Source organism: Triturus cristatus, chromosome 7, assembly GCF_964204655.1.
Source record: "Triturus cristatus chromosome 7, aTriCri1.1, whole genome shotgun sequence".
NCBI classification, from domain to species: Eukaryota; Metazoa; Chordata; class Amphibia; order Caudata; family Salamandridae; genus Triturus; species Triturus cristatus.
In genome coordinates this window covers 834,011,010-834,155,188 of record NC_140590.1, presented here as the reverse complement: position 1 = coordinate 834,155,188, position 144,179 = coordinate 834,011,010, and positions in this window count along the sequence as shown.

Genomic DNA, 144,179 nt, shown 5'->3' with positions numbered 1-144,179 from the left:
CCTCTGGCTGAGTGCCGTGTCATGGCGCTCAGATAAATCACAATGCTGCATTGCATCGCTTTGATTGGCTTAGGGGAGAGGGCCTGGCTGCCTGCTTCCTGTTCCTGAAATTGGAACAGGAGAGCAGGAGCGGAGGCGAAGGGCCCCGCGGCAGCAAGGTAAGTGACACTACCACTCCCACGCACCAATCGCCCCCACCCACAAGCATAGGTTAATTAACGTGTTATCTGACTCTATAGTGACCAAATACTTGTTCATGTTTTCTTTTATGATAGTCCCAAACATTGACCTTAGCTTGAATTTACCCTTTTGATAAATTAACATTGGAACAGTTAATTAAAGTATAAGTATTAATCTATACTGGATAATTAAACAACATTCTGCACACAATAAATATCTCAAAATAAGCGTACTTTAACATGTTTGCAAACTGTGAGATTCTAGGAAGATATTGAAGAATTTAATGAAGTGTCTGCAAAGTCCATTCATCTCAGGTTATTGCAAAGAGAATGTACTTGCAGTATTTCGTAGCGCAAAATGCATCCTCACCACCATTTTGGCCGCATGAGACCATTTTTACATTCAGAAATAGCGCTAAAATTCAGAGTTATTCTTCTCCCGTGGTTGCTGCATTTTAAAGAGTGTTTTCTTATATGATATTGCTGTTTAACTGGTGATGGGTAAGACCCAGGGCTCATGGGCGGGCCCAGACACATTTTTGTATATGTAATTGTAAAAACCATTCCCTTCTATTCCACATTATTTTTTTGAGGGAGGGAAGGTGCTCCAGGCAGGATAGGGCAATCATGGTCTTTGTTCTCCATGCCTCCTACGCTACTGGCCATGTAGCGACTACCATTTTTTGAACCAGTGAGTGACTGTGTGATAGATATTTTACCTTTGTTCTCCTTGCCTTCTTCTTTGCTGGCAATGTAGTAAACATCCCTTTTTAGGGCCAGTGAGAGTCTGCGTGCATACAGTGGCCCTTTTGACTTTCTTTTTCATGCCTTCTTCTTTGCTAGCCTTACAGCAATCACCATTTTGTAGAGCCAGTGAGTGTGTTTGTGTGGTGGCCATTTTACCTTTGTTCACCATGCCTCCTTCTTTGCTGGCCATGTAGTGGTGACCATTTTGTACAACCAGTGTGTGTTGCAGTCACATTTTTTCCGCCTTCATTTTATTGCCTGCAAGTGCACAAGGCATCACATACTGAGGCAGGACGAATTCTGAGAAGTAGATGACAGCAACACCAGAGTCCTCTGATAAGTGCTACTTGTGTTAAGTTATAACTCACACCAAACTTGGGAAGATAGTTCTAACGAAGGAGTCTGTGCCAAAAAAGTGACTAGCAAGGAGAAGAGGAAGTCTGTTGGCATTTCCACCACTGGCATCAGGCCCGACTAATTTTTCCAGAATTGCAAAGTACCTGTTGAACCCTTCTCTCGACAGGAAGAGGCTGTGAAGAAGATCACCTCTGGATCAACAGCATAGCAACCAAAATCGAAGCCCATGTCTCTCTGCCCTGAAGTGACCGGAGTCATAGAGAATAGTGAGTCTGAAATTGATTTGTCCCAGCAGTAAACCCAATCTTCACAGGAATGTCAAAAACAAGATCCAAAGACAGCAGCACCTGATGTGCTGGGACTAAGAGCAGAGCATGAAGGTGAGCTTGCTCTAGAGTAGGATGCAGTTGTGATTGCTTTTCCATTGGACACATCAGCTTCACAATCTTTGACAAGAAAAAGAAAGAGTGCTCCCCCACCTTCTCCAAACCCTCTTCCAATGATCATGACATGGAGTAAAACCCAACCGAGACTCATCATGACAGGGTTCCTGAAAGTCTTCAAAGTGATGGAGATGATGATAAGCCAGTGAATGTTAGAGTGGAAAGAGGCACAGAGCAAGTGCAGGTAACTTCTATTCAACTGTATCACAAAAGAAATTTCCTTTGTATTGAATAAGCAGGCAGTAAATAATATTAACTCTCTGCACTCACGTAGATCTAAATGGCACTCATTCAAGTTCACATCATATATCTGGGGAAAATATAATCATATACCCCAGTTTAACAATCTAGACAACGTTTTTATAAAAAAGTATAAATCTATTTATTGTTTAAAACAAATCATATGTTACACAGATCAGAAAGTGTATGGATAATCAATTGTATTGTTTTTTCTACTAACATCTGGAATTGATTCAAAGTAGTATATATGTTATGAACACATCTTAACACTTTCTAGACTAGCACATAAAAAATACATAACAAATTAAAAAGAGAGTACATGCAATAGAAAAACAAATATGTCATAAAATGGCACGCATCCGTGATTTCTTAATTTTATGGGCTGGAACCAGGTACTGTCATGTCGATAAGTACTTGGTAATCCCAGACTCTTCACGGATTGTGTTTTTCTTAAGGGGCATCGACGCATTTCGATGGGAGCCTTATAATACCATCTTTATCAAGACTTTTAATTGTAACTCTCATAGACAAACAAATTAAAACTGGAACCATTAAAAACCTCTTGCTGATTGTAGGAGGCCACACAGATATTCAGATATTTTCTACGTGCAGGATCGTCACATCGTCATTCAGGATTCCTGAATGACGACGTGACAATCCTGCACGTAGAAAAACCCTAATTATAAAAGGGACCCTCGAGGTTGTAACTTAAAACTAATAAATTTAATCTAACACGAAGGTCTATTCTTAGAAGAACCGCTGCATTTATTTTGGCCGGTGGGATATACGCCCTTGACAAAGGCAAGTGTCACGTTCATTACTGAGACCCACGTAGGTTGTCAAATAAGATATACCCTTCATTCTTTCTCTGGACACTAGTGAGGAGGGCGGAGGTATATGCCCCATATGCTCACTGCAGTTTCACACCCCTGAATATCTGTGTGGCCTCTTACAACCAGCAAGAGGTTTTTAATGGTTCCAGTTTAAATTTGTTTGTCTATGAGAGTTACAATTAAAAGTGTTGATAAAGATGGTATTATAAGGCTTCCATCGAAACGCGTCGACGCCCCTTAAGAGAAACACAATCCGTGAAGATTCTGGGATTACCAAGTACTTATCAACATGACAGTACCGGGTTCCAGCCCATAAAGTAAGAAATCACTGATGTGTGCCATTTTATGACATATTTGTTTGTCTATTGCATGTACTCTCTTTTTAATTTGTTATGTATTTTTTATGTGCTCCTCTAGAACGTGTTCAGATGTGTACATAACATATATACTACTCTGAATCAATTCCAGATGCTAGTAGAAAAACACTACAATTGATTATCCATACACTTTCTGATCTGTGTATCATATGATTTGTTTTAAACAATAAGTTGATTTATACTTTTTTATAAAAACGTTGTCTAGATTGTTAAACTTGGGTATATGGTTATATTTTGCCCAGCTATATGATGTGAACCTGAATGAGTGCGATTTAGATTTACGTGAGTGCATTGAGTTAATATTATTTAGTGTCTGCTTATTCAATCCAAAGGAAATTTATTTCGTGATACAATTGTATAGTACCCTATTCCTTTGGTGCACTTTCACTAACACCACCTGTTTCCATCTTTTTTTTTGAGACCTCAAAAACTTGAAGCAACCACCACGCCTACCGCAGTTACAGCCTGCCCTAGAAAAATGCAAACAAAACAGCCTAGCTCCACCTCAGCAAGTTCTTCAGGCTTTGGAACAATAAGAAAGCTATGCTACCCAGTTTGTCACTTCTTTACACTCTGGTTGCATGAAGAGCACATTGCTAAATGATAATTGTGTCACAAAGTAAGTTTGTTGTGGTAAGCCGGGTAGACATTCAGTACCAGGGGCCAGCTGGCCCATCTGAAAAATCAAAGCGCAATCTTGTAGGAAGAGCACTTGGGGTGTGCAAAGTTGACATAATTTGCTTTCCCTTAGTTATGTGCAATACAGCATAATTATATGCTATGAAATGCAAATCCATCATTTTGTGCTATATTTTAGTGCAAAATGTGGCCTTACCTCAATTTCTGATGCAAGGATGCATGTAAATAGAGTACTGGAAACAACAACCAATTGAGTTCTGTTGTTCATGTGCGAATGGCGCATTTCACCATACATTAACTTACATTTTTAACGTGAGTGGTGTGTCATTACGTGAAGTGGCCAGAGTGGGAGGTGGGGGTCAGTTGGGTTTGTTGAGAATATTTGCAGTCCTTTGGCTGCTTGAAGTTTACCTGTACTTTCTTTCCCCAATCAATCGAGGCTATGTGTTTTAATCCTCATCTGGATGTCTCCTACATGTGCGGCACGTGCACACGTTTCCACCTTTTGACTATGATGAATCAGACTAAACGTGTGACCTGTAATATCCACGATTTTAATGACAGGTGTAAGGCGCTTCACATGCTAGCTTATCTGCAACGATATCGGATAGATATTTGCATGCTGCTCTCACTGTGGGCACTAGGATGTGACTGTGAACGAGATGGATTGAAGAATGTCTTGTAGCGTATTACTCCAATGAAGCTCAGGAAGTAAATATTCTCATTTGCAAAGTACTACCTTGATGCACACGCCAAGTGTTCTGTGATAAACAGGGAAGATATGTCCTACTCCCAGGGGTACTGCATTGTCATCCGATCAGAGTAATTTCAGTGTATGGCCCAAAAATGACCCCTGCTACTTTGCAGAGATATGGCGACTGGCGAGCACGATGGGGCCAGGGGCAATATTATGGGGAGGAGATTACAATGTGGTCCTGGATCCCCGAGCGGCCCACTCTAGTGAATCTCAGCAACCTCACCCAAATGTGGCAGAGCCGCTGCACTTCCTAATGACAGACAATCACCTTGCTGGCCTGTGGAGGGCACAACACACAGACGGCACAGAAGGCACATGTATAGCCGCTTTGCATAACACATGATGGCACATAGATAACTGGCTGGTAACGCGTGACTTAGAAGCATGGACCTTAAATGTTGAGCACCTCCAGCGAACGCTGTCTGATCATGCTCCAGTGCTATCAGACTTGTGCTCACCGGATTGTGCTAGCTCACTTGCTTGGCGTCTTCCACCTGGTGCTCTGCGGGATCAGATGTTTCGAGAGGACATCCGATTGGCTATGGTGGATTACTTTAAGCGAATCAAAGGGTCTGTGTCCTCACAGTCCACTATACGGGATGCCTCCCAATCAGGCCAAATGGCACTATTCCACCCATGAAATAGTCTGAGGGCGAACATCAAATAAGAAAACAACCAGGGAATCATCCCACAGGTGTGGACAAGAGGCCCAACTGACTCCCAGCTTGCAACTGCCGGGTGGCCGGAGATGTGGTAGCTGAGCATCCAGGACCCTCCCAGATGGCCCTCCCTGACAGTCTTCATGAAAACCTCTGCCACTAGCATCTCAAAAGAATTACAGTAAACTTTATATGGAGCATGTAGTGACATCCCTACATGACATCTTTCAGCATTACCACAATGGTCCAGTGAGCATTTTTATGGACTCTTAGTCATTGTCACTGAGGTGTTCCATGTCCGTGTCTAAGGCTGCAGTTGATGGATGCCGTGACATCTTGGTCATGTGCTTGACAAACTTGGTGGCAGCCTTCGGTCTGTGAATTAATGAGTTTTGCCTTTTGCACTGAATTCGGGGTATATGAGTGAATATTTAGCTTCAGTTGTTTGCAGGGAGCATTTGACCAGCAAGTAGTCCTTCCCAGCGGCCTGTACTGAAATCCAGCACAATAAATATTTTGTTGCCCTGATAGTGAAGGGTCTTCTGATACCTTGCGAGGCACAAAGCCATGTCCCAATCCATGTAGTTTAACAGTCTAGCGATTATTGGTTGGGCCGGCGTGTAGGGGGGTCTCTGTCCAAAGGACCTGTGTGCTTGCTCTATAATGAACATTGCCAAAAGTACATTGCCAAACAATGTGCAAAGATCTCCTGGACATAGACCTCCTTTCAGCCCATCTCCATTGACTCCGGCAGGCCAATAATGCATAGAATATTTCTCCTCAAGCACGCCTCCATATCTTCATTCTAGCTACAGATTACCTACAAAACTATTACCATCTGAAGCAATTTCAAATGAATGGAGTCATTCATCATGATTATCAAACTCGTCTTTCAGATGATCGAATCTGTCAGCCAGCATATACATTTTGGTGTCAATTGCCATGAGGCTATATTTAAGCTCCATAAACATGGTGCGAATGTCTGGTTGCTGGAAGGAGCCAGGGCTATCACCCTTACTCGACTGGGGATCTTTAGGGATCAATTCTGCTGCTCTCTTCTGCTTGCAATGTTTAAATGAAAGTTTTCTTGCTTCCTGTTGGAAAGTGGATTATTAGTAGTGGTAAATATGCATCTACTACTGGTAATAAGGCAACTAATAGAGTCTAGGGCTCAGAATAGGTATCAGAAAATTATTCCCATGCTCAATCCTTGGTAGCTTGGCTGCGAAGAGGCAGGCCTAACTTCTAAGACAGGCATTTAAAGTATTTGAAAACACCAATTCAGTAAATAATTAAGACACAATACACAATAAAAATTCAACACTGATTTTTGCAAATAGGAAAATATTTTTATCTTTAAATTGACATCAAAACAAAAATAATCCAATGTAGGGAACCGGAGATATGAATTTTTAAATTTTTAGCATTATATAGCACATAGAAACCTACAGCGACTAGTAGGACATATGTTTGCGCTAGACCCGAACAAAGTCAAAGTTTCAGGATGACTGTAATGGAGCCCTGCATGGCTACCCCTCGTGGTAGACCTTGGTCAAGGTTTTCACCTTCAGGCTTACAAATGTTTCTGGAGCTTTTTCTCCCAGGGTCCCTCAAGGCTCTCCACCAGTCTGGATTCAGTGAGCGTTCGCATTTTGATGAGCTCCCAGTCAAAATTTTGGAAGTCAGATCTCCGAAGCTTTCCAACGGGACAAACTAAGGATCCAGACATGCTCGTGTTAGAAGGTGGGTGGCTTGACAATCATGGTTGGTCTTGATCACTTTTTTTACCTTCAGACTTAGAAACGTTTACGTAGCTTTTTCTCTCGGGGTCCCTCAATGCTCTTCACCAGGCCCGATTTAGTAAGGATTCACCGGCTTGGGTTTCGACCAGCTCCCGGTCAAACTCTGGAAGTTGGACCTCAGAAGCTTTTCAGCAGTACGAACCTGGAGGGCAGGCCGGCTCGCAGTTGAGGGTCACCGGCTTGGCTGGCTCAGTCGAGTTGGTCCACTTATGGAGCTTTTTTATCAAAGTTGCTCCAAAGTTCCCCAAACTTCTGGAACTTCGCCCTGAAGTTTCTCAGAGGGTCTTAAAGTGTCCAAAATTTACTCCAAGGGTCTGAAAGCTTCCTTGAAAATTTGGTAGTTCAGTTCCCACAATCCACTTGGACAAAACCCTTACAAATCCACTGGCAGCACTCTAGGTTGGGGATTCTTGGTGGTGATGGTCCATGTGAGCTCTGTTAACCTGTAGCTTGCAGCGAGTCCATTCGTTAGATTTTTTGTAGCAAGTTAGGTCCACAGGGCTGTAGTTCCAGATTGTGCAGCAGACACAGTCTTCCAGAGTGCAGGGCCTGGCTGGGGCAGAACAAACTTCCAGCATGGACCCTTCTTCTTTCATTTGTTTCAAGCAGCAGATCAAAGAGGCCCTTCCCCTCTCAAATACTTATTCAGTGTCTTCTGGGTCAAGCAGGGGGGCACTCCTATACAATGAGGTGTAGGGAAACACCCCAGGCATGACAGTTTCCCCCAGAGTGTGGCACTATGGTCTCCCACAAAGCACTATTCTTCAAAAATTCAATATGGCTGAAGTCTCAGCAGAAAGGCAAGAGCTAGTTAAACCAACCGCCAGGATGGCTCGTCTCAATAGTCTCCCTCCTCAGGCATCTGCACATTCCTTCCGTAAGCCTGCTATCTGACTGGGTTCAGAGGGGTAGGTGTAAATAAAACTGTCTTCTTCTGCCTGTCCCCTCCTTCCTTTGAAGATCATGGTTTATGTCCTCCCCCTTGGTCTGGCATACTTGTGCAGCAGATCCCTTTCCTCCCAGGATGGCTCTTCACCTCAGGTGCCACTTATCACTTCATCAAAGCAGCCTGGCTAGTCCACTCTGACCAATCAGGGCAGATCACAGGAAGGATGAATTGTGGCTAACAGAAAAGCCCATGTAACTTCTTGTCTATACATGTTTGGATAAATTCAACATTAGCATATTGTTGGATTTATCAATATCATTCTAATATGTCCTTGAATGATATTTTCTGCAGTTAAGCATTACTTATTAAATAATGTTAACCTATGTGGCTGGGGATCAACAATGAGGAAAATTAACTTGGCAATTTCTTCAACACCAGGGCTTATAAAACATATTTTATAAGGACCCTTCCTATATCTACAGGACCCCCAGCCACTCGACAACCAGGGGAGACTTTAGGGGTTCTGAATATGCAAACATTGTGTAGGTCCTCACTTCACTGTGCTCCTAGCGCAAAAGTCGGTTTTGGGAAGCACTTTACTACAATGAGGGAAGGAAAATGTGCAATTTCTCTATCCCCATGGCATATACAATCTACTTTATAAGGGTCCTCCTTATAAGTACCTGAAACCCTACCCCTAGGACACCCAGGGGAGACCCGGGAGTTACTTAATGTGCCAAGATATTGTAGTTTATTAATTTCTAAGTGTCCCATACACCAAAGTCAGGTTTTGGCAAGACTTCACACTTTAAAAGCAGTCCTGAAACACAGGGCTAATTTTAAAATGACCTCAGGCTCTCAGCAGTTCACACATGCAAGTGCAGAAAGGGCTGCTGGCCTCTAAACTGCCATGCCCTATTATATACTAGAGACTAAAATTGAGTTTTCATGCCCCTGCCCTATTATGTACTACTGGCCTGGCAGTTCGGTCTGGACTGTTCCCATGGGGAACAGGGTCAAGACTGATTTGCATATGGTTGGGTCCAAACTGGGGTGGCGTAGTGGGCAAAAGAACAATGGATTTAACCCAGATCTTTTGACTGGGGAAGAATGTTTGCATTGTCAGCATTCCGTCCATCATTTGTTTGCTGTAACACTTTTCACCCAAAGTGGGATGGGTATGCCCAGACGTGGGTCCCTTGCTCACTGTGCCACTGGATTCAAGCTAGCCTGGCTGAAGAAGGGTGCCATACCCTGAAACAGGTCCCAGGATGCTTGTTTCCGGTCCAGAGAGGACCTGGTCTGGCAATCCGGTCTGGACTATTCCCATGGGGCACAGGGTCAAGACTGATTTGCATATGGCTGGGTCCAAACTGGGGTGGCGTAGTGGGCAAAAGAATTATGGATTTAACCCAGATCTTTTGACATGGGGAGAATGTTTGCATTGTCAGCATTCCATCCATCATTTGTTTGTTGTAACACTTTTCACCCAAAGTGGGATGGGTATGCCCAGACGTGGGACCCTTGCTCACTGTGCCACTGGATTCAAGCTAGCCTGGCTGAAGAAGGGTGACATACCCTGAAACAGGTCCCAGGATGCTTGTTTCCGGTCCAGAGAGGACCTGGTCTGGCAATCCGGTCTGGACTATTCCCATGGGGCACAGGGTCAAGACTGATTTGCATATGGCTGGGTCCAAACTGGGGTGGCGTAGTGGGCAAAAGAACTATGGATGTAACCCAGATCTTTTGACTGGGGGAGAATGTTTGCGTTGTCAGCATTCCATCCATCATTTGTTTGCTGTAACACTTTTCACCCAAATTGGGATCCGTCCTTCATTTGTTTGCTGTAATTATGTACTGAGGCATCATTGCTGAGGTCATGCCAATCATAGGGGTAGCCTAACCTATAGTGTACCCTTCTGTATGTAGGTGTTTTCACTGCATTCTAATTATGTTTTCAGCATAGCACTGGTACGGGGCCTGGTTAGGCAGAGGACAGGGTCAGTCAGAGTCAGTTACCACCAGTACCAGTCAGCAAAAAAGAGGGGAGCTCAGGGCACAAGGATTACTTTGCAACACTTGGTGTCGACCTTCTCCATGGTCGTGCCAGAAGAGAGTGATGTGATGCAGGAGAGCACCAGGGAGTGCTCAATAGGCAGCTCAAAGGTTGCCAGTACATCCAGGACATCGTCACACCCCCGGCCCAAGACACAGCAAAGGCACAAACAGGCCTGCTACGTTGAGGCTCTCCACAGAAAGAGGATGGCAAGTAGATTGTCTGGCGGGACTACTGCACTCATAGGCAGGGGTAGGTAGGGAAGTTAGGGCTGTGGAGGAGCATCCCAGAGGTGATGAAAGTGGGTGGACAGCCGCAGGGGCCCCTTACAATGATGAGGTGCAACTATCAGGGCAATACCTCACCCATCCTGCAGAGCCTTTCTCTCACGACTGGCCATCCGACTGTTGGGCAGTTCTAGGTCTCTCAGCCATGGCTGGCACAAACAGCAGATGAGTTCCCGCCCTCGGGGGCTATGCCGCAGTGCTATTGTCACCCTAAAATTACTCGTGGGCGCTCGCCGACATCCACCTGCTCACAGCCACGGTTTGGATCTCAGACTCTTAGGTTTTGCAACTTGGGACAGCCTGGCCGGGGGCCCAGCCCCCTGTCTCTATCTTAAGCAGGGAGGAGAGTAGCACAGTAGCACCCCAGCCGTCAGCAAGCCCAGATAGGGACACTGCTGCGGATGCACTGCAAAACCGCTCTCCCCGGTGAGTCATCGCCTGCAGCCTCTACGCAGCTTGTTCATCTCCAAAGCACACGTAGGTGTGCTCACCCAAAAGGTGGACCCGGACGAGACCCCATGACTCTTTCTGCAACAATCGGCCACACCGCATCTGCCAGGCTCGATATTTTAGGGTGCCCTTGCATCTGCACTATTAGTAGCACTCAGGCACCCCAGAGCAGCCCCCGATACCTCAGCCATAGTTGGTTAATGATGAATTAAGGGATCCGACCGGCAGAAACCCACACAATGGTGGCCAGCTTGCAGTCGGGCTCTCTAGCACCACCCCAGGTGAGAGAAAGGTTACTTTCATAGTAACAAAAAGAGGGAGAAAGAAAGCTACAGACAGGAGGAAGTCAACTGTGGAAACAGAAGGAACATAACAGAAAACACAAAAAGGTATGCCAAGTTAATGGACACTAAAATAGATAAGGGGAAGTTGGAAAAAATGGAAAATACAGAAGCCTGCAATTCATACTAGATGAGATTGTTAAAAGTAAGAAATGGAAAACATGACTTTATGGCACCAGCAGGAATGACTTTTGTGGAAGCTGTGGCATCGCCTTGGTGCATGGTGGTGTTCTTGGCCATCTTGGTTCTCCTTGGTTGTATACAAAGGGGTTAAAATAAAGAGGACACTGATTAGTTCCAGTATTCACTACAAAAGGGCAATTTACAGACAAACACACCTACTGTCTGGGTAACGAAACCCTATTCCACTCTTCAACCTCCATCCGAAAATTGTTTCCTTTCCTCCACATTCTTTCCTCCAAATTATATATAGATCTTCCACTCGCTTCATACATTTTTGCTATTTTGTCACTTTGAAAGCTTTGGGCAAAGTCTGTCTTCCTTAATGTACTTGACCTCACGGAAATGGAGATTGCACTAGTGACAGAAAAGTGATAAAGGAACACTGTGGGAAATCTGCCTTTTCTGAATTGTCACCAGGTCTTTTTTGATGGTTTTAGAACTCTATACACTTTAACTGTGCTAACCATGGTTAAGTGTCAGTGGTCCCCCCATTAAACATGGCCAAACTGGCATATTCCTAAATGATATATATAATTTACATATAAGTACCTAGTATATGGTACAAGATGTACCCTGAGCCTGAAAGTTACATGCCACTAGAGGACTGAAACACCTTTTATGTCATCCTTTGTAGAAAACCAGACTACAAAATAAAATCCTAGCAGTGTATTTTAGGAATGAGAGTAGCTAGGAAAATAATTATACAACTATGTTGAATAGTTATTAAAAATCCAATTCAATGATGAAGTCAAATTGTTCATAAATATTAGGTACAAGTAAGTTGTAGAAAGTTACCTTTTTCCTGTCTGAAGTTCCTGGAGGCTAAATTTGCATTTATTCTCCCTCTTCTGCCAACCAGTAATTAACATTTGAATAGGTGTGAAATGCCTGAAAGGAAAAAACAATAGGATGACCAAATTTTTGCAGAGATGACTCCTCTGAACTGCCCAGAAAATGAAGGATTGGGCTTCTGAGCATCCTCTAATGTGGAAAAAGACTAGGATTATCATAGTATGCTCCCCACACTCATCTAGACCACCAAACCCAGGTTTAGGTTGGCTGAAGAATTAGGCCATCTTCGAAAATGCCTAACGCCGGTAGGACTGTGTACGGAATTGGGTTACTGTTTGAGGGGGGTGAAACCCTACTCAAGCAGCAACCACAATCTCCTTCTATATTCCTAAATTAGGCCCATGTAGCGAAGTCACTTATTTCTTACATTGTCCTCACACATAACATTTTCAGCTGTGACCTTTTGCACATATTTGCATGCACAACAGCGTTGGATTAATTTCCCAGAAATTAAACTTGTTTTCACATCTAGCTTCACACAACATTATCACAACACCCTAATTATCATGTACAAGGTCTCCTTTAACACTATGTACAAATGTCATCTCTATCTTCATCCACAGGGAGATAGGGCTATCTACATATCCATAACATCGCTAAATCTACACGCACATCACAAGGCTGCTTTCTATTATAAAGGATGAGCATCCCGATAGATTAGCAGAGGAGGCACTCCCGCTGACACCGAGTGCACGCTAGGAAATCACCACTCAGCAGTCTGACATCTCATGAGGGGTGTCCAGTTCATGACCAAGACGAGAACCTTCACTCTATGGAGGGTACGACGCCTCCCTCAGAGGCTGCTTCAGGAGCTGGATGGAATCACCTTTGCTCCATACACATGCTGCGAGGTGTGCCTCTGGGAACGTCTGCAGATGTGGGCAACAGAATGTTGCGTCTACCATTTAGAACACATTAATAATTGGCCCTGTCAGTTTTTTAAACAAAATGAACCAAAACAGCTTTTGCTTTTTTTTCTAGGCACCATGACTTTCTGAGTGCTTGGGATCACAAATTTTTTGATGCTCTTAAGAATAGCTTTTTACGTTTTTTAATTTGTCTGCTGGCTTTTTTAGATAGCTTTTTAGATATCAACCCTTAGTATGAGGAGTAGGTGCTATATTCCCAAGTTAAGCCCATTTAGCGAAGCAGCTGATTTCTTACATTGTCATCACAAATAACATTTTCAGCTGTGACCTTTTGCATATATTTGTGTGCACGACAATGTTGGATTCGTTTCCCATAAACTAAACTTGTTTTCACATCTTGCTTCGCACAACATTATCACAACTCCTTGAATATCATGTACAAGGTTTCATTTTACACTATGTACAAATGTCATCTCTATCTTAATCCACGGGGCAACAGGGCTATTTACATATCCATAACAACTCTAAATCTATACGCACCTCGCACGGCTGCTTTCTATTATAAAAGATGAGCATCTGATAGATTAGCAGAGGACGCACTTCCGCTGACAGCAAGGTCCAGCCATGCAGCGGTCTGACATCTTGTGAGGGGTGTCCATTTCATGACCAACATGGGGTCCTTCACTCTACACCATCAGGTAATGAGGTTGGGTTGTCCCTTGGGGAATTCTTGGCTTTACACCTACACACACTCTAGGTCCAATTAGAGTAGGGTTCGCATCATAGGCGTACGCTCAATTACTGACTTGTTTTATATGCCTGCATATATACATTTTTTTAGCGCCATGTTAGAAATCTACCTACTATTTATGCTTTTTTTGCTTGTAATCATGTTTAACTGCTTCTGTCTACTAATCATTGCAGCACACATATTTTATGCAAGAATAACATTGGTTCAATAAATATTATTGAAAACGTCCCACTGTGTATTCTCTTTATATTTCTCTGAGAATAAGTGAGCAAGAGTGACTGAGCGAAATGTTCTGTACTGTTTCCACGATCCCTGAGGGACCAGGGTTGTCATGTTCATTGGTTGACGGAAACCATTCACTCCATGATTCGTTAGGGGGCTTATGGGGGTACTGTGAGCAAGCTGGTCTATAGGCCAACACATCCTGTGGGGCTGTCCGGAATCATTCTTGACACCAAGCCCCTAGTTTATGTTGTCCAAACAATGCGCAGATCCTACGGATTAGTAGGAACTACACAACACTCCGTCAGGGTGAAACACAACTAAACCCAAAATTAACCTATGCTCAACCCTCTGGAAACGTGACACAAAAGCAGTCAGGCTTCACTTAGCAGCAATGTGTAAAGTATTTATGCAACACTTCAAACAGTAATAAAGTGAAAACAAAAAGCAAGAAAATTTTCACACCAATTTAAAAAAAAAGAGAAAAATGTAATAAATTATTTTAGACAAAAATGACAAAAGTCCAGTTGTTGCAACTGGAGATATGTAGAGTATTGTAGAAATGTTCTCTGTGAACAATGATGTGTTGTATTGGCAAGAGGTTCTCGTGCTAAGGGTAGAGATGAAAGCTGCATGCTTATTCAGCCCTTTGGATCTTAGCAGCATGGGGGTGATGATGTAGCTTGATATAAATGTGAGATATTAGTATGCAAGTATGAAGGATGCACAGTGTTATATCCTGAAGCTTACACCTGCTTTAGACCTTTTCACATTATATACTATTACTGTACCGAATACACATATTTCTACCTTCTTGTGTCTAGCCCTTGTTTCAGACTTTTTTTTTCATTTTCTTCTCTCTTTCGGCGACTAGTGCTTTCTGGTTTCTGACTCAGCTGAGTGGAATCTTTTTGTGCGAAGCCGCAGAGGCGCCTATGTTGCGAGGGCAGAGAGTACTTAGGGTCCACCCTCCTGAACATTTGTGCTTGGTTTCCTTTACAGTTCTTACCCCGGAAGGATTTCTCATTTCCAGCTCTTCTGCTATTTTCCTCGTTCCCGTGTCAGTACCACCTTGGATTCTGTGACTCTTTTGGCAACCTGAGTTATGTTTCCCTCGTGTTCTGTCGGACGCCACTTCCCTTGACCTGACGCCAAGGACACGTAAGCGAGTGTCAGACCACACCAGAAAATAAGTATTCTTTTTTTTTGTTTTTTTGTTTGTGTGTGTGTTGTGGAGTAGGTCAGTGCACTGTTTCCCTTTAGTTCTCAACACTTTGGGAAGGATTCCCTTTTCAATATTTGGTTTATTTCTTGTTTGTTTGCCCTGCTATTGTAGTTTTTCCCGTATTCTTTTTTTTTTTGCTCTGATCCCATGTTTTGGCCTATGGAAGGATTCCTCCCTCAGAACTACTTCAACTAGAATGGGATGTTGACTTGTCCCTAGGTTGTTGTGAATTACACTTTGGACCTCTGGTGAGACTCTTATCCAGTGATTCGAGGGTAAGCAGTGTTCATACTGATGTGGTATATAATACAGCACTCTACAGTTAATTTGTGGGTTATATTTTTCTGTGTTCTAACCTGTATCTTTTTCTTCTTTTCCTTCTTTTAAAGATATTTGTGGAGTCCCCTGTCTCCCAAGACACACCGGGACATTCTGTTTCCCTCGCACCAGAAGGAAGTAGTCTACTGAGATCTAGACATCTTTGTCTTGTTCCCTTGTTTACCTACCTTCCCCCTGTGTGTTTTCTACTCATGTCTGTTAATACATCAACACAGAGGGCAAAGGCACAGGGTGAGTGGTAGGACATTCTCTGTTCCTGCAGTAGCTGGTTTTCAGGTGAGTGGGGGTCGCTACACACAGGATAAGAGATTTGGTTAGATCCTGCCAGTCCTGTGTGAGGTTCAGAGAGTCTGTTGAATGCAATTTCATGGAGAAATGATTTCATGGAATACCATTACTGAGAAACCATTACATCTAAACTGTCTAATGGAAATTTTCAGAATGAATGACATTTACTTTATCATAGAACCCAATTCATAGAATGTCTTTTTGGTCGAAATTGGCTTTTGAATGCATCGCTTTTTAAGTGTAAATGCAATGGTTGCAGGTCTTTCAGAAACAGTTTTGTTGGAGATGTTTATTTCAGTGCTTTATTTCAGGGGACATTTCAATTACTTCGGATGCTTTTCATTTTCTGGCCCATCACCACCCATGAACTCCATCCATTGTTGATCCGTCACAACCCCTAAATACCATCAGTCCCTGTACCCTAAAATCCTTCACCAAAACTAAACAACAGTCATCCCTGCAGCCTAAAAGCCTACTCTAACCCAACAATTCACCATCCCTGAAACGTAAATGCACTTATTTCTCCTAACTCCACCCATTCCTGAACCCTAAAAAACCCTTTCTGATCCTAGACCCCATCCATCCCATGCCCCTTTAAACACCTCAGCAACCCAAAACACCACTCATCCCTAAAAAACCCTCATAGGCCTTTAAGAACTCCTCATCACCCTAAACTACTCATCCTTGAACCCTAAAAAACCCTTTCTACATCTAAACTCCACTCATCCCTGTATCCTTAAAACCTCTCACCACCCTAAAATCCACCCCATCCTGAACCCTAAAAACTCTTCATCACCCCAGTTGCTACCAATAATTGATCCTTAAAAATTCTCACCAGTCTATACTCTACCCAGCCACGAACCCTAAAACCTCTCAACACTCTTGTACACCACCCACCCATTCCTGAAACCTAAAAACACCTGACACACCTAAATACCATTCATTCATGAACCGTACAAAATTCTCACCATTCCTACACTCCACCCACCTCTAAACCCTAAAAACCCCTTTCTAGGCACAAACACCAATTATTCCTTTAATTTTGTAGACAGATGACACACAAATTATTATCTCTTTCTAAAACTACTTTACATAAGAAATATTCTTCTTTTGTATGGTGAAAGTAGCAGGCTAAATACCATACTAATGCCTCAAACCTAAGAGCAACAAGACTGAGGTATTGAACCTGTGTGGCCTACCTTCTCTTTGGTCACTCATGCGGTGGATCACACAGCATGGGTTCCCTCCTGCTTCCATCACATCCATTAAAAAGCGTGACTTTTATTTTGACTCTGCATTGTCCTTTTTTGACTAAGTAATTGGGTGACTTCCAGCTATTTCTTTTATTTTGGGATGCTACACAAGCTCATTCTGCACCTGCTCATTCACTCTAAAAAAATAGGAGTCCACTCAATCATTATTTCACGCTTGGATTACTGTAACTCTCTTTATCTAGAGTGGTCTTCTTATCTTCCTCCTTGTCTTCAAGTAGTCCAGAATGTGACTGAGTGCCTCATTTTGTGACTTCCTCCCACTCATTAGTAAACCCACTACTGGCTGCCAATGTCCAAGAGATCTATCATTAAGAGTTCATGTCTCTGCCACCCAGCTGGTAATTCTTTCGGGTGGCTATTCCTCAAACATTGGCTATACCCTATCTTCATCAAGATGGTTGGCAATGAGCTCAAGGAAATCCTGAACACCTCCATCAACTTTGCCCCCTTCCCTGAAGACTGGAAACACACTTAAGTGAGGAACCTCCTGAAGAAAACATTCACTGCCCCAGCAGAACTGAAGAACTACTGGCCCATCTCCCTGCACCCCTTTCCAGCAAAAGTTCTAAAGAAGGGAATCAACCAGCAACTCACCGAACAACTGGAACACAACAAACTCCTGGACCCCTCTCATTCTGGATTTCAAGCCAACCACAGCACCAGGACAGCCCTGATCGCAGCCACTGATGACATCATGGCTCTCCTGGACCGTGATGAAATGGCAGCCCTTATCCTCCTGGACCTGTCAGTCACATTTGACACCGTCTCCCACAACATCTTGACCAACAGACCCGACCACATTGGAATCCAGGGAAGCGCCCTCAAATGGATCACCTCATACCTCACTGGATGAACCCAGAGAATCCATCTCGCACTGTTGACCTCGAAACCCAAGAAGATCATCTACAGAGTCCCCCAAGGATCATTCCTCAGCCACACCATCTTCAACACCCCTGTGGCCAACACCATCAGATCACACATACTCAACATCATCTCCTATGCCGACGACACCCAGCTCATCTTCTCACTGTCAGAAGACCCTTCCATCACCAGAGCCAACTTCCACAGATGTATGATGGTCATCACCAACTGGATGAAGGACAACTGTCTCAAGCTCAAGATGGATCAACTGGAATTCCTCATCTTTGGGAACAACACCTTACCATGGAACGATGCATGGTGGCCTGCAGAACTTTACCCACGCCCTGCCCCGACAGTCCACGCCCGCAACCTCTGCATCATCTTGGACATCAAGCTATCTATCAAGAAAAAGGTAACCACAGTCCCATATGCCTGCTTCCACACCCTATGCTTTCATCTTCAGGTGGTTCCCAGTCAACACCAAAAGGACCATCATGCAAGCCCCCATCATCATCAGGCTGGGCTATGGGAACACACTCTACATTGAAATCATCACACGCTTCCTGAAGAGACTACAGATAATGCAAAACTCAGCGGCATAACTCATCCTTGACTTCCCCAGAAGGACCCACATCACACCCCACCTCAGGAAGCTACATTGGCTCCCGGTCCAGTTCAAGATGCTGACCTAGGCATGCAGGGCCATGCATGACAAAGGACCAGCATACCTCAACAAATGCATGACCTTCCACAAACCAACCAAACACCTATGATTCCCCTCCCTCTTCCTGGCAGGCACCGTCCGGTTCCACCGAGCCAACAGCGGAGGACGCTCTTTCTCACACCTGGTGGACAATACTTGGAGCAACCTTCCCCTGCACCTCTGGACCGCCTCAACGCTGGAGCAATTCAGGAAAGGACTCAAGATCTGGCTGTTCAAATGAACCGATCACCACACAGCGGGGAACAACCTTTACAACGCAACTTTTACAACGCACTACACTTACAACACATTTTTTACAACGCAATATCCACTACAACGCATTCCATTACATCGCATGACACTACAACGCATTTTTAAAAACTACCTTTACAAAGCATTCCATTACATCGCATACTACCTTTACAACGCATACCATTACAACGCATAATATTACATTAAAACCCCTACACTATCCAACACTTACCCTACTGTTGCACCCCCTGGAGTTAGAATAGTAATTTTTACCCCTATACTATCCAACACTTACCCTACTGTTGCACCCCCTGGAGTTAGAATAGTAATTTTTACCCCTATACTATCCAACACTTACCCTACTGTTGCACCCCCTGGAGTTAGAATAGTAATTTTTACTCCTATACTATCCAACACTTACCCTACTGTTGCACCCCCTGGAGTTAGAATAGTAATTTTTACCCCTATACTATCCAACACTTACCCTACTGTTGCACCCCCTGGAGTTAGAATAGTAATTTTTACCCCTATACTATCCAACACTTACCCTACTGTTGCACCCCCTGGAGTTAGAATAGTAATTTTTACCCCTATACTATCCAACACTTACCCTACTGTTGCACCCCCTGGAGTTAGAATAGTAATTTTTACCCCTATACTATCCAACACTTACCCTACTGTTGCACCCCCTGGAGTAAGAATAGTAATTTTTACCCCTATACGATCCAACACTTACCCTACTGTTGCACCCCCTGGAGTAAGAATAGTAATTTTTACCCCTATACTATCCAAGACTTACCCTACTGTTGCACCCCCTGGAGTTAGAATAGTAATTTTTACCCCTATACTATCCAACACTTACCCTACTGTTGCATCCCCTGGAGTAAGAATAGTAATTTTTACCCCTATACTATCCAACACTTACCCTACTGTTGCACCCCCTGGAGTAAGAATAGTAATTTTTACCCCTATACTATCCAATACTTACCTTAAATGTAATTTAATATTATGCGTTGTAATGGTATGCGTTGTAAAGGTAGTATGCGATGTAATGGAATGCGTTGTAAAGGTAGTTTTTAAAAATGTGTTGTAGTGTCATGCGATGTAATGGAATGCGTTGTAGTGGATGTTGCGTTGTAAAAAATGCGTTGTAAGTGCATGCGTTGTAAAAGTGTGCGTTGTAACGACATACATCCCCACACAGCAGCTAGCAACTCCAGTACCTTGAAACCCCCACGGGTGATTTGCTGCACATTATAAATGTTTGACTGATTGATTGATCATGAACAAATCCTGCGGTTCTCCATGCCCAAACTTCTCACTCTTACCAACTTCAAGACATCCTGCCTGGTGGGACGTTGAATCTGCTTCCTTGCTGCTAAGCACTGGAACTCCCTGCTGCTTAAGCTTCATGTTCTTACTAACTATCGGGTTTTCTGCAAGAGTCTTCAGAGGCCTTCCGGTACCATAATTTATCTGCCCCCCTTTAGACTTCTATTCTCTGCCAGGAACTCGGACATTCTGGAGAGGTATCAGTTTATGATAAGTAAATCTCATTAATTTATTAATTTGTGTTCTTTTTACAGAAATCTACTGTGTTTTTTCCTCCATCATGGGAGGCAACGTCACATTTGAGCTGTGGCAAAAGGCATAGGATGTCAAGCCTGGGGTTAGTTACTATAGGTTTGAACATCGACAGCAAATAGCTGTTCTTTATGCAACATATACGAAACAAAATGCTGATTTAAGCATTGATACTTATTTATAAATGACATGAAAGGCGCGACTCATTTAATGTAATCTACAGACCAATCTGATTTCAAATGCAGAATTGTACCACGACTAGCTCGCTCCTGGCTATATGCCTTTTCAAATAATGGCATGGTGTCACATGTAGTACAACATAACGGACCCTTTAAGCTGGGAACAAATACAAAGAATATGCAAGTAATTAGCAAGACCATCAGACTTAGGGCATCATTCAGAGGATTGCGTTAATAGGATATTTACCAGGAGTATTGGGGCTGCCTAGTCTTATTGGGGCATATTATCAAGGGGTGACGATAATATTATCGCCGCTTTAGAGCCCGTTTTCGGGCGCAAAGCGGCGATAATATTATCGCATTATCATCAAGGGCACGCTAGCGCGTGATTCCTTAATGTATCGCCCCTTTTTCACAGCCTCGCCTCGCATCGATAATGAGATGCAAAAGAGGCGTGGCTGTGAAAAGCAACATGGAATAATATCGCGAAGGAAGCTTCGTGATATTATCAAGGAGGGTTAGCGATAAATAAAATCGCGTTAAGTATGCCTTAACTCAGGAATTTAACGTCTGTTAAATTCCTGACAAAGGCATACCTAACATGGGGGGTGGATTGTGTGGCTAAGACCACAGGCCCTATTATCTAGGATATCGCTGTTTTCCATGATGGAAAACGGCGATATCCCACCTATCTCTGGAATTTTATCGCCTCGGCGATGCGCGTTGTTGATAATGCGCTAACCGGGCGATAAATTCCAGAGATAGCCGGCGATAAATATGCAAGCGCTAAGTGCGCTTTGCGATATTTATCGCCGGCCCTTGTTAATATGCCCCTATGTTTTATATTTCTACGCGCCATTTTACAGGGTGCCAGTCTGTGGTGTTTATGCCACTGGACCAACACGAGGAGCAGTCGTGGTGGGCATGATGTGTGGGTCTTGGCAATTTCATCATGCCGGCATAGCTGTGTGGAATTGCCCCACATACGTTTATCAAGCCAGCGCGGCTCCCGGCAATCCAGAGCTATTTTTGGGAAACATACCTTTCCATAACAATGGGCAGCTATAAATATGGCAGCCTCGCTGCTTCCGGTGTGGCTAAGGAAATGACTGGGTCACACTAACCTTGTGGGCGCCTGGCTGCAAAACGCTATAAAAGTGCAAAAGGAAGACACACATATGTTAATGTATATAACCGAAATATTAACGAACCATTAAGGTAGTTCAGTGAGACATCTCGTCTACATACGAAAACAAAAGCAAACCACACCACCCGATTACGCCGACCAGCAATGATGAAACTGGGAGGAGAGGAGACACGTAGCAAGGGCAGGTGGTACCCGGTGCGGAACATTTCTTGTCGCCCCCGGCTTGACAAAATGACAAAAATAAGTGTTTAAAACACATATTTTTGCCATTTTGTCACCCCCCTCAGTGATGACACCCGGGGCGGCCCGCACCCACTGTACCCCCCTTCCTACGCCACTGGAAGGAGTGGAGGAGCTTGGTAGCCCATCTGGCTACACTGTTAACAGTGATGTCTGTCTTTACACAAAAAGACCACTGAAGGCAGTTCAAACTGTAAGTAACACTTTTCAGATATCACTTCTAACTTTACCATCTCACAGACTTTATTACATTAGTGTGATTAGACACCCATACTTAAAAACATAATTTGAGTAAAACTAACCCAAAAAAAGATCTCTTTTCCACGACAGAAACAAAACCTCAATAATGAACAATAGGGCCGCAGGTTCTCTGTTTCCAAATAGTGGACTGAAAAATATTCTGCAAAGATGTGAGACACGTTTCATCCATATGATTATGATGCAAGTAAGAATAGGCCTGGTATAGAGATTGATAGACAGTATTGTAAAATCAGACACTTTTTGGCAGATGAGATAAATGCATTTAGGGCGGGACATCCGGCAGCAAAATGATCACCGGTTAGTATTAGAATTGGAAACCAAAGGGCAGCAACAGCAATTCTGCTGCAGTAGTTTGGCTGATGGTATATTTACTGCAGTCGCCAGGAAACAGTGAATGGTATATTACTCCCCACCTTCAAATCAATCCACATGTATTTGCAAAATAAAGCCGAAACAAACACAATCCCTCGAATCATGAAGAAAAGCAATCAATCTTACTTGAACAAATTCTTTCATTACGAACAAAAAAATGAGTTGTTTAGTATTGTGGTGAGAAAAAATGTATGTTACCCAAACAAATACATTTAATCCACTTTACGCGAAATGAATCAATGTGTTTTTTAAAACAACCTATAAATAAACACACGTAGGTGCTATTTATTTGACTAGAAATTATTTCTTGAAAACCAGCTATACATAAACTACATTTGTGGAAAGTTTAAGTAATGATTACCCCAGTGGCACCTCCACATTTTCCTGCCTTTGGCCATGAAATATTAAATCCCTGTGACACCACCGACGTCATTGTTAATGAAACTAGGGTTGGGCGTAGCATGCATAAGGGCATATCAACAACAACCGGCGATAATTATCGCTCAGCGCTATTAGCGTGAGGATAATTATCGCCGGCTAGCGTGAATTTTTATCGCTGAGATAGCGTGCTATTAGCAACGCTTATCTCAATAGCGATAAAAATCTACACGCTAACAGACTAACGTGAGATTATCCCTGGAAACCCAGCGATAATCACACGTTACCTTGTTGATAGGGACAGGCAAACTTAGCCATGATATCCTCCTTCCATAGGATATCATGGCTAAGTCTGAAAATTAGCAGACGTAAAAAAGCAGCGTTAACCGCGGTTAGCGCTGCTTTTTTTGTCTCTAACAGGGTTAGCGACATTCTTGATAATAGGAGAAATGTCGCTTAGCGACATTTCTCCTATTATTTTACTCTGGAACGCCCCCTTTGCATCTCATTAGAGATGCAAGGGGAAGCGTAGAGTAAATGGGTGCTAACATGCAAATTTGCGTGTTAGCACCCTGTTGTTGATAGGGTGCTAGTTTTATCTCTGCTTTTTTGGCTTTTAAAGCCAAAAAAGCAGAGATGAAGCCCTTGTTGATATGCCCCATAATTCCGTCTAGCATACTCACGCAGAATTACTCAAAAATGATGTGAGATTATGGAGAATTCATAAATAAGAGTATTTCTGCATTTAGGGCTATTTTCTTCATGCAAAAACGACCCTCGTGTACAAAATGGACACAAGGATGAGTTTTGCACTAAGTAATAGTAATAGTACTACATGTAAGAGAACATGAATAACGAGCATGAGCCGCCACTAGCGCTCGCAAAATCTGCCATTGGGTAGGTTTCCCGCAATTTACTCTCACTACTTATCGCAAAATGCACCCTAGTGCCCAAAATGGACCTGAGGATGCATTTTGCAAAAAGAAATAGAGCTACATTAAACAGAATACAAATAGCGGGCATGAGCACATGCTCGGCTCGCACACGCTAAATGTGCTCTTGTGGCAGAAACATTTCCCCCCAAAATACTTTTAATTATGCGAGCGTGCAAAATTTTGGTTATTTTCTTTAATTCTTTATCAAAGAGTAAAGCAGAACTATCAAAATTAATCCGATTTCTCTTGCGTTATTGAAATTCTGCTCAGGCCTAAATAAAACATTCAAAACTTTACTGGGCGGCTGAACTCTCCATGGTGCTGAAGTTTCTTATTCTAACACCGCCATTGTCTTCAGAGGGATGAGTGCCACAGGAATCACTCGAGAATAGGAAGCCAATCCAGCCCACGGTCTGCAGAGCACAACCCTAACTCTCAAGGTATATCTGTCAATATACCTTTAAAAGAGTTAAAGGCCTGAAGCTTTCATCCGTGATCTCCTGAACTATATTTCAAGGGCTGTGGAATTAGTCTCATCTTTCTAAGTAAGATTTAGTCAATGTTTATTTAATTTTATTTATGTAGTGCCTATGCCTAAGCGCTGAATAGAGGAAACAGTAAGCAAGCATTGAAACTGTGCATAATAATATAGACCATCATACAGTTTTCCAAAAGATTCAATGCAACTATGGCACCAAAGAGGAATCCAAAATGTCAGGGAGGGCATCCTTTACGAGATGGAATTGGGGAGAGGCCCGATAAAGGTGAAAAGAGGAAGAAGTAACATAAGTTGGTAAAATGTGCGAGTGTTTTGATGAAACCGCTCTATCCCAGCAGGATCAATTCAGCCGTTCAACATTTTGAGCTGATTGGAATGAGTGCCATTGAGTTGGTCACAATACGCATTTCTTATTCATTCCACTGCTAAAATCCGCTGGTAGAAAATATTGTTATTAACATACACATTTTTGCATTTCTAATGATTAAGACAAAATAGACTACAATGATACCGTAGGCAGCATTGTTTTAATTTGCTAAAATCATGTCAATGTTGGAATTAAAGTCAACCAATCAATCAATCAGGTCTTGAGATTAAGGGTGGGCGTAATTTGCGTAAGGGACCTATGCGGAAGAGGCACGGAGATGGAACCAATCTCCGCCCTCTCTGCATAGTTCCGTTACGTGCCTCCCGCCTGCCTCTCGCCCGCAGTATTAAATACATTTAAAAAGCACATTTAAAATAACCTTACCTTATTGGCGGCGTCCCCGGGTTTCCAGCCGTCTTAATTGCGTCTTCTGGGAACTGCGCATGCGCGGGAGCCCGCGCATGCGTATTCCTGCGCAGTTCCCAGAAGAAGACGCGATGGAGCCGGATGGAAGCCCGGGACGCCGCCGATAAGGTAAGGTTATTTGAAATGTGCTTTTTAAATGTATTTAATACTGCGGGCGGGTGGAAGGCGGCGGGCGGGAGGCCAACTTCCGTTACGCCCGAGTGTGCGAAGATTTGCCTTGTTTCTCCGCCTATATCGCGGAAGGCGGAAGGGCAAATCTCCGCGCATTCCATGGGCAGAACGGAGTTGTCCGCCCACCCCTACTTGAGATCCTTCCTGAACTTGGTCAATGAGGCAGATTGCCTGAGGTGGCAGGGCAGGGTGTTCCAGGTCTTGGCTGCGAGGTAGGAGAAGGCTTGTACCCTGGTTCTGGTCTTGTGGATCCGTGAGATGGAGGCCAGGGTGAGTTGGGCAGAGTGGAGTTATCTGGCAGGTGTGTGGAAAGTGAGGCGATGGTCAGATATTCTGGTTCTGCATCGTGGAGAGCCTTGTAGGCATGGGTGAGGAGCTGAAGGTGATTCTCTTGTTGTTGGGAGCCATTATGGTTGTTGGAGGTGTTGTGTCATGTAGCTGTGGCAGAGGATGTCAAGGACCAGTCTGTGCTGTGGCATTTTGGATGTTCTGTAGTTTCCTGAGCTGTTTCTGGGTGACGCTGGTGTAGCGTGCATTGCCGTAGTCAAATCTACTGGTGATGAGTGTGCAGGTGATTCTGGATTCTGCGGGGAGCCATTTGAATGTATTTCAAAGCAGCCGAAGCACGTGGAAACAGGATGAGTATACTGCATTGATTTGGCGATTCAATGATAGCGAGGAGTCTAGTATGATGCCAAGGTTGCATGAGTGGTCCGTAAGGGTGGGAGGGGTTCCTAGTGCAGTGCGTCATGAGGAGTCATCCCAGGCTCAGAGAGTGGGTCCCAGGACGAGTACTTCGTCTTGTCTGAGCTGAGCTTGAGGCAGCTGTCTTTCATCCAGGTAGCAATGGTCTTCAATCCGCTATGAAAGTTGGTTCTGGCAGCTGTGGGTTTGTTAGTGAGGAAGAGGATCAACTGGATGTCGTCAGCATAGGAGACGATGTTGAGTCTGTGGCTTCTGACGATGGTGGTGAGGGGGGCCATGTAGACATTAAAGAGGGTGGAGCTCATGGACGGGCCATGTGGCACTCCACATATAATCTCTGTAAGTTCGGAGAGGAAAGGGGGAAGTCTGACTTGCAGTGTTCAGCCAATAAGGAAGGATTGGATCCAGTCCAGTGCCTTGCTGCCGGTGCCGGGGAGTCTTGTGATTAGGGTGCAGTGGGAGATGGTGTTGAAGAGTGGCAGAGAGGTCTAGTAGGAGGAGGGCTGTGGTTTTGCCCCGGCCCAGGAGCCAGCAGATGTGGCGAGGAGTGCGATTTTGGTGCTGTGGCTGCTTCGAAAACCGGATTGAGAGTTTCCAGGACGTGGTTCATTTCGATGAACTCAGAGAGTTGGGCATTGGTGGCCTTCTCCATTACCTTGACTGGGAAGGGGAGGAGAGAGAATGGGTCTGAAGTTTCTGAGGTCTTTCTGGCCAGCGGCCGGTTTGTTCAGCAAGGGGTTGATCTAGGTGTGTTTTCAGTCATCGTGGAAGGTGGCTGTTTCAATGGAGCAGTTGATGGTGCAACAAAGCTGGGGGGCGATGAAGGTGGCTGCTCTGTGAAGGAGAAGCAAGGGTCCGATGGGACTCCTGAGTGGATGCTCTTAATGGTCTTGAGTGTGTCGTCTGTGGTGAGTGGAGTCCAGTTGAGCATGATCTGTTGGGGTGTGGTGTGGTTGCGTGCGGTGGTGGTGGGAATAGTGGAGGGGTCTTGGGTGTTGAAGCTGTCATAGATCTGCTTGATCTTGTGGTGGAAGAAGGTGCCAAATTTGTTGTAAAGGTCTGGGGTGGGGTAAATATCTGTGGTCTTGCTGTTGGGCCTGGCGAACTCCTTGATGATGGGGAAGAGTTCTTTGCTGTTGTGTTGGTTGCCATTTATTCTGTTTTGGAAGGCCGTTTTATTTGTGATTTTGAGGAGACGTAAGCGTAGACTGCGGTTTAGAAGGTTGTGGGGGTTTCTGGGATTTTGTTCTTCCTCCATCTCTCTTGAGTCGTCGGCAGGTGCATCAGCATTGCAATGGCAAGATGAACACAGTGATGGTCGGTCCAGAGGAGTTTGGTGGTGTGGCTGTAGGTGATGTTTCCGCTGGTGGAAAAAATGGGGTTGAGCTTGTGTCCCGCTGTGTGGGTCAGTGCAGTCAGTAGCTGCTTGAATCCAATGTTGCCGGGGTTCTCCAGTAGGGGTCAGTGTTCTGGCCGCTGAGGTTGCCAAAGTAAAAGTTTAGGTCTCTGAGTAGATGTACTCGGGTGGGGGTCGGAGGCCCTGTAGATGAGGGTGCTACGGAGGGATGTTTTGGGGTTGGTCCGGATCTGGAAGTGAAAGTGTTACATGGTTGTCATTGAGTCATTTGAGTGCGTGGTCAGTCTGAGGGTGTTCTTATGGACAAGGGTGATGCCGCCTCCTGGTTGGTCGGCGCGGTCCTTGCGGATATTTTGTAGCTGTCGGGGATGGTGGTGGCGATGTCCGGTCCAGAAATGCGGGTTGGTCCAGGTGAAGAAGGGGATGTTGGGAGAGGCGGCATCGAGGGGGTCCCAGATTTTTGTGTCCTGTTTGTGGAGGGATCACATGTTGAGGAGGATGCAGTTGAGCCAGTTGGGTGAGCTCTTGGTCGGCTGGGCGGCGAGAAGAGTTGGCATGTTGGTGTGGGTGTGGCTGCACCTCTGGCAGGCGAAGGGTCCATGGGTCTCCTTCAGTCAAGCAGCAGAGCAGTGACACTCTACCACTAGACCACCAGGGATGGGGTGCAGGCAGGAGCCTCCATGTGGAGAAGGGCCTTGTTCTCCTGACCAGGGGTCAGCAGCAGCAATGGGGACAGCAGCAGCTACCAGACGGAGCTGGCAATGAAAGGAACAAGTCCACCAAAAGATTAGTGGACTGCACCTTCATCACACAGTGGACGCCATTAAGTAGTGCTGCAGGGGGGCTGGATAGCTGGGAGGGGCGGGAAAATGTTGGTTCTGGAAGGGTCACTGGAGGGTGGCGGGTCACGGGGGATCACAGCGGCGACAAAGGAGCAAAAAACAGGATAAAAGCAAAAAGGCAGAAGCAGCAGAAAATTAAAGCGAAAGAGAAAAGCAAAAAGAGAGACAGAAGGGCAGTCAAGCAGCAGGGCAGTGATGCTCTACCACTAGACCACTGGGAGAAGGCACAGTCAGGAGCCTGTGGGTGGAGGAGGGCCTCGAACTCCTGACCAGGGGTCAGAAGCAGCAATGGGGACAGCAGCAGCTACCAGACAGAGCTGTGCCGTGAAAGGAGAAAGTCCACCAAAAGGTTAGCGGAATCTTACAAGTCCTGTTAGAAACTCATTCCCATTCCTTAATCTTAATAAACTGAGAAACATTAGCCAAAATCAAGTCATTTTTATTCCGTTTCCAGAACCTCAAACAATGTTAATTTACTTGGGCGAATTCTCCAAAGATAACCTACTGTGCAAGAAGCAGAGCCGAGTTCTGCAGCACAACATTTTGGATTCTTGCATTAACTGCAATGTAACGATATCAGGTTCTTGTTTACGTATCCTTAGGTATTTCCAGTATTTTCTTTTTGAAGGTGCGTGCGTAATAAAGCACGTCAACAACATATGAAAAGGTAAAAGGAACTTCTATGTCACCTTTTTGATGCATAAGAGGACCAGTGATCAGGGATTGTCTTCACCCTATACCAGGTAGGATCCCTATGCTGCTTTGTTCCAGGGCTCAAACCAGGTCACAGGGCCTCTTCCATCTGCACATGGGGTGGTGACCATGGTGCAGCCTGAAAAGTTAGGCTCTATCTTTCAGGGAAGAGGCCAGTGGCGTCTCCTCCACTAAGGCGGAAGAGCGTCCCTCACTGCTTTTAAACAGTGTCACTAAAGGAAAAATAAAACTTATTATCATTTTATTTTTTCCTTGTTGTGGCAGGTTTGCGGGCGGGGCGGGCGGGGCTGCTCTGCTGACAGATCAGGGGAGGAGTGGTTTGCACTCCCTAAAGTGTGCAGGAATGTGTGGCTGGCCCTCCGGGGCAGGTCAAACATTTATGCGCACTTTGCATGTTCTCCATGCAGGCTGCATTACAGCCTGCATGGAGGATATGCCCAGCCTCTCATTCTCTGGCTGAGCGCCGATCCACAGCGCTCAGGCCAATCACAATGCTGCATTGCAGTGTTGCGATTGGCTATTGGGAGGCTGAGAGCAGGGTGCATCCTGCTTCCTGCCCTGGAAGCGGGTAACAGGACCGAGAGGAGGCGGTAGCGACGGCAGGCGGCAGAGAGGTAAGTGTGTATTGTTTTTATTTATTTCATTCCCTCCTCCCCACTCCCCCGCAACCCCTCACCCCCACCACCTTCAAATACCAGCTGCCACTGGAAGAGGCATGGCAATGCTATTCAGTGTTTAATATTTTTTTTTTTAAACATAAGTGCCAGGGCCCTCATCAGGTGTAGGGGTGAGTGGAACTCGAGGAGTTTTACTCTGCGAAATTTCGCAAAGTTACATAAAAACTCTCCGAAAGTCTGCAGAGCTCTGCAAATGGTGGAATTGTTGCACGTTGTCCTGCTCAAGCTGATTTTTAGAGCCAGGTGCTTGTTCCATGCTGTAAAATCAGCACTGACTTCAACACGCACTGCACCAGAGGGCGCTGCTTCTTTCTGCCACTCAAGTACATTTTCGACTCAAGTGGCAGCTTTCTCTAAGCAAATGAGAGCAACCTGCCGCGATCACCAGTCTTGAGAAATCATGCTGGAACTCGTACTAGTGCTTAATGTTTCTTGCTAACGCTCTCCAACTTAACGCTGGCAAGCCTTGTGCGAGAAAAACTCTGCCACACACCGGTTCAGGGAGTTATTCTGGAACTCTGCACTGAGTAGGCATAACTCTGTGAAATCCGCTGGCAAAGCAGTGTTTACCGCCCACTCCTATTCAAGAGCCACTGTAGCTTGCACCACCCATTGCCCCTACTAGCGCTGCAAAAGACAGTCCCAACACAACTACTAACCATCCCACTCCTGCAGGTGTGACAATTCAGACTATTCCAGGCACCAAAGCTTTAAGAATGGCTTGGGTGGTCAGGAATTCGTCATTTTTTATGTAAATTGAATTACTAAAGAACTGTTGGTGTGTTCATCTGTAAATTAGACACACCACGTCTCCATGTGACAGACTGTCATACGTGCTGGTGTTGACAATTTAGTGCCGGTGCAGAGCACCTGAAACCACCCGCTCAAATTCACTGATGCGATGGCACCTTACAATGCCATCCTCATCTTCTTTTTATTTTTTTTGTGGAGCGGACTGTCCCTTACCCAGTCATAAGATTTGCAGGAGCAGTGGCTTTTGCCTAGTCTGTCTACCTGCCCTTTCCACATATCATTTATTGAAACATACCTACGGGCGTGTAATAGAATTTGGGGAATAGAGTAATGTCTGTCAGCACGACGGAGTAAATGACTATGTCATCCTAATGGACATCCCATCCTCAAATTTAGAGATGTCTGCGGGCCCCACAGACATCTCTTAACATTGGCTATGACAGCAGTTGCTATCGATGTTGTAAAAGCTTCATAGATGGCTCTGTCAAACATGATGGGTGGTAGTCAAACTTTTACAAAGTCTTACATTTTAGAAAAAACAAACTCCTCCAAGTGTTTTTGAAAAAAAGTAAAACTAATGTCCCCCGCAACTTGGGAGTTTTCTTCAATGGTGTTTGGGTCATTCTTTTATTTTTACTGTAACTCACCATCAGGATTTACCTGATGGTGGGGAACAGCAACAACAAAAAAGCCACACTGTGGGGCAGATTTACAAGCCACTTACAACATCTTTACAACACTGTTGCATCACTTCTGTGACACAGCGTCGTCGTAAACAATGCACCACTATGCAACATATTTACAACGTGGCGCATCTAGTGAGATGTGTCACGTTGTAAAGCCCTGCGCTATATTATACCTGCGCCAGGTATAATGTATGCAGGGTGGGCGTTCCGTCGCAAGGAAGCCTCCTAAAAGTCACTTTTACGATGCCACTAAATTAAAACCTTGCGCCTGCTTGAAGCAGGCGTAAGGAGTGACGCAGCACGTTAGGAATAGGCATTCCTAACCATTGCTGGGGGTTGTGTCTTACTTGCGACACGACTCCAGCAAGGCGCTACCCTTACGCTGACAAGATACATCACGCATCTCTCTATCCTTGCGCCATGGTGCACCGCATTGTAAATGCGGCGCATCCATGGTGGCGCAAGGCTACTTTTGCGTCACGCAAGTTAAATGGCGCATCCCTGCTAATATGCAGGGATGCGCCAGTTCTTGTAAATCTGACCCTAAATTGGGTGGATGGTCGGATGGCTAACCTCGGATGGCCCGTACTCCAGTGGGCTGTTAGAGGAGTAAGGTAGCGAGAGAGCTACGCGATCAACATACTGTCAGTTGGTCCACCTTGAAATGGGCAGGCCAGACCAGAGTGTGGTGGAGATGGTGCTCTGAGTACCCACACAGTCTCTGCCAGCCCCGAAGTCTTTTGTCCCTGTGTATGTGATTCGTCTCGGTATAAGTGAGTGAATGTGTCGAGGGAGATCAGGGTCACTGTGCTGAGCTTTAGCTCACATTCGCTCTTCCAAATGCTCTCAACAGTGACATCACTTCCTTGTCAGCGGACTTATTTTATCTTCCGTTTCCCAAATTCAAACGTACAGTGGTCGGCAGAAGACCCTTTCCAGTATCTGCGGCCTTTAAGGGAAAATTCTCTACTCCTTTACAATTGCACAGAATCAATCTTTTTAAATTCGCGCAAACCTTGAAAAAATAGCCCTTCTCTTTTTAGTCTGTCTAGGTCTCTCGTATTCAGCAATGTCTTGCGTCAGCGCCAAGATGCCTTCGAGTTCGAGCGGATGTTGCGCTCTAGCAAACTCTATAATTAAATACATTTTTCTAAAAAGTCTGTTCCTTATTGCTGAGCCTGGAAACTGCCATGTCTGGCTCAGATGTAAGGAAAATCGAGAGCAGAGCTGTCCGACTGGGGAACATGTCAATTACATGTCAGGTACGGCCTGGCATGCAAATAATTCCACACAAGCCATGCCGGCATTTGAGAGCCAATGGCCTTCAAGAATCATAACTATCCCAGTTTTCCCTCAATCAGATGACCTTCTGAATGAAGCCTATCACATTTGTCAATGTACACCTTTACTGCATTGCATAAGCACATTAACATATCAATGCATAGTCAGTGAGATGCCCACTGCCTGCCCCTCCAGAGAGCGATGCACTAATCCAGCTTCCTAGCGGATGCAATGACGCCTTCAGCACGTGTTTTTCATGCGTCTTCATCCTGGAAAACAACGCCAGTGAACTGCAAACAAGGGCCCGTGTAATCGGTGCAAACAACCACATTTCCCATGACCTCTCCCTGAATAGCATCAGGTTAGCCCATTAATGCCCTCCGCACCAGAACCCTTGACCGCGAATGCATTAAAAGGGAGAGCAGCCAATTACTGTCCCTGACAGAGCCGCCAGGGCCGTATTTATGCCTGTTTGTGCGTGCATTATCGAATCACCACCCTCGCGCCATCTCGTCTCTCAGTGACATGCAGTGAGGAGCAGTGCGGCGGTCTCTTGAGATGCACGACCCCGAAAAACGTGTTCACCCATTAGGATGTAACAGTCATTCAACTGCAAGGCTCAGCGTTTCTTGTAGCGGATATTTATTTAGAATGTATGCAGCCTAGATGCATCACGGGCGGTACCCAGTGTTAGGGTACCAGTGCGCTGTAAAACCATGTTCTGGGAATATAAGCTTACACCATTGGGTCCTAGCTGGATCAATACAAAGCCAACGTAATGTTCAGAACTGTAACATAACCCCCCACGAGGGCTCTCCACTGGCTTCGCCCCGTGGTGGGCATATTACGGAAGTTCTAGTGCATCATCTGCGAGGCCACCACCCAAGAGAAGCCGGGCTACCTGCCCAACACACTGAACACAGCTCTCTATGCGAGGCTGTTGAACAGCCAGCCGCAGCGCATCCTTGGCTCAGCCATAGGACCCCGAGAGGACACAAAGCCACGGAATCAGACCTTTCGGCTGTTGTATCCCTCTCCCTGTCTCCACTGATGCATGGTAAATGGAACGATGTCCATATGTGCTTCTGAAGTAGATTCTCTGGTCTCTATATGACTTCTCCATGCTATATATGTGTTATGACCTCTGTATCTCTTCCGCATTCTGTGCATTCATTTGCTTTATCTTGGTATACCATGCGTTGCATCTTCTCTGATTTCTGTGATCCTATGTATGAATGTTGCTTTCTATACCTTCCTCCCACGCTACCCAGACATTCTGCTCTCTGCCTCCCTCCCCATGCTATGCATTGGCTCTGATTTCTGTATCCCTCCTGTGCTATGGATGCCTTCTGGTCTCGCGACCGCCCCCATGCTTCGCATTCATTCTGATGGGCCTGGTTTCCCCCATGCTGTGTGTTTGCTGCGACCCCGCCCACCGCCTGCTCTCGAGATGTTCCCCCATGCGGAGAGTGTAAATGGTATTCACGATACTGTTGTGCCATCAATCTCAAACCGGAGAACTTGACAAAATAACACCTATGTTTACGTGCAACACGTTCTCATTTTGTGGCTGGAGCCCCACCCTCTGAAAGCTGATGCTAAATCCTAGTGTAAAATGCGAGAAAGAAGAACTGAAACTGATCTCCATTTCAACAGTAATGGAAAATTGATCATGGCCCGTTTTTTAACTACGATCATGGTCGGAATGCAGCCCTACCAGTTGCTGCTTTTTTAAGTGGTCAAAAGAGGCAAAGTCGACAGCAGCATAAAGCAGAAAAAGCAAATACACTGCATGATTGGATAAAAGACATCGGGCAAGGGTAGGTGAAGTTGGTGGGTTCCACATTTAGAAATTAGTTTTGAGTAAGAAACTCTAGGAGCTGCTTCTCTTTAATTCTTGACTCGAACAGGAAAGATACAAGAAAACAGGCTCGGCTGGTCTCACAGACCAGTGGATGGGCTGGGTTAATGGCCTGTCTTATGGTCTGGTGGGTCGGTTTTTACTGTTAATTTCTCTGACAATACCACCAAGCATTGCCTGCAGCAGAACAAATGCATCTAGTCTCCCATTCAGCCTGTCTTTAAAAGTTTGAAACTGCCGATTTCCAAATCGGGGGCACTTTTTAGCTATCTGATTTGTGAATGGCGGCCACTTTTACTTTGGTGCCTGAGCCTATTATCTGTCCCAGTCTGACCCTGTAAGAAACCCTACAGAAGAGATAAAGATGGGCAAAGTTGTTGTGCAACCTAATGTGCAGGTGAGATGAGGAAACTAGTGCTAGAAAGGATGCTGTCCATTACTGGTAGCCAGTGTAGAAATCTTGTGTCCAGGGTGATTTGCCCTCTTTTACCAAGACAAAGCACAACATTTTGCACCCTTTGTATCATCATTTCTGAAAAACTGGTAAATCGCTTACAAAATATTTTGGCAATCAATGTGATTATTGGCACCACTGTCCATTAATGAACCTCTATTTACAGTCAGAAGCACAGAAACGATGGTTTCATGTCAGAATGTGGAGCTCAAAATATTGTGCTGTAAAAATACCCTCACCAAAATATCAACTAACAAAATACCATGAAGGTCAGTGTATGCATATAAAAGCAAGTATAGATTTGTTTTTCTTAACTCCACATCTATCTACCTTTATATAGTCACACTGGGTAGTTATAGTTAGGTCAGCTTTTCCATGGACACATAGGGGCAGATCTATATTGGAGATGCGCCACTTTTACGCCGCCGTTGCGTCACTTTTGTGATGCAGCGGCGGCGTAAACCCTGCGCCACGTTGCGCCATATTTACATCGTGACGCATCTATGGAGATGCGTCACGATGTAAAGCCCTGCGCCACGTAAAACCTGCGTCAGGTTTCACGTGGGCGTGTCGACAGAGGGGGGGGGGGCGTTCCGTCGCAGGAACGCCCCTGAAAAGTGACTCAGTCAAATCTATAAGATTTGACTGAGTCACTTTCCCAACGCTGATGCGCCAAAACCCTGTGCCTGCTTGAAGCAGGCGTAAGGCTTGACGCACCATGTTAGGGATAGGGTAGGTTGGAACAGTGCTGGAGTTGCGTCGCGCTTGCGACGCAACTGAAGCACTGCGCCAACCTTACGCCATCGGATGCGTCACGCATCTGTTTATTCCTGCGCCATGATGCGCCGCATTATAAATGCAGCGCATCATGTGTGGCGCAAGGGTAAACTTGCGTGACGTATCATTCCTGGCGCATCCTTGCTGATTTGCAGGGATGCGCCAGGAAACATAAATCTGCCCCGTGGTTTGTTGATATGCTAATAACGTTAGCGCCATTTAACAAATCTCGAAACATTAAAAAAAAAACAGTTCCTTCCTGGAAAATCTCAGAGTGATGGGTCAAGCAGAGGTTAAAAAAGGGTGGGGGTCCCAAAACCAAATTTCTCTATGAATTTTCCATGGACTTTTTTGAGGCAGCGCTACTGCAAAAACTGTTGAACAGAATTAACTATTTGGCAGGAAGCTAGATCTTAGCCCAGAAAGTGTGCTTTTTGGGATATGGTGTACATCCTTTCTATAGTTTTGAAAAAATATGCGTCAAAAATATTTGTATATCTGGACGGTTGCATTCAAGGGATTCTTGCAAGAGTCCGTCAAATCTAATAAAAAAAATAGAGCCTTCTGTTTGGCCCAGGAGGCTTTTTTTATTTTACCCCTGGGTGATCTTGATCCCACGGAATCAACTCTCTGATTGTCTGCCTGGAACATGAGGAAAAAGGTTGCAGGCAGACATTACTGGACTCGAGGACTTAGTCCCTGTCCTGAAGTTTAGTTAAAAAAAAATGCTATAAGGGGGCAGGGTAGAGATGCCCCCCTAGGCCCTGTGGGGGGTCCCAGAGGGCCCACCGAAGGCCAATATATATAGGAATTGAGATTCATTTAAAAGATAAAAGAGACACCTGTCAACATTTACATTTGTATATCATTAAGGGGATGGGGGCATGCAGACACCCACTCCAAGCCAGAGATGGGCCCTGTAGACCCTATCCCCTGAGGTCAAATTAATCAAAAAGGGGAAAAGGCATATAGCCCCCCTGAGCTTAAAGTGGACAAGGCGGGACCCAACACCCAGGCTGAAATATATTAATAGGTGAGGGGGCATGCGGCCCCCCTCCCTTAGCCTGTAGCGCCCCGGGGACCCCAAACACATTAGTATTGGGGGAGGGGTACACAACCCCCCTTCCCGAATCCAAATTGGCCCTGAGGATCACATCCCCAAGGAGCAAACAAGAATGGCTCAAGGTGGGGGTCAACGGCCCCCCTCCCGACTATTACATGGCCCTGGCGACCCCGTCCAGGGATCTTGGTATGCACGGTATACAGTGGAAATATTTCCATTGCATATGATAATGACAAAAAGAAAAATAACAGATAAAGCCAACAATAAATAGAGCTCTTCACCTTTTCCCTAAAGTGCAATGCATGCATGTATTCAAAGTTATCTAAGACATTGCATATATTCTAGCTACATAAATAGTTTATCTACTCTTAAATCCAGATGCAGACAAGAAAAGTGCATATTCCTTTCTAAGCAGTTCTATCTAATCTAGCACTGTTTAATAGAAGTTCATCAGCAAAGGCAAATAAGGCACAATACATAGAATCCAACCCTTCCATCAAAGATCATTATATACTTGTAGCTAAGACTATCTAAAAGAAACAATATATTTTAGCCAGATAGCAAAACGTCATATTCTTTAAAATGCAAGTGCAATAGAAAGTGCATTCTATTCTAAGTAATGCCCTACAATCTTAAATAGATTTTTTAACTATAACCATTTATTCACCATGGTAGCTTATATATAGCAATAGTGCATATAAAATCATCAAAAAGGTAAGTTAAACATAATACTATAAAAGTGTTTATGCCTGCTTCAACTAAAAGTACAGAAATTAATCCTTCATGCCTATGTGGTTTCTGCTGTTGCAAATGTATGCCTTATTTGCCTATAGCGGTGTTTTGATTTACTCAGGTGAGGTACCAATATTCCCCCATACTAACCTTCTTCATTTTATTAAGCCATTCCCACAATGTAGGGTAAACAGAAGATTTCCAATGCTGTGTAATAATAATGCGAGCCATCATTGTAGAGATATAAATGAATTGTGCATTCCTTTTTCTAAATTGTGGCAGAATGGCCAGACCGAGCAGGGCCATGGACGGTGAGGGCTTAACCATGCATCCTACTCTTAGCGAGATATGCCCAAAAACCTGTGCTCAGTATCCCATAATTCCTGTACATTACCAGAATATATGCTCCCATTCCTAATCCATTACCCCAAGGACATCTTTTATTTGTGGTTCTAAATATTTTGTTTAACCTACCTGGAGTGTAATACAGGATCAAGCCATTAAAAATGCCCTTCTCTGAAAATTTCCACCTCTTAATAATTAATAACCATAATCAAAATTTCCAGACCATAAATCTCTGTTAAATTTGATCCCGTATGTCGCTGCAACTTTGTGCTCAGATCCACAATCATCTGAGGGCTATCTCTGTGTAGTTCTTTATACCAATATCTTAACATATCATTTAATATCCATCCCAAATAGCGTCTGAAGTAATTAAGTTAATTGATATAGAGTAGATTGACACAGACAATGAAAAACAGAGATTATTTATCTATAGGGGAAGCTAAAAGAGACATCATTCTGGTGATTTCTTGAGCTGATCTATACCTCAGGTTTAATTCTATTCTTATCCAAGGAGTCCAAAAAATTATAAATGTTAATATTTTTCCATCTCCTAAAAAGAGTAGAGGAAAAACGAGGAGATAGGTGCATGCATTTCAAAGGGTCGTAGCGCGGAGTTCCAAAGAACTCTACTTCACGTTGCGGTGCGGAGTTTTTTTCCACGCTCGCGTTCGTCACCGACAAGTTGGTGACCGCGAGCAAGTAAAATCCACCTCCCGGTGAGATTTTTCCCTCGTTCGCGATCGTCAACATCAAGTTGGAGAGCATAGAAAATCAAGCTCCCGGTGAGATTTCTCAACACGGGTGCTCAGATTTCTCATTGCAAGTGGTCGTGTATGCTCGCAACCGAACACGTTAAGAAACCGTCCGTTTGCGTTGAGAAAACTTTCTCTCAACTAAAAATCTACTTTCACGGCAGAATGGAAACAGCGCCCGCTTGTACGCACAGTGCTGTTCGCGAAGATTGCACAGTGCGGACAAGCACCTGGCACTGAAAATCACTGCGAACGGCATTTATTTAACGCACTCCGATGCTCGCGGAGCTCCGGTGAACAGCAAAGTGTTTTTTTTGCCCTCTTTGAACTACGCCCAGGCTTAGTCTCAGTATGGATGGCCAGTATTTCATATTAAAAAAAATGTTGTCTATCTGCCCAGATGGCCTGTAGTGTCTTGATTCTTACTTTTTGGGGGTATTTTAGGGTCCTTTATGGCCTTCACCAAGCTAGCTACCCTAGAATGACTAAGCATTTACAGGATAATGGAGTTATCAAATGGGGAATTTAGCATCGAAAATCTACAAATCTTCACTTCAACAGACTCTGAATTATAGGAACTTAAAAACGGAAATGCTAATCCTCCATCTGACTTTGGCAATTGTAAAATATTTAGAGGCGCTCAAGGGGATTTGTTTTTCCATATAAATGACATCTAACAGCTCTCCAACTTATTAAAAAGGAGGCCTCCAGGTTACAAGAGACATTCCAGAAAAGAAGTAATAAGGGGGCAAAATAGACATTTTAATTTGGGATACGCAGCCTATCACAGAGAGAGGAAACAGTGCCCAAACTGTCAGGATAGAGTGACTTTTCAATAGTATTGGGACATAATTCAGACTGTCAAGGAGTGAATCGGAGTGTAAGACTCCTAAATATCTTTGGACTGTTGATAATAATTGACCTTTATTTCGGGGGATAGGATGTTGAACGTGGTATTAAACAGAAGCAATTTGGTTTTAGTTTCAATGATTTTATATCCCCCAACTTAGTATATCTTCAAATTGCTTCTAGAGTAGTTTCGATAATCTCTCTATGAGGAAAAAAGTAAAGGGCAATATCATCTGCATACAGTTTTATCTTGGCATCTGCCAGGAGAGGGATTTATTTACCTGTGTCAGCAAATATATTGAGCCAAAGGGTGTATAGAGAGAGCAAACAGTGTGGCTGACAAGGGGCAGCCTTGACGGGTGCCTCTGCTTGGTAATACAGCACTCACACACTGAGGGCCTGATTCATGAAAGTAAAGTTAGACCAAAAGTCTAATTTAGACTAAAAGTCTAATCTTACTACTTTTTGGTATTCATAAAGGTTAGTTACTATTAGTAACTTTACTACTAGTAATTTTACTAGTAGAAAAAGTACTAGCAGTGTCTTACCTTTGTGAATATCAAAGGGTGATAAACTTAGACTTAAGTTGCATCCAGCTAAGTTGAAGGTTTTGTTGGAAGGGAGGTTTTATATTTTCACCAGTCCAACTATGTGGAGGGATTACTCTCTCAGATGAGGGGAAGATCTAATGGAGCAAAACCATAACTTAAGGCCGCCATCGGTAGAGGAAGAATGTACCATATGCACACAGAGTTTATTGCTCTAAATCTACAGGGGTTAGGAGCCAGGGTGTGGAGAGGGAGGGTGGATGTTGGTGGGTTTTTGTTGAGGGACGTTGATGAATGGGGATCTAGGGGTGGGGTCGGTCACTGTATAAAGGAAAAAAATGCTTGGGTACCACCCAGATACAGCAATTAAAATCAGAGCAAAGCAAAGATAAGATCTCCGTTTCTTACTCCAAAAGTGCTTTGGTTTGCTTTGCTTTGCTATGTCTCTCTTGGAGGAGGGAGGGACAGACAAAAGAGAGAAAATAGGGCAGAGTGACATGGAATTCGTAATTGTTAACCAAAATGTAAACTTCTTGAATAATAGACCCAAAAAGGATTCTGTCCTTCTGAGCTTGCAGTAGTATGATCCATCAGTTATTCTTCTGCACGAGACGAATTTCACCAGGAGCAAAGAGGGAAACAACCTGAACTACCTCTGGGCTAAACAATGTTTGTTTTCATCTGCAAGAGCATCACATGGGACATTGCTGAGTTATTTTCTAAAAAGGACTAGAAAGTTTCTTGCCACCAAGTTAAAAATGAGGGGGGTGTTGAGTTATATCCCCAGCGGTGGCTAACAACGTGAGATATGATAAGACCTCCTTTTATGGGTCCGTCCATGTTAATGTCCAACTGCTTCAATCATTGCAGTGAGACCTATGCAAGCTCCCAGGGATAGGTATCCTAGGAGGAGATTTTAATTTTCACCCATCCCCAAGAATGGATTCCTCTAATCCTTGCTGTGTGCAGCACAAGAAGTGCACTGAACAAATGTTTGACTATTTATGTGACAAGTTAGGGGTACTAGATATATGGCACAAATTAAATGAATCTACTAGAGAATATTCGTGTTATTAAAAGGAATATAGATCAGCCCCCTGTATAGATTTCGTTTTAGCTTCTCTAACAGTTACAACATTTTCCTCTAATTATTGTGCCAGGGCTTTTTCTGATAATTCTGTTGTTTTTTTACAGAGTTTTATATAGCGCAAACTTGACCCGAAGCTATCGGGTATCAGAGCGCTTTACACGAGCACCAGCTGCATTACATGAGGACATATTCATTTTTGTTAGGCACAGGGAGATTGAGTGATTTGCCCAGAATCACAGGATGTTGTGCGTCCATGCTGAGATTCTAACCCGGTTTACCAGATTTGAGGTCGACCGCCCTAGCGGTTAGGCCAACTCCTCTCTCCTATTAAAATTTCCCTTAGCTCCCACAAGATATCATGGATTAAACTGTGCTAGATCAAGATGAGGATTCCTGATTATTGTCAACAGGGATTGTACCCTTTTTTCATAACTAATGATAATACAGTGGATCAGACAATAGTATGGGAGGCTTTGAAAGCCACAATTGGGGGCTTTTTGATATCAATTCCTACTTTTAGGAAAAAAAGGTAAAGAAGAACAGGAAAAATTACAACAAGCTGCTGATGCAACTTATAATAAACCCCAGGCAGATTAATCTGGTCAGTCCCTGCATGAGTGGCAGGATAAGAAGTAGGCCCCTTCCGGCTCTTTAACTGAGTCCTGGGGAGCCTACTTCCAGGACATAATGGTTTTCCCTACCCACAGGAGTGCGAGCAGGGAAAGAAGTTTGCTCCCACCTGGTGGAGGCTTTGAAAATGCTCCTGTTGGGTGGGAGCATGCTTCTGTTCCCCTGCACATGCTCTAGCGGAAAGGGAAAGGCTGATTACTCCCATGCGAGGAAGCAAGCCTGAGGGGAGCAAGCACAAATAGCTGCTCCCACTGGGCAGGAGAAATTGGGACTTCCGTGCAGGAAATGGCTTAGGCCATGGGGGCTTGGGAATCACCCCGCACACCCCATTTTATGTTTTATAGGGTGCCCTGGGTGGGCACCATCTCAGAATAAAAAAGGCCCCAGGACCTCTTAAGGCTCAGGAAGGGGCGCCATGCACCCCCGTCCCTAATATTACATTTATGGGGGATAGGGCAGATTTTACAGAGTATGAGATAACAAAAACTGTATATTACTGCAGTATACTGAAATGTGTCAGTGTGCTAAGGTGTTGGAAGCAACTTTAAGCACCAAACAGATCTGCAATAAAGCAAGACCTCAAAGTCAAGAGAAAAAGTTGTTTTTAAATAAATTGTTCAAGGTACAAAAGGAATGCAAGTGCTAAAAATGATGATTTTGGTTATTTAGCAATTTGAAGCTGTAAATAGTTTTGTCATCCTGAGTGGGAAGGGTATACCCAGACATGGGTCCTGTGCTTGCCATGCTACAGGATTCATGCTATCCTGGCTGATGAGGGGTGAAACCCCAAAACCGGTCCTAGGATACTTGTCTCTGGTCCAGGAAGGACCTGGCCTGGCAGTTTGTGCTGGACTAATCCCAGGGGGAGCAGGGTCAGGACTGATTTAAATATATTTCTGGGTCCAATCTGGATGGTGTGGCAAGCAAAAAAAGGATGAATTTAGGCCTAGATTTCTGACTGGGGGGAGTGTTTGACATTGCCCAGCATTCTGTTAATCAATTGTTCTTTATTCATTTGCTGCCCCGAGTGGGATGGGTATGCCCAGAAGTGGGTCAGGTGCTCGCCATGCCACTGGATTCAAGCTATCCTGGCTGTTGAAGGGTGATACTGTAGTAAGGACTCCCTTAATACGTACATACATTGTTAAGTTAGCATAACCACGTCAGAAGTTAGAAAGCCAGCTTGCTGCTTTTGCACACGACACTGCGTTCACATGTTATTGCTTAAACGAACTGCTGACTCGAGTTTTGCCTCACACGAGAGCAATCTGTTGTTACCATCCCGAGCTCTGCGAAGCGACCTTGGTCTGCACACGATGTGACAAACAGTCTGAGTTGTTAGACAATGCATGTTTTCCACTCTAGGTTGATCGACCCACTATTTAGTCATAACACACGAGCAGCTGCACATACCTGAAAGTTGGTGCTTTTAATATCACGGACATCATGTTTATTATTCAGACCGAAGACGAGCCTTCCTGCGAGAAGACTCCTGATGCTCCTGTGATGTGATTTCACTAAGCTGATCTTTGAGGTATGGGGTCCCCTATTCAAGCCTAAGAGACCTTCTGTTAGACTAATAATAATATTAGCTTCTTAGTAAAGGGAAAGTGGTAGTATCCACTGTCATTATAACATGATCACCCCTTTTATATTCTATGGAATTGTAACTATGTTGATGGTTTTGATTTTAATCATTTGTCTGCTTGTATTAGCCAAAGTACTGCATATTAGGACACGTGGTCTATAAAAATAAACTCTTTTTATTTTCACCGTGTCTCTGTTGATTCTTGTTGTGGACTGATGTGAGAATAATATACGAACAGGTATTTCCGATTCCCACCATTCCTGAGTATGTACTGAGTCGCGTGTTCTGGGTTGTCTTTTCATTGGGACCTCCGAGCTAAATCTCGGATAACGAATGGGACACTTATGCTAGCCGGATACTGGGTTCTGGGTTCTGAGGTGAGTTTCTGGTACACCACAACTCACTGAGGTCCTGGGGTTCTACGCATAGTTCTGTGTATAAGCAGAATCCCTGCAACATGGCGCACCTAACGTTTGGTCTATGAGTTGAAACGCCTTAGTAGTGCTCGCGTTTGTCCACAACACCCTCATTCTTGTTTCCGGATAACAAGTCTGACGGATTTAAACCTACCTAGGTCTATTGATATAGGTTCTTTCAAGCTTGATAATTAAAAAGGTTATTGAACCCTTGTGCTACTGATAGTTTCAAGTGTGTGTTGTCCTAATGTCGGTGGATATTGCGGCGCATAGCCGTGCAGCTCTGAAACGTCATTTGACGCAGTATGGGGTACCGGACACTGGTATGAACGTCATCTTTGTAGTGGGAGCCGATGCGGCTCATCCCTATGAGTTGTTCTACTCTTGGGTGACGATTCCAGCGGTGGGGGATGATGACACCTTTCATTCTTACACTGCCGCTGCAGTGCCGGCGAACTATACGCCGTATAGGACACAGGAAATACCAATATCTGCTTGGCAGCACCATATTTGGTTTAATGGCGCCCTTCCCCATGTGGTTATACCGCCGAGAATGGGCCCTTTATCAATTGCAGGGGCCACTTGGCCGGTACTAGCCGGATTTACGCCTCATCCCCGTTACCTCACGGTGACGGTGGCTGAGTTGCGTGTACTACACACTGCCCTCATTACGGTATATAGGGCGTTAGTGCAGTATGTGTTGCGCAATATGCAGGCGGGGGCACCTGCTGTTGCGGGACAGCCTACTGATCATCACGCGGTGGTCATTAGTCCTGTTATGGTTAATTCTGTTATGGGCAAGCGCCCCCAAACTAGGGATGATTTCCCCTTTTGGCTTGCTGAAAAATTTGACCAAATAGAAGCGGTTTACCCGAATACTTCTCCTGTGGAGAAACACAGGATCCTCACCATTAGTTTGCCTAAGGACTTGGTCCCCCACATTGATGATTGTGTAAATTGGGGCAAGGTCTTTGCAGCGACGTACGCGCAGTGCTTTGGCACTCCGTCTATGTTGCAGCTGCCCTCCGTTATCAAAAGAGTTCAAGAGAACCATGGTGCGGAGTCTGCGATAGAGTTAGGGATGCGGCTCCTCGGGCAATTTGACCTGGTGGCTACCATGATAATTGGTAACCTGAAGGGTGATGCTTTGCATTTCCAGGTTCGTAATGAACTGAAACGAGTTCCTGAGGAGGACAAACCGCAGGAATTTGCGAAAATAATCGCAGAGGCATATCGGGATTTGGGTCGTAGCTCTTTAGGAGTTAAGCCTGTAATAAAGAATCCCGATCTAAAACAGCAGGGTAAGGCAGAAACGTCTGGTAAGGACGAACGGCCCTTTTTTCCTAAACAAAAATGGCAGGTTAAACAACAGGGAAAGCAGCAGCAACAGAAACAGGGCTCTCGGCCTGCCTCTCCCGTACAGTCAAGTAGTGAACGCACTTATGATCTGCGCGATCGTGCTGCTATAAAGTCTCCTGATAGATTTCAGGTTTCTGAACAGCGCTCTCCTCGTTCTTCACAGGAAACATCGGCTACACAGTCCGGTGGCGGAGGCGGTGGCAAAGGTCGGGGTGCTCCACAGCAGCGTGACCAGCCCCGACAGACTGAGGGTAAAGGCAAGCAGGACGAATTTGCAAGACAAAGACCCCCGTTTCAGAAGAAGAAAGTGGCGGCTCTGACGGCAAGGTATGCCTCAGATAGTGCGGACACAGCTTCGGAACCGGACATGGGCGCTGACGCTCCTGGACAGCGCAGCGGAAATTACCATAGTCCGTCAAGCTCTGCGTCCATTTCTGGCGGTGACAGCAACTGATATATCGGTTACTGTGGAAACAGCTGACACCAGAGTGGCTCCCCCTGACAGACTTTATGAAATAGTCTTATTAATAGAGGGTGACATACAACGTACAATAAAAGGGATTTTTTGGGATAATCTGACCACCACCTATGATATCCTCCTAGCGGAGGCAGATTGGCCCCCAGCCTTCATTTTGGAAGCTCCTAGAGGGGAGGAGGTAATCCTCCCGTCCTTTGCGCACACAGTGCCTAAGGACCAGGCTGAAGTGTATGCTGGGGAGTGGGTGCTGGCGCTTGCGCCAGCGGTGTATCGTACTCAGGTGGGATGGGACAGATTGTCCCCCTGCCATGAGATTCCATTGCGGTCTATGCCCCAGCCTCAACCTCAATATCCTATGCGTCGTGAAGCGAGACCCCACGTCGCGGCAATCCTTGAACAATTGGAATATCAGGGTGTGATTGAAACATGTGTGTCCCCTATGAATAACCCTTTATTCACTGTAACGAAGCCTGACGGCTCGTACCGTTTAGTTTTGGATTACCGGCACCTAAACTCCCATTGCCGGACCTGCGCGGTACAAAATACACATAGCTCGGCTTTGGTCGACAGTCTCGTGCGTAAGAGATTTAAAACGACACTTGACATTTCCAATGGCTTTTTTAGCCACAACCTGTCCACACTGAGTAGCCAGTGGACAGCGTTTACTTCAGGCGGAAAACAAATACAGTTTACAAGATTAGCCATGGGTTACAAAAATAGCCCTGGCGTCTTTTCTGCTCGCGTGGTTTCTCTTTTAGAAAGAATAGACCCCGAAGCATACTCCTATGTTGACGATATCTATCTTACGGATGATGAGCTGATGCCGCATCTGTCTCGGGTTGACAATATTATCGTGAGTTTTGCTGACTATGGCTACAAATTCAATTTTGCGAAGTCACACATCGCGGAATATACGGTGTTGTTTTTGGGCTACGAGCTCAACAATGAAGGTAAGGGGTTAGCCCCCCACTTTCTGGAAAAGTGTGCACGCTTAAGTGCTCCTACGACACTGAAGAAATTACAATCTCTGCTGGGTTTTCTGAATTTCGGCCGTACGTACATTCCTGATTATGCCCAGCGTATCAAGCCGCTTTACGCCTTGGTACAGCCTTCGTTTTCGAAATCTAGCTGGCAGCTAGAACACTCTGCAATTTTACAGTCTTTACAGGCTGACCTTCTTGCTTCACAATACTTGCTGACACGTGATAACCGCACTAACCTGGTAATAAGAATAGTACCAGGCGCCGTGGGGTTCACGTATTTGACGTTTAATGAGGGCGACACAGTCCCCATTGCGTACAAATCCCACTTGTACACCTCTGCTGAATTACGTTTTTCCACGGTCGAAAAAGTTCTGACTGCTGTGCAGATGGCGATCCTCAAGGAACGCGCACTGTCGCATGGGAAACAGATTCTGGTTGTAACTCCATATCCTGCTTTAGAGGCAGTGACTAAAGCAAGTGTACCCAATTCTAAAGCTTTGCATCCACGGTGGATACAATGGGCTACAACACTGACGTCGCCAGACGTCACTTACATCTTTGATGCCTCATTACAGACTCAAGAGTACTTGCAGTATGAATTCGTTCATCAGGCACCTCTGTCTTTGCGCCCGCTCGAAGAATACCATTGTGTCATATACACTGACGGGTCTGCGCAACCCGCAATTGGATCGAAGCACGCTTATTCTGCGGCTTGCGCAATTGTCGTAGGTACATTCGTAAATGGTGAATTCCAATCTGATGCAGTGCATACGCAGTCATTGGGTGATTGTACCGCGCAATTGGCGGAGCTCCGGGCTCTGGTGCTTGCACTGGAGTTTGCTGATCCCCGAGTCACTACTCTTATAGTGAGTGACTCCTTCTACTGTGTCCAGTCCTACAATGACAATTTACACTTCTGGTCTCAGAATGATTACCGCGACACTAAAGGTAGCACAATTAAGCATAAAACGCTTTGGGTTCGAGTGGCAGACTTTAAAGAACGTCTCCCTCTCGTTAGTGTTATTCACACTCTTGGTCACCAGCGGCTTGGTGTCCATGCTGTCGGCAACAGCTTAGCTGACGAGGCAGCGAAAACAGCAGTGGCTACATACTTAGTGGCAGCAGTTACAAGATCCAAAAGTAAGATTGATGATGACATCTTGGCAGCTATTGCTGCTACAGAGAAGGGAGGAGATTACCCAAAGGGTTTTCCCTCTCGGTATATTTATCATTTAAGTCCTGATAATGTCCCATTAGTGAGGATTAACGACGTTGGTGATAGAATAATTCCCAACGCGGACTGCAGACCAGCACTGATCTTGGCTGCGCACGAGGGGTTGGCGTCAGCCCACGCCGGTGTGTCAGCTACAATATCTCTGCTACAACAACGTTACTGGTGGTTTGGTTTATATAAACAAGCGCGCGCTTATGTTCTTGATTGTGACATTTGCCAACAGATTAAACCTTCTACTGTTGCGCGGCCACCACAGACACAGCTGTACATCTCTAATAAGCCATTTGGTTGTGTTTATTTAGATCACTGCGGTCCTTTTTCCTCTGATACTGCGTACAAGTACATCTTGGTTGCAGTGGATTCGTGCACACGTTTTCTATGGGTATGGCCACAAAGGAGTGCTGACTCGCGGACTGTCATCAGGGATTTGCGTGTCTTTGTGGGAACTTTTGCGTGTGGTACCTTCCATTCTGATCAGGGCCCTGCGTTCGCCTCTAAGGCTTACAAGGAGGCTATGAGAAATTTGGGGGTCCTAGTCAAATTTTCGTCCCCCTACCGACCTGAGGGTAATAGTGTGGTGGAGCGAATGAACCGTGACTTAAAGCAATCATTGACAGCACGTGTTTTAGGCACAGGCCGGAACTGGCTAGCCCATTTGTATAACGTCCAACGTGCACTTAATAATCTCCCTAGAAGGTCTCTGGGTGGGCGGACCCCGTACATGATGCTCTTCGGAATCAGAATGTTTGTTCCAGACCTTGATGGTCTAGACATTGCGGCGTCGACCGCACCCTTTGACGTAGATGATCACTGTGCTGTTTTGCAGACTCTACAAGAAGCCAGAGACTCTCTTTCGAAAGAACATTTGCCCTCCACGTCTGAAGCTGAGGTTCAGATTCCGGTAGTCGGCTGGCTACCCCGAGTTGGTGATCTGGTCCGTGAGAAGGTGGAGAACAAGAAGGAGTTCGGCCCCTCTTATCGTGCACCAGTTCCAGTGCTTGGAGTGCAGGGTACATTTTACCTCCACTTCCTGGTCGCAAAGAAAACAGGTACATCTCTATTGACAATGTCAAACTTCAGCGAGTGGCCGATACTTCTTAGTATGACTCCGGCAGTTTCATGCCAGACAATGCAAAGAAATTCAATGATGGTTCCTGCTTCTACCACCTTGTCTGATGTTTCAATCGAGATGCATTCAGTTACTGATCCCTTGCTGATACCACCGCCTGGTGGTTTGCCCGATGAGACTGAGTACGCTTATCCTACACGTGGACCTTCGCCTGTTTTACAATCTACAGCACTTGGCCAGTCCCGTTTTTCCTTTGACACTAACTCTTTGCCCTCAACTCCCCCATCAAACATTGCTGTTTTTGTGAGCTGGTTTAAGAAACATTTTTTGATAGCTCCTTGGACATACATCTGGTTGATGCTTTTTGGTATTTTTTTGTTTATGTCCATTGGATTTGTTGTAGTTTTCTTCCGTTTGGTGGATGGCCATTATCTCAAAGAGAGATCGACAATTAGACTTATCAATGGAACTTTGGCCCCCCACTCCTCATCCCACATCATGAAAAGGGACCAGACTTTTGTGAATATTACTGCCTGGCCCGTCATGGATGGAATCGCATGGGATGCAGTTAAATTTCAAATTCATGGGCCTACAGAGGTCATTAATGTGCCTAATGTATTTCGTGTTTCTATGGGTGATGTAGTTAAACAGAACATACGTTCTGATGATTGGGATGTACACGCCATTGAAGCACTGTTTTCAGATTTGAAATATTATGCCGCCTTTGATGCTGAGGATTTGTATGAAAATACGGCTAATTATGCAGAACAGTATTGTTTTCAACATTATGGCAATCACTTCCTGCATAAATCGAATTCGTTTAGAAATTTTGTAAATTTTACCCAGTGGGAACATTGTCCCACCCCCTCGTTTGGCAGTTCACATACATTAGTTGATAAGTTTACTTATTTTACTGATTTCAGTGTTTCGGCCCCGGCATCCTTTTATTTTAAAGTTAAGCCCGAGTCTGCCTCCAAGGTTAGACTGACACACACCAAATTGTTATATTCTAAGTCCTTTATGGATGAGTTGTCAATCAAAGGTTATGATCTATGGAAGGCTACTATTGATCTTAAGTCGGTTTGGGGTTCCAAACCGTGGCAGGTTCAGGGAACTGAGGCTTTACACCGTGCCTGTCTAGTACCAAATCATATGTTGTTTTTAAATGCAACCATCTTCCAAACCACCTGTTTCGGATTGGCCACTTCTAAAAAACTAAATTCGACTTCTGTGCCGGATCTGGGTGCTTACCCAAATTGGTATAATCACACAGATCTGCCCCTTCCTGCTTTGCAGTTATTAGTTTCTAATTCATCTTTCAATATTTCGAAATTTAATAGTGAGGGATGGTTGATTTGGCAAAGCAGTTCTGACACCTGTCAACGTCGTTTTCTAGGACTGAAACCGGGGTATACTCAAGATCGCGTGGACCCCCGGTTTGAGTCGTCACATACAGTAACTACATACTCTGTAGGGAAATCATGTCAGTCCTGGCTGCGACATTCCACCTTGGCATCTGTCAAAGTTCATTTATCAAAGTTACATGACAAAATAGATTTGAATGATTTTGTTAAAGGTCTTGTGGGTGGCAGATCCAAGAGATGGGCGGATGCTATTTACAACGAAGTATGGAAACTGTCGCAAATTGAGGCAGCTTCAAGATTGAGAGCTATTGATCAGGCTAATATGGAAAAAGTATTAGCAGTTATTGATAACAGCATTAACACTCTTTCTTCTCGCATTTATACTTTAGATAATATTGTTTCTTCAATTGTGGATATTGTGCAGGATGATATGTCTGTGTTGTATCATGGTCAAAACCAGTTGCGTTCTGTTATGCAGTTTGCATGGACATTACAAACGTTGAAGGCAGGGAAGGTCCCTTGGGACTATCTGAATACAACATCATTTTTTCTTCCCTTTAACCTTACTGACAAACAGCAGTTCATGTCCATGAAGGATGCTACATATTCCTTGCTCCATATTTTGAAATTGGAGCCGTTACCTTTTTCTGTTGCGGAAGTCGACTTCGCTGTGTGGCTCTTACACGGATTGATAAGTCTACCGTTTGCGCTTTTTAAGTTTACCTCTTGTATGAAACACTATGCTCTGGGTAGATATGAACAGCTGGGTACCGCTTTCATACATGAAGTCTGGTCCCTCCCCTTTACGTATAGATGTACAAGGGACGGTACTGAGGTTTATCTGAAGGGTGAAGAATGTACAACGTCACCTGATCATTCTGTTGTGTGTAGGCACATTCAATTGCACGGTGCTTGTAATGTACACGCTCCGAATTTGGCCTGCGTCCTCAAAGGTATCCCGGTACCAGTGATTACGCCATCTTTCACGCTGCTTGCAAACGGTAGTTATTTAATTTTAAACAGTGAAGCTTGCTGCGGGATGTTAGTAGGGATCCCGTATATAGTAACTGTAACACAGAGGGTTGTCTGCTGCAATAACGTCCTGTTTCCACCCCCGCATGGGAGGCTGGATGCTTCTATCTGGCCTTCAATTCCAACCTTGAAAGCAGAGTTCGACAAGATGAGCAGAATAAGAGCGCTATTGTCCCAAAAGGAGGTGCCATTGACTTCCTCCCGGGAAACATTTGTCCTTCACGTAGCAAATACGCGCACCGAGGTACAGGCGCTTTTGAATACTGACCTCCCCCTGCATTTTGGAGCTTTGATCCAAACAATTTTCAATGCCTCGTCCACGACTGGCCTGGCTCATTTTTTTAAACCTGTGGGCTCGGGCCTCGTGACCTCTTTCCAAACTATTTTTGGTGTGATTCCGGCATTTTTTCATTCTATTTTCTCCAGCGTCTTTGGAGGTGTCCCGTTAATTCTGGCTCTAGTGGCAGGTGTGCTACTTTTACTTTTCATCTTGCGGAATGGCTGCTCTTTCTGTGCCACACGACAGCCTGTCCCGTCTGCAGCTTCTTCGTGACAGGATGCTTGATTACTATGGTGTCCTGCCGTTGGCGACTTTGAGCCTGGCATATGGATTATCCTTCCGGTATTCCTACTTCACCTGCGTGCAACCTGTCTTCCACTGCCTAGATTGTCCCTTTGAATGGCCTATGGATTTGTGTTTAACCAACATGGTGTCTCCGGACCCGGATTATGATCGACTGATGAGGCCCTTAGTGTCTCACGAGTCTGCCTGTTCTGGTGTTCGGATTATGGCCTGCGGTGCGGTGCATGGTATCCTGGGTAATTGGGACATCGTGAGAGCGGCATATGACTTCTTGGATATGAGTTATTTGGAAGTACACGCTGGTTGCCCTCTGATGGTGCTAGAGGCTCCGCTAATAGAAGAACACGTATGTTCCTTTTCTTTAATTAACTGGATGGCTGAAACCTTCAGTGGCCGTGCCAATGATTTTCTGCTGGAAGCAGTGGCCACATATGCTGCATATACTTTCATGGATTGAGTGAACTTTCGTCCACTGTGTTTTCCTCACGTGTCTTGAACTGTCCCTGTACGTCTGCACTTCTGCCCGGTGAGGCGTTTTTTCATTTTTCACCTCCCACGGCACGTTTGAGGTTTTTTGTTTTTTCTATCCATTTTTTGGTTTTTTCCTGTTCGAACTTTGCCTGAACTGACCAGTTCTTTTTTAAATTGGATACGCCTTGTTCTGCTCTGTCGCACTTGAACTCTGCGTTCTCTCTTTTCTTGCATACTAAGTAGTGCTTCGATCAAGGGGGCATGTAGTAAGGACTCCCTTAATACGTACATACATTGTTAAGTTAGCATAACCACGTCAGAAGTTAGAAAGCCATCTTGCTGCTTTTGCACACGACACTGTGTTCACATGTTATTGCTTAAACAAACTGCTGACTTGAGTTTTGCCTCACACGAGAGCAATCTGTTGTTACCATCCCGAGCTCTGCGAAGCGACCTTGGTCTGCACACGATGTGACAAACAGTCTGAGTTGTTAGACAATGCATGTTTTCCACTCTAGGTTGATCGACCCACTATTTAGTCATAACACACGAGCAGCTGCACATACCTGAAAGTTGGTGCTTTTAATATCACGGACATCATGTTTATTATTCAGACCGAAGACGAGCCTTCCTGCGAGAAGACTCCTGATGCTCCTGTGATGTGATTTCACTAAGCTGATCTTTGAGGTATGGGGTCCCCTATTCAAGCCTAAGAGACCTTCTGTTAGACTAATAATAATATTAGCTTCTTAGTAAAGGGAAAGTGGTAGTATCCACTGTCATTATAACATGATCACCCCTTTTATATTCTATGGAATTGTAACTATGTTGATGGTTTTGATTTTAATCATTTGTCTGCTTGTATTAGCCAAAGTACTGCATATTAGGACACGTGGTCTATAAAAATAAACTCTTTTTATTTTCACTGTGTCTCTGTTGATTCTTGTTGTGGACTGATGTGAGAATAATATACGAACAGGTATTTCCGATTCCCACCATTCCTGAGTATGTACTGAGTCGCGTGTTCTGGGTTGTCTTTTCATTGGGACCTCCGAGCTAAATCTCGGATAACGAATGGGACACTTATGCTAGCCGGATACTGGGTTCTGGGTTCTGAGGTGAGTTTCTGGTACACCACAACTCACTGAGGTCCTGGGGTTCTACGCATAGTTCTGTGTATAAGCAGAATCCCTGCAACAATACCATGAAACCGGTCTTAGGATGCTTGTCTCCAGTCTGGGGAGGACCTGGCCTGGAAGTTCAGGCTGTACGTTTTCCATGGGAAGCAGGATCAAGACTGATTTGGTATGACTGGATCCAAACTGGAACGGAGGCGTGAGCAAACAAATTTTGGATTTAGGCCCAGATCTCTGACTGGGGTGAGTGTTTGACATTGTTCAGCATTTTGTCCTTCAATTATTCTTATTATTTTCTGACATCCAAAATGAGTGAGTGCGGTAGAGGCGGAGACATACACAAGAGAGACAGGTAGAAAACACTCACTTAAACAAAAAGAAAAAAGTAGTACCTGAAAATGGAGCAGTGAAAAGACACAGGTGATGAGTCCATGCTCCAGGGAAGGGACAAACCCAAGAAGCGGATGTGAAGCCCTCACTCACTGACCAATTAGAAGCAAGCAAATGAGTGTGACAATGAAATCAACCAATGGTAAGCATGGGGGGAGCGAAAACACAAACACAACAAGCTTCTCTAAGCAAGAAAATCAGTTGGGGGAAAGTGCAAGAGACAGGTTAAATAAAAGTGCAACTGTGCACAATGAGAATATTTTACACATTTTCTAGCACATTTGATCGCTGAGTTTTTTTAAAGGAGATGAATTCACAAACTTATAATACATTATAAATAGTGCTATGAAGTTTTGATGCATTTTTATGTTGAATCTTATTGTGGAATATAAATATGCATATCCATTATTTTGTCGTTTATGCTTTATGAATTTAATATTGACTATAAATTCTATAAATAGTATATATTTGCATTTTGATGCTTCTATTTTTGCACACGTGCAGTTTTATGGAATTTGTCCCTTGCACTTTCCAACTGGTTTCTTGCTTAGGAAAGCATGTTGTGTTTTTGAATCTGTGACCTTGTCCCATTGGTTGTTGAGCGGTCTCTCTCCTTTTGTTTTTGAAGAGATGGGTTGGAGCTTAAGCCCACTGTAAACTAACAATATGCCTTATATCAGATAGCGCAAGCTCTGTCTTTGTCAAGTTCTAAAAAGGGCATTCGGTAGTGCTCATACCAATAATTCTTCGATTGTAAATGTAATTGAATACTGAGTATTGTCAGCATGAACTTGTTATGAAGATGCTGTACCAGGAAGACAGTAGCAAAAAGAACAAATGATGGATGGATTGCTGAACAAAGCAAACATCCACCCCCAATCACAAAGATCTGGGTTTAATCCATTGTTTTTTTGCTCACCATGCCACCCCAGTTTGGACCCAGCCTGTCATAAGCCACCTACCTGGATCCCAGATGATTCAAATGGGGTAGTGACGCTTGTTTCCGAAAACTCCAGAGACTTGCGCTTGGTTTACAGAAGGAGACACTGCTCCTGTGGCAAATCCCAGGGGGAAGAGGGTTGGGATGGAGAGAGCGTGTAGAGTCAAAGATGCTGTGGCTCGTCTGCTCAACAGCCACACTGCAGCAGGCATTCAAACCAGTCTGATAAATGGTACTGGCAGATATGGTACCTATAAACAAACAAATAACAAGGCTTCAGTCTAGTATTAACTCTATCTCTTAAGGTATCACCTCATGAAAGCTTTTCAAATCTCAACCAACCTTTAGTTCTTTTGTTGTTGTTTTCATTTAGATTGTCTGTAGGGGCTCCTTTATCAACATTTTTGAAACTGTAGTGAGCATGATTTCAGCATTAAACCCACAAGCAAATTTAGATGGGGTTAGCTTCACCCAAGTCCTCTCTGGCAGAGCCCTTCCAAATGTTTGTTCAAGTTGAACAAAAACACTGTTTACCTTTGTTTGAAGCATGATGTTGCAACTGAGCTCAGTGCGTAATAAACTTAAGTCTGTTTATGAGTCTCTCCTTTTCTTCTTGTTATTTTTTCCATCCATCTGCAACATTAATATGGGATTTTCTTTGCGTTGAGGGCGAAGTGGGAGGATCAAGGGAGCTGGCAAAATAGAGTCCTGGAAGGCGGGAAACAGGTAAATGGCAGGAGAAGAGGCTAAGCGAAGGAGAGAAGTGTGAAAGGTCTTTAAATAAGACTGCTTTAGAACTTTCATAAAGGTCACATTCTAATAGTTTGTAACAAGGAACACGCGAAGATAGTCAGCTTGATGAGGTTTCCTTTCCTGAAGGTGTTTTAGAAAATTCACAAATGTTGCATTTTAATTGCCTATAGCAATGAACAGGTACAGATGATTAATTTGATGAGGCTGTCTTCTAGAAGGTTTTTTAGAATATTCACATAGGTCACATTCTAATTGCTTATAGCAAGGAACAGGTGCAGGGGATTCATTTGCTATGGGCTGTCTTCCGGAAGGTTCACATTGAGGTCATATATGCCAGTTGCTTGATGCTTATTCTGGTGGATTTTCTGGATGTTTCTGTGGCACCAGAAACCTGACTTTGCATATGCATGGTAAATTATTTGCAAAAGCTATCAAGCCTTTTCAAAATAAACCGGGGAACAGTAGCTGCAGCAACCTATTACCAACAGCATGCAATATAGTCAAACATTAGGGTGAAATATGTTTGTTCATTCATAAGTGTTGGGAGGAATGATGTGAGTCATGCCGATATATTGTGAGAGTCAAAGGAGGTGAGCTGTTGCAGGGTCCTAACTGGATTGGCATGGTGAGCACAAAAACTATGGATTTAGGGCCCAGGTCTCTTTACTGGAGGTGAGTGTTTGACATTGTTTAGCATTCGGTCTTTCAATAGCTATTTTTGCATTTGTTGCCCTAAGTGGGAAGGGTATGCCCAGACGTGGGTCCCATGCTTGCCATGCCCTGAAGTCAAGCTATCCTGGCTGATGAGGGTGATACCCCAAATCCAGTCCTAGGATGCTTGTTTCATGTCTGGGAGGACCTGGTCTGGCAGTTCGAGCTGGACTGTTCCCATGGGGAGCAGGGTCAAGACTGATTTGCATATGGCTGCGTCCAAGCTGGAATGGCACGGTGAGCAAAAAACAATGGACTTATGCCCAGATCCCTTTACTGGGGGTGAGTGTTTTACATAGTTCAATATTCCGTCCATCAATTGCTTTTTTTGTAACCCGACGACACTGGCACTGACATTATGGCTGCAGGGGATGCTGCAATATCCCATGCTATAACAAGGAAGAACACCAGATGAAAGATGGACATAGCACTGACTTAAAATTATGTTTTGGTACATATGAGAAATGGGGGTCTCGGTAAGGGTGATACACTTCTAAAATAACCCCTACTTACTCCCTTGGTAGCTTGGCACGAGCAGACAGGCTTATCTCAGAGTCAGTGTGTAAAGTATTTTTGCACATATACAGTAATACAGTGAAAACATTACAAATGGACACCACACCAGTTTAGAAAAATAAGTAATCTTTATCTAAACCAAACAAGACCATAATGGCTAAAGTCCATCATATAGTTATCAAGGTATAACTTTTTAACCCCTTCGACGCTCATGACGGAACGGTTCCGTCATGAGCGTCGGTTGAGCTGTGCTCATGACGGAACCGTTCCGTCATGACCACGCCCGCGTAAGCAGCAGTCAGCACAGCGGGGGAATCCGCCCCGCATGGAAGGGGTTAAAAGGTGAAAACAGTTCTGTCCATAGCAAACTATAGATGCAACACTTTCAACACAAAGTACATTGGATGGGCAAAATCATAAACAAAACAGCTGCAGGGAAGGTGATGTGTCGGTTCCTTATGTGCAGGGAAGGTGAAGCATTGGTTGCTTGCACCAGGGGAGGTGATGCGTTGGTTCCTTACTGCCACGCAGGGGAAGTGATACATCGGTTCCTTACTGAAGAGGGGGTAATGCGTCGGTTTCTTACTGTGCGGGCAGGTGAAGGGTCAGTTTCTTAGTGCAGGCCTGTCATTGTTGTAGACTTGGCACCGGGATGTGTGGGGATTCGGGGACACGTCGGTCCTCGATGTGGTGGCAACGACTCTACGGTCCCACGATGCGTTGATTCTTGCAGTTGCACAGCAGGGTCCGGAATCAGACTTCAGAGATCGGTAAATGAGATTTAGCTTGCAGCGATTTCTCCAGTCGCAGGCAGGTGCAGCATCAGTTTCTTCAGTGACACAGCGGTGTCGCATTGGAAACGGGTGAGGATGCGTCATGCTTCTTTAGTTGCTCTCTTTTCCCACCTTACATCAGCAGGAATAACCTCCAGAGGCCTAACACAGGAACAGGCATTTCTTGGCAGGTCAGAACTCCCAGCATGGAATTTCAGGGCAGCTGGAGTTGAAGTATTTGTGTCCCTGAGACTTCAGAACAGGAGGCAAGCTCTACTTCAAGCCCTTGTAGACCTTCTTCAAGCAGGATACACAGCAAACAGCAAAGTCTTTGTTCTCTCCTTGGCAGAAACAGCCACTGCTGTCAACCCCAGACAGCACACAGCAAAGGGGCAGCACTTCTCCTTCAGCTTTCCCAGCTCTTCTCCTTGGCAGAGGTTCCACTTGAGTCCAGAAGTATTTTGAAGGTCTAGGATCAGGGCCCCAATATTTATACTCAATTTCCCTTTGCTCTCTTCTGGCAGAGAGGCGCTGTGCTCAGTCAAAACTAGTTCTGTCCTCCCCAGTCCAGCTTCCCGGCAGGAGGTGGCAACAGGCCCATTCAGGTGCAAGGAAATCTCCTCCTCTACTCTAAATGCAGCCCAGGTCTATTCAGCCCAACCCTGAATCATCCAGGAAAGGCAGGACACACCACACCCCCCAGTGGCTGTCTACAGTGAAAACACATCCCCAGCCCCTGTCACTCCAAAGCCAGACAGTTAATCCACCCACCAGTGGAGGCACATAGGATAGCTAAGCAAGAAAATATCCACTTTCTAAAAGTGGTATTTTCAAACTCACAATATAAAAATCATCTTTACTAAAATATGCATTTTTATATTCAGAGTTCAGGCATTCTAAACTCCATCTTTCCATCTTGTCCCAATGGGAAGTGATATTTATAAGATGTTATAAATAGACTGCCATTCTATCCTATGGGACAGATAGCCTTTCAATAGTGAAAAACGAAATACACTGTAGTTCACTATCAGAACATGTCACGCACACCAGAACATGTCCTACCTTTCACATACACTCCCCCCTGCCCACAGGGGTACCTAGGACCCACGTTAGAAGTGACTCCCATGTAATAAAAGGGAATGTTATGGCCTAGCAAATAGGTGGCCTTGTCAGGTCGACATGGCAGTACCAAACTGCGCACAGATACTTCGGTGGCAGGTCTGAGAACCTTATGCAAGGCTGCTTGTGTGAATGGAACAATCAGTTCTGCAGGCCCCTAGCAGCATTTGATGTACAGGCCCTGGGTATATACAGTGCATTGTACTAGGGACTTAGTAGTAAATAAAATAAGCCAATCATGGAAACACCAATCCATAATAATAATTTACACAGAGAGCATATGCACTTTAGCACTGATCAGCAGTGGTAAAGTGCCCAGAGTCCTAAAACAAACAACAACAGAGTCAATAACAGGAGGCCCAAAACCAAGAAGTCTGGGGATAAACCCTCTGGAAAAGTCAAGTCTAACAGTACATCTGTGTTCATAAACTTAGATTAGGTAAGTTAGTTGTTGCGATGCACAAACACCTCATAAACATAGAACAACAATTTATAATACAGCTCTCTGCTCCTAAGAATCTGACAGCAAAATGTTGGTGTTTTTTTTTCTTTTTTTGCATGAAAGTAATAACACTCTAGCTTCGGCACAGGAGAGTGTAAAACGAGAAGGTGGCTTACTGAAAAAGATGAAAAAACCTCAGTCTCTTCCTTTATTAACTCTGCAAATATTTTAAAAAGTATGATGCTCACTGCACAAGATGTTAGCTCTTAATGTCGAATTATGATGGGAACAAACATTTTGTAGTACGGCCAAAATTCAGTAGCTTTTCTTTTTGTGATGTATGACAGTTTCAAGCGACTCGGGTTTTCTATTGCTCGTTTGTAAACGCTCTATATCAACACAGCAGCGTACTTTGTGTCAACCTCTTTTTTTTACACCATGCAGGTTGAACACATTAATTATATACTTTATGATACTTTATGTGATTTGTTGTGTATACTTTATTTCTTTAATGAAATGTTTTTAAAGAGCTAGCTCGCGATCAAGCCATTAGTAGACAGCATTCCTATCAAATCAGGCTTCAAGAGGCTGCGGAGTCTGCGGAGCATGTCCGTGATCCCACTGAATTAACTTGCCGCTTAAAATATTGTTGGATGCTTACCTGCTGGTTAGGGAAACACACTTTGTCTTTCCTTGCATCGGATAAATCTGTTTTACTTAGGTTTCGTAAACAAAATGCCCTTGTGATGCAACACATTCTTAGGTACATACAATAAAACAAATTGCATCAAAGCTGACAGTGAGAATTGAGAAAGCTGTTTTAAAACTATATTATTGAGTACAAATGTTAGTCACACAAATATTAGGTGATTACAATTTCCCAATTGTTTTATATATAAATATTAGCAGAAGCCAATTAGCAAACATTTACATGTAGGTAGTATTATGGCTCAGCAAGTTAAGAATAATGTTGATGACATCACAAATTCGTATCACTCCAAGACCAACCCAGCCTTTCATCTTTCTGAAGTCAATAAATCGAGGACCCACAAATTTATAAATAGCTGCACTTGTTATTTACTATCCTTAGAAACAGGAAGATTGCAATACTAAGGGTGACACATAACTAGTTATTTGAATTAATTGCTCAGTTTTGGACTTGCAGGGTGTTGCAAAGTCATACTGTGCCCTGGGCACCCCCCAACTTTTTGCTGACTGGTGGTACTGACTCTGACTGACCCTCGGCTCTGCCTAACCAGGACCAGGGCCAGTGCTATGCTGAAAGAGACACTTAGAATACATTGAAAACACCTACATACACTATGGTACACTATGGGTTGGGGTACCCATGTGATTGGCATGACCTACCCTATAAGGTCCTAGTACATAATAGGGCAGGGGGATTGAAACTACCTCTTGCATATTTCCCTCCCCACATTGTGATAAAGTGCTGCACAAACTCAACTTTGGTGCTAGGAGCAGTGGTGGTGCGTCCATTGGGGGCGGTGGGGCGTTGCACCACTAATGCCACGGAAATCGTTCTACTTCTGATGCTAATTGCAGAAATCAAGACTCCTGATTGGAATTAGCATCAGAAGTAGAACAGGGACGCTGAAGGGGGTGGGGCTGCGGCAGCACTCTTAGGGGTGAGTGACAGCGCGCTAGTGCGTATGTTCGTTTTTTGGGCTGATAATTTTTACGATCAGCCCGAACATGCGCACTAGCCTTCCCATTAGGAAAGCGAGGGTTGCTTCATGCGCAGCCCCCTGGTCTCCTATCCTAGCGCTGCTGCCTGCTGGAGCAGCGTCTGGATTGGCTGAGAGGCAGAAGGCGTTGAAGGCACCAACGCACCGGACCCCGGCCCAGGAGCAGACAGCAGAGGCGGCGTGGACCCGCCCGGTCAGGTAAGTTTAAGTTGTTTGTTTTTTTAAACTTTATTTAAACCCCCCCCCCGGCCCCCACCCGACCCCCCCCTCAGGAGTATTGTGAGCACATAATGTTCGGAGCGCGAGCTGCTCTTTTCTCCTCGCGCTGTCTGCCTCTCTGCAATTCTGTTTCTACATTCGCCTCACGCTTTTATGCATTAAGGTGGTTATGAACTACAGCGTTTCTTCTGATATATACATATGGGTATATTGGTAGTGTTCCAGCCTAATTAAAATCATCCTTTCTTCATTGATGGATCAGGCAGAATCCTGTGTGCGTGGAGGATTTAGTTCACTTCACATTGTCGGCTTGTGGAACTGAGGCATAGGGCGCTAAAGAAAGGGGACTTCTCACAGTCACGCTTACTGCTCTTGGAATGCAGTTCTCTAGGCACCTACACCACGTCTCCAAGCAGGGAATCCCAGGGTGAGTCCTAAAAGTTGAAGAGAACTAAAGCAGCAGAAGTGGTGCTCGCCACCCTAAAGTGAGCTCAGCTGAGTCAACTAAAAGGCGGCAGCTTGCACCATTCCTGCGTGCAGGGTGCCCTAGCACCTTTGTTCAGTACAGAGCGGAGCACAGGTGGAGCGGGGCGTGGCTCTGCGAGGGACAGGATCATGGCGCAGATTGCCAACTTCCTGAGCAAAAGATTCAGGTCCAATGCGCGCAGAGGTGGGTGAGTACAGCAGGCGCTGGCAAAACATGGGCGGACCAGGACATGGAGGATTTACGCTGCTGCTGGCCCCAAAAGTAAACATTGCCCCTTCAGTCTTTGGCATCTATGCTGTCCCTTGACTAGCATTGTAACTGGAGTGTACATTATGCACTAAGCCTCTATGCCATATTAACATTATTCAATGCCTTTTGCCACCTGTAATGCTGAACGGGTTCTCAGGTTTTACGGTGCCCTCTTACATTTGGCAACTCCTAACACTTCTACCAATGAAATGTGCACAGCTTCACTTAAGGTGTATACTATTTTATCATCATGTCATCTGCCTCTCCACTTATAAATAGCTGCACTTGTTATTTACTATCCTTAGAAACAGGAAGATTGCAATACTAAGGGTGACACATAACTAGTTATTTGAATTAATTGCTCAGTTTTGGACTTGCAGGGTGTTGCAAAGTCATACTGTGCCCTGGGCACCCCCCAACTTTTTGCTGACTGGTGGTACTGACTCTGACTGACCCTCGGCTCTGCCTAACCAGGACCAGGGCCAGTGCTATGCTGAAAGAGACACTTAGAATACATTGAAAACACCTACATACACTATGGTACACTATGGGTTGGGGTACCCATGTGATTGGCATGACCTACCCTATAAGGTCCTAGTACATAATAGGGCAGGGGGATTGAAACTACCTCTTGCATATTTCCCTCCCCACATTGTGATAAAGTGCTGCACAAACTCAACTTTGGTGCTAGGAGCAGTGGTGGTGCGTCCATTGGGGGCGTTGGGGCGTTGCACCACTAATGCCACGGAAATCGTTCTACTTCTGATGCTAATTGCAGAAATCAAGACTCCTGATTGGAATTAGCATCAGAAGTAGAACAGGGACGCTGAAGGGGGTGGGGCTGCGGCAGCACTCTTAGGGGTGAGTGACAGCGCGCTAGTGCGTATGTTCGTTTTTTGGGCTGATAATTTTTACGATCAGCCCGAACATGCGCACTAGCCTTCCCATTAGGAAAGCGAGGGTTGCTTCATGCGCAGCTCCCTGGTCTCCTATCCTAGCGCTGCTGCCTGCTGGAGCAGCGTCTGGATTGGCTGAGAGGCAGAAGGCGTTGAAGGCACCAACGCACCGGACCCCGGCCCAGGAGCAGACAGCAGAGGCGGCGTGGACCCGCCCGGTCAGGTAAGTTTAAGTTGTTTGTTTTTTTAAACTTTATTTAAACCCCCCCCCCGGCCCCCACCCGACCCCCCCCTCAGGAGTATTGTGAGCACATAATGTTCGGAGCGCGAGCTGCTCTTTTCTCCTCGCGCTGTCTGCCTCTCTGCAATTCTGTTTCTACATTCGCCTCACGCTTTTATGCATTAAGGTGGTTATGAACTACAGCGTTTCTTCTGATATATACATATGGGTATATTGGTAGTGTTCCAGCCTAATTAAAATCATCCTTTCTTCATTGATGGATCAGGCAGAATCCTGTGTGCGTGGAGGATTTAGTTCACTTCACATTGTCGGCTTGTGGAACTGAGGCATAGGGCGCTAAAGAAAGGGGACTTCTCACAGTCACGCTTACTGCTCTTGGAATGCAGTTCTCTAGGCACCTACACCACGTCTCCAAGCAGGGAATCCCAGGGTGAGTCCTAAAAGTTGAAGAGAACTAAAGCAGCAGAAGTGGTGCTCGCCACCCTAAAGTGAGCTCAGCTGAGTCAACTAAAAGGCGGCAGCTTGCACCATTCCTGCGTGCAGGGTGCCCTAGCACCTTTGTTCAGTACAGAGCGGAGCACAGGTGGAGCGGGGCGTGGCTCTGCGAGGGACAGGATCATGGCGCAGATTGCCAACTTCCTGAGCAAAAGATTCAGGTCCAATGCGCGCAGAGGTGGGTGAGTACAGCAGGCGCTGGCAAAACATGGGCGGACCAGGACATGGAGGATTTACGCTGCTGCTGGCCCCAAAAGTAAACATTGCCCCTTCAGTCTTTGGCATCTATGCTGTCCCTTGACTAGCATTGTAACTGGAGTGTACATTATGCACTAAGCCTCTATGCCATATTAACATTATTCAATGCCTTTTGCCACCTGTAATGCTGAACGGGTTCTCAGGTTTTACGGTGCCCTCTTACATTTGGCAACTCCTAACACTTCTACCAATGAAATGTGCACAGCTTCACTTAAGGTGTATACTATTTTATCATCATGTCATCTGCCTCTCCACTCAGTCGTCGTGTTACCAAATGACTCGGTGTCACCCGGATACGACCTTTCATTTGCATATGTTTACTTTTATGTGTTTCAAATTTTTCCTCAATTGTTTTAAACTAGGACTGCAAATCCCAAAGTGCACTGATTTAATTAATGAAAACTCAGGCCTGGAAATAAGGTGCTAGAATGGCATACGGTCGTTTGCCAACCTCTGATATTTGACTAAAAGATGCCGAACTAAAGTTATTGCAATGCGTGGCACGTAGCCAGCTGTTAAATGACACCTGTTTTTTCAACATGCTATACGTACTTCTGTGATCATTTTATTATGTTTAACTCCTGGCCTATGTAATTGTGTGGCTGCCCCATGTGTGGAAAAAAGCAGTAGAATCGACTAATTCTAGTCGCTGCATTCTGCCTAAAGATTAAAGCATTAAATGCTTCTCGGCATTGTGCACTACAGTGAATGTTTTTGTTTACTAATAAAAGAAGATCTTCAAAGGTGTGACGCTTTGCAAGTACTATGTGCAGCTGTTTAAGTCTTCTTTGGTGCTGGATGTCTGTCTTGGAAGACCTCTTGAGGAGAAAGCACAACATTTCTTGATTAGATGCATGTAATTGCAAACTGTGTGTGACGTATTCTGCGTTGTAGCAGGGAGAGTATGTGGTGCATCGGAAATGGTGCCATGTTTGCCTTTATAGTTACTGGTGAGAACAACTACTGCTTTCCTCTGTCAAGACACATGTTCCCAGCTTGAGAGCTGCACTAAAATAATGACCCCACCACCAGCCCTCATTTTCTTTCGCCACACCACTTTTCAAGTCCACCAGCCGCCACTGGCTAGGAGCACTGTGTTGTGAGGACCTGCAATATATTTACATATTCAGAACCCCTAATGTCTCCCCTAGGTATTCCAGGGGTGGAGGTCCTGTAGATATAGGCAGAGCACTTATAAAATATGATTTTATAAGCCATGGTGCTGGCAAAAGCGTTCAGGTCATTTCTTCCAATTCAAATCCCCCGCCATGTAGGTTAACATGGCAAGGAGTTATTAACTAATAACTCCTGGAAGGAGAATTATAAAAATAGCATTCAAAGACTTCCCAGATGAGTATTAATAAATCCAACAATACTATATTGTTGAATTTCTCCTAAAATGTACAGACAAGAAGCTATAAGACTTTCTTGTCTGTAAGCCCAGATTCAGTCTTCCAGTGGTCTGTCCTGATTGGTCAGAGTTAAGTGGATTAGCCAGGCTTCTTTGAAGAGGTGCTAAAGAGCCCCTGTGGTTAACCAGCTCTTCTGGGAGGGCAGTGTTCTGTTACACAGGAATGCCAGAGCAGGGGGAGGAGTTGTAATCATTGGACTTCAATGGATGGGGAAGACACAAGTGTCATTTACAATTCTACTCTTTTGAACCCAGCCAGATGCTAGGCTTAAGGAAGGAATGAGCAGATGCAAGTGGGAGAGACTATGGAGATTAGCCATCCTAGGAGTGGGTTTACCAGCTCTTCTCTCCCTGCTTAAAAATCAGCCATGATGAATTTGGAAGATTTGGTGCACTCTGGGACAAAATAGTGCCACACTCTGAAGGATGTGGTCATTTCTTGGGGCTGAAGAACCAGAACCTTCTGGACCTGGCGGCGCAGGGTACGCCTTAATCTCCTGGGTTCTCCTGCTTCAGCTAACAGAGACACGGGGACACTCTGTCGGCGTAAAAGATCAGATTTTATTAGCTGCAGCTAGTACAGTTGTCCTAGAAGTACACACGGTATGTTCTCAGGAGACTGCCCCTTCACTCTGTGGCGCACAATCTTTTATAGTACATAGATAACATATACATTAACACAGAACACACCTAAAACATACATGGAGGACCAATAAGGTAAGGTTAAAGACGGAACGTGTCCAATAGGAAAGGTTGAAAAACAAAGATATCGAGTAACTCAAAGAAGCCTCTCCTCCAACAGTGTTTGCCATCCCCCCCACAGGTTAAGGTATTAACATGTCTGTAACTGACTTGCAGGTGGCGAGATACGTTTGTGTGTTTTGGAGGACAGTTGTGAAACAAGAGAATACGAGCGGAGGACAGCGAAGGCCAGAAGATAAGATAAAGTCAGGAGAGAATAGTGTGAACCAACAGACAGTTAAGACAGGGATTAGGAAAACCAGACAGGGATTAGTGTACTCGGCCAGTCTCTAACACCAGCTTCGTAAACAGAGGCACAAGGCTATTTTGACATAATATTGCAGGAAAAGCAGAAAAGACTTGGTTCGTCGTGCTGCCTGAGTGAGGGCAACACAAAATGGCGGCAGAGCACAAAATGGCGGCTCAATGCGATCGTGATCGAAAATCGAATTTCCTCAGACCCTCCTTTTGCCAGAACTCAGGCAAGATACATAGACTCACGTCAATCTGAGTCGATGTCGATGGCCATGAGGTCATCAAGCTGTTGCTGTAACATCATTCTAATATTCTCTGTTCTTTGTGCCTTGGGTTTTGGGATGCACAGAGTAGCACAAAGGTCGCAGATGGCGGGACCACAGTGCATACAAAGACAACAAGAGAATACGATGGCTAAAACCATACCAAGGAATGTTAGCACTCTCCAACCCCATTTGGACAGTAGTCCCCAAAACCATCCCAATAACGACCAATCTCCTTCGTCCTGATGAATCGACTCAGAGATTATATGTAATTTAGAGATGGCCTGGTATACTGCCGGAGCGTCATCAGGTATATAAATACAGCAACTCGATTTGATCAATTTGCAGACTCCACCACGATCTGCAAGAATAACATCTAGGGCAAATCGGTTCTGTAAAGTCATAAGACGATCCACCTGTAGTTCTGCTGTAATATTACTTAAAGCTCCTACAGTGATGTCTATAGTAGTCTCTACGACACAAACCAGTTGCCTCAGATTTCTGCTGTTTGCCATAGGACCCCAAAAAGGAAGAAATCCCTTTAGGAAGTCTCCTCCCTCTTGACCTGCTGTGTCTTTGGAATCAATAATTCCTCTGCCATATCGGTTTTTATGACAATTTGAAGAAGCAGTGTATGTAGGGGAAGAAGAAAAGCTATATAGCAAGTTCCAGAAAAATCAGTCGGCAACCACGTATAGGCTCTATCATGACAGATGAAATACGTGCCCTGAGATGGTACTAACGGCGGCGAATTCTGAGAGGAGTGGATGTAATTATGAGAACAAAAGCTTTTTCTTTGTTCGGGGTCAGTAGTTTGACCATTGATTTGCAAACAGAAGTTGCCTTGATGAGGTACCGTCCAAATCGGTGGAGATTTTCCTTGTTTAACCTTATCACTAAGGCTTGTGATATAATTGGTGACATTCCAATTAGCGTATGCTTTTCTCTCATCGATAGCAATTTTGCTATTTTCCATGATTTTAGCCATAGCTACCATTCCCTTTATCAATGAACTATGACTGAAATCTGGTCCACCAATATAAGAACTGACAGGTCGTTTAAATAGGCTTTGATAGGCGTTAGAGAAAATTACAAAATAAGCCCAAGCAGAACCTTCATAAGAGAATGGAAGGACTAAGTATGGCATCCCTTTTTCTGTGGTATGAGGCATTAATCCACATACCCAACAATCGGTTGTATTAATTACTAATTGGTGTTGGTGTAATAATTGAATAAACGAATTGTTATAGTATTCGATTCTTCTTACGAGTTCATGTTGAGGAAGTGTATGAAAGAGATGCGGAGAGATAGTGGAATAAGAAGGCACAGTAACAGAAGAAGGGACAACTTTTTGCTGCATGGCATAAACAATCCAACCTATACACGCCAAGAGAATACACGATAATATGAAAACACATAAGGTTATACTACAACGACTGTATATTATTTTACAATGATTATTCTTCATTTTGCTCTTTCTCTTTCTTTCACCTAATGTAGTTTCCATCTTCTAAATGGATGCTCACGGCAATCTTCCTTAATCACTTGATCACGATCGTCTGCCGTCCTATGACACTGCAAGTCCTGCAGGCCTATTGCCACTACTCAGGTCACAACCAAGACTCCTACCGTGACCCTGCAACCAGGATAGAAACTACATAGAAGAGAGATTCTCAAATTTTCTTCTTCAGTCTGGGTCTCAAATCGTAATGGGTCTTATCAGGTACAGTCTGATCCTGAAACAATGTTCGTGGATTTGTGGTGTTCAGACGAAAATGTGATGGTACAGCTTCTTGGAGAATGTCATCGTTTTCTTTTTCTGACAATGTTCCAGTCAAACGTGCATCACTAAAGGGTACCAATCGGGGAACCTTCTCGCTTTCAGAGTCACTTATACCCTTGTGGACCCACTGATCAAAGGGCAAAGGCAAGGGAACCTTTTTGCAGTGTACACCGTGAATCCAGTTCTTCTTTCCTTCAACCTTCACTGCTGTACGGGTTGTTAGGAGGACCCGACGGGGCTCCCTCCAGCGAGGCTCCAAATTCTTCGTCCTTTGCAAATTCTTCACACAAACCCAGTCACCTGGTCGGATGGAATGACCTGAGTCTGTGGAGGCCTCTGGCAAAGTGCTCTGAACCTGTTGATGAAGAACACGCAATTTAGTTGTGAGGTCATGCAAGTAATCAATCAACATTGGGTATGGCAAGTCTGAATACTTTTTAGGGCGAGGGACTCCCCATATATTAGCTGGGCGTCCAAAAACTACCTCATAAGGGCTAAGTCCCAAACGAGAATGCACAGCCGTTCTGGTGGATAGAAGAGCCAAAGGTAAGGCATCGGGCCAATTAAGGCCTGTACTAGCCTGTACTTTAGCAAGCTTGAGGTTGAGGGTGCCATTATAGCACTCCACTAGACCCGCTGATTGTGGATGGTTTGCCGCATGGAATTTTTGTCTTATACCAAGACCTGCACAAACTTTTTGCATGACTTGGCCCACAAATTCGCTCCCATTGTCACTCCAGACAATGCGCGGCAAACCAAATCTAGGGAAAAACTCTTTTAGAAGTACTTTGGCTGTAGATAAAGCAGTATTGTCTTTCAGGGGGTAAGCCTCTATCCATCGGGAAAAGGCACATACCACCACTAGAACATATTTGAGATTGTTGCATCGTTCCATGTGAATGTAATCGATTTGCAACACCTCAAATGGATAGGTCGGAGGAGCAAAGTGACCTGCTGGAGTTGGGGTTCCCTTTCCCGGATTGTACATTAAGCAAACAATGCAATGTTTCACTACATTATCTGCACACTTCGGTATTCCCTCGTTTTGCCATACTGGAGCCAGAAGCTTGCATATTCCTTTCGCACTTAGGTGGGCTGGACCATACGCCATAGTAACTACAGGTAGTTCATAGGCATCTGGTAACAGCCAACTTTGGTGCTCGGACAATTCCACCCAACATCCCATCTCATCTAACGTTCCTGTACTTTCTTTCCACCTACTCAATTCTTTCTCTGTAGCCTCTTCTTGAATTGATTTCACACTTTCTACTGTATCCTCATGCATTCCTCTTTCTCTGACCCAATTTGCAGGGCCTGCAACATACATGTGACTTGTAGCATCTCTGGCTGTCTTTTTCGCTACCTCATCCGCAAATGCATTCCCGCGACCAACATCGTCAGTAATGTTCCTGTGTGCACTACACTTCACAATTGCTATCTGGGTAGGCAAAGCAAGTGACTCAAGAAGATCAGTTACCAACTGACCATGTTGTATCTTAGTGCCGTGGGAAGTAAGGAATCCCCTTTCTTTCCACAAACGTCCAAAATTGAACACCACACCAAAAGCCTACTGACTGTCGGTGTACACGTTCACTCTTTTTCCTTTGGATAACACACACGCTCTGGTTAAGGCTATCAGTTCAGCTGCCTGAGCTGAATTATGTCTGATGCGTGCTGTTTCCACGACTGTATGCAAGGTAGTAACAGCATAGGCTGAAGTTGCTTCTCCATTAGGAAGCTTAAAACTAGCCTTTGATAAGAGATGACCCAAGTAGGTAACCTCTCGGCGAACATATTGTAGCTCTGAAGGTGAAACCTTATGATTAAGATCGGATAAGTGTCGCAACAATGCAACCGTCACATTCTTACATATATCCTCTGAATCAGCAGCTATTAGCAAATCGTCCATGTACTGAATGAGAGCAGCACCAGACGGCAAAGAGAAAGCATCAAGATGACATTTCAAAGCTTGACTGTAAATAGAGGGACTTTCACAATAGCCTTGAGGTGCACACTTGAACCGGAAGCTTCGGCCTCCAAGAGAGAAGCCAAAAATATCCCTACTTTCTTTGGCAATGGGAATACTAAAGAAACCATTTTTCAGATCGATAACAGAAAACCAAACCGCTGTAGAAGGTATCATCGTCAACAGCGCAGTGATATCTGGGACAACAGGAAACTGTGGTACAACAATTTTGTCTATCTCCCGAAGATCAATTACAAAACGATAAACAGGAGGCTGAGAAGGATCAGTGCGTTTAAGAACAGGAAGAATAGGGCTGTTACATATGTTACCTCTCGTTTCCTCAACCACATCTTTCCGAATCAAGTCATGAATGATTTCCAAAAGCGCTTTTTCACCTTCAGTGGAAATTCTATATTGAGGAACACGTGGCAATTCAGCATTGGGCTTGAGAGTAACAACATAAGGTGGAATTTCAAGACAACCAACATCGTTTGGACCCATAGCACAAAGCGTTGTAGGAAGAGAGAGCAATTCAGGAGGTAATTGATATTTAGACAACTACATTGGAGAAGTCAGTTTCTGTCCTAAAGTGAGATATACACCAGAAGGAGAACAATATATCGTTGCATGCAATCTTTTCAATAGATCCAAGCCCAATAGATTCTCGCCGCAACCATTCGTTAAGAGAAGCGGAACTTCTAAATCATAAGGGCCAATTGTAATAGGCAAAGGGCAAGAAACCGGATTACGAACTGGGGCGCCAGAAAAACCTACAGATACATTCATTAAGCCAGACAAAGGTGCCCCAGGGAGTTTTGAATGAATGATAGAACTTCTCATCGCACCAGTATCTAAAAGAAATGGCTCTGAAACACCCATTGTAGTGACATTAACATAAGGTCCATTCTGATCTACTGGAATTGACACAACTCCCTTACTTTGTCCATGGCTGTCCTAGGTAGCATGAAGACTTTCATTCCCGTCTTCAATATAATAATCCTCATTGTAATACTGTGTTGACTGAGCGTTTTGTTGATCAAAGTAGTTCACGGAACTAGAGGGAGGAAGGGAACGCTGTTCTTGGGTCAATATACCTCAACCTCTACCTCTGTTTGCTGACTGGAGGCCAGCACGACCTCGTGGAGCAGATAGTGTCCCATTGCGCTGCAATAAAACCGGACAACTATTCTTGAAATGACCTTCCTCTCTACAATAGGCACATTGATTAGGACCCAGCAAAGGTCACGGAATATATGGCTCAGGCTTTTGGTACACCCTCTGAAACTGCGGAGGCTGTTGAAACTGGGGCTGAGCATAACGAGGTGGATAAGCCTGTTGCAAGAGAACCTTAGTTTTCAATTCTTTAGTCTTTTTCTCTTGCTTATCTTTTTCTTCTTTATCTCTATTTTCATAATATTGAGCAGTAGCCAATATCTGAGCTGAAGAAGAAACAGCCCATGAACTTTCGGAGTCTTTTAACTTATGCGACAATTCGGGAAGCAAAATTAATACGAACTTATCTACAAATAACCGCTGTCCACCCTCCGTAGTCATGTCTTGACCACTGTGATCAATGAATGTCTCCTCGAAATGAGTGAAGAAATCGGAGACACTCTCATCTTTCTTCTGTTCTGAAATCAAAGCCTCAGGCTTCGCACCACCCACTTGGTTTATATCTGCAGCAATTATAGCATCCCAATTTCCACCTACTTCTTGGACATGATTCTCTTTACGAATCCTAGCCCATAATGCTTGTGGAACTACATTCCCCATCAACATATCAATATCTGCTAAATTTATGATGCAGGCTTCAACAGTTTGTGACAAATCTTTATAATAACCTGCAGGGTTTTTACGAGGATCCGGTAGAGACTGTTTAAGGGCTAAAACTTCAGATCTTTTCCAGTGGACATGTACCCATATTTGCTGAAAGTGAGCAGGAATAGGTGGATTACCACCTGCTCCTGGAACCTCTTCTCTCCATACCGGAGGAACCTCTCTCATTGGATAATTTTTCAGTGTTAACCTAGATGAGGGATCGGAATCTAGAAAAGTCTGTGAGGTAAATAAGGTTCTATAGGAAACAAGTGTCTTTACAGCGTCCTCAACCTTAGAACCCACAATGAGTCCCTTATCAAAATCAGCCTGAATATCTAACAGACCCTGAGGAACCGAACCCAAGTCCATATCCTCCCAACCTTTAATAAGAGTATCACACATAGCATTGAAAACATATCTCTGCGTAGCAGCCGCGGTCGGTAGTAGGAGTACCTGCAGGGCGGTGACGTGGGGAGGGGGAGGGGCAGGGTGGGGGGTAGTAAACTATGGATTACGGAGGTTTACAGGTAAGTAAACACATAAATTAATAAAACGAATTTCGTTAGCGTGCACTGCATCCCCAAATGCGATGCAGTGCACGCAACGAAATTCGTTTTATTAATTTATACGTTAATTTACCTGTAAACTTCCGTAATCCATAGTTTCCTAACCCCCACCCTGCCCCTCCCCCTCCCCACGTCACCGCCCTGCAGGTACTCCTACTACCGTCCGCGGCTGCTGCGTAGGTGCATTCCACTGTGAGAAGGTAGGCAAAATGTCGGGTACATTATACCGAGGACCCTTCTCAATCCATTTACGAGTGAGAGAGTCCAACTTTTCTCGTTCTTCGGAAGCTGGGAACTGACTACGAGACTGTCTTCGAGAAAAAGCCGGAGACACATTTAATGCCTCAAAGAAAGGTGATAAAAGACCAGAGACCGTTTCTGTGAGTCGTTTACGCATAGACGGAGAATTGGACATAAGGATAGGGGACAAGGTATTAGGCGAACTAACGGAAGGGAAATCAGTAATTACCGGAGGAGCAGAAGGCGAAGAAGATGAAGGTAAAGGAGTCGAAGGCGAAGCTGGCAAAGGCGGCAATACTTGAGGGGGCAAATGTGGAATTGCCGGAGCAGGCGGAGGTGCAACTGGCGGCTGAACAGGCTGTAACAACAGGGGTGCATTAGCACCTTGTACATAGGGCGGAGGCAATCTCAATAGGTGAGACATCAAGGAGTCCTCTTCTAAATCCTTTCTTTTATCAGAGGGGGAAGCTGGCAACATCGGATAGCATTTATCTATCGCCATACAATGCTGTCTCTCTGAAATTTCCTTCGATTTATCAACTTCATCATCTTTAAATTGCTGAGCAGCCTGTATGATTGTCATACCCTGTGCTTTCTTATCTCGTTTTTCTTGCTTAATTTTTCTCTGTTTGGCTTCCTTACTCCAAAGGCGGAAAGAGTCAAACATTGCCGGCCGGGCTTTTCTTTTAAATAAAATAGTTTCCAAATTATATAGTATGTCAGGCTCAAAGCTACCATTTTCTGGCCATTTTAAAACACCATCATTCTTCGTGTATCGGATCCATGCCTCGTTAAAGGCAATGGGGCCAACACCATGTTTAGAATAGAGCTCATAAGTGGGAGTTCCAACCGAAGGAATCGGACAAGAGTCCTCCAGCCGGGAATCCCTATTACAACCAAAACAACAAAGTTTCTCAAACTTAGTCAGACCAGGCATCGTTATTTCACTGGACTGTTCACAAACATCAAGGGGGTTTAACACAGCACAAGTGTACTTACCCCTTGGCTTCGGTTATTGCAATACCCGAATCAAAGAACCTAAGAACCTAAGAACCAAAGAACCAAAGAACCAAAGAACCTAAGGACCAAAGAACCAAAGAACCAAACGTGGGAGCGACCCACCAATACTTAACTAAGATGTCTTCTTACACCAACAGAGGTCCCGTCTATCGTCTCGCTTTACCATACATCATCGAAAGAGGGCCAAGGCAGGGCGGCAGTCAGGGCAGCAGTCGTCAGTAGCCGTCAGAAAGGAGTAACCGCGCTGCAAAAGACCTTTGGACCACTTTCGACATACAGGGGTCGCTTGACGTGGCACGCGATTCCACCAGAATTTTCTTGCGGGGTTCCTCATGACCTTCAGGCAGAACCACTACCTCTGAAGCCGCCCCACGCTGGGCGCCAGTTGCAGAACCAGAACCTTTTGGACCTGGCGGCGCAGGGTACGCCTTAATCTCCTGGGTTCTCCTGCTTCAGCTAACAGAGACACGGGGACACTCTGTCGGCGTAAAAGATCAGATTTTATTAGCTGCAGCTAGTACAGTTGTCCTAGAAGTACACACGGTATGTTCTCAGGAGACTGCCCCTTCACTCCGTGGTGCACAATCTTTTATAGTACATAGATAACATATACATTAACACAGAACACACCTAAAACATACATGGAGGACCAATAAGGTAAGGTTAAAGACGGAACGTGTCCAATAGGAAAGGTTGAAAAACAAAGATATCGAGTAACTCGGAGAAGCCTCTCCTCCAACGCTGTTTGCCATCCCTCCCACAGGTTAAGGTATTAACATGTCTGTAACTGACTTGCAGGTGGCGAGATACGTTTGTGTGTTTAGGAGGACAGTTGTGAAACAAGAGAATACGAGCGGAGGACAGCGAAGGCCAGAAGATAAGATAAAGTCAGGAGAGAATAGTGTGAACCAACAGATAGTTAAGACAGGGATTAAGAAAACCAGACAGGGATTAGTGTACTCGGCCAGTCTCTAACACCAGCTTCGTAAACAGAGGCACAAGGCTATTTTGACACAATATTGCAGGAAAAGCAGAAAATACTTTGTTCGTCGTGCTGCCTGAGTGAGGGCAACACAAAATGGCGGCAGAGCACAAAATGGCGGCTCAATGCGATCGTGATCGAAAATCGAATTTCCTCAGGGCGTTACCCTGCCCCCCCCCATTGGACAGGAGTGCCCTCCTGCTTGACCCAGCAAATTTGGAATAAGTATCTGAGAAGGGCAGAGTCTCTCAGATCTGCTGCTTGAAACCTAAGAAAGCAAGGAGGGCCATGCTGAGAAGTTTGATGTGAAATCAATAAAGCCTGCAATCTGAAGATTGCGACTTCTGCACTATCTGGAACAACAGCCCTGTGGACTACCTTGCTGTAAAAGGACTAAAGAGTGGACTCCCTGCAAACTACAGGTTAACAGAGCTCACCTGGAACATCACCACCAAGAATCCTCAACCCGGAGCATTACCAGTGGATTTGTAAGGGTTTTGTCCAAGTGGATTGTGGGAACTGAAGTCCTCAACTTTCAAGGACCATATTGGAGCTTCCAGACCCTCGAAGTAAGTTTGAGAAACTTTGGGACCCTTTGGGGACCTTCAGGAAGACGTTCCAGAAGTTTGGAGAAGTTTGGAGCAACTTTGGGGAAAAGCTCTATAAGGGGACCGACTCCACCTGGCCAGCCAAGCCGCCTGCCTTCAACCACGAGTCGGCCTGCCATCCAGGTTCGTCCTGCTGAAAAGCTCCGTAGGTAGTTTGACCGGGAGTAGGTGAAATCCGAGGCCGGCGAACCCTCACAGAGTCCGGCCTGGTGAAGAGCATCGAGGGACCCTGCATAAAAAGCTCCGTAAAAATTTCTACCTCCGAACGACGAAAAGGGACCGAGAGCAACCGTGAGAGTCAAGCCTCCTGCCTTCAAATGCGAGTCGGATTGGATCCGTAGTTCATCCCGCTGAAACGCTACGGAGGTCAGACTTCCATAAGTTTGACTGGGAGCTCGTCGCAAGGCAATTCGGCGAACCCTCATCGAATCGTGACTGGCTGAGAGCTTTGCGAGACCCCGGGAAGAAAAGCTCTAGTAAGGCTTCTGATTCGGAAGGTAAAAACTTTGACAAGACCTACTGCGAGGGGTAGCCGTGCAGGGCTCCATCGCGGTCGGACTCAAACTGTGACTTTGTCCCGGTCTATCGCGACAAGATGTCCCAATAAGGCGCTATAGGTTTCTATGTGCTATATAATGCAAAATCTTTGAAAATTCTTTTTTCCGGTTCCCTACATTGGATTTTTGTCGTTTTGGTGTCATTTTAAAGATACAAATATTTCCTATTTTCATAAATTGGTGTTGTAATTTTATTGTACATTGTGTCTTAATTGTTTACTGAATTGGTATTTTTAAATGCTTTACATCCTTGTCTTTGAAGTTAAGCCTGCCTGCTCGCAGCCAAGCTACCAAGGGTTGAGCATGGGAATAATTTCTAAGACCAATTCTGAGCCGTATACTGTGTTAGCTGCCTTATTGCTAGCCACAGATATACATTTGCCCCTACTAAATAATCCACTTTCCAACACAGGGTAACTGAAAAAGCATAGAGGTTATGCTGGGTTGATAATGGACATGTCCAGTTCAGTCCTTATTCCACTGCAGTGAATTTTCCATTGGTCTTTACATTCTCCTTGTCATTTCCAAGTATATAAACTCTGGCTACGGTACAATGGTAAAAATCTCTAAAGACATATGTGTGTTTTGTGATTGGGCTCAAACAAGTCAGCACAGGACTTTTCACAGGCGTGAGTCTTCAATATGGCTGCCTTCAGTATGGCTTCATGGCTGAATAACAAGCTAATGCCTGGGGTGAGCCATTCAGAATATACTTGATTTGCTACAACTGGATATAAATGATTCCTCTGAATAGCTCTTCATATGCAGAACTCACTCTTGTGAATCAAAGTGACTTCTGTGACTCAAGACTCATCTTTTCCAAGTACCCCATGACAAATAAGAACTCAGATATATGTAAATTCTCCTTCCCCGAACCTCACAGTAATTTACAGAGTACTTTGTCATCCCTCAAATCTGGCCAGTCCAGTCTCCAGACCTCTCAACAAAGAAATTACATTTGTTGATGACTTTCGTCCATCAAAGTTTCACTGTAGTCCTTCCAAGGCTTTTTTTTAGAAGTAGTGGAAGATCACGACTTTTGACCACACTTTGTCTCAGCAATGTACATGCTTAACTTTGCTTTTAAATGTTACCCCTTTTACTCGAGAAAGCACTGAGATACTGTTATCATTGGCATCTAGAATATTACAAAACACCAAATATAACAAAAATAACATAAGAAGAAATTTACAAGAGCACAACCAATCCCACAATGAACCAGTCCATGAACTAAAAAAAGGTTCTCGGGAGAGCAGCATAGAACAGGAATAGAGGGCTTGATGTACTAAACTATTGGGCGCAAAAAATAGTTACAAATAGCACCTTAACTTTTGCGACCAGTCTTTAATTTTCCACCACAACAAATGTTAATTAGGTCACATCACAAAATCTCCAATCGCATGGGGTCACAGAATAATCAGCCTAATAAACATTAATTAGGCAGGGCACTATTTTCGACCACCTCTGATTGGCTACAAACACAGGGATGGTGGTCTGCAAGGGAATAATAGACCTCCACATTTGCATTTCTAAATGCCTTTTTGTTAAAGCAGACCAAGTTCCTTAAAGGAACGAGTGATGCTAGAAATAAACATTTTGGGAACACATTGGGTGAGCAGACAGAGCATGCAGTGGTCCTCTGCAGAACTGCCTGTCCCCCAGGTCACTTGACTTGGTTCCTAAAAACGACAGCTTACCCTTTGCAAATCCGTTACTACATCCTTTGAGAAGTCAGTAACTATTCAATGGCTTGTGACTGCAATTACAGTCGTCAACCCTTGAGACACAGCATATTGAAGTGCAATTAGAAGGGGACACCCATTTCACACTCTTCCTGTGGGTCGGTAAACCAATTGTGCGAGTGAGTCAGAAATTCTTTTATGGATTTTATACATACAAAAAAATGTTTTGGCCACAATCCCTTTGATGTTTGAGGATTACAGAGTTTCCAACCGCAAAATGGCTTGGCAATCAGGCCATTAATTCCTAGTGTGCAGTTTTACCAACCAAACCAATCCCTGAGGAGAGGTGGATATCCTCAAAAACAGAACCTACAGCTCTGTGACATGATACTGCAGGTCACAGCGCCGTCAAAAGCAGGTCTCTGAACTATTCAGGGTTTAATCAAGAGTAAAGCTCTCAGTAAAGGCATCAGAATGTTATTGTGAGCCAAGCCGAGATCTGTCTGAGTTTTAATGATCAGGAATTCTGAGTCTGTATCCATATGATCAGAAGCAGAGCAGAGAGTCAATCGGGGTACCAGCAGGAATGAAGTTTGGAGTGATGATAATGCATTTTTAGAATCGGAGTTCTAAGTGACTCTCTGCTGTTATACAGACCTGCAAGCAAAGCTAACCCAGGCTCTATCAGGAAGAGATCCCAGTTTTATTTTGAATAATATCAGGAATCAATCAATCAATCAATCAAGGCATTTATAAAGCGCACTACTCACCCAGAGGGTCTCAAGGCGCTAGAGGAGGGGGGTCTGCTGCTGTTCGAACAGCCAGGTCTTGAGTTGTTTCCTGAAGGCGAGGTGGTCCTGGGTCAGGCGGAGGTGGGTCGGGAGGGAGTTCCATGTCTTGGCGGCGAGGTAGGAGAAGGACCGTCCCCCTGTGGTGGCTCTTCGGATGCGGGGGACGGTGGCGAGGGCGTGGCCGGTCGATCGAAGCTGGCGTTTGGGAGCGTAGAAGTTGAGGCGGCTGTTGAGGTATCCTGGGCCTTGGTTGTGTAGGGCTTTGTGTGCGTGGGTGAGGAGACGGAAGGTGATTCTTTTGTTGACCGGGAGCCAGTGCAGGTCTCTCAGGTGTCCGGAGATGTGGCTGTGACGGGGGATGTCCAGGATGAGTCATGCTGAGGCGTTCTGGATCCGCTGGAGTCTCTTCTGGAGTTTGGCAGTGGTTCCGGCATAAAGGGAGTTGCCGTAGTCCAGACGGCTGGTGACGAGGGCCTGGGTGACCGTTTTCCTGGTCTCGGTGGGGATCCACCGGAAGATCTTACGTAGCATGCGCAGGATGTTGAAGCACGATGAGGAGACGGCGTTGACTTGTCTGGTCATGGAGAGGGAGGAGTCCAGGATGAAGCCCAGGTTGCGTGCATGGTCTGTTGGTTGGGGTGCGCTGCCTAGGGCGGGGGGCCACCAGGAGTCGTCCCAGGCGGAGGGTGAGGATCCCAGGATGAGGACTTCCGTCTTGTCCGAGTTCAGTTTCAGGTGACTGTTCTTCATCCATTCGGCTACCTCTTTCATCCCTTCGTGTAGGTTGGCTCTGGCGGTGGCGGGGTCGTTGGTGAGGGAGAGGATCAGCTGGGTATCGTCGGCGTAGGAGATGATGTTGAGGTTGTGCTGGCGTGCGATGTCTGCGAGGGGGCTCATGTAGACGTTGAAGAAGGTTGGACTGAGCGAGGACCCTTGAGGAACGCCGCAGATGACTTCGGTGGCTTCAGATCTGAACGGGGGGAGTCGGACTCTCTGTGTCCTTCCGGCGAGGAAGGAGATGATCCATTCCAGTGCCTTCTCCTGGATTCCGACGTTGCTGAGTCGCTGCACTAATGTACGGTGGCAGACAGTGTCAAAGGCCGCGGAGAGGTCTAGGAGGATGAGGGCCGCTGTTTCTCCGTTGTCAAGCAGTGCTCGGATGTCATCGGTGGCTGCGATCAGGGCGGTCTCGGTGCTGTGGTTGGCTCGGAAGCCAGACTGTGAGAGGTCGAGGGATCCGTTTGTCTCGAGGCAGGCGGCCAGCTGCTTGTTGACGGTCTTCTCGATGACTTTTGCAGGGAACGGGAGCAGCGAGATGGGGCGGTAGTTCTTGAGGTCGGTGGGGTCGGCTGATGGCTTCTTTAGTAGAGCGCTGAGTTCGGCGTGCTTCCAGCTCTCCGGGAAGGTCGCGGTGTCGAAGGAGGTGTTGATGATGTCCCGCAGGTGGGGTGCGATGACAGCGTCGGCCTTGTTGAAGACGTGGTGAGGGCAGGGGTCGGTCGGAGATCCGGAGTGGATGATGTTCATCGTGCGGACGGTATCTTCGGCACTTATCGGGGTCCAGGCGCGGAGGGTGGTGGTGGGGGGCGTTGGTTCGGTCGTGGCGTGCGTCGGTTGAGTGCTGAAGCTGTTGTGTATGTCCGCGATCTTGTTGTGGAAGTAGGAGGCGAGGGAGTTGCAGAGGTCTTGCGAAGGGGTGATGTCGTTGTTTCCGGCATTGGGGTTGGAGAGCTCTTTGACGATGTTGAAGAGTTCCTTGCTGTTGTGTGCGTTTTTGTCCAGTCGTTCCTTGAATGCAGTTTTCTTGGTTGCGTGGATGAGTTGGTGGTGTTTTCGGGTGGCGAGCTTGAGGGCAGTCATGTTGTCCGGTGTTGGGTCTCTGCGCCAGGTTCTCTCGAGGGCTCGGCAGTCCTTCTTGGAGCTCTTGAGTTCGTCGGTGAACCATGGGGCTTTCTTGCTGCCGGGTCTGCTAGGCGGGGTCCTCAGGGGGGCGAGGTCGTCTGCGCAGTCGCTGATCCATTTCGTGAGGTTGGTGGCCGCTTGGCTGGGGTTCGTTGCGCTGGTGGGTGGGTTCTTGCTCAGGGAAGTCACGAGCTGGTCGGCTGTGATCTTGTTCCAGCTTCTGCGTGCAACCTGTTGCTGTTGGTAGTGGATCGTGGTCCTTTTGAAGCTGAAGTGGACGCAGCTGTGGTCCGTCCAGTGGAGTCCGGTGGCGTGGCTGAAGGCGATGTTCTTGCTGGATGAGAAGACTGGGTCGAGTGTGTGTCTGGCGTAGTGGGTGGGGGTGGTCACCAGCTGCTTGAGTCCGAGGTTTGCGAGGTTGTCCAGCAGGGTGGTGGTGTTGCGGTCGTTGTTGTTCTCCAGGTGGAAGTTGAGGTCCCCGAGGAGGATGTAGTCAGCGGAGGGGAGGGCGTGCGGGCTGATGAAGTCGGCGATGTCTTCGCTGAATTGTGTGCGTGGTCCCGGGGGTCTGTAGATGAGGGTGCCTCTGAGGGTGGTCTTGGGGTTGATGTGGACCTGGAAGTGCAGGTGCTCGGCGGGTGCGAGGGTGTCGTCGGTGTTGGTCGTGATACGGATGGTGTTCCTGTGGATGATGGCGATGCCTCCTCCGGTCTGGTTGATGCGGTCCCTTCGGATGATCTTATAGCCGTCTGGGATGGCGATGGCGATGTCGGGCGCTGAAGAGGCGTTCATCCAGGTTTCCGTGAGGAAGGCGACGTCTGGTGAAGTAGTGTCGAGCAGGTTCCAGAGCTCGATGGCGTGTCTGTGGACGGAGCGGGTGTTGAGTAGGATGCACTTTAGGTGGCTGCTGCTGTTGCTCGTCTTGGTCTTGGTCGGTGCAGGAGTAGTGCAGGTCCGGATGCAGGTGAACTTGCAGGAGTGGCAGCAGAAGGGTCCGTGGGTGCGTCTCGGGGTGGCTCGGTAGCAACCCGGGGTTCGGCCGGCGTTGAGTGCGTAGAGTTCGGTGGCGTCGTATGTCCGGCGGGAGGGCTGGAGTCTGCGGGGGCCAGGGGTCCTGGCACTGGACGTGGTCCAGGCGCGGACGGGCGCATGCGGGCTTACCTTTGGCGCACCTTCGGCGCTCAGTCGGTGCTCCCGCTGCGCGCGTCCGCTTCGCAGTCGCTGAGGGGGCGTCATAAGAAGGGAGCCGGGAGGGCGGGTCAGCTGGGAGGCGGGATCGTGGTAGCCAATCGTCTGGCGTGGGGGCGGGGCCGCAGGCAGGCAGCGGCGGGAAAAAACGGGTGCAGGCTAAGCGGGCGGCCCAGCGGCGGCTGGGGCGTTGCAATCGGCGTCGGCTCGCAGCGGCGATGTGCTCAGGCAGCAGGAGGCTCAGGAGCAGGAGAGGTGAGGAGCGTGGGGGCGACCAGGCCGAAGGCGCAGTGGTCGCCAAGCTTCGAGTGGCTCTATGTATTATGAAGAACAAAAGCTCTGAGTGAGCTTGAAATTATCAAGAGTAGATCTGTAAGTTTATCTTGCTGTTATCGAGAACAGAATTTTGGATGACTGCCTTGTGAAGATGAGGGCACTAAATTCTAGGTATTCTAAAGAACGAACGTAAACGATATAGAACATTATTCGTGTATGGTGTAGAACCTTGCGGCGAGTTTAAAAAGGTGAACAACCTTTACAACGCAACTGTTACAACGCACTACACTTACAACGAAATTTTTACAACGCAACATCCACTACAACGCATTCCATTACATAGCATGACACTACAACGCATGTTTAAAAACTACCTTTACAACGCATTCCATTACATCGCATACTACCTTTACAACGCATACCATTACAACGCAATCCAACACTTACCCTACTGTTGCACCCCCTGGAGTTAGAATAGTAATTTTTACCCCTATACTATGCGTTGTAATGGTATGCGTTGTAAAGGTAGTATGCAATGTAATGGAATGAGTTGTAAAGGTAGTTTTTAAACATGCGTTGTAGTGTCATCCTATGTAATGGAATGCGTTGTAGTGGCTGTTGCGTTGTAAAAAATGCGTTGTAAGTGCATGCATTGTAAAAGTGTGCGTTGTAACGACATACATCCGTTTAAAAAATGTCCTCGTGATGAATGAATTGATCTAATACTTTCCAGTTCTAGAGAATGCAGCAGGCCCACATCAAAACATTCCTGCAGAATCCCAATCAAGCTACTGTCAGCTGTCTGTGTGGCCGTATAAGAATTTGTTGTTGAGATGCCTGTCCTGGGTTCAGTTCCTCATCCTTCTACCCCACCACGCTTCACCAGTTTGCACCGAAGGAGAGTCCACAGAAATGTCCCCTTCACTGAGTAGCAGCATGCCTACAATTAAAAGAGGTTCCACGTTGGTTAGAGAGCAGGACACTTTTCAAGCTCTCTGATGTAGAGCATTACTACAAAGACCTGTGGGAGCCTGAAGGGTGTTTTCTGGACGTTGAAGTTGAAAGCTGCTCCTCACCTACTGTTAGCAAACTCGAAAATGATTTGTGTAGACCATGACTTGATGTGCCTGTCTATCAGCGCCTCTGAAGTGCCTCTCTGGAAGCCCAGTGCTTCTTTGCAGGACAAAAGTACCTCTAGGCATGAAACGAACTTCTGCATCAACCAGGTTCAGCCTGCTGGCTTCTGAGACATTGAAGCTCCACAAAGATCAGGACCAGCTATACCATTGTGGAGACCTAGCCACACTGACCATACAATGCAGAGTGCAGGTGAGTAGGCTGGAGTAGTAACCCAGCCAGGCAACATACAGTGTGTAACAAATTCTTGAGCTCATCTGTTAGGATCCCCTGAATGACAGAACACACTCTGTCCTCAGGACTAGGCGTGGGCGGAATGTAAATTATGCTGGTGTAATTGACATAATTTGAGGGATTTCAAGTTATGTTTTTTACTAGAAAAGTACAAAATTACACCATTTAGCCACTCTGCGTAGTTATGCACCATTCGCTCAAACATTTTCTGCATTTGAGTAATAGTAACGAGAAGAGCCAGCTCGGGAGCTGTTGTTCCTTGACCCATTTGCCTTTTACACGCTATTGTTGTACTAAGAAATTGATCCTTATGTCAGAAATCGATGACAGGAAGTATTTTGTGCTAAAATATAGCTCTAAATTATGAATTTGCATTATGCATAACTATGCACACATTTGTATCATTTTCTAGGAATTTTGTGTAATTACAATAAAGTTAATCATGCGAATTTCACACACCTGTACTATGGACCATCCTAAACACACCCTCCCTCTGCCATTGCATTGAACCTGATCAGTGATCTTCATCTATACTTTAAAATGTTGAGGAGACACTTGGAACCCTTTTCTGTCCTCTGTCTGGAATAGTCTTGAAGTCTCACCATGTAGAGCATGTATAGGCTTCAGTAATCACAAACTTGAAATAACGTTCAATAATCACCATCCCATGCCCACAGCGTACCCTCTCCTTCTATCGACAGGTCCCCAGAACAGTAGGGATGCTTCTTTAAAAGAAATTCTGCCTCAAAACATAGATGTTGAGATACCAGCCTTAACAGAGTTCCCTCTGGACCACCCACTATAATTGCCAGCTGCCTGAGACCTCACAAATTTCTTATTTTCCACAGCCTGTTCAACTCAAAATACATATCTTGGAACCATTTAATTGTAATGAATCTTAACCATGATTTGCCAAGAACTCAAGGCATTCAAGGACACCGTAAAAACATAATCTCAATCAATAGGTGTGAAGATGCGTACCTGGTTTGCAATTCCAGCAGTCTGTCATAATTGCAAGTGAAGTAATCTCCTGGAAACTGGTGGTAATTGTAGATTCTCAACCAAAGTAGCCAAAGCAAAGTATAGTAAGTAAGTGGATTATTATTTGGGGTGAGCGATCACCCACCTCAATAAATAATAGCACTAGCTTGTCAAGATGATCTCTAAAAGTCACTAAATTAGCCTGGACTCAACCTCCTGGTAGCTCTGGCACAGAGCTGACAGGCATAATTAGAAACATGGAGTAAATTATAATAAACAAAATGACAACCAAAATAACATAAATATAATAACAAGAAGTGGAGATTTGAGTTTTTAAAGTTTAAAGTGAAACTAATACCAAGCACTAATCTCCAATGATAGTCTATGGCCATGGTACAAGTGTACCTAGGCATACTTTGAGGCTAACTGCAATGGATCCCAAGGTCAGATACTCCAATTGGGACTGGCCAGGCAAGGTTTTTACCTATGAACTTAATCTATGAAATGGAGGAAAAAGTCTTCAAAGAGGGCAAGGCAGCAGGCTGTATCTGGTGAAGTCATGTGAAGACAGATAGCCGTTGGGTGAGGTCCAGCTGAAGCTGTTGATTATAGTAAGAATAGCTTTGAGCCAGAGAAATTTGAATTTCCTGACTGTGAAGGCCAGCCATTGTTCAGATACCTTTTGTGCCTTTGGCCAGTCAAGATTTTCTCATAGGGACTATGTCTTTAAGTAGAGCAAGGTAGAATGTATATACAACGAGGGCTCAATGAGGTCAGAAACCTTCTCGCTGCGGAGAAGCTCCATGTGGGACAATCCTATTTTTTCAGCCCGGTGAAGTTCCACCTTTGCTCTGGTGGTTGGCCCAGGTCCTCCAGCGTCTGGAAGTCAGAATTTTTTCTAGGTCCCAAAACTTTGCAGGGCTAAGTCCCTTTTCCCTTAACTCTTCACCTAAGGTAACCAGATGTTAAGGGAGGATCTGAAGACTTTGGGCTTAATCCAGCAAAGGCTTTGAGAAGGGTCCTATGCAGGTCCTGCTATAATTGGAAAACTGGCAGCTTTTTGAAAAAAAGTGTTTTTTCAGCCAGCTTGTTGCATTCCTCTAGTCACACAGGAGGTCCCACTAACTGACTCTTGGTGTCCATTTCTTTGTCCTGGTTAGTACCAGAGGAAGCAGATCAAGCCCTTCAGACCCCTCTCAGGTTACAGCAAGCAGGCTTCTGTCCTCTTCTGTTCTTCTGCAGGTCCAGAAAGTAATCTGAGGAAGGTTCCTTGAGGTGCCATGTTTATAGGGTGCACTAGCAAATGGGTGGGGGTGACTCCTGGTTCCTCTCTAACAGAATTAGTAAAGGTTCTCAGGGATAACTCTCCCTAAATATTCAGTGTTTCTTATGTTCCCTACTCTAAACAAACCTACAGTGCACTTTACTCCTAAAATTCAAGTTGGGGGAACAGTCCTCCGTTCTTCAGAGCTTTTGTGTCCACCTAGAGATGTGGTGAGGGAAATAAAGCAGTATTCTCACCTGTGTCCCCTCTAAACTGGTTGTGGGGACAGCTGCCCACCCACAGGGTTTGGAGTTAGCCTGTCTAGTGTGGGCCTGGCGTACAAAGACTTGCCTTCTTCCTCGTCTTACTTTACATCTGCCTGTGAAAGGACAGGCCTCGCCTTGGCTCTTTACAAGTTAATGTCATTTCTGGGCCCACCCCAGCTGTCCTTCCATCAAGGGGAAGAAAAACACCATCCCACATTCAGGTGGCAGAAGCTTTCACACCTCATTGTCAGGGAGGCACTGATAGGACAGAAGCCCCAGGCTAATGCTCATTATCCTAACTGGTGTGCTGACAGGAAAAATATAACTTTCTGAAAGTTACTTTTTCCACATATTTAATCAAATTTCGACTTCACACAAGAATTATATTTTTAATGAATATGGAAATTAAACTGTGAATGACTATTCTAGATGTTTCCTGGTAAATGGTACAGGTTATTGTTTCTAATCTGTACTTCGACGTTTTCCAAGATCCAGCTAGAGCCCTACAAGTGAAAATAGCATTTGGGGGCGAGTCACTGGAGGAACATGCCAACTTCAATTTCAAATATGTTCCTCTTTTAAATTTCTGGAACCCTACCTTTTGGGCAACCTGGTGTCCTTAAGGGTTTACTTATAAATATTTAAAAGCAGGGTTTCCTGCCTTGTTGAAAGGGTTATTTTGACAGGTTTGACTTCAGATTTTTAGGCTGCTGTAGTCAGGATTCACATGGTAGGCGTGAAGCATTGTGGGTGGCACAATGGGTGCTGCTGTGCACAGGTGAGATTTCACTTCCAGGTCCTGAGAGCATTTTCTAAACCATACACCAGGGACTTGGATGTAAACTAACTAGGTCAATCAGGGGTAAGTCAATCTAACCAAAGGCATATTACTCCTATTTAACAAATGTACATTCAATTCTAAAGCCACCATAATATGGTCCGGAAAACTGCAAGAAAACTGGGGAGACCAGGAATAAAAGGCAAATTTTCTACAATTATCAAGAAGAATCTTTTTATTTCAGAATCTTTGATTTTGATCCCTAGTTAGAATCATACATCTACTGCACCCTAAAAGAAAGCGGCAGACCTCCAAGTACTGTGGTCAGGCCAACATTGTGCAAGACCTCCTCTTGGTACTTTGTGTCTCCCTGTAGTAAGACAATTTTATTCGCTGCCTGCCAGTTGTAAACAGTAGTAGTGATTTAGTTCCTCTGCAGACATTTGGTACCGACGTGTTTCTGATGCTTTACAAAGGCAGGCTCATGAATTAGCATCACATCACTCATTTACTAAGTCATTGCTGTCCTTTTTGTTTTGTTATACTGTACTGTACAGACTATTGTAGTCTGGGAGGGAGGTCTACTGACCTTCTGCATACAGTCCTTTATATATTGATGTCTTTCTGTACCCCAAGTGGGTGGTTAGACTGTGTTAACATAATCTTGTCATCCCCATCATGGTACACAGGTTTTGACTCCTACTACTCTCACCTACTTGAGTATAACCCAGTATTGAAGAAGTGAGAGACACCTGACAGTCTTCCTTTTCTCCAAATGGTTACAGCTTCCTTTTGCAGCTCAGGAAATCTATTGGGTGCCACCCCACTGAAGTGGTAGACAGTGAAGGACTGTGCACCTTCACAGTGGAGAGAGAAGGATGGGACTATCACTGTTATAAACCAATATAGAAGTGTTGAAAGACACAAAGTGATTAGAAGTGATGAGTAGCAACATAAGGAGATTCATGAGTGAGATGGTGTCTTAAACTAAATCAATATCAAGCGATGCTTCAACACTTGTTGTGGGGAAATAGCAATTCTTGTTCTAAGTTGACTTAAGCATGAAATTGAATATCTCATGTTCTATGTTTCCTGCTTACACCATTGTGCCCTATGGAATGAGGTACAACAAATCCAACCCATTTAGAGAAACAAAATGTGAAACTGCACGTAACTTTATAACCAAGGACCAGTCTTATAAAACACATGCAATAGTAGCTACTGATGCACTACTGGACCAAAACTAATAAAAGAGGGATGGGGTAGGGAAGATTGAAGGAATTAATAAAGAATTGAGGGACCAGAAGAAAAGAAAGATGAAAGAAAGTAAAGATGTAAAGAAGGGATTTAGGATGGTAAAAACTGGGCACTGACCAGAATGACTTAAATAACTTCCCACCAGTATCCAGTCTTCTGTTTCTAGCTAAATTAGTTGAAAAATGCACCCATGATCAGCTATGCGAACACATCAAGAGCTTTGACCTTTTGGACAAACACAAATAAGGTTTCAGGCCTGGACACAACACTGAGGTCGCCATTCCTAACATCCTAGATGATATACAAACACCACTAGACCAAAACGAATCCAGTCTCCTAATACATCTAGATTTATCTGCAGCATTCTACACGGTTAGCCACAAAGCCTCATAGAAAATCTTGAAGTCAGAATGGGCCTTTCAAGAGTCATCCTTAACTGGTTCATCTCCTTCTTGTAGAACCGATAACAGAGAGTCAAAATTGGCACCATCCTATCTGATGTAGCAGACATTGACCAGGACGTTCCGCAAGGATCTACAATTTCACCAATAATCTTGATACTATACATGTAACCACCCACTGAAATCCTTAAACAATCGTAAATCTCATACCACATCTGCTCTCTTAACCTCAAATCGCTAAACTGCACCCCAACCATCTGCGACTCTGTAAAATCACTAGGCATCACAATAGAATCTAAGTTAAACATGCAAGCTCACATACAAGCTGCAACCAAAAGCGTTAACGTACATCTGCACGTGCTAAGAAAACTAAACCCTTCATACCGCTAAGTGGCCTCAAAACCACGGTTCAATCAATAGTGCTCTCAAGACTGGAATACGGGAATGCCACACTCATAGGTCTACCAAAAGCCAGCCTAACCCCAATGAAAGCAGCAATAAATGCAGCAACACGACTGTCAACAGGCACACATCAGTATGACCACATCTTCCCATCACTCAGTACCCTCAACTGGCTCCCAGTTGAAGCTAGGATCCAACTGAAGGGAGCTTGCAAAACACACAAAGTTCTTCACAACTCTGGTCCTCAATGCATGGTGACTCTGATCAAGCTATCAGGAGGCGGGCGGGATTCCAGAATCGCTAAATCCCTAAAACTTGAACCAGCTAATTTCCAAACAAGCATATGTAGTGCAATAGATCTTGCATTTGGGAGAGTTAGAGGCATTGAATTTGTAAATGACAATGTCTTTTATATATTACTCTTGGTTTCTAGTCAATCAATCAAACATGGTGTATAAAGTGCGCTACTCACCGGTAAGGGTCTCAAGGCGCTGGGGGAGGGGTTATGTTATGTTAAGTTAATTTTTTTTTATAAAAGCGCACATATACCCGGAGGTGTCTTGGCGCTACGACAAACAATAACCAACCGCGACCTCACCCCTAATACTGAAAGAGCCAGGTTTTTAATTGCTTTCTGAAAACAGTCAAGGAGCTCGCATTCCTGAGTGGAAAGGGAAGAGAATTCCACAGTTTCGATGCACCGTAATAAAAGCTGCAGCCACCCCAATGGGCCGTATGAATTCTAGGTACTGCCAACAGTCGTGCCCCTAAGGACCGGAGCTGTCTGGTAGGTTGGTACCACATGAAAAGATCCTGCAAAAAAGATGGACCTATGTGATGCAAAGCTTAAAATACAATACATAAAGTCTTAAATTCAATACGCCGAGATACAGGGAGCCAATGAAGATTCCGAATTTCATTGGAGACTGAGCAATGTTTGGGGATGTCAGATAGAAGGCAGCTAGTGGGGGGCAGCTCCGGATCAGTCGAAGAGCCAGGCTTGAAGTCCTTCCTGAAGGTGTGCAGGGTTGGGGAGCATCTGATGTTCACAGGGAGCTCGTTCCTTGTCTTGGCTGCGATGTAGGAGAAGGTTCTCCCACCTGTTCTGTTCCTGCGGATGTGTGGTACCTCTGCCAGGGTGAGGTCGGCAGAGCAGAGGTTCCTCTTGGGTACGTGGAAGGAGACTCTCTCGTTGAGGTATTTGGGTCTGATATTGTTGAGGGATTTGTAGGTGTGGGTGAGGAGTTTGTAGGTGACCCTCTTCTCGACGGGGAGCCAGTGGATGTCCCGTAGGTGTTGGGTCATGTGTTCGTGGCGTGGTGTTCCGATAATGAGTCTGGCTGCAGCGTTCTTGATGGTTTGAAGTTTGTGTAGAAGGGTTCTGTTTATGCCGGTGTATAGAGCGTTGCTGTAGTCTAGTCTGCTGGTTATGAGCACGTGATTGACGGTCCTTCTGCAATCGGGGGGGTCCATTTGAAGGTCTTGCGGAGTATGCGCAGGTAGTTGAAGCTGGTGGAGGCGACGGCATTGAGCTGGCGGTTCATGGAGAGGGAGGAGTCGAGGATGATGACAAGGTTTCGTGCGTGGTCTGTAGGGGTGGGTGGCTTCCCGAGGGTGGAGGGCCACCAGGTGCTGTCCCAGGCGGAGGTGCAGGGGCCGAGGATGAGGACCTTGGTTTTCTCTGAATTGAGCTTCAAGAAGCTGTCTTGCATCCATGCTGCAACGTCCTTCATTCCTTCGTTGAAGCAGATTCTGGTGTCTTTGGGGTTCTTCGTAGACTCTAAGTTAAACATGCAAGCTCACATACAAGCTGCAACCAAAAGCGTTAACGTACATCTGCACGTGCTAAGAAAACTAAACCCTTCATACCGCTAAGTGGCCTCAAAACCACGGTTCAATCAAAAGTGCTCTCACGACTGGAATATGGGAATGCCACACTCATAGGTCTACCAAAAGCCAGCCTAACCCCAATGAAAGCAGCAATAAATGCAGCAACACGATTGTCAACAGGCACACATCAGTATGACCACATCTTCCCATCACTCAGTACCCTCAACTGGCTCCCAGTTAAAGCGAGGATCCAACTGAAGGGAGCTTGCAAAACACACAAAGTTCTTCACAACTCTGGTCCTCAATGCATGGTGACTCTGATCAAGCTATCAGGAGGCGGGAGGGATTCCAGAATCACTAAATCCCTAAAACTTGAACCAGCTATTTTCCAAACAAGCATATGCAGTGCAATAGATCTTGCATTTGTGAGAGTTAGAGGCATTGAATTTGTAAATGACAATGTCTTTTATATATGAGTCTTGGTTTCTAGTCAATCAATCAAACATGGTTTATAAAGTGCGCTACTCACTCGTAAGGGTCTCAAGGCGCTGGGGGAGGGGTTATGTTATGTTAAGTTAATTTTGTTTTATAAAAGCGCACATATACCCGGAGGTGTCTTGGCGCTACGACAAACAATAACCAACCGCGACCTCAACCCTAATACTGAAAGAGCCAGGTTTTTAATTGCTTTCTGAAAACAGTCAAGTAGCTCGCATTCCTGAGTTGAAAGGGAAGAGAATTCCACAGTTTCGATGCACCGTAATAAAAGCTGCAGCCACCCCAATGGGCCGTGTGAATTCTAGGTACTGCCAACAGTCGTGCCCCTAAGGACCGGAGCTGTCTGGTAGGTTGGTACCACATGAAAAGATCCTGCAAAAAAGATGGACCTATGTGATGCAAAGCTTAAAATACAATACATAAAGTCTTAAATTCAATACGCCGAGATACAGGGAGCCAATGAAGATTCCGAATTTCATTGGAGACTGAGCAATGTTTGGGGATGTCAGATAGAAGGCAGCTAGTGGGGGGCAGCTCCGGATCAGTCGAAGAGCCAGGCTTGAAGTCCTTCCTGAAGGTGTGCAGGGTTGGGGAGCATCTGATGTTCACAGGGAGCTCGTTCCTTGTCTTGGCTGCGATATAGGAGAAGGTTCTCCCACCTGTTCTGTTCCTGCGGATGTGTGGTACCTCTGCCAGGGTGAGGTCGGCAGAGCAGAGGTTCCTCTTGGGTACGTGGAAGGAGACTCTCTCGTTGAGGTATTTGGGTCTGATATTGTTGAGGGATTTGTAGGTGTGGGTGAGGAGTTTGTAGGTGACCCTCTTCTCGACGGGGAGCCAGTGGATGTCCCGTAGGTGTTGGGTCATGTGTTCGTGGCGTGGTGTTCCGATAATGAGTCTGGCTGCAGCGTTCTTGATGGTTTGAAGTTTGTGTAGAAGGGTTCTGTTTATGCCGGTGTATAGGGCGTTGCTGTAGTCTAGTCTGCTGGTTATGAGCACGTGATTGACGGTCCTTCTGCAATCGGGGGGGGTCCATTTGAAGGTCTTGCGGAGTATGCGCAGGTAGTTGAAGCTGGTGGAGGCGACGGCATTGAGCTGGCGGTTCATGGAGAGGGAGGAGTCGAGGATGATGCCAAGGTTTCGTGCGTGGTCTGTAGGGGTGGGTGGCTTCCCGAGGGTGGAGGGCCACCAGGTGCTGTCCCAGGCGGAGGTGCAGGGGCCAAGGATGAGGACCTTGGTTTTCTCTGAATTGAGCTTCAAGAAGCTGTCTTGCATCCATGCTGCAACGTCCTTCATTCCTTCGTTGAAGCAGATTCTGGTGTCTTTGGGGTTCTTCGTAGACTCTAAGTTAAACATGCAAACTCACATACAAGCTGCAACCAAAAGCGTTAACGTACATCTGCACGTGCTAAGAAAACTAAACCCTTCATACCGCTAAGTGGCCTCAAAACCACGGTTCAATCATTAGTGCTCTCAAGACTGGAATATGGGAATGCCACACTCATAGGTCTACCAAACGCCAGCCTAACCCCAATGAAAGCAGCAATAAATGCAGCAACACAACTGTCAACAGGCACACATCAGTATGACCACATCTTCCCATCACTCAGTACCCTCAACTGGCTCCCAGTTGAAGCTAGGATCCAACTGAAGGGAGCTTGCAAAATACACAAAGTTCTTCACAACTCTGGTCCTCAATGCATGGTGACTCTGATCAAGCTATCAGGAGGCGGGAGGGATTCCAGAATCGCTAAATCCCTAAAGCTTGAACCAGCTATTTTCCAAACAAGCATATGCAGTGCAATAGATCTTGCATTTAGGAGAATTAGAGGCATTGAATTTGTAAATGACAATGTCTTTTATATATGAGTCTTGGTTTCTAGTCAATCAATCAAAAATGGTGTATAAAGTGCGCTACTCACCCGTAAGGGTCTCAAGGCGCTGGGGGAGGGATTATGTTATGTTAAGTTACATTTTTTTTATAAAAGCGCACATATACCCGGAGGTGTCTTGGTGCTAGGACAAACAATAACCAACCGCGACCTCACCCCTAATACTGAAAGAGCCAGGTTTTTAATTGCTTTCTGAAAACAGTCAAGGAGCTAGCATTCCTGAGTTGAAAGGGAAGAGAATTCCACAGTTTCGATGCACCGTAATAAAAGCTGCGGCCACCCCAATGGGCCGTATGAATTCTAGGTACTGCCAACATTCGTGCCCCTTAGGACCGGAGCTGTCTGGTAGGTTGGTACCACATGAAAAGATCCTGCAAAAAAGATGGACCTATGTGATGCAAAGCTTTAAATACAATACATAAAGTCTTAAATTCAATACGCCGAGATACGGGGAGCCAATGAAGATTCCGAATTTCATTGGAGACTGAGCAATGTTTGGGGATGTCAGATAGAAGGCAGCTAGTGGGGGGCAGCTCCGGATCAGTCGAAGAGCCAGGCTTGAAGTCCTTCCTGAAGGTGTGCAGGGTTGGGGAGCATCTGATGTTCACATGGAGCTCGTTCCTTGTCTTGGCTGCGATGTAGGAGAAGGTTCTCCCACCTGTTCTGTTCCTGCGGATGTGTGGTACCTCTGCCAGGGCGAGGTCGGCAGAGCAGAGGTTCCCCTTGGGTACGTGGAAGGAGACTCTCTCGTTGAGGTAGTTGGGTCTGATGTTGTTGAGGGATTTGTAGGTGTGGGTGAGGAGTTTGTAGGTGACCCTCTTCTCGACGGGGAGCCAGTGGAGGTCCCGTAGGTATTGGGTCATGTGTTTGTGGCGTGGTGTTCCGATAATGAGTCTGGCTGCAGCGTTCTTGATGGTTTGAAGTTTGTGTAGAAGGGTTCTGTTTATGCCGGTGTATAGGGCGTTGCTGTAGTCTAGTCTGCTGGTTATGAGCACGTGATTGACGGTCCTTCTGCAATCGGGGGGGTCCATTTGAAGATCTTGCGGAGTATGCGCAGGTAGTTGAAGCTGGTGGAGGCGACGGCATTGAGCTGGCGTTTCATGGAGAGGGAGGAGTCGAGGATGATGCCAAGGTTTCGTGCGTGGTCTGTAGGGGTGGGTGGCTTCCCGAGGGTGGAGTGCCACCAGGTGCTGTCCCAGGCGGAGGTGCAGGGGCCAAGGATGAGGACCTTGGTTTTCTCTGAATTGAGCTTCAAGAAGCTGTCTTGCATCCATGCTGCAACGTCCTTCATTCCTTCGTTGAAGCAGATTCTGGTGTCTTTGGGGTTCTTCGTAGACTCTAAGTTAAACATGCAAGCTCACATACAAGCTGCAACCAAAAGCGTTAACGTACATCTGCACGTGCTAAGAAAACTAAACCCTTCATACCGCTAAGTGGCCTCAAAACCACGGTTCAATCATTAGTGCTCTCAAGACTGGAATATGGGAATGCCACACTCATAGGTCTACCAAAAGCCAGCCTAACCCCAATGAAAGCAGCAATAAATGCAGCAACACAACTGTCAACAGGCACACATCAGTATGACCACATCTTCCCATCACTCAGTACCCTCAACTGGCTCCCAGTTGAAGCTAGGATCCAACTGAAGGGAGCTTGCAAAACACACAAAGTTCTTCACAACTCTGGTCCTCAATGCATGGTGACTCTGATCAAGCTATCAGGAGGCGGGAGGCGGGAGGGATTCCAGAATCGCTAAATCCCTAAAGCTTGAACCAGCTATTTTCCAAACAAGCATATGCAGTGCAATAGATCTTGCATTTAGGAGAGTTAGAGGCATTGAATTTGTAAATGACAATGTCTTTTATATATGAGTCTTGGTTTCTAGTCAATCAATCAAACATGGTGTATAAAGTGCGCTACTCACCCGTAAGGGTCTCAAGGCGCTGGGGGAGGGGTTATGTTATGTTAAGTTAATTTTTTTTTATAAAAGCGCACATATACCCGGAGGTGTCTTGGTGCTAGGACAAACAATAACCAACCGCAACCTCACCCCTAATACTGAAAGAGCCAGGTTTTTAATTGCTTTCTGAAAACAGTCAAGGAGCTAGCATTCCTGAGTTGAAAGGGAAGAGAATTCCACAGTTTCGATGTACCGTAATAAAAGCTGCGGCCACCCCAATGGGCCGTATGAATTCTAGGTACTGCCAACAGTCGTGCCCCTTAGGACCGGAGCTGTCTGGTAGGTTGGTACCACATGAAAAGATCCTGCAAAAAAGATGGACCTATGTGATGCAAAGCTTTAAATACAATACATAAAGTCTTAAATTCAATACGCCGAGATACGGGGAGCCAATGAAGATTCCGAATTTCATTGGAGACTGAGCAATGTTTGGGGATGTCAGATAGAAGGCAACTAGTGGGGGGCAGCTCCGGATCAGTCGAAGAGCCAGGCTTGAAGTCCTTCCTGAAGGTGTGCAGGGTTGGGGAGCATCTGATGTTCACAGGGAGCTCGTTTCTTGTCTTGGCTGCGATGTAGGAGAAGGTTCTCCCACCTGTTCTGTTCCTGCGGATGTGTGGTACCTCTGCCAGGGCGAGGTCGGCAGAGCAGAGGTTCCCCTTGGGTACGTGGAAGGAGACTCTCTCGTTGAGGTAGTTGGGTCTGATGTTGTTGAGGGATTTGTAGGTGTGGGTGAGGAGTTTGTAGGTGACCCTCTTCTCGACGGGGAGCCAGTGGAGGTCCCGTAGGTATTGGGTCATGTGTTCGTGGCGTGGTGTTCCGATAATGAGTCTGGCTGCGGCGTTCTTGATGGTTTGAAGTTTGTGTAGAAGGGTTCTGTTTATGCCGGTGTATAGGGCGTTGCTGTAGTCTAGTCTGCTGGTTATGAGCACGTGATTGACGGTCCTTCTGCAATCGGGGGGGTCCATTTGAAGGTCTTGCGGAGTATGCGCAGGTAGTTGAAGCTGGTGGAGGCGACGGCATTGAGCTGGCGGTTCATAGAGATGGAGGAGTCGAGGATGATGCCAAGGTTTCGTGCGTGGTCTGTAGGGGTGGGTGGCTTCCCGAGGGTGGAGGGCCACCAGGTGCTGTCCCAGGCGGAGGTGCAGCGGCCGAGGATGAGGACCTTGGTTTTCTCTGAATTGAGCTTCAAGCAGCTGTCTTGCATCCAAGCTGCAACGTCCTTCATTCCTTCGTTGAAGCAGATTCTGGTGTCTTTGGGGTTCTTCGTGAGCAAGGGGATGAGCTGGGTGTCATCTGGGTAGGATACTATGCTGAGCCCATGCTGTTTGACGATGGTGGCGAGGGGTGCAATGTAACATAACATAACATGTACTTTTGTATAGCGCACATATCACCCGAACATCTCAAGGTGCTGAATAACAGATGTATATTGTTACCCAACTCAATGGTACTCATTTTATCGACCTCAGATGGATGAAAGGCTGAGTGGACCCGCCGGGATTAGAACCTGTGACCATGAGGTCGAACACAGGCCCCTACAGTGGATGCATTTGTCCACTGCGCCACCAGACCCGGCCGGCCATGTAGATGTTGAAGAGCGCCGGGCTGAGTGATGATCCTTGGGATACTCCGCAGTTGATGTCAGTGGGTTTGGAGAGGAAGGGAGGGAGTCTGATCCTCTGTGTTCTGCCGGAGAGGAAGGACTGGATCCAGTCAAGGGCAGCTGCTTGTATCCCTGTGTTGTGGAGTCTGGCTGTGAGAATGCGATGAGAGACGGTGTTGAAGGCTGCAGAGATGTCGAGGAGAATGAGGGCTGCAGTGTGTCCCTGGTCGAATAGTAGGCGGATGTCATCCGTGGCGGCGAGGAGGGCAGTCTCGTCGCTGTGGTTGCTGCAGAATCCAGATTGTGAGGCGTCAAGGATGGAGTTCTCTTCAATGAAGGTGGTGTAGTGGATGTATGTGGTGTGAAGTGAAATTATGTGGGTTGTGTCAGAATTGTTAGTTGTGGAATTGTGTGTGGTGGAATTGTGCGGTGTGGAGTGTATTTGTGTGGTAGAATTATGTGGCATGGTAAATAGACAGGGGTGAGCATTGCACAGAATATATAGAGAGGGATAGGTAGACTGTCCAGGAAGTGGTGAATGACCTCGAAACAGAGGAGCAGAAAGATTGTGAGAAAGAGAGAAAGAAGGGGAGTGTGGGCCACAGACACATAAAAAGGGAGTACCTGTGCACACAGAAGACACCCAAAGAAGAGGAGTAAAGTGTGAGTTTGAGGGACGGAAACCTTGAAAAGGCATGGGAAAGAAACCATGTTTAGTATGTGTGAGCAGGCCTATGTGCTTTGGTTTGAAGTTTACTAGATGTATGTGATGTGGAGTGGAATTTTGTAGGTTGTATTGGAATTGTTAGTTGTGGAATTGTGTGGTGTGGAGTGTATTTGTGCAGCGGAATTATGCAGCATGGTGAATAGATAGGGGGAGAGCTGCACAGAATAGAAAGAAAGGAAGATAGAGATAGTTTATGCAGGAAGTGGTGAATGAACTCTAGACAGAGGAGCAGAATGATTGTGAGAAACAGAGAAAGAAGGAGAGAGCAGCCCATGAATGCATGAAGAGAGAGGACAATGTATACATGGAAGACATCATAAGAAGAGGAGGAAAGCGTAGGTTTGAGGGACAGAAACCTTGAAAAGGCATGGGAAAGAAACTGTGCTTAGTATGTGTGAGCAAGCAGTATAGAGAGGAGATAGGGAGTGTGAGGGAGGGACGAGAGGGGGCAGTGGGATTGTGAGATGAGAGGGAGTAGTGGCAGTGTGTGGGAGAGATGAGAGGGCAGTGGGTGTGTGGGGAGGTTGATAGGGTTGATGGAAGTCCAAGGGAGAGATGTGTTGGTTTGGAGTTGTTTGTTGTGAAACTGTGTGGCATTGAATTGTGTGGTGTGAAGTTGTGTAGTGGTAATATGTAGCATGTCACTGACATACCTTTGAATGTCGCTTCCTAGAATGACTACTTATCCATGCTCAAAATGGGGAGGGAGAAAGGAAGGCTCAGTGCATAGCAAAAAGGGAGGCAGACAGCAGGGGAGAAAGGACGGCAGAACGCATAAGAGAGAGACAAGCAGAGGGAAACATGGGGCAAAGTATTTTAACACCATGACTATAGAATGAGGTGAGTTTTACAGTCAGAGGAGTGTGCAAGGAAGGCCGGGGAAATCAGATATGAACAGATGCTTTTAGACTTGCACAATAGGAGAAAGGGCCTGGGCACTCTGAGCTCCCTCCCTGTGGTACCCACAAGGTGCCCTTGGGGTGACTCCAGGTGCAGTATGCATCATCACATGCAAGCTTGTTCAAAAAGCGATATTATACAGAATATGCACAGTTCTGGGAGAGAAGAGCTTCATGGGGTAGGGGAGTAAGGTGGGGGGGGTGTGCAGGGATGACCTCCCAAAGGTCTGCAGGTACAGGGTGTTTTGGGGATGGATGTCAAATTTCTACAAACATATTTCAGTCAATATAAACTTTTAGAATCTCTATTAAAACATCTTCAATGAGCCACTATATAATCTTGGATTCATGCCCCCAGCTGGGTATTAAGTCCATGTAACCACACGCCATCTCTGCAATAATAACCGTTGTTAAACTTCGCTCAAGTGCGTCTGCACATGAAGATCAGGTATATTGCACCTTAAAAGCACCCTGCTGATCTAAGCACTATAAGCAGCTTGTGTTTATGGAAGGGAAAGTGCTGTACTTGAGCTCCTGGTGCTTGTGAAATCAAAGCACACTGATCAGTGGGGGGAGGGCGATGGGTAGGGGGTGATGGGTGATGGGATCTGAGTGGAAGGGTTGAGGGGGGCTGCTGGGTGGGGTTTTGGTCTCTATCTGGGCCGTTAATTCTCTGTGCTTGAAGCTAGTGTGAGTTCCTGGTGGCTCAATTAAGAAGATTATTGTCCCCCGAAGAGAGAAATCCTCCCCCAGAGACAGTTGCCCTCAACCAAACTCTGGTTTCCTGGGCTGAGCTGAATCGCCTATAAACTGCTATAAAACCCCTTCAACGGCTACGGTCTGTGGGTCCACATGCAGAGTTACCGCTTTATATTCAGGAATGTAATTTGCAAAGATTGTGTAATATATCTGTACACACACACAGACAGGCACACACACCCCTATACTATATACAAGTTTCAGAGGCGATCAAGCCATCAGGGAAAAGGTGGAGAGGAAGGGTGAGAACTGAAGCAGGCTGTGCTAGGACCCACAGAGCATATGGAAAGGCGACAGACGGTGTGTTGCAGGCTATGATGGGCTGCAGTGGTTACCGTACATCCTTGTTGTGCTGCCGTGCGTTGTGGAATAAGCCACCGTGCCACGTTACTGTGCCACGTTTATGATATAGACGTATATCATAGGGGTATGATAGCATTATAGACAGCGGCACTTGCAGGAAAAAAGAAAGGAGTGCAGTGTTAAATGGTAGCGGCAGTCGTAGTCGATAACCTTTCAAGTATTGCCCGGCGGTAATCGCCTCTTATACCATTCGATGCTAAACCAATAAAGAGGCAGGCGCCGGAGACTGGAAGGCAGGAAACAAAGTTTTATTCCGTCGGAGTGGAACACATCAGATCAGACAGCGAAGTATCGTCACGAGGTGCTCTAACTGCATCTCTGAGGCCTGGCCTCTTATACACAGGTTTATGACTTTATTGCAGGTTTATCATACATGGCACATTCTTGAGATTGTCTTGATACATGAAAGAACATCCTCGGAATCCCCACTTCGAGCTCGTTCCCACACATATCTACAGTGGAAGTCCCCACCCCACCCACAGTAGGAGATGGCTATCACACAGCTGGACATTCCGCCAATTCCCGGGGGTGTGTGCGACCGGTCGGGTCTCAGGGGGTGGGGGGCCTTGATCTACTGTAATCCCTTTGATGTGGGGTGTTTCCCTTACAGTAGGGGCAATAAACTGCATCCGCAGGGCTAGGTGATGGCCTGGGATCGGTTCGGACAATGGGGCGCAGAGGAAGGGGGTTATCAAAGAGATGCATGACCATGTATGGGATGTCGGTCAGGCGTGGGATGTGGTTCCATGGCAGCGTCACGCAGAAGGAGAGGGTTTATGGCCCGTGTATGAGAGAGCGGGGGTGGCCGGCGCGCGGGGGAATGCTTGCAGCGCCAGGGGGACGCGCTGGCGATCGGCAATGAGCAGAGAGAGAGAGACCAGGGTGCCTAAAATGGTTGCCGTGCGCTTTCCTGTGTGTCGCGCTGGGGAGAGGCAAGATGGCGCAGATAATGTTCATTTGTAAACTAAATTTCCACAGCGGCATCCATAGTTAAAGATGCAGTGCAGCGGCTGTGGCACTGATTGGAATTACAATGTGATATGCGTGCACACGAACGTGCATGAAGAGCTCTGAAGAGCTGTCTGATAAAAAGAAAAGGAAAAGTCCCTGAGCAGAAAGGAAATAGAAAGCAGTAGAAGAGAACAAGTCCGGGGGGCGATCCATGGGAGTCAACAATTAAGACAAAAGGTGGGACAAGCAGGAACCATAATAAAAGAACTAGTCATGTTTTTTAAAGGACACTCACAAAAGCCAGTCGGAAGCTGGAGGTGGGCTCTAAGACCCCTGACTGAATACAGCATGTCAAGAGACAGTGCATGCGCTGCCTAGGCTCGACCTAAAAAGGAGAGCACACGGACGCACTTGTGCTGGATCTGCTTTAAAAATATGGAACTCCCTGCAACCCTCAACGAAAGCAATTACCTCACTCAAGCTTCCCAAGAAGGAAGTTACAGCTGTATTACTTGAAATACATGTCTTATGAAGACTATTTTGAAACTGTCATTCACCCTATTTTTACTCTATCCTATTATTGTACACCTTGTGCTACATAGAGTGTTCCTTATTTTATATTGTATCCTATTGTTTTATACCTTGCTCTCAGAATTATTTGTACAAAGTATCTTTTGTGACAGGTATTTTAATGTAGTGCAACTCTTTTCAGCTCTCTCATTGTACAGTGCTCGTATACCGTGATGGTCATGTTCGCGTTTTATAAAACACCATAAATAAATAAGTAAATAAATAAAGAAGTACAGAGGAAAGAGAGACAGGGAAAGTAAGAAAGAATTGGAAAGTGGAAGAAGTAGAAAGGAATATATGAAGGAAAGAAGGAAGAATAAAGAGAAGGAGAAAGGAAGAAAGAAAGAAATGAAAGAGGGAGAGAAAGAAAAAGGAAGCAAGGAAGTGATGCAGCCGTTAGGAAAGATAAAGGTAGATAAAAATGACAAGAAATGAGAAGTGAGCAAGAAAGAGAGGAAAGAAGGCAAGAAGGAGGCACCAACAGTACATAATTAATTAAGCACAGTCGCCAATGTCAAGACATCAATAGGGAACAGAAGGAAAGGAAGCCAGAGTGCAGAAGATGTGTCTGATAGCAGTATGTCAGCATTGTGTGTAGCATGTGTGCTCGTAAGTGCGCGTGTGCAGCCTGTACGTGTGTGCGTGCGCACGTTTTCACGCTCATAGGTTGTAATATATGACTGATGAGAAACTGGTCGTCAAGCGACTCCCTACGGGAAAAGATAGATGACATTTTGCCAACAGCTTCCTCGGGGCCGCGGGAAGTTGAAGAGCCGTGGCTGACAGCGCAGCCGCCCGCCGTTTGCCCCCAGGTTGTCTCTGAAACTTGGCTGGTGAAGCTACAGCCCCGGGGGAGGAAGGAACTTTGTTTTTGCGGGGGCGGGAGGGGAGAAGGAAATAAGCTGAGCTAACAATCATGGCTTCCCAGGGTGCCGATGTCTGGACAAATGCATGAGTTAAGAGACGGGAAAGATTTAAGATCGCGCATCTTGAATGCACAGGATCGTCCTGAACAGTGGGCTTATTTTGCCAGTGACTGGCTCTGCCCTACCTTCCCGGGTCTCCACCTGTGTCCTCATCTGGAATCGTCACTGTTGAATAAAAGAGACATCAGGAATGACAGCTGACAATGACCGCCAAGCCTGTCACGTCCGCTCATTGGACAGGCTGCTGTGAATCTGTGATGTCGTCACTTTCCCTGTAGAATTCAAGCAGATTCGGCCGCAGCCTTCCGCTAATGTGAAAGCAGCTGCGTCACATCTACCCTTTACCCACTTGCTATTTATACAGCGCGTTTTAACCCTGCAGGCTTCTTGGCGCTAACCGTTGTAGCATAAAGCAAATGTAGAGCTAAGATTAGAGCAGTGAGGGCGTTCATTTCTCTCCAGGCTTAGCGCCTAAGGGCCCTGGTAGGAGCTGAGAATGAAAAGAGGCCCTCGGTGGTGATATCTAAGCACCAAGGCACCGAGAGAAGCCTGCTGGGGGCGGGGGTGGGCTGAGTGTGATTGTCACCAACTTGTCATGTTGAAACTGGGCACAGTGCTGAAAATAGATGGGTGAAGGGTGTATCACCAGCTCGCTGCTCCTCTGGTACCCAATTGGGCCCACTTTGGCGAGGTGCGGGAAAGTCGAATATTACACTCAATAATAAGATAACGGGTTCATATTTTGCTTTAGAAAGCTGACTCAGCAATGGTTTTGGACCACTGTATTTCCATAATGGGTTAGAAATTCCATAACAGTTTGGAGTGCTGAGAGGTGACTAACTTTGGAGGACACATTTTGTGGGGAGCCTTCGGGGGGTGACCCGCAAGTTGCAAGGGTGGTCTTCGCTTGGCTCAGAAGTGGGAGGTCGTTATACATCAAGAAACCCCCATTTTTGACAAACGTTACCACAGCAGGAGGTAGTCCCATCTCTGGAAGCCGTTGCCCAAAGACTGGCCCCGACTTCCACCGCTATGATCTTTGGTCCACCGAAGAAAAGCTTCAGACAAAGGCCTACTCATCTGTCCAGGACACGGAACAAGAGCTGCTGAATCATTTTCCAACGGTGGACTCCATTTTGAGGATGACCAGTGTCTCTGGCATACACATAACAAGCAACGGCAAAGCCAGTGCTGTTAGCAACTGTAGCTTATGATGGTGAACATATCTGACCAAACTTCACTTGCTGGGGGGCAAACTCCCTTCCATTCCTGCAGGCTGCTGATGATGAGGCCAGAGCCCATGAAGTCCACTGAATGATGGCAGATTGTGTTTCTAAAAAGGTTTGCGGGTGTTGTTCTGTCACTGAAGATCTGTGACTGTAGCCCTGAATGTTTCAGTTATGTATGATCAAGCATAACATACAGTGATGTATTTTGATTTAGTTGGCTTTGCAGTACAGTTATTCTTGTAGAGAACGGAATATATTTGAGTATAACAGCACTGTGCTGTTATTTAATTTGTTATTAACATACTGTTATTACTCTAATGTGTACAGTATCAGTTTTAAGTGATAAAGGCCCAATTTATTTCTTGGCGGGGAGGAAAGTCCTTCACAACGGCGATGGAGTTCTCTGCCTCAAGACTATGGTCACCCCCGCCCCATTTAAATGCGGGCAGACCATACTTTAAAGGTGGTAGAGACTACTCCGTCCCCGCCATGGTCAAACTCCTCGGACTGCCCGATGGAATCAGGGCCATCGGAGATTTGGTTATATGTTGGCCCACCTGATTTAGATCGGCGGACATACTGTCATTTTTCAATGCCCGTCACCACCAGGAAAAACTTGGTGGTTAGCGGCACTGAAAAGTGCTCAATGCCCCCTCGCCATGGAAGGAAACTCCCATGGTGAGAGAGGCATTGTTTTATCTATTTTTGAAAAGTAAATCCTGCTTTAGTATTTTCTGTTTGAAAATCAAAATCAAAACTTTGCAAGTTTGAGATACAGCTCCATCATATTGATGGGGCAAAATGACAATGCATTGCCAGGAAATGCTGTGACCGCGGGAGCAGGCATTTGTAGAACTGGACTCAGATCTCTGGGTTAGTCCTCCAGGACTGGACACAGTACTTCATAGACGTTTTGAGAATTGGACACATTACACCAGAAGTGTCCTCTAGAATTGGTAACAATGCATAATAAGTGACCATCAAAAGCATGACAAAATCAATTAAAGGTGGATTCAGGAACACAACACAACTTTTCAAGCATAGTCCCTCAAAGGTTGTCTGCAGCCATTCAGTTATGACATTCCAGGACCAGCAACAATACCCCAGAACTGGTTGCTAGAACTGAACACAACACTCAAGATTTGCCCCACACTGCAATACACTATTCCAGATGTAACTGGCAGATTTTGACACAATGTTCCTGAGGTGATTTCTAAAAGTAATTGGAGTTGTTAAGGCTGAAACGAATACCCAAGATATGACGTCAAGCATTGGACTTAATAGACCAAATGAGCCTTCCAAAATTGAAGACAATACCTCTGATGCAGCCTGAATTGGTACAAGGATACAGCGTTTTAAATACCATGCTAAAAATATATCTTAGTCAAAATATTGACTGCGAAAATATAATTAAGTTTGGGGTACATGTAGGTACGTTTAGTTTTTGTATACATCACTCCACACATATGTGACCTTGACAACTATGCCATCAAGGCAGGCAGATGTGGAGCTAAGAATAGTAAATCCATCCTTTTAACTCTAACTATTTACCGGCACTATATTTTGGGAGTGGGTGTTCTGTCTACCACAGTTTTGTAGAACAATTCTTTTGTGCTCCTTATTCCTCCAGACATTCGCCTGAGATAGTTGCATGCTTTGCGTGAGACGCTATGATCAATCAAAGAAACAAGACGAGCCCTACAGAGCTTGGCACCCTAATCCAGTCAAGGATTGACCAGTGACGCGTGATCTGTGCAGTTGTAAGTAACATAAGCTCTCTCTTTCACTGGCTTTATCAACTCTTCCTCTCTGCACCCCAAAATTACTTGAGAGTTCCCTGTTTCCTTGTCATGTTTTCCCCCTCTTCCAATATGTGAATTCAGATCTGCGGAACAACACGGACAGCCTACAGTGTGTGTGGATGTGTGTGTACTCGCTGTAGCATCAGGGAAGCTTGCACTCTTGATGCCCATGCTAACTGTTCCGTGTATCACCCACCCTTGAGGACCCGTGAGGACTGAACTGTGAAAACTCTTAATTTTCACACCCACTGTTGTTGCAACTCTTGATTATTGTAGAATTAAAAAGCTAAAGTACATGGACCAGAATCCAAAGAAAAAACATATGTAAGTCCTGGGGGAATGTGAGCTCTATGCTGCAGCTCTGCAGCCCCTGACATTATTTTACCACGTTTTAATTCTCCGCTCTGCAGCTGGCCAGGAGCCAGCCGGGGCGCGGCAGATGGGGGCGCAGTCCTATAAAGAAGACGGAGAGGCCCCGGAGCTCATTAATGTCTCTTTAAGCAGTTAGCGGGATTGGCTGCTTGATGAATGAGAGGATTGTAGTACTGGTGTGTCCCAGACAAGCGGCGGGAAGATCATATTGGAAACTGAAGCCGTTTATCTTGCGTTGGGCCCATGGGAGGAGGAGCTCTCGCTGGTTATACCGCGCGATCTCTAAACCGAATTCATGCTTTCAGATCAGTAACGAGTAGCCATGGAGCCGAGCGCAGCCACTGACGCCCCCTGGGTTCAGATGTGCGTCTGCATGCACCACTACTGCTTTTCTTGTAGCTGGCCATGGTGTAAGAGAAGCTTGTGCTCCTGAGTCTGTCTTCTTTTATGTACAGAACGCTAAATTAGTATTGTCACGTGGCCCTATCTGCTCTTTGTATTAGGGAAGCTGGCACTGCTGTCACCTGTCTGGTACCTGTATTTTTTGTGATAGGCAAGCTTCACTGCTGATACTACCACTTCTCAAACTGCTCTTTGGGAAATGGAAAATGTTGTCTGTGCGAGGGAAACTTGCACTGCAGCTCCTTCGTATGTCGTTTTATTTGGTGTTACAGTACCGTGCACAGCTGGTGCAACCTCTCTTGTACCTGTTTCTGTGTTAGGAAAGATTGCAAGGCTGCTGCTTCTTGTCCAGTACCTATTGATTGTGCTATTCAAGCTTGCACCATTGTTGTCACCTCTCCTTTGCCTTATAATTGTGTTAAGGACGCTTACACTACTGCTGTCAGCTGTTATAAGTTAGAGAAGCTTGCAATGCTGCTGCAATCTCTCCTGTACCTGTTTCTTTGTGTTAGGAAAGATTTCAAGGCTGCTGCTTCCTGTCCTGTACCTGTTGGTTGTGCTATTGAAGCGTGCACTCTTGTTGTTGCCTCACCTCTGAATTATAATTGTGTTAGGGAAGCTTGCACTACTGCTGTTAGCAGCTGTTATATACTAGAGAAGCATGCAATGCTGCTGCCACCTATCCTGCACCATTTCTTTGTCTTAGTGAAGCATGCACTGCTGCTGCCTGTACTGCACCTGTTGTTTGCATATGAAAGCTTGCACTGCTGCTGCATCCTGTCGTGTATCTCTTCCTTACATTGGAGAAGCTTCCTCTGCTGCAGATGCTGCTGACCATAATGTATCTGTTCTGTGCTTCAGGAAGGTTTGTGGTGCTTCTGTTGCCTGTCCTGTACCAGTATTTTATTTTAGGTAACCTTGCACTGCTGCCTGTCATTTCTGTATTAAAGCTTGCATTACTGCTATTGCATGTCTTGTACCTATTGCAGCTTGCATTGCTGTTGCCACCTGTGTTCTACCTGTTGAAACTTGCTGTACTGCTGCTGCCTCTCCTTCTTTGAGTTTCGGAGGCTTACAGTGCTACTACTGCATGTACCATACAACTTCTTTGGTTTAGGGAACGTTGTACTGCTGCCTTTTGTTTTCTGTTAGAGAAGCTTGCATTACTGCAGCCGCCTATCCCGTATCTGTTGAAGCTTGCAGTGCTGCTGCTGTCTGTCTTGTATGATTTGAAGCTTGCATTGCAGCTTCTGTCTGTCTTGTACCAGTTGAAGCTTGCATTGCTGCTTGCGTCTGCTCTGTTTTGTACCAGTTAATGTTTGCAGTGCAGCTTCTGTCTGTTCTGTCTTATGTCAGCTGAAGCTTGCAGTTCTGCTGCTGCCTGTCCTTCTTTGAGGTACAGCGATTCTACATCGATCTGTCTTCTACCAGTTGAAGCTTGCATTGTTGCTGCCACCTGTCTCATAACGGCCAAAGCTTGCATTGCTGCTGCCGCCTGTCTTGTACCAGTTGAAGCTTGCACTGCTGCTGACTGTCTAGTACCAGTTGAAAGTTGCATTGTTGCTGCAGTCTGTCTTGTAACACTTGAAGCTTGCATTGCTGCTGCCGCCTGTCTTCTACCTGTTGAAGCTTGCAGTGCTGCTGCTGTCTGTCTTGTACCAGTTAAAGCTTTCAGTGCTGCTGCTGTCTGTCTTGTACCAGTTGAAGTGTGCATTGCTGCTGCTGCCTGTCTTGTACCTGTTGAAGCTTGCAGTGCTGCTGCTATCTGTCTTGAACCAGTTGAAGCTTGCATTGCTGCAGCCGCCTGTCTTGTACCAGTTGAAGCTTGCATTGATTCGGCTGCCTGTCTTGTAACAGTTAAAGCTTGCATTGCTGCTGGCACCTGTCTTGCACCAGTTGAAGTTTGCATTGCTGCTGCCACCTTTCTTGTACCAGTTAAAGCTTGCATTGCAGCTGCCACCTGTCTGGTACCACTTGAAAATTAAATTGTTGCTGCCGTCTGTCTAGTACCAGTTGAAGCTTGCATTGTTGCTGCCACTTGTCACATACCAGCCGAACATTTCAGTACTGCTGCTGTCTGTTTTCTATCAGTTGAATCTTGCATTGCTTCTGCCACCTGCCTTGTACCTGTTGAAGCTTGCATTGCTGCTGTTGTCTGTCTTGCTCCTGTTGAACTTGCAGTGCTGCTGTGTGTCCTTCTTTGAGTTAGAGAAGCTCACACGGTTACTGCTGAATGTCCCGTACAAGTTCTTTGTTTTACAGAAACTTGCACTGGTCCTGCCATTTGTCTTGTACCAATTAAAGCTTGCATTGCTGCTGCTGCCTGTCTTTTACCAGTTGAAGTTTGCATGGCTGTGGCTGCCTGTCTTGCAGCAGTTGAAGCTTGCTTTGCTGCTTTCACCTGCTTTGAACCACTTGAATCCTGCATTGCTGCTACCACCTGTCTCGTACCAGTTGAAGTTTTCATTGCTGCTGCCATCTGTCTTGTACCAGTTGAAGTATGCATTGCTGCTGCCACCTGTCTCATACCAGTTGAAGCTTGCATTGCTGCTGCCACCTGCCTTGTACCTATTGAAGCTTGCATAACTGCTGCCACCTGTCTTGTAGCTATTGAAGCTTGCATTGCTGCTGCTGTCTGTCTTGTTCCTGTGGAACTTGCAGTGCTGCTGCGTGTCCTTCTTTGAGTTAGAGAAGCTCACACTGTTACTGCTGAATGTCCCCTACAAGTTTTATTTTTAGGGAAGCTTTCACTGCTCCTGCCGTTTGTCTTGTACCAATTAAAGCTTGCATTGCTGCTGCTGCCTGTCTTTTACCAGTTGAAGTTTGCATGGCTGTGGCTGCCTGTCTTGTAGCAGTTGAAGCTTGCTTTGCTGCTTTCACCTGCTTTGAACCACTTGAATCCTGCATTGCTGCTACCACCTGTCTTGTACCAGTTGAAGTTTTCATTGCTGCTGCCATCTGTCTTTTACCAGTTGAAGTTTGCATGGCTGCGGCTGCCTGTCTTGCAGCAGTTAAATATTTCATTGCTGCTGACACTACCACCTGTCTCGTATCAGTTGAAGCTTGTATTGCTGATGCCACCTGTCTTGTACCAGTTGAAGTTTGCGTTGCTGCTGCCACCTGTCTCGTACCAGTTGAAGCTTGCATTGCTGCTGCCACCTGTCTTGTACCTATTGAAGCTTGCATTGCTGCTGCTGCATGTCTCTTACCAGCTGAAGCTTGCAGTGCTGCTGTATGTCTTTTACCAGTTGAAGCTTGCATTGCTAGGGCCGCCTGTCTTGTAGCAGCTAAAGCTTGCAATGTTGCTGCCACCTGTTTTGTCCTGTTGAAGCTTGCATTGCTTCTGCCACCTATCTTGTACCTATTGAAGCTTGCATTGCTGCTGCCACCTGTCTTGTGCCAGTTGAAGCTTACAGTGCTGCTGCTGCCTGTCTTTCTTTGAGCTAAAAAAGCTTGCATTGCTACTGATGAATCTGCCCTGCTAGTTCATTGTTTAAGGATGCTTGCAGTGCTGCAGCCATCTGTCTTGTACCAGTTGAAGCTTGCATTACTGCTGTCACCTGTCTCATACCAGCTGAAGCTTTCATTGCTGCTGTCACCTGTAGTGTACCAGCTGATGCTTGCATTGCTGCTGCTGACTGTCTTGCACCTGTTGAAGATTGCAGTGCTGCTGCTGTATGTCTTGTAGCAGTTTAAAATGTCAGTGCTGCTGCTGTCTGTCTTTTACCTGTGGAAGCTTGCATTGCTGTTTCCGCCTGTCTTGTATCAGTTGAAGCTTACAATGCTGCCAGCTTTGTATCAGTTTTAGCTTGCATTGGTTCTGCCACCTGTCTTGTACCTATTGAAGCTTACCTTGCTGCTACCACCTTTCTACTACCAGTTGAAGCTTGCATTGCTGCTACCACCTGTCTTGTACCTATTGGAGCTTGCATTGCTGCTGACTATCTGGTACCTGTTGAACCGTGCAGTGCTTCTGTTGTGTGTCCTTCTTTGAGATAGAGAAGCTCACACTGCTTCTGCTGAATATCCATTTGAAATTATTCGTTTCAGGGAAGCTTGCATTGCTTATGCCATCTGTCTTGAATCACTTAAAGCTTGCATTTCTGCTGCTGCCTGTCTTGTACCAGTTGAAGCTTGTATTTCTGTGGCTGCCTGTCTGATAGCAGTTAAAGCTTACATTGCTGCTGCCACCTGCCTTGGACAATTTTAAGCTTGCATTGCTGCTTTCACCTGTATTCTACCTGTTGAAGCTTGCCTTGCTGCTGCCACCTTTCTTGCATCAGTTGAAGCTTGCATTGCTGCTGCCCCCTATCTTGTACCAGTTGAAGTTTGCATTGCTGATGCCACCTGTCTCATACCAGTTAAAGTTTGCAATGCTTCTGCTGCCTGTCTCATACCAGTTGAAGTGTGCATTGCTGCTGCCACCTGTCTCATACCAGCTGACGCTTGCAGTGCTGCTTGGTGTCTTTTACCAGTTGAAGCTTGCATTCTTAGGGCTGCCTGTCTTGTACCTATTGAAGCTTGCATTGGTGCTGCTGCCTGTCTTTTGCCAGTTGAAGCTTGCAGTGCTGCTGCTACCTGTCCTTCTTTGAGCTATAGAAGCTAACATTGCTATTGCTGAATGACCCCTACAAGTTCATTGTTAGGGAAGCTTGCATTGCTGCAGTAATCTGTCTTGTACCAGTTGAAGGTTGCATTCCTGCTGCCACCTGTCTCATACCAGCTGAAGCTTGCATTGCTGCTGTAGCCTCTCTTGTATCAGTTGAAGCATGCAATGATGCTGACTGTCTAGTACCAGTTGAAGGTTGCATTGCTGCTCCCTCCTGTCTTGTACGAGCTGAAGCTTGTATTGCTGCTGCCACCTGTATTGTAGCTGCTGTCTGTCTTGTACCAGTTGAAGCTTTCAGTGCTGCTGCTGTCTTTCTTGTACCAGTTGAAGATTGCATTGCTGCTGCCACCTGTCTTGTATCAGTTGAAGCTTACAATGCTGCCAGCTTTGTATCAGTTTTAGCTTGCATTGGTTCTGCCACCTGTCTTGTACCTATTGAATATTGCCTTGCTGCTACCACCTTTCTACTACCAGTTGAAGCTTGCATTGCTGCTACCACCTGTCTTGTACCTATTGAAGCTTGCATTGCTGCTGCTGCTGTCTATCTTGTACCTGTTGATCCATGCAGTGCTTCTGTTGTGTGTCCTTCTTTGAGATAGAGAAGCTCACACTGCTACTGCTAAATATCCATTCCAAATTCCTTGTTTCAGGGAAGCTTGCATTGCTTCTGCCATCTGTCTTGAATCACTTAAAGCCTGCATCTCTGCTGCTGCCTGTCTTGTACCAGTTGAAGCTTGTATTTCTGTGGCTGCCTGTCGTATAGCAGTTAAAACTTGCATTGCTGCTGCCACCTGCCTTGAACAATTTTAAGCTTGCATTGCTGCTTTCACCTGTCTTCTACCTGTGGAAGCTTGCCTTGCTGCTGCCACCTTTCTTGTATCAGTTGAAGCTTGCATTGCTGCTGCCGCCTGTCTTGTATCAGTTGAAGCTTCCAATGTTGCGGATGCCTGTCTTTTAACAGTTAGAGTGTGCATTCCTGCTTTCACCTGTCTTCTACCTGTTATGTTATGTTATGAGGGATTTGTAGAGCGCACGGCTACTCAAAAAGAGTGTCCCGGCGCTAAAGTAGTACCACAAGAAGAGAGAAATCCTGCAAGCTTCCATTCCTACACGGCGAAATTATTGATGGAACATCCAGGTCTTAAGTTGGCGTCTAAAACTAAAGAGTTCAGGTTCACTTCTGAGGGAGGGAGGTAGTTAATTCCATAATATGCTTACGGTCACCTGGAAGGAGCGTCTTCCCTTCCTTACTAGAAGAAATTTTGGCACTGCTAACAGATGTTGGGTCGAAGATCTTAGCGTCCTACCCGGACAGTAGGGAGTGATTCTCTTTCTGAGATACAGTGCCCCGCTATCATGCAAGGCCTAGAAAGCTAGTACCAATGCCTTAAAGTTGATTCTGTTTTTCACTTGTAACCAGTGTAAAGTATTTAGGAGACTTGCCAGATGGGTCCTAGGTTGAAGCTTGCCTTGCTGCTACCACCTTTCTTCTACCAGTTGAAGCTTGCATTGCTGTTGCCACCAGTCTGGTATCAGTTGAAGCTTGTATTGCTGCTGTCACTTATTTTGCACCTATTGAAGCTTGAATTGCTGCTGCTGCTGTCTGTCCTGTACATGTTGCAGCTTGCCTGGCTGCTGCCCCCTGTCTAGTACCAGTTGAAGCTTGCATTGCTGCTGCCGCCAGTCTGGTACCTGTGGAACCTTGCCTTGCTGCTGCCACCTTTCTTCTACCAGTTGAAGCTTGCATTGCTGCTGCTGCCAGTCTGGTACCTGTGGAAGCTTGCATTGCTGCTGCCACTTGTTTTGTACCTATTGAAGCTTGCATTGCTGCTGCTGTCTGTCTTGTACATGTTGAAGCTTGCCTGGCTGCTGCCCCCTGTCTAGTACCAGTTAAAGCTTGCATTGCTGCTGCAGCCAGTCTGGTACCTGTTGAAGCTTGCATTGCGGCTGCCAACTGTTTTGTACCTATGGAAGCTTGCATTGCTGCTGCTGTCTGTCTTTTACCTGTTGAAGCTTGCAATGCCTGTCCTTATTTGAGTTAGAGTAGCTTATGCAGCTACATCTGAATGTGCCCTACAAGTTCTTTGTTTTACGGAATCTTGCACTGCTGCTCATGCTGTTTTGAGTGTAGTGTGTTAGTGAAGCTTGGTAAAGTTGCTTTCACTATGCAAATGCCAAAGCGAGTAACATTGTCAATGCTTATTTTACATAGCATGAGGTTACATTTATCATGCAGAAAACTGTAAAAGGTCTTAAACGAGATGGACGATGAAAGCAGTGCCACTTGTTCAAAGTTGAGCAATAGATCTCAATATATAACCTGTGCAGGCCATTTATGCTGTAGATCTTCAGATATCTGTTCTTAGAGCCGGTACCCTGCCGACTCCTGTGTTTGCAGTTCGTGCAGTGACCCAGTGACTATGCAGCGCATTAAATATGGTCAGGTATATAGCTTTGTATTTGCTGCTCGGGGACAAGGACAAAGGCAGTCTATTGTAAGATTTTTATATAAATATGTCTTCAAACATTCAAGTTGACACACCTTCCCTGGCTGATCCTATGCATACTGCCATAGTCACCATTGTTCATAGAACTAAAAGAACAGCCATATACATCTTCCCTGCACGTCCGGCCCCTTCATTTTTAGGGAGCAGGAGAGTGCTTGTGATGTTGTTGTAACAATATTATGAGTATGATTATTAGTTTTATATTTCCATTATTTCTTGCCACCTTCATTAAATTATTTTCCTTCCTTTTATTGCTTTGCTCTACTGGATATACTTCAGATAAGCCTTACATATATTTATTGTACCATTTGCCTTATTATTGTATAGCGATTCGGTTAAAGCGCAGTAAAAGCTCTCAAACAAAAATAAGTATAGAAATAACAAGAATTAATTAAATAAAAGTAATGGCAATAAACACCGCAGTTTCAATTCTTCGCATCATGCGATCAGCAAATCAGAACCGTGTGGAACAAAACTGTGATGATCATATCTGTTTCATTGCACCCAGTCGAGCTAAAAACACACCTTTTTCCCGTCATGCTAACTCGCCGTTTGTGCCTGATCTGATATTATCTGCTGTTCTATTGCGCTCCTCCATGAAATTCTGGGAAATTTGCATTTGACTACAAAGTGCCATTACGTCCCATATTACTAGTATTTCTTTCCGGGGATCTTTTTCTGTCTCTATCTCTGCCCCTTCCATGTTTCGAAGGGGAGTAGGGCTTCTTTCCGGCTTCCATGCTCTCAGCTGCAGAATGACAACCGTCTAGAGACCAGTCGTACATTGTCTCTCATCTGACAGTGACAGAAACGAGCCAATAGGTAGCACTGGGTGAGCGCAATTTGACGGCCCCTGTCTCTTGTTGTTCTGTCGTCTCATCAGAGCCAATAGCTCTTTCACCGAGTGCTATATGAATTATCCTCTGGCTCTCATAATTGCCCTCCTATTCATTGCAGGGGTGTTGCATCGCATCAGTGGCCTATAATTAATTTATGTAGGTCATGGAGACAGTGCTTGCTCATTCTTGTTTACAGGCAATAATGTCTCCATTTTTATATGTTGTGGTGCAAGTGCTGTCAATGCGCCATTCTTTTGATGCAGTATTTAAAGATGGCATCCGATGAGTAATCAAAGAATTGCTCATCCAAGCATTGGGTGAGTCCTCCTAGGCACAATCAGAGCCCTATATAGGTTTGTTATGTTCAATAAGTTCAGTAGCGGCTCGTGGAGGGAGTTCCGTGGGGCAGTGAGGCGGGGCGGGGAAATGTAAACACCGGAATATGGATGAACGGAGGTAAGTACACTTATAAATAAATAAAACGAATTTCGTAGCGCGCGCTGCATTGCATTTTGCGATGCAGCGCGTGCAAAGGAATTCATTTTATTTATTTAAATGTGTACTTACCTCCGTTCATCCATATTCCGGTGTTTACATTTCCCCACCCTGCCCCTCCCCCGCCCCGCCTCACTGCCCCACCGAACTCCCTCCACGAGCCGCTACTGAATAAATTCCAAATAAAAAATGCTGTGTAATCAATTGAATAATTCAAGTGTATTGACATGAATTTAAACTTTCAATCCATAATGAATCAAATGAAACAAATGTTGTCTGTTGTCTATACTTGACAAATAATCTCGATTGATGTAGATGTTCCAATGCAATTCGGGCGGGTGCCCTTCATCAGGGACAACGAGATATATGTTAGCAAGGTATGCTCCACAACGGTATCAGGAAAGTTCACTGAAGACACACTGCTGCCATCTGTCTCATACCAGTTGAAGCTTGTAATACTTCTGCTGTCTCCTACCAGTTGAAGCTTGCATTGCTGCTGCCGCCTGTCTTGTACCTATTGAAGCTTGCACTGCTGCTGCTGTTTCTGTCTCTTATCAGCTGAGGCTTGCATTGTTGCTGCCACCTGCCATATACCAGTTGAAGCATGCAGTGCTTCTGCCCCCCGTCTAGTACCAGTTGTAGCTTACATTGCTGCTGCTGCTGCTGACTGGCTTGTACCAGCTGAAGTTTGCATTAATGCTGCCACTTGTCTCGTACCAGCTGAACCATGCAGTGCTGTTGTTGTCTGTTTTGTACCAGTTGAAGCTTGCATTGCTTTTGCCACCTGCCTTGTACATTTTGAAGTTTATCATTGCTGCTGTCACCCCTCTAGTACCAGTTGAAGCTTGCATTGCTGCTGTCACCTGTAGTGTACCAGTTGAAGTTTGAAATGCTGCCGACTGTCTAGTACTTATTGAAGGTAGCATTGCTGCTGCTGCCACCTGTCTCGTACCAGCTGAAGCCTGCATTGCTGCTGCTGCCTGTATTGCACCTGTGCTGCTTTTGTTTGTCTTATACCAGTTGAAGATTTCAGTGCTGCTGCTGTCTGTCTTCTACCAGTTTAAGCTTGCATGGATGCTGCCACCTGTCTTATACCTACTGAAGCTTGCCTTGCTGCTACCACCTTTCTTCTACCAGCTGAAGCTTTCATTGCTGCTGTCACCTGTAGTGTACCAGCTGATGCTTGCATTGCTGCTGCTGCCTGTCTTGCACCTGTTGAAGATTGCTGTGCTGCTGCCGTATGTCCTATACCTGTTGAAGATGTCAGTGCTGCTGTAGTATGTCCTATACCTGTTGAAGATGTCAGTGCTGCTGCTGTCTGTCTTCTACCAGTTTAAGCTTGCATAGATGCTGCCACCTGTCTTGTATCTTTCGAAGCTTGCATTGCTGCTCCTGCCTGTATTTTAATTCAAGACTGCATTGCTGCTGCTGTCTGTCTTGTACCTGTTGAACCGGTCAGTGCTGCTGCTGTGTGTACTTCTTTGAGTTAGAGAATCTCACACTGCTACTGCTGAATGTCAATTTCAAGTTCTTTGTTTCAGGGAAGCATGCACTGCTCCTGCCATCTGTCAAGTATCACTTAAAGCTTGTGTTTCTGCTGCCACCTGCCTTGAACCATTTGAAGCTTGCATTGCTGCTGGCACCTGTCTTCTACCTGTTGAAGCTTGCATTGCTGCTGCCACCTTTCTTCTATCAGTTGGAGCTTGCATTGCTGCTGCCACCTCTCTGGTACCAGTTGAAGTTTGCATTGCTGCTGCCACCTGTCTCATACCAGTTAAAGCTTGCAGTGCTTCTGCTGCCTTTCTCATACCAGTTGAAGCTTGCATTGCTGGTGGGTGTCTGTTACCAGTTGAAGCTTGCATTGTTAGGGCTGCCTGTTTTGTGCCTATTGAAGCTTGCGTTGGTGCTGCCGCCTGTCCTTTTCCAGTTGAAGCTTGCATTGCTGCTGCTACCTGTCCTTCTTTGAGCTAGAGAAGCTTACATTGCTACTGCTGAATGATCCCTACAAGTTTCATTTTTAGTGAAGCTTGCACTGCTGCAGTAATCTGTCTTGCACCAGTTGAAGCTTGCATTACTGTTTCCACCTGTCTCATACCAGCTGAAGCTTGTATTGCTGCTGTCACCTGTCTTGTACCAGTTGAAGCATGCAATGCCGCTGACTGTCTAGTACCAGTTGAAGGTTACATTGCTGCTCCTGCCTGTCTCGTATGAGCTGAAGCTTGTATTGCTGCTGCCGCCTGTCTTGTACCTGTTGAAGCTTTCAGTGCTGCTGCTGTCTTTCTTGCACCAGTTGAAGCTTCCAATGCTGCGGATGCCTGTCTTGTAACAGTTAAAGCTTGCATTCCTGCTGTCACCTGTCTTTTACCTGTTGAAGTTTGCCTTGCTGCGACCATCTTTCTTCTACCAGTTGAAGCTTGCATTGCTGCTGTCGCCAGTCTGGTACCTGATGAAGCTTGCATTGCTGCTGCCCTTGTTTTCAACGTATTGAAGATTGCATTGCTGCTGCTGTCTGTCTTGTACATGCTGAAGCTTGCCTGGCTGCTGCCCCCTGTCTAGTACCAGTTGAAGCTTGCATTGCTGCTGCTGCATGTATGGTACCTGTTGAAGCTTGCCTTGCTGCTACCACCTTTCGTCTACCAGTTGACGCTTGCATTGCTGCTGAAGTTTGCATTGCTGCTGCTGTCTGTCTTGTACATGTTGAAGCTTGCCTGGCTGCTGTCCCCTGTCTAGTACCAGTTGAAGGTTGGTTTGCGGCTCCCGCCTGTCTTGTACAAGCTGAAGCTTGTATTGCTGCTGCCGCCTGTCTTGTACCTGTTGAAGCTTGCAGTGCTGCTGTCACCTGTAGTGTACCAGTTGAAGTTTGAAATGCTGCCGACTGTCTAGTACTTATTGAAGGTAGCATTGCTGCTGCTGCCACCTGTCTCGTACCAGCTGAAGCCTGCATTGCTGCTGCTGCCTGTATTGCACCTGTGCTGCTTTTGTTTGTCTTATACCAGTTGAAGATTTCAGTGCTGCTGCTGTCTGTCTTCTACCAGTTTAAGCTTGCATGGATGCTGCCACCTGTCTTATACCTACTGAAGCTTGCCTTGCTGCTACCACCTTTCTTCTACCAGCTGAAGCTTTCATTGCTGCTGTCACCTGTAGTGTACCAGCTGATGCTTGCATTGCTGCTGCTGCCTGTCTTGCACCTGTTGAAGATTGCAGTGCTGCTGCCGTATGTCCTATACCTGTTGAAGATGTCAGTGCTGCTGTAGTATGTCCTATACCTGTTGAAGATGTCAGTGCTGCTGCTGTCTGTCTTCTACCAGTTTAAGCTTGCATAGATGCTGCCACCTGTCTTGTATCTTTCGAAGCTTGCATTGCTGCTCCTGCCTGTATTTTAATTCAAGACTGCATTGCTGCTGCTGTCTGTCTTGTACCTGTTGAACCGGTCAGTGCTGCTGCTGTGTGTACTTCTTTGAGTTAGAGAATCTCACACTGCTACTGCTGAATGTCAATTTCAAGTTCTTTGTTTCAGGGAAGCATGCACTGCTCCTGCCATCTGTCAAGTATCACTTAAAGCTTGTGTTTCTGCTGCCACCTGCCTTGAACCATTTGAAGCTTGCATTGCTGCTGGCACCTGTCTTCTACCTGTTGAAGCTTGCATTGCTGCTGCCACCTTTCTTCTATCAGTTGGAGCTTGCATTGCTGCTGCCACCTCTCTGGTACCAGTTGAAGTTTGCATTGCTGCTGCCACCTGTCTCATACCAGTTAAAGCTTGCAGTGCTTCTGCTGCCTTTCTCATACCAGTTGAAGCTTGCATTGCTGGTGGGTGTCTGTTACCAGTTGAAGCTTGCATTGTTAGGGCTGCCTGTTTTGTGCCTATTGAAGCTTGCGTTGGTGCTGCCGCCTGTCCTTTTCCAGTTGAAGCTTGCATTGCTGCTGCTACCTGTCCTTCTTTGAGCTAGAGAAGCTTACATTGCTACTGCTGAATGATCCCTACAAGTTTCATTTTTAGTGAAGCTTGCACTGCTGCAGTAATCTGTCTTGCACCAGTTGAAGCTTGCATTACTGTTTCCACCTGTCTCATACCAGCTGAAGCTTGTATTGCTGCTGTCACCTGTCTTGTACCAGTTGAAGCATGCAATGCCGCTGACTGTCTAGTACCAGTTGAAGGTTACATTGCTGCTCCTGCCTGTCTCGTATGAGCTGAAGCTTGTATTGCTGCTGCCGCCTGTCTTGTACCTGTTGAAGCTTTCAGTGCTGCTGCTGTCTTTCTTGCACCAGTTGAAGCTTCCAATGCTGCGGATGCCTGTCTTGTAACAGTTAAAGCTTGCATTCCTGCTGTCACCTGTCTTTTACCTGTTGAAGTTTGCCTTGCTGCGACCATCTTTCTTCTACCAGTTGAAGCTTGCATTGCTGCTGTCGCCAGTCTGGTACCTGATGAAGCTTGCATTGCTGCTGCCCTTGTTTTCAACGTATTGAAGATTGCATTGCTGCTGCTGTCTGTCTTGTACATGCTGAAGCTTGCCTGGCTGCTGCCCCCTGTCTAGTACCAGTTGAAGCTTGCATTGCTGCTGCTGCATGTATGGTACCTGTTGAAGCTTGCCTTGCTGCTACCACCTTTCGTCTACCAGTTGACGCTTGCATTGCTGCTGAAGTTTGCATTGCTGCTGCTGTCTGTCTTGTACATGTTGAAGCTTGCCTGGCTGCTGTCCCCTGTCTAGTACCAGTTGAAGGTTGGTTTGCGGCTCCCGCCTGTCTTGTACAAGCTGAAGCTTGTATTGCTGCTGCCGCCTGTCTTGTACCTGTTGAAGCTTGCAGTGCTGCTGCTGTCTGTACGGCACCAGTTGAAGCTTTCAGTGCTGCTGCTGTCTTTCTTGTACCAGTTGAAGCTTGCATTGCTGCTGCCGCCTGTCTTGTACCAGTTGAAGCTTCCAATGCTGCGAATGCCTGTCTTGTAACAGTTAAAGCTGCATTCCTGCTTTCACCTGTCTTTTACCTGTTGAAGATTGCCTTGCTTCTACCACCTTTCTTCTACCAGTTGAAGCTTGCATTGCTGCTGTCACCAGTCTGGTACCTGATCAAGCTTGCCTTGCTTCTACCACCTTTCTTCTACCAGTTGAAGCTTGCATTGCTGCTGTCACCAGTCTGGTACCTGATCAAGCTTGCTTTGCTGCTGCCACTTGTTTTCAACGTATTGAAGCTTGCATTGCTGCTGCTGTCTGTCTTGTACATGTTGAAGCTTGCCTGGCTGCTGCCCCCTGTCTAGTACCAGTTGAAGGTTGCATTGCTGCTGCCGCATGTATGGTACCTGTTGAAGCTTGCCTTGCTGCTACCACCTTTCTTCTACCAGTTGAAGCTTGCATTGCTGCTGCCACTTGTTTTGTACCTATTGAAGCTTGCATTGCTGCTGCTGTCTGTCTTGTACATGTTGAAGCTTGCCTGACTGCTGTCCCCTGTCTAGTACCAGTTGAAGGTTGCTTTGCTGCTCCCGCCTGTCTCGTACAAGCTGAAGCTTGTATTGTTGCTGCCGCCTGTCTTGTACCTGTTGAAGCTCGCAGTGCTGCTGCTGTCTGTACTGCACCAGTTGAAGCTTTCAGTGCTGCTGCTGTCTTTCTTGTACCAGTTGAAGCTTGCATTGCTGCTGCCGCCTGTCTTGCACCAGTTGAAGATTCCAATGCTGCGAATGCCTGTCTTGTAACAGTTAAAGCTTGCATTCCTGCTGTCACCTCTCTTTTACCTGTTGAAGCTTGCCTTGCTACTACCACCTTTCTTCTACCAGTTGAAGCTTGCATTGCTGCTGTCGGCAGTCTGGTACCTGATCAAGCTTGCTTTGCTGCTGCCACTTGTTTTCAACGTATTGAAGCTTGCATTGCTGCTGCTGTCTGTCTTGTACATGTTGAAGCTTGCCTGGCTGCTGCCCCCTGTCTAGTACCAGTTGAAGCTTGCATTGCTGCTGCTGCCGCCTGTATGGTACCTGTTGAAGCTTGCCTTGCTGCTACCACCTTTCTTCTACCAGTTGAAGCTTGCATTGCTGCTGTCACCAGTCTGGCACCTGTTGAAGCTTGCATTGCTGCTGTCATTTGTTTTGTACCTATTGAAGCTTGCATTGAGGCTGCTGTCTGTCTTCTACATGTTGAAGCTTGCCTGGCTGCTGCCCCCTGTCTAGTACCAGTTGAAGCTTGCATTGCGGCTACCAACTGTCTTGTACCTATTGAAGCTTGCATTGCTGCTGCTGTCTGTCTTTTACCTGTTGAAGCTTGCAATGCTTGTCCTTGTTTGACTTAGAGAAGATTATGCAGCTACTTCTGAATGTCCCCTACAAGTTCTTTGTTTTACGGAATCTTGCACTGCTGCTCATGCAGTGTTGGGTGTAGTGTGTTAGTGAAGCTTGGTAAAGTTGCTTTCACTAGGCAAATGCAAAAGCGAATACCATTGTCAATGCTTATTTTACATAGCATGAGGTTACATTTATCATGCAGAAAACTGTAAAAGGTCTTAAACGAGATGGACGATGAAAGCAGCGCCACTTGTTCAAAGTTGAGCAATAGATCTCAATATATAACCTGTGCAGGACATTTATGCTGTTGAACTTTAAAAGCGATCTTCAGATATCTGTTCTTAGAGCCGGTACCCTGCCAACTCCTGTGTTTGCAGCACGTGCAGTGACTATGCAGAGCATTAAATATGGTCAGGCATATAGCTTTGTATTTGCTGCTCGGGGACAAGGACAAAGGCAGTCTTTCATAAGATTTTTATATAAATATGTCTTCAAACATTCAAGTTGACACACCTTCCCTGGCTGATCCTATGCATACTGCCATAGTCACCATTGTCCATAGAACTAAAAGAACAGCCATATACATCTTCCCTGCACGTCCGGCCCCTTCATTTTTAGGGAGCAGGAGAGTGCTTGTGATGTTGTTGTAACAATATTATTAGTATGATTATTAGTTTTATATTTCCATTATTTCTTGCCACCTTAATTTGATCCTTTTCTTCTTTTTATTGCTTTGTTCTACTTGATATGTGTCATATAAGCCTTACATATATTTATTGTACCATTTCCCTTAATTATTGTATAGCGATTTGGTTAGATCGCATTAAAATCTCTCATACAAAAATAAGTATAGAAATAACAAGAATTAATTAAGTAAAAGTAATGGCAATAAACACCGTATTTCCAATTCTTTGCATCATGCGATCAGCATATGGGAACCTTGTGGAATAGGCGTGATAAAACTGTGACGATCATATCTGTTTCATTGCACCCAGTCGAGCTAAAAACACACCTTTTTCCCGTCATGCTAACTCGGCGTTTGTGCCTGATCTGATATTATCTTCTGTGCTATTGCGCGCCTCCATGAAATTCTGGAAAATGTTTATTTGACTACAAAGTGCCATTACGTCCCATATTACTAGTATTTCTTTCCGGGGATCTTTTTCTGTCTCTCTCTCTGCCCCTTCCATGTTTCGAAGGGGAGTAGGGCTTCTTTCCGGCTTCCATGCTCTCAGCTGCAGAATGACACCCGTCTAGAGACCAGTCGTACATTGTCTCTCATCTGTCAGTGACAGAAACGAGCCAATAGGTAGCACTGGGTGAGCGCAATTTGACGGCCCCTGTCTCTTGTTGTTCTGTCGTCTCATCAGAGCCAATAGCTCTTTCACCGAGTGCTTTATGAATTATCCTCTGGCTCTCATAATTGCCCTCCCATTCATTGCAGGGGTGTTGCATCGCATCAGTGGCCTATAATTAATGTATGTAGGTCATGGAGACAGTGCTTGCTCATTCTTGTTTACAGGCAATAATGTCTCCATTTTTATATGTTGAGGTGCGAGTGCTGTCATTGTGCCTTTCCTTTGATGCAGTATTTAAAGATGGCATCCGATGAGTAAGCTCAAAATCCCAGCTGACGTCATTATTCAAAACAACATTCTAGTTGTTTATTATTAGTTCATGTTTTCCTCTACTCTAAGTGGCCCCTTTAAGACCAGGCAAGGACGATGAATAATCTCGCCTAAATGTTTGGCACATTAGGGAACTGAAGCATAGGAAAGGTGCAATGATTTGCCTAGGTTAACAGTATCCAGATCAGTTGCACAGTTGGGAGTAGGACGTCGTTTTCCAGGTCCAACAACCTTCAATTTAGCCTCTAGATCAAACCTTCTCTCTGCTCCAACAATAAGAAGAGTTTTGCAGATGCATTGCCTCACCATTTTATCCTACAAGCTCAGGAATGGGATTGAGGCCTGCTGGCTGTGGGAAAAATCTGCTGCTTAACCCTGCATGGGTTTCCAATTGATTAAATAGCCGGTTGTATTGTCATATGTGCCTTGCAGGCCCATTGCCGTTTTCCCTATGTTAGCATGAGCACGTTGCAGACTGCACTCTGCTTTGCGCATGTTACTATATAAACATATTTTTCTTTGTGCCACACTGTAATGTCACACTGAACCTGCTGTTGTTTTCACATTCTGTTCTTTCCTGGTATTTAGTCTGAATACCATAGACAGGGTCAAACAACAACACCCCTGGTTTTTTGGTTCTGGTCTGACCCTAGCACCCATACAAAGCAGACAAATGCAGCTTTTGTATTGTAGCACGTATACTGCATACTAGAGCACACTAGTTAAAATCAACATTTCAAACTTTTCTCATGTTCCTGTCAGAGCTTATTGTGGACTAGTACGAGTGTGAGAGTGAAAGGTTGTTTCCCGCAACCGCGATTCCCGAGAGGGTTGGGAGTGTTGGGATTTAGGGTGTCTAATCACTTGTTCCTCTGTGAGTGAGTAGGAGGGCAAGTGAGATACTATAGCTAGTTGGTCCCAAGCACATGGGTACTAAGGGGCATATTATCAAGCACAGCGTTTAAATTATCGCCGCTTTAGTGGCAGAAAACTGCTGCTAAAGCGGCAATAATGGGCTTGATAATATGCCGCAGAGAATTCCCATAGAAGCCCATGTTCACACCGGAACCTGGGCTTCTATGGGAATTCACCAGGGCATATTATCAAACCCATTATCGCCGCTTTAGCGGTAGTTTTCTGCCTCTAAAGCGGCGATAATTTTAACGCCGTTTCTTGATAATATGCCCCAAATTTGGTTGGAGGACTCAGCCCTGCCTACTAAGGTTCCATGATCCCAAGCATAGTTCTGTGACTCCGCAGAATACCTGCAACAGTATCAGCTGCACTTCAATTTACTGAAGAGTGTCTTATGTTGAAATGGGGGAAAGGGATATTTTAATTTTTCTTTATGAAAAGTAAAAACATTTTTGGATCCTGAGTTCTAATGGAAGTAGGTCTGTAAGTTGTGATCAACGATCGCCAAAGCTTTTCTGACCATAAGGGTCCGTGGAGCACCAGCAAGGTTGCCATGCCTCTTCTTATTTTCTCTCCAAGGAGGTATAGTTGAATTGAGAAGTTAAAGCCATTGGCCCCTTTGCTTTACAATCTCATTCATAGGGGGGGTGTCCTCTGTAAGGGGGAGCCACAGGCACCCTGCTTCTTTAAGTCCCAGGGGTGATGAGGTAAACTGAAAGTTTGCATCAAGGTGAAATTTGGCTAGGGTACTTCCTAAATAGTGTGTGGGTATCAAGCAGGTCTGAGTTTGAGGACAAGTTATACCAATATTAAATTCGACTTTCTGGCATTTGACTTAGCAACAGTCTAATCACTGAGCCTTGAGTAAGGCTCTGGCTCCTTAGCAAACGCTGGGTAAGCCCTGCTGCTTGAATTTTCACTCTACCAGAATCTATTCCATAAGGACCAGTATTGCTTTGCTAAAAAACTATTCCTGCACTAAATTTGTATTTCCAATGTCACTCTCTGCTCTAAACCCTCATACCTGTCCTGGCTGTTGTTGCTGTCTGCTTCATACTCAACATTCATAAAAGCAAACCAGCTTCCGGTTCCAAAATTGTTGTCCAGTTTTAGAAGAAGCAGCATCTGAAATAGATCAAATGTTCCCCTCGCCTAATTAAGTGCAAACCTCAGTAAGACCGGTGCTTAAAATGTGCTGGTGTTTGCCTGTGCTGGGCACCCATACCTATTTTGAAACACTGGTACATATTTATGAAAATCTAACACATGGTGGTGCTGTAAGACTGTTTTTAAGAAATCTCATGATGAATGTTTTTAACAATTTAAGATTTGAATAAAAAGATATAACACCTGGCTGCTCAGGCTGCTCTTTCGCCTTTCGGTTAGCTGGTAGGGTCCAAATTGTGACATTTGTAGGACTGTGATGGAAATTAGGTGTTTTTGGTGCTGGTAATTGGCAGTGCTGGCAGGGACCATTGGTGGTGCAAGCTGCAGTGGCCTCCTGAAAAATATCTTGTGCTCAGGCTCTTATTATTTTATAAAATAAGTACTGAGTAAGGCACTTCTATAGTAGCAGGGCCAGCAGTGTTCTACCTTGTGGGTGGAGGTGGGTTGAGATGTTGGGAAAGTGGGATGAACTTGAGGTCTGTTGCAGGTATCATGAGATGGAATGAACTTGGGGTCTGTCGCAGGTATCACCGAGTGTTCCTTGCATGTCCATAGCAGTTTCCTTTGGTAGTTCGAAATGTATGCTTTTTCAGAGACCGGAGCCCTCAAGCTGCGACTCGAATATTACAGTGGGCTTACAGAGGGGACAATGCTGAACAGTTCTTTGCTCAACAACCCTTCCAGTGCTGTCTCTGAACTTCACAGGGTGCTCCTGCCTGCTGAAGCATCAGTTAATACTGAAACTCTCAGCTGGGACTGGCCACCTTCAACACACTGACCCAGAGTACCATATCCAGCACCTACAATTGTTAGCTAAATCCTCACCATAGGGTTTGAATAATCAAAAGGAAGCAGTGCTTTGATGCATTGCAGACCGTGCATTTCTACAACAAATAGAGCTGCAGGTGATAAGCAGTGCAGCTCATGTTGGTGGCGCAGTCACGCCTTATAAAGAATGGGATGTAACTACTTGCGACATGATGGGAGTGAGTGAGTTAGTGAGTGATGAAGGTAGGAGGGAAGTAGAAGAGGCGAGTGAGTGAGCGCAAAGAAGGGATGTCGAAAGGGAGAGTGAGTGAGTGAATGAGTGAGTGACTGAGTTATAAAGGAAAGAGAGAGGAAGAAGGGGAAGTGAGTGTGTAAGTGTTGGAAAGAGAGAGGTAGAAGGATAGAGTGAGTGGGTGAGTGAGTAGTGAGTGAGTGAGTGAGTGAGTGAGTGAGTGAGTGAGTGAGTGCTGAAAGACAGAGGGTGTAGAAGGGGAGAGTGAGTGAGTGAATGAAGACGTGCAGTACGTGAAGACTGCTGCTAGGATCATGATGATCTATTAAGACACCAAAAGCATCCACACTGGTTTGTTTTTACGGAAAGTCAATGTCGTATAATTGCTTCAAAACCATGAGCACTGGATTTTAGTGTGTAGTAAATTTGTTTTGAAAGTGTTCAGCACGTCGGATTTGATTTTAAAGCTCTGTCACTCTCTTTTATTCTTCAAGACTGGCTGGCATCCATATTTCCAGTGTTTCAAAGGATGGTGGCACACTGTGTCTGGCTTCCTGCCCCAGGCCTATTCTTTGAGTATGGATTGGCTGGTTTTTCTTGCCACCCCTGACAGCCACATCCCAAAGATGGAGCTTCAGCACTTTTGATTCTGATCACACCAGCTGGCCCACCTGAAGTCAAAGTGATAACCAACTTTACAGGCCTAGTATTGCTGAATAACCTCATGAAGCACGGATGACAGAGAATGGATCCAACGCTAGGGTTCTGATGGTGGAGCCCTAGTGCAGGTGTCCTGGATGACGGGCCACTAGACGTACTAAAATAGGGAGAACTTGCAAAGGGACATCTAAGGAAACCCGGGGCGCGACAGTTGCGTGCGAGGCAGAGAAGCAGATTTTCATGTCTACTCGATGCAAACATGTAGGGTCACTTGCATACAACTGAGAACAGCCTGGAGGCTCCCAGATTAGAAAGCCAGTGGCGGCTAACTTTGTGCTTTATCACTCACAGTTCGATTCATTTTGCTTTCAGTATGTTTGACACAGCTAGTCACTGGTATTCAGAGTGCTACGATACTGGACAACTTTGATGACAATCGCTTTATGAAACCACATTACCAGAATTATACAGAGGTATTAAGAAAGCTAATTTTGCTAGCATATCAAAAGAGAGATTCCCAGGAAGTTTCCTATTGCTGTTCTACAAAACAGACTAAAACGCCAGGTTCCAATATGCTTTCCCTGGTTGGCTCTTATTTTTCATGCAATCAGTCCCGTTTATTCCGCCAGGAGGGGAGACCTTCTCCTTAGAAGTTCCTTACATTTCCCCTTCAAGCGTCATCAATCTGTAGCTTTCATTCACACACCTAATTCACTGTATGCAATACATCAGCGGGGGCTGTGGTTGCCTGCCTCGATGACTTATCATGTGCTCGACGGGGTTAATGCAGCAGCACCTGTCTTTGCTGTAAACGAAACGTGTCCAGCTCCCCAGCCATAATAACAGCGACACTGATGGAGTTTGGCTGCGCAGATGTTTTTGAATGAATGAATGAATAAAATACATAGTTCACCTACATAAGTAGAGTTTACTCGCGCGAGTCCGGTGGAAGAAAGGAGGCTTCAGATCGTACGGAGGTGTTTGTGGATAACTCGCGGTTCGGATTCAAAAGAAGCTGTAATTATGACCCCACGGGCCCCTTTCGGGCACGGTTCTGAGCCATGTGAAATCTCGCCATTATCCCGTGGAATGTGGCTGAGGCCTGCAAAGAGCGTTCGACGTCGCAGCCTTAATGCGCGGGCCGCACGCCCCCTCCTCTGGAGGTGAGCTGTTAAATTGCGCCATAATTGGGTCAGAGTGCGGCGGCCTCGGCAGGCAGCGAGGGGGCGGTCAATGAAGTCTATTACTGCCCTCCGCGACGAGTGGCCGTAGCACTAATTCCTCTGAAAGGGAAGGAGCGGCGCTAAAGAGGTGGCTTCGACAGCACAAGCGGCGTTGATTTGGGAGCTATAATTGCCTCATCAGGCGCTCTGGACTCTGCGTGCGGATTATATAATTTTTTCCTCGTTCTAGAACTCTTGTATTGTGAAGTGGCTTCTGCAAGGAAGAAAAACAAGTTCAATGGTGAACGGAACACCGGAATGGTACAGGCCAACAAATATTGGCGATGTGCATTTTTTATGAACCTTTCTTTGTTATTGATCACTGAGGCATTCCAGTGAACATAAGAAGATGTGATTTAAAATTCATGAGACATCGTGTCCCTGGGGCCTAAGAACAGTGGGAGACAGTCTCTTAGAGAGAGGAACTTCAAAGGTACTTTGTGAATGGCCGAAGGGGGGCAAAGGAATCCTCTCTGAAAAAGGAGGACTACTGCCGAACTACCCTTGAGGCCGAAAGACAGAAGAGACAACATCCATAGAGCCCAAGAAAGGCTAAAGGGGCCAATTTTAGGGATGGGGAGCTATGCACACAATCACTGGTACTGCTAGGGTTCCTAACTGCAGCCATGATAGTAACCCCTTGTGCTCAGGTGGGTGGTAGTGAAGATCAGGAAAGTGAGCCACACTTGGGACTGAAAGGCAGTCATGCCCACTTTCCCTGAGCCCTAGGTGCAGTCACGTGATCTGTACTTGCAAGTCATTGAACCTGCCCCCAAGAGCTCAAGTGTGGCCATTACTTCTGTATCAGGTTCTGAAGTGCAGCCACTGGCTCTGTCCATGGTGCTGACGTGCATATGCTCCCAGGGTCTGATGTACAGTTGTGCAGCTGAGGATCTATTCCTGCTGAAGTGCAGTCAGGGCACAAGTCCTACAAAAAAGCAGTGGGGGGACTAACCAAGTTAGGTAGTATGCAAGAGATATCACGGTGCTTGACATTGCATGTGTCATCACTGGACGTGACCTCACAGGAAGTGATATCACAAGAAGTGACATCAGATATTAACACATATGCTTAGCAGACCAATCATGAGTACATTTAAGTGTATTACAAGATTTAACAAATTAGATTTTGTATAAGGGTTATTGTTATAGCAATGTCTAAATTCCCAATGGAAAGTGCATGGGGAATGGGGAATTAGCATTTTGGGGCCCCCATTTTTTTGTATCTCCCACCCACAGACATAGTCTCCCTCAAAGGTGCTGAAAGCCTAGGCTTTTGCATTTCTCTAAATGCCTCATTGTCCTTTTCAGGAGTCCTTATCTATCGACCGCCGGGATATAGTTCTACCTTTACGGACTCACTAGGCGACACCCTAAGCCAGTCACTCCTTAAATACGCCAATTTCACTATGTTAGGGGATTTTAACCTCCACTTGGAATCCAAAGGATCCCCTGAGGCGGACAATTTTTTACAGACAACGGAGCTCCTCACTTTGAAACAACTGGTTCAGCAACCTACCCACCAGGCGGGTCACATTCTAGACGGGATCTGCTCCAATCTTCCCGCTCTTACAGTGTCCCTCCCTATTCCACTGATCTGGACTGACCACCACATGATCCCACTGATGTTAGATTACCCATCGACACACAGTCAGGACTGCTCCCCCAACTGCACCCCCAACTCCAAACCCCGCCGCAACTGGTCCAAACTTATAAGCAATCCCAAGCTCCGGTCCTATGCTCAATCTTGTACCCCTACCCTCACAGGCAACCCGAATCTAGACTCGGGGCACTTTCACACTTGGATCTCCAACATTTGTAATGATCTGGCGCCCTTAGAAGACCAAACCAATAGGAAAAAGACTAGGAAAATCAAAGCTCTGCGACCACCTTGGTTTACCCCGGAGCTAGCTAAAGAACAACACCAGTGTAAACATTTGGAACGTAAATGGAGGAAATCCTATGCTATTGAGGATAAGCAAGCCTACAAAACCTGCAGAAAACTCTACCATGCCTCTATTAAAATTACAAAAAAATCTTACTACTCCAAAGTCATACTAGAATCCAAACTTGATCAAAAATCCATTTTTAAAATAGTCAACTCCTTCACTAATCCTAAGGGACTTAAGAAAGATCTTCCCCCCCCCCCCCTCACAAGCCCTGTGTGACAATATTTCCAATTACTTTGAAGAGAAGATCTCCAAAATACAAAAAACATTTTTGCTTACCCTTCCCAACATTAACCCGGAAATCCCCACTCCTTCTCCAACCCTTGCAAAGCTCTCCTCCTTTTCACCAGTGTCACTGGAGACCACTTCCAAGGCCATAATGACATGCAGCTCAGGCTCTCCGTTGGATGCCTGCCCCCCCAGGATCCTACATAAACTTATCGACACCGTTAACCCATTGATCAACCAAATAGTCAATTTCTCGTTGGACACAGGTATCGTCCCCGAGGACTGGAAACTTGCACTGGTCAAACCCCTTAAAAAGAAGGAAAATATAGACCAGTCCTCTCTAACCTATGGCCGATATCACTGCTCCCAGTACTGGGCAAAATAACGGAGAGGTTTGTACTTAAAGAACTTTCTAATTTCATTGAATCAAATAACATCCTCCACTCGCAGCAATCTGGTTTTCGCCCTAGGCACTCAACGGAGTCTGCCCTCTTAGAAATTACAGAGGTGTTAAAGACCCTTGCTGACTCTGGAAAAAAAGCAGTACTAATCCTCCTGGACCTTTCCGCCGCGTTCGATACCATCTCCCACGATATCCTTCTGGCTAGACTCGAACGCGGCGGTATTACGGGTACTGTACTGGCATGGATTAGATCCTTTCTCACCAATCGCAGACAAACCGTGGCACTAGGTCCCTTCCTTTCCACAGAGAAGACTATTACCACAGGGGTCCCTCAGGGCTCCTCCTTGAGCCCTCTGTTGTTTAACGTTTATATGGCCCCCCTCATTTTCCTGATAAAATCATTCGGAATTGAAGTCACCTCTTACACCGACGATACTCAAATGATCGTCTCCCTGGACAAAAACAATAATGAAGCCGAAAGCAATTTCCAATCATGCCTCTCTCAAGTCATACAGTGGATGAAGAACAATCATTTACAATGTAACACAGATAAAACAGAAATTCTACCTATTGGCACGAATGTTACTTTCATCCCTAACAAGTGGTGGCCGGAAGGTGCTCCACCCCCACCAGATACAGTCAAGGTGGCCAGAAACCTGGGGGTCAAGTTTGACTCTTCCTTATCCTTCCTCCCTCATGCTCTGGTCACGGCGGGCACTTGCTTTAGTGTAATAAGATCCTTGAAGAAATTCTTTGATCTGATCCCTCTGGCGGCCAGGAAATCTGTAACAGTTGCCCTTGTCCTCTCACGCTTGGACTATTGCAACAGCCTGTTGGCCGGGGCTAACAAATCCACAATTAAAAGACTACAAATAACACAAAACGCTGCGGCCCGCCTGGTTCTCAGGCTCCCACGTACTTCATCAGCATCCTCGGCTCTAAACACTCTGCATTGGCTCCCTATTCATAAAAGGATTCTCTTCAAGATGCTTCTGATCACCTTTAAAGCCACTCGCCGGACAGGCCCCAGATATCTTGCAGCCCGTTTCGCACCCTACATTACTACCAGGACCCTCAGATCCTCTTCGGCCAATCTACTAAAACCACCCCATTTCAGACTTGCCACCAAAGGGGGAAAAACAGTCGCCTATCTTGGCTCTAAGGCATGGAACGCACTCCCTTCTGACCTACGTACGCAACAATCAGAGACGTCTTTTAGGAAAGCACTCAAAACCTGGGTTTATAAATGTCCAGATGACCTCTGCTTTGCACTAATCTAATTTCTCCCTGACATTCTTCCCATTTCAGTTTCTTCACTCCGTCCTTTTAGCGCCAGGAGGCTCCTTGCGGAGTGACAGTTTGCGCTCTATAAATGCTCTTTTACATTACATTACATTACATTACATTACCTGATGGATCACCCTGAAACTTTCTAGGTAGAAACTTAGGTGGATAAACTTTTTTTTAGAATGATTTGTGAAGATTCGTCAAATGGTGGCAAAGTTATTAGCAACCCGAAAAATCAATTAATTTTATTAATTAGGTTCTAACTTTAACTACACTGTTGTGACTGCCACTGCAGTAACACATATGTGTGTGTGTGTGTGTGTATATATAAATATATAAATGTGTGTGTGTGTGTATTCCATATATACCAGAAATTTGATACAGACTCAAACAACTGATTTACTGACATGATGAATGGTATGTGTTACCTCCCTCTCAAAATCAACTAAAATCCTTTGAATGAATAACAAAAATACTTTCAACTTCATCCGGCGAGGCTACTGAGCCACACTGGCTAATAGAATTCTATATGTAGAATGTATGTAGTAGGACTGACTCACACACTGAAGAGTCAGCCCTTCTACATACGTAAGCTGACATAGCATTATATAAGTCAGTGTGGCTCATCATTCATAATGTCAGTAAATCAGGTGTTTGAGTCTGAATTAATGTCCATCACAACCAGTTAGTGATTCAGGGCAAGTGTTCTAAGCCATCTGTGTCAACCACATTAGTTATTGGAACATATATTTGGACCTTATATAGTGGGCTTCATATATGTTACTAAAAACAAACATTGAGCTCCCAAAAAACACTATATGTACCCAGATCAGTCATAAAAAAGGCAGAGAACTCTGGGAAATAAGTTAATTTTAGTAGTGTTTTCATACCCAACGAGGAGAGGAAAAAGGGTTAGCATCTCAGTGTTTTCTCATAAGTAGCACTTCCAAGCATTGGGCAAGCAAACATCACCAGGGACTTAAGCTCAAGTACAAGAGCTACAAGCATTCTGAACAATATCATTCTTCGACTGCTCATGTTGAGCTCTAGCTTAATTTCAAAGCTTATATTCATAGTCCAAGGCAGTTCAATCAATCAATCAGTCAGGGTTGGTGAAGCGCAGCTACTCACCCGCAAGGGACGAAAGGCACTGGGGGGAGCGGAGGATGGCTCAGTTGAGTGCTAGGGTCATCGGAAGAGCCAAATCATGAGGTCTTTCCTGAACTGGAGCAGTGTAGGGATTTACCAGAGGTGGAGGGGGAAGTCGTTCCAGGCCTTGGCTGCGAGGTAGGAAAAGGACTTTCCTCCCATTCTGGTCTTGTAGGTGTGTGGGATGGTGGCCAGAGAGAGGTCAGCAGATCGGAGGTGTCTCTTGATTGTGTAGAGGGAGACACATGAGTCTTCTACCAATCACAAGGCTTAGGTAAGAGACATTTTTGTTGGCTTTCTCATTTTGTAATTGTTAAGAGGCAGGCTTGGACCGGATTTCTTATGCATATTTCAGGTCCAGGCCAGACAGAAATAAAACAAACCCTTCTATGAGGTTTTATCTGGGGTTGTTGGGTGGATTCTAGGTGATCTTTCTTGGGGATGTTACCTGGAAGAGGAACTGACTCTATCATTTGTACTTGCAGGCAGCCAACCTCCATTTTATGGCACACAGTATTGTTTGAAAGGGCATGATCAACCACATATTTACAGGACAGATGTGTTCATGGTGAGGGAGAAACACTGCTCCCCTCACATTGGCCAACAAGTAGAGTACTGTTAGGAAAAAGGAACGCGAGCTGCTAACGAGCTACACAACGCCTGACTTTAAAATGGCCGCACAGTTTGGGCACTAATTGAAAACTCCCGGGAAACGAATGGCAAGCAATTTGTCGACACCCTGCAAGGGGCTCAGGAGAAGCCTCGATCCTCTATAATCTGCAATCTGTCTCTATGGGGACCTCAGGTAGCTGTCTTTGAGCTACTGCAGAGTTCTACAGCGCCTGTCCATACAATGGCTGCCCTGTTGTTACAATGATAACCTGAACCACTGAACAGAAGGCCCACAGCTCAAGGGCACCCTGCAGAGGTCCCAAGAGAGCCTAGACAACCAAGGCCACCTAGGACCACCTGACTGATACCAAGGAAACCGGGAAAGTGCTATACGATCGACTCAGAGCTCCTCAACGTCCTGACAACGCCAGTGAGTCCCTTTCATCCTGAATGCCCCCTGCTCCTGTGGATTCACCTCAGGTTAATACAAATCTGGCCCCCATCTACGTGATACCTCTTTCCACTCAGACACCGTAGCACTTCCCTTTCTTGTAAACCCCACAGTCGAGCCACTGACCAACCCCCAATAACGGCCCGGTCCACCCAAATCTGCAGCCAGGCTCATCAATATCTAATCCAGTGCTATCATTGCTGTGACAGCAGCCCGCTGCATCCTTCTGCTGCAGCTCCCATCTACTCATTCGGCCTGACCTCCTGGAGGCTATCCCATTAAACTCTGGTGGGTTACATAACTTATAATTCAACGTCTGGTCTATAGAAACTAGCACACACCCCTCCAGAAACCTAATTGACACAAGCCCCTCTGCTCTTCTCTCTCCCTGCCCCCACAGTCCGTGTATTAACAGCCAACCAACCCAACCCATATAGAAGCAGTCTGACCTCGCTAGCAGTCCCGTCTCCCTCTACAACCCCCGTCCCCTGTTCTAACATAATGCACCCAGTCCGAAAGGAACCAGTCCCACCGCCAACTTAAATAATATGCCTTCTACCATGTCAACCTGCCCCAACCCCCTCACCTCACCCTATTTAAAACCGCACGGCCTGAACTCCTTCCTGATCAATCTCCCCCTCAACCTCTCACCCAAAGCGAAAAAAAACCTCAAACACAAACTGATCAGGCAATACCCTGAATCACTATTTGCTGACCTATATCATTGCTCTGCCAAAGGCCAAGTAAAAATGGACCTCATCTTTCACACGGAAAGACCCGACAAGTGGAATTCCACCCTTAGAACACAACTCCACATTACCAAAACCATCATTACTCCCCATTGCTGCAAACTATCATTCTCTATGCCTAACCGCAAGGCACGCTGTGGGAACACCTTTGTGACCATCTACTCCAACGGCACAATCTTGATTCAAGCTAACAATGGCAACCTTGAGTCATTTGATCTCCTCTTTCCCTCTCTGAGGACTTCCGCCATCCACACACAGCCTCTCATCCCATCGTTCCCCCTCTACCTGGACAACCAGTCCCCCCTGCAGAACATCCACATTATTCTGGCACCCACTATCACTAACCCATACGCTCCTCCTCGAACCACCGCCTACACCTCTACCATCAAGAACAAGGCGCCCCCTCCTGCACTGGTCCAGCCCCTCGAACTCCCCCCGTTGCATATCCCACTTCAAGCCTTACCGGTCGACCTCAATACTCACTCTAAGTCTCCGAATCACCCTCCCATACCCACCTGCAAATGAAAACAACTACCACAACATGACCCTTCCCACCCCGCACCTAACCCCATTGCCCTAACCTACAACACTACAACTTCCAAAAGTAAGCACAACATTGTCAGATCCTCACACGTCCGAGAAGACCCCACCCAGAATCCACCCACTCCCCCCCAAGAAGAGTCGGAGCGCCGGCTCTCCCTGATTGAAAGCCAAGTGGTTATTATAATACAGGGTCTGAACAACTTCCTAAGCAACCTCGCTACTTTCCATAAGCCCACCTTAAACCCCCACTCTACTCCTATCATCTCCAACCACACTCAGCAAAGGCTTCCCAAGGCAACGCAAACCAGCTGGACCACATCTCCCCTCTCGAACCTTACTCACAGACCTAATAGAACTATGGGAGCCATGTCTTCTGATGAAGCGACCGAGCTGGCCTCCTCATACACCACTCCCTCTGCACACATCCCCCAATCCTCGATTCAGGTAATCACTGGATTCAAAAGTGATCACTCCATCCCGAAACCCACTAAACCCCACCCTCCCTCATCAACATCCCTACTGCCCACCTAACAAAGGAACCAAAAAAAGAGACAACCCTGACCAACTGCATGCTCATAAACTGCAGATCAGCCACTAAACATGCCACACAGTTAGCTGAATCCATCCTCAACCATGACATTGATATAGCCTTCATCACAGAGACCTGGCTAAATGACACCTCTCCTCCAAGCATGGATATGCTCGTACCCCCGGGCTTCTCTATCATCAACAAAGATAGAAGAGACCAAAAAGGTGGGGGTCTAGCAATCATTCACAACAACAACCTGTCCGTGACTGAAATTGACACTTTCAACTACAACCCCTTCGAATGCCTAACTGCCAACATTAACACCAGCAACAATAAACCGCTACACTGCCATCTCCTATACCATCCTCCAGGCAACACCTTCCTGTTCACGGAACACCTCTCAGACCTGGTTGCCCACTGCTCTCTCTGAGATAGCAACAACCTAATTCTGGGCGACCTCAACCTGCACTGGAATGATAAAAACAGCACACCAATCTAAAACTTGAACGAGCTATTACATAACAACGAACTTACCCAGCATTGCTCAGAAGAAACCCACAACAAAGGAGCAATCCTGGATGCCATCATTGCCCAACATGATGCAATCACAATAGACCACATCCTACCGGTCGACTGGTCAGACCACCACTTAATCCTATTCCGCATCTTGCAACCGATCATGTACCAACCTCCCATCAAAGACCCCCCACATGGACAAGAAACCTAACACAGATCAACATGGCCGAATTAGAAGAAAAAATAACCACCCTCCTCCCCATCTCCCAGGACGGTCTCTCAACAACAGAACTCACATCCCACTACAACTCAACTATGTCCTCCATCCTAGACCAACTAGCCCCCCTGAAACTGAAAAAATCCAGGAACATCCCCTCCAGATCCTGGTTCAACAAGGACATTAACGACAAAAGGAGGCAGCTTAGAGCCACAGAACGTCTATGGAGAAAGAATTCCTCTTCTAGCCTCTGCGAGAAACTCAAAACAGCAAGAAGAAAGTACAAAAAACATATAAATACTGAAAAAGCCAACTTTTTCTGCACCGCTCTGACAGTGCGAAAAACAGACCAAAAGAACTCTTTAACATCATCAAGCAACAAACTTCCAAACCTTCTACAACCCCAGCCCAGGCCTCCAAAGACCTATGTGACAACTTCGCAAACTTCTTCAATGAAAAAATCAACAAGATCGAGCTATCACTCGACAACATCCTCTATCCCGCCTCCAAAAACTCAGCCCCAGCAACCGAAACCACCTCTAGCTCGCGCCCTACAAAAGCCTGGAGATCCTTCGACCCCGTTCCTGAAAGTGAAATTCTCAAATTAATCTCCTCCTCCAAACCCTCATCACACAGCCTCGACCCTGTACCCTCCAAAATGACCAAAATACTGAAACTCTCCCTCGCACCACTATGGTATGAAATCATAAACAGCTCCTTAAAAACCGGCATCATACCAGACTGTCTCAAAGTTGGCCAAGTCACACCACTACTCAAAAAGCCAGGCCTAGACACCAACGACCTGAACAACTTCAGACCGGTCTCCAATCTCCCTTCCTGCCCAAAATCCTCGAAAAATGCGTTCTCCGTCAATTGAATCAGCACATCGACAATATCAACCTACTAGACCACCACCAATCAGGCTTCAGAAAAGGCTGTAGCACTGAAACCGCGATCCTTAACATCGTCGATGACATCCTCAAGTCCCTTGACACTGACCAATGCTGCCTACTCATCCTCCTAGACCTTTCGGCAGCCTTTGACACGGTGGATCACGATCTTCTCATCAAGGCTCTCAAAGACCGAGTGGGTGCAGACGAGGTGGTCCTTCAATGGTTCTCCTCCTTTTTTCACAGTCGCTACCAAAGGATAAAAATCAAATCCTTTACGTCCGACCTACTCCCCGTCAACAGAGGTGTCCCCCAAGGTTCAGTACTCTCCCCTCAACTGTTCAACATATACATGGAACCCCTCACAACCATTCTGAAAAAAGCCAACATCCCCTTCCACCTATATGCAGACGACAACCAGATCTACTTGGAAACCTCCTCCATTAATGACACTCTAAGACTCAACAACACTCTTAACCCCTTGTGTGCCCCGCCCTTTCCCCGCTCTGTGCCAGGCGTTGAATTAGCGGGCGGGGTTCATGACGAGATAGTCTCGTCATGGGCACAGCGCAACCGCGGCCCATGACGAGACCATCTCGTCATGGGCACTCAAGGGGTTAAAGAAGTTCAACAATGGCTATCAACAAACCATCTCAAACTCAATCAAGAAAAAACCGAAATCCTCCTCATCTCCAACCATGACCAAACACATCAAGACCTCCGCGAAGAGTGCCTTCCTCAATCTGAAGCTTCTCAACAAAATAAAACCCTTCATCCAGCCCATGGACCTCAAACAAGTACCCAATCACTGGTGTTATCTAGACTGGACTATGGGAACGCCGTTCTCTCCAGTACAGCTCTCTCTCACCTAGCGCCACTTAAAACAACTCTCAATGCTGCTGCCAGAATGGTCACCGGAGAAAAAAAATATGGCCACTTATCTCCCGCACTCAGAGAACTAAGGGGCATATCAGCAAGGGCCGGCGATAATTATCGCTCAGCGCTCTTAGCGCGAGGATAATTATCGCCGGCCAACTCTGAATTTTATCGCGGAGATAGCGTGCTATTAGCAACGCTTATCTCCAAAGCGATAAAATTCAGAGCGCTAGGAGCCAAAAGTGAGATTATCGCTGGAAATCCAGCGATAATCACACAACTTTTGGCGATAGCTTGCTGATAGGGCCTCACATACTTAGCCATGATATCCACCTTCCATAGGATATCATGGCTAAGTCAGCTTCAAAGCAGGCGTAAGGAAAGTAGCGATAACAGGGGTTATCTCAACCTTTCTTGTCACTATGCTGCTTTGAGTGAGGCTTGATAATAGGAGAAATGTCGCTTAGCGACATTTCTCCCTTTATCCTGGGGAGGAACGCCCACTTTGCATCTCATTAGAGATGCAAAGATGGGCGTTAAGGGAAATGGCGATCAGGCAAGGTTTCACGCGATAGCGTGACCTTCCTGATAAGGCGATAAAATTATCGCCGCTTTTCGCCCAAAAACGGACGCAAAAGCAGCGATAATTTTTTATCGCCTGCTTGTTGATATGCCCCTAAAATGGCTCCCAGTGGAAATGCGTGCCAGCTTTAGAACTGCCTGCCTTACACACAAAGCCTTGCACACAGGGAAACCGGAATACCTGGCCTTCAAGCTCAAGAAAGCCGGCCAGTCAAGAAACCTCAGGAGCTCCAACACCCTCTTACTATCCCTTTGAAAACACGCAAGCAAAAAACGGCAGCACGTTCCTTCACAGGAAACGCACCCAAAATCTGGAATTCCATCCCGGTTGATATAAGGACTATTCCCTCCTTCATAAAATTCAAAAGACTCCTAAAAGACCTATACCTAAACCGTGCCTTCCCGAACTGAAATCCAAAACACAAAAGCCTACACTCTGCAGCCACCAGGCAAATGCTCCATCACTCCCTACCTCATCCCCGTCCCCTAACCCCCTCCTCGTCCTTCAACTCTCGGACGAAGACCTACCCCAAGGACTTTATCCACGCACTGAGACTACCTCGGAACCTCTCTATCTCAATGCGCCCCTCGGACACTCAGCACACTGGAACTTTTGAATACTTTTGTTTACTTTTGTCTCTTTTGTGTGATTTTTCTCCTATATGCTGAGAAGCGCTCCGATACCTTCGGGTCTGGCTAGCGCTATATAAAACCCCTTAAATTAGATTAAATTAATTTAAATCACATGGGGAGGTTGATAGACTTATCACTGGAGTGTGTCATTGCTCCAACTCCATGAAAAATATAACACTGCTTCCAGCCAGCTGTAGGGCACTAAGAGTCCAAAGAGGAATTTGTCTTTAAGAACAATTACAGGAGAGTCTTTGAGTGTCCCCTTTTTCACAGATGTAGCCTGGCGCTTTGCTGGAAGCAGTAGAGTTTCTGTATGGTTTGAGCTTTAGATTAGCAGTCACTCATACAGAATACAATAAAAAATATAACAGAATGTGATGCGAGTACACACATTTCAAAACATTCATGCAGAGTTCCAAGATGGCCATCATGCAGGAGCTCTTCCTCAGAGCTCCCGGTTGGGGATTACCAGATCGGTTGATATCCCCTCGCTAACCCAGCCATCCGAAATCAACAATCATATATCTACTGCAATCGACCTCAAGATGAAACGATGATTTTTGATGCCACATACCTGCAGATTCGCTCTAACAGGACCTGTAGAGCCTCAACTCATCTGCCGCGACACTCTGAACGAGATTGTGAGCCACTGGATCGGTGACCCGCGTCCTCTCACTGGGCACAACAGTAAGGATGTCCTGCAACGGATCTGCCCCTCATGCACGAAGAGCGCAGCCGAGCAATGCCTGGTACCGAGGTGACCTCCTTCCGCTCATCCCCAAATCACGGGTTTGACAGCCCCAGAGGAGACAGAACGGATTCCCCTTGATGGATGCTTCCAGCCGTTCCTGACTCTCTCCGTCAATCTGCTGCTACTGTGCCCTCTCTTCACTTACATTTAAGCCTCGCCGATAGCGGCCCCTAGACGAGGCTGAACGGATCCCCCTGCGGTGGATATCTGCTGCCTTTTGACCATCCCTGCTGATCCGTGGTAATGATGGCTGAGGCCGCCGCTGATCCGTGTGAAGATAACAGATCCCGATCTGCCCTGTATATGTACATCACTAGCCACTTTTACAAGAATGCCCCCAGCAGGGACCTACTGCATAGAGCATGGCGTCTCTGACAATGGTGGCTGGCTCTAGGGTCACCATCACTCACCGCGAAGATCTCCCGTTATGGCTACTGCATAGTAACCATACATAAGATACGTTTGACCTCGAGCTGAGCCCGCTGGTGAGCACTGATGGACACTCTCGACAACTGCTCGCTGGTCTATTCAACTCTTCCCTCGATGCATCAGCTATACTGCTCTGTGGGCCTCTAATGATGCATCAGCTCTCCTGATTGATTTTGGAGCCCCCCCCTGCCCACCGTCATGAGCCGGCTGCCCTCGATCATCATGCGACTGGTGAGGACCGGTGACCTGACCTGACCCCCCGTGTCGCATCACCTCTCTCATTTTGGCTGTTAGGCTCTGGCTCTCTTTATCTCTGAGCCCCCCTACCCACCGTCATAATCCGGTCACCGTAGAGATAGACTTGATGGTGAGAACCGCTGACAGGACCTTGCATCGTCTTGCCTCTGTTTCTGCCTTTTGTTTTGCTCTTGCTCTCTATTGTTGTTTTTGTTCTATTGAGCTCTGAGTCCCCCCTGCCACCCGACTGGAGCCTGACACTGGAGACAAAAGCTGCCTGCACGTCGCCACGATCAGGCTATCATTGATCTCTGTGCAGATGGTGAGAACCGCGGACCGACCACCGGCGATGCAACGTCCTGCTTTTATTTTTGCCCTTGTTTTGTTTGCCTTCTGGTTTGGCTCTGATGATCTCTAAGCCCCCTGGCCACCTGCACCGAGCCGGACGCTTTTGTTTTGCCTTCTGGTTTGAGTCTGATGATCTCTAAGCCTCCATGCCACCCACACCGAGCCGGCCGCCGCCGTGAAGGCTGCATGATCAACCTGGATGCATCAGCTCAGTTGCTTGTGAGCCCGTTGCCGCTCCTACCACCGACTGATCTGGTGGTCTACGTAACCAGGCCCCCCCATGACTCACGAGGGCTCTGGCTAAGCGCTTCAGGCCACTGGACTCCCCTGGTCTATCTCGCAAGATAGGGCAAGTGCCCTCATCCTGCTATTCTACTGTGGGCTAAACAACCGTTTGCAGGATCCCACCATTTCAGGAAACCTTAGACATATAAAATGGCCGCTCCTTAATTACACATCCTCAAGCCCAAAGACCTCACTGGAGGCCTCCCTCTCCTACTGAGCTCCAATCTCCCAGGTCTGGTGGCAGGCCAGCCAGTGTCACTAAGACCGCTGAGCTCTCTCTACGCCCAACTGGTAGCTTCTCTCTCACTGGAGATGGAATGACGCTCACTCTTTCATTCCTGCACGATTCTACTTCTATACACTCCTTGTGGCAGGCGTAGGGCTTATTATTTATCGCCCGAATCGAGAGACTGGCCAAGTCAATCTCACTAAGATCGCGTAGCTCTCTCTATGCTCCGGTGGTGGCTTATCTCCCTTTGGTACTGAAACGACGCGCATTCCTTCATTCCTACTTGATCCTGCTCCTCCTCACTCCCTGTATCAGGCCTAGGGCCCACCATCGCAAGAATCTTGACCCACCTAAATTGGCTGCTCACTGAATGCCTGTCCTCGACACAATTTCTCAGACTTGAATAGAGGTCCCCGCTCGGTCCCCCCTTCCTTGTCCCCTGTCCCCGGACCACCAAGCCTCACTTATCTTTGCTCTCACTAGCCACACCTGGTAAGAGCACTACCCCACCCCTGCCCCTTATGCTCATAGCAACATTTATCTATGCTCGTGTTATTCATACATGGCAGGAGCACAGTCCTGTTCCTTCTGTCTGTCACCTAAAAGTGAAGAGGCATGTCCCAACCTGTCTAGGAAGGTCTTTATCTTTGACCTTCTCTGATTCCCACCCCACAAACTACCTCACTCATGTGGAGACCATCTTATCCTGGAATGACACTGCCTGCTACTGATTCCGCCTTGCCTTACAAGACCCACCCTCAGTGAGGACTTTATTTTGGTAACCGGTACACTCCTACCTCCCAGCTTATACTCGCAATCTTAGCTCTCTCCACCATGCCCCCACTCGACCAATGCAGACTGGATGCCAGACTTGAGAAGCTAGGTATAAATAGCTACATAATCAATTATCCAACCAACCTCTCCAAGAACGCGATTCAATCTATGAAACATAGACTAGTCAAAGCTAATCCAGAAACCCTTATCTCTGACCCAAATTTCTGTCCAAAGAAAGGGGCCATTACTAGTGACCTGATGTTCTATACTAAAAGAGTGCAGTGGAGAGTGGCATTCCATTCTTTACTCAGAATCGCCTCGGCAAAGAAATCATTTTCTCACGGTCTAAGACTCTTAGCTGTGACATCACCCACTTTCAGACCAAATGCTACCATATCCATATACAACAATGGGACAATCCTAATTCAAGCATCCAATCGGAACCTGGACATCTTTGATGACAGATTCTTCTTCATTAAAAAATCATTTGACACTCCAAATCACTCTAGGAATGTTCTTCCCCTAACTTTGCCACAGGACCGTCTTGATCTCTCTCTAACGTGCCCCAACCACCTGTTGATCGTCCCGCCTACATTCAACAACACACAGAGGGCCCTAGCTTCGCCAAATCTGGGCTCCACAAACTCACACCCCATCTCCCGACCACCCGGACCTGACCAAAGCCATTCGCTAATGCTGGAGCAAAAGCTATCCCAAGCTCCGATCACCTCTCCTACACTTGCCCTACTCCTGGCTCTCTCCTACACAACTCCCCCTCTCCACAGCAGGCCCTTTCTCCTGGTGCTCTCCTACACAACTCCCCCTCTCCAAAGCAGGCCCTCCCTCCTGGCTCTCCCCCACATCATTTCCTCTCTACACAGCAGGCTTGCCCACACTCCTCCTTGAATACAGTTCCCCTTATCCCCCAACACCAAAAGACCCTATTCACTCTCTAACCCTCAACTCTCAAACCCTTCCCCTCTTCCACCCAAACTCCTGCCTCATGCCAATTATAGTGCTATATTAACAGTTTAGGAGGAGGAGCCTCGGCCATGATGGCCACCCGGAGTTGAAGCTCCGCTATTAACCTGCACACCGGCATCCAGAGCGGCGTTTCGCCACATCCTAATCCTGCAAATTCATCAATTTCTGCAATCGGAGCACTGGTGGAGCATTCTGAATGCTAAACCGCCTCCCTACGATCTCGCCTCGCCGAGATATGATCCGCGTCTTCCCCGCACAGAAACGAACTAAGATGGCACCCGGGGAATTGTGAAAAAACACCCAGGAGCTGGGAGAAGTTGACTACGATGTCGCCGGTTGCCGCTTTAATCATCTGATAGCTGCCTCATCCACCCCCCCTGCCGCCCACTTCTTGATGCAAGGTTTGACCTTCCTGCTGGCACTGAGCAGAGGAGATGAGTAGAGACACAGGAGGAGCGGTGCAACAGACGGAGGTTTCGAGTGCCGGGATATGCAGCGCCCTACTGGAGAAGGTAGTGTGTGGTGGCGACTTCGGGACCCAGAGGAGCGAGAATGTAGCGGAATCCACAGGGGACCAAGTAAGGGGGAATAAGCACTCACCTGGTGACATGAACACGCAAGGATGGCCCCTGACGATAGTTACTTCCTGGAGTGCTGTAGCCTGGCAGAGAACGTTTTGACTGATGCATGCCGGAGTGGCGGGCCCCCTGATGACTGCCCGTGTGTTGATACCGGGCCTGCAGCTGGTAGCACGCTCCGGAGGGGAGAGAGGCAATAAAAGCTCAATGCCTGACCCTAAGATGGCGGCTGCGGTAGAAGGCGGCACCATCAAAGTATAACGCTGGAACCACCCAAGGAACTAACCTTAATCCAACCGGACACACACCCGATGAGGTATTTGCTGCATTTTTTTACTTTATTAGGGGCTCTGCAGCTGTTTGTTTAAAACGTGTTGCCTGTCCTTAAAGTGGTGACTGTACGAGCAACACGGAGCTCCTCCTTCCAGCCTGGTGATTTGGTGCTTTGTCAACGTGGCGCTAGCCAAGTGGGAAGAGGCAATGCCATTAGACCCTTTTACAGGGAGTGCCTTTCTATACCAGCTTGACTCCCTTAAATGGCCCTCATAACTATGCCCTTGTCCAAAGCATTCCTACTCCCCTTGTTGGGGATGAGTCCAGCATCTTTGCCCTGGAGTCTCAGAGACCCCTCTAAGAGATTGCACAGTGACAAGGGTGTCACACATAGTGGAGGACTGGGACTGATCCCCTTACCACTGGGAGCCATCTCCAACCCTGCCGGACGTCGGACACTGTGTTCCTGCTGGGTTTCCTACCCCCTCCCCCACCTCTTCCCTCCATCATTCCTCAGAGTGTGCCCGTGACCAAAGCACTCCTCTCCCCTTGTTGGGGAGGGATCCAGCATCTTATGCCCTAGAGTCTCAGCGACCCCTCTGGGAGAGTCCACCGTGAAAATGGGAATCACACATAACTGAGGACTGAGAATGATCCCTGTCCCATCCAGCTGGACGCCAGACACAGTTACTTCCCCGTCTCCACGCTGTGTCCCCTACCCCGTCCACCTCCGCTTCTATCCTACATTCTTTGGCTACCTCCCCTTTTCCCTTCCTCTCTCCCCTGAATTCCTCTCCACCTGCCTGCTTTATCTATCCTTATGCCTATCCTCTGCTTAAATTTCCCTGCCCTCACCCCTTTACATTTTTTTTTTTAGCAGAGTTTTATATAGCGTGAACTTGACCCAAATCCAATCAGGTATCAGAGCGCTTTACATAGCACCAGTTACGTTACATGAGGAAACACATTCATTTTTTTGTTAGGCACGGGGAGATTAAGTGATTTGCCCAGAATCACAGGAGGTTTAGCGTTGTTACCGAGACTCGAACCCAGTTCCCAGGTCGAGCGCCCTAACCGTTAGGCCAACTCCTCTCCCCTTACATTACCCCCTTACCCCTCTACATGCCATTAACCTAAGAATGTAACTTGTAACTTTTGTACCTTCTGTAACTATGTGTTATTTGTAACCTATGTAACTCTCCTCATGTAAAGCACTCTGATACCTTGGGGTCTAGCCAGCGCTATATAAAACTCAAGTAAATAAATAAAATAAATAAAACATTAACATGCTCTCCTGCACAGCAGAGACGGAAATCCTCTGCAGGAGACGCCCCCACCCCTCCTCATCGTCCCCTTTCCTGGGAC